The sequence below is a fragment of the Halichoerus grypus genome, chromosome 6 (genome assembly GCF_964656455.1).
Source record: "Halichoerus grypus chromosome 6, mHalGry1.hap1.1, whole genome shotgun sequence".
Lineage (NCBI taxonomy): Eukaryota > Metazoa > Chordata > Mammalia > Carnivora > Phocidae > Halichoerus > Halichoerus grypus.
Window position 1 is genome coordinate 6340179 of NC_135717.1, and position 128821 is coordinate 6468999.

At 43.7% G+C, this 128821-nt stretch overlaps 6 protein-coding genes and 1 non-coding gene across 27 annotated transcripts; 5 read left to right on the plus strand and 2 right to left on the minus strand.

The window, feature by feature from the left end:
• Nucleotides 1–4059: 4059 nt before the first annotated feature.
• Nucleotides 4060–25431, plus strand: ZKSCAN5 (zinc finger with KRAB and SCAN domains 5). Of its 6 annotated transcripts, none has more exons than XM_078074363.1 (7): nt 4060–4115; nt 5339–5856; nt 9682–9820; nt 14224–14306; nt 14586–14721; nt 20300–20908; nt 23116–25431. In XM_078074363.1, exons 2-7 carry the CDS (start codon nt 5443–5445, stop codon nt 24240–24242), a joined length of 2508 nt encoding a protein of 835 aa, XP_077930489.1. In that variant the 5' UTR covers nt 4060–4115; nt 5339–5442; the 3' UTR covers nt 24243–25431. The 6 variants fall into 6 exon arrangements, with proteins under 6 accessions (XP_077930489.1, XP_035920680.1, XP_035920683.1 ...); XM_036064787.2 differs by lacking the exon at nt 4060–4115 and adding an exon at nt 4591–5079; XM_036064790.2 differs by lacking the exon at nt 4060–4115 and adding an exon at nt 4591–5079 and having other exon boundaries at nt 14589–14721.
• A 4170-nt stretch (nt 25432–29601) lies between these two features.
• Nucleotides 29602–38504, minus strand: FAM200A (family with sequence similarity 200 member A). 2 transcript variants are annotated; one of them, XM_036064810.2, is made up of 2 exons: nt 38308–38504; nt 29602–31634 (listed from the first exon to the last, which is right to left on the minus strand). In XM_036064810.2, exon 2 carries the CDS (start codon nt 31482–31484, stop codon nt 29814–29816), a length of 1671 nt encoding a protein of 556 aa, XP_035920703.2. In that variant the 5' UTR covers nt 31485–31634; nt 38308–38504; the 3' UTR covers nt 29602–29813. The 2 variants fall into 2 exon arrangements, with proteins under 2 accessions (XP_035920703.2, XP_035920701.2); XM_036064808.2 differs by lacking the exon at nt 38308–38504 and adding an exon at nt 34319–34447.
• Nucleotides 38505–38552: 48 nt separating this feature from the next.
• Nucleotides 38553–53560, plus strand: ZNF655 (zinc finger protein 655). 7 transcript variants are annotated; one of them, XM_036064803.2, is made up of 5 exons: nt 38573–38710; nt 39920–40082; nt 41277–41362; nt 41768–41894; nt 42887–43713. In XM_036064803.2, the coding sequence occupies exons 2-5, from the start codon at nt 39947–39949 to the stop codon at nt 43081–43083; spliced, it is 546 nt and encodes a 181-aa protein (XP_035920696.1). In that variant the 5' UTR covers nt 38573–38710; nt 39920–39946; the 3' UTR covers nt 43084–43713. The 7 variants fall into 7 exon arrangements, with proteins under 7 accessions (XP_035920691.1, XP_035920690.1, XP_035920694.1 ...); XM_078074374.1 differs by lacking the exons at nt 38573–38710; nt 41277–41362; nt 41768–41894; nt 42887–43713 and adding exons at nt 48740–48831; nt 48943–48984; nt 49256–49360; nt 49874–53560 and having other exon boundaries at nt 39944–40082; XM_036064798.2 differs by lacking the exons at nt 41277–41362; nt 41768–41894; nt 42887–43713 and adding exons at nt 49256–49360; nt 49874–53560 and having other exon boundaries at nt 38553–38710; nt 39940–40082.
• Nucleotides 53561–56926: 3366 nt separating this feature from the next.
• On the plus strand, nt 56927–68137 carry LOC118518210 (uncharacterized). Of its 8 annotated transcripts, XM_078074385.1 has the most exons (6): nt 56927–57067; nt 57212–57504; nt 60958–61114; nt 64752–64936; nt 65049–65123; nt 66540–68137. In XM_078074385.1, the coding sequence occupies exons 5-6, from the start codon at nt 65096–65098 to the stop codon at nt 67520–67522; spliced, it is 1011 nt and encodes a 336-aa protein (XP_077930511.1). In that variant the 5' UTR covers nt 56927–57067; nt 57212–57504; nt 60958–61114; nt 64752–64936; nt 65049–65095; the 3' UTR covers nt 67523–68137. The 8 variants fall into 8 exon arrangements, with proteins under 8 accessions (XP_077930511.1, XP_077930506.1, XP_077930512.1 ...); XM_078074380.1 differs by having other exon boundaries at nt 57212–57577; nt 64752–65123; XM_078074386.1 differs by lacking the exon at nt 65049–65123.
• On the plus strand, nt 56929–86962 carry TMEM225B (transmembrane protein 225B). The gene is made up of 7 exons (XM_036064823.2): nt 56929–57067; nt 74213–74345; nt 76025–76103; nt 77660–77870; nt 79365–79511; nt 80331–80468; nt 86613–86962. The coding sequence occupies exons 3-7, from the start codon at nt 76092–76094 to the stop codon at nt 86783–86785; spliced, it is 681 nt and encodes a 226-aa protein (XP_035920716.1). The 5' UTR covers nt 56929–57067; nt 74213–74345; nt 76025–76091; the 3' UTR covers nt 86786–86962.
• Nucleotides 86963–91264: 4302 nt separating this feature from the next.
• Nucleotides 91265–103462, plus strand: ZSCAN25 (zinc finger and SCAN domain containing 25). Of its 2 annotated transcripts, none has more exons than XM_036064811.2 (7): nt 91265–91320; nt 92621–92734; nt 93827–94242; nt 95406–95607; nt 96207–96298; nt 97765–97891; nt 101728–103462. In XM_036064811.2, the coding sequence occupies exons 3-7, from the start codon at nt 93856–93858 to the stop codon at nt 102558–102560; spliced, it is 1641 nt and encodes a 546-aa protein (XP_035920704.1). In that variant the 5' UTR covers nt 91265–91320; nt 92621–92734; nt 93827–93855; the 3' UTR covers nt 102561–103462. The 2 variants fall into 2 exon arrangements, with proteins under 2 accessions (XP_035920704.1, XP_077930499.1); XM_078074373.1 differs by having other exon boundaries at nt 101170–101870.
• Nucleotides 103463–113452: 9990 nt separating this feature from the next.
• LOC118518231 (U6 spliceosomal RNA) lies at nt 113453–113556 on the minus strand. Its single transcript, XR_004908531.1, has one exon. It is a non-coding gene; the product is annotated as a U6 spliceosomal RNA (small nuclear RNA).
• Between the last annotated feature and the right edge of the window lie 15265 nt (nt 113557–128821).

Consider the following 128821-nt stretch of genomic DNA (forward strand, 5'->3'; position numbering starts at 1 on the left):
CACCCAGGCACCTCAGAATCTGTATTTTAAAAATATCCCCAGGTGATTTGTATACACATGAATTGAGAAGCAGTGATCAGATGAACCTTTCTGACCAGTACAAAATTTAAATATTGTGTGTAAATAGATTACCTTTGTCCTTATCGGGACACATAAATATTTTGTGTGACAATGTGAAGCAGAGTTGTATTTCAGGAGAAACTGTGGAAGGAATGGAGCTCCACCACAGGTATCTTGCCTCCAAGCATTTGAAACTAAACTTTAATTCAGTTTGCAACAGGAATTTTGGTCATTTTTAAACTTCATTTAAAAATATTTTATGATGATATGATTTTGACCCCAGGACTCTATTATGTGACTGCAGCTTATTATAGTGTGTTTGAAAATATAAATACCAAAGACTTATTTAAGTATCGTGGAAATAGCTTAACCTTTGGATCCCATGTAGTCAGAAGAGTCAGAAGCAGAAAACAATCTAGCTATTTATTTATTTATTTTTAAAGATTTTATTTGTTTGACAGAGAGAGAGACAGCAAGAGAGGGAACACAAGCAGGGGGAGCGGGAGAGGGAGAAGCAGGCTTCCCACCGAGCAGGGAGCCCAATGCGGGGCTCGATTCCAGGATCCTGGGATCATGACCCGCACCAAAGGCAGACGCTTAACGACTGAGCCACCCAGGCGCCCCACGATCTAGCTATTTAATAGAGAAAGATTTTTCTAGTAGTTTTTTTTCTTGCTTCAAGAAACAATATATAATAAAAATACAATAGTCATGTTTTACATGTTTCATATCCATTTATACTTTAACAATGTTCAGAAAAGAAATCATGCAATTGAAATGAAAAATACTGTGCATTGGTTTAACATTTACATTAAATCATCTGCATTATTTATTTAACAAGTGAAGAATTATCCAAATTATATGTTGTAGGTAAATTCATTTTAAAAATTTATCTATTTAAATGAGTACAATTAATATCCTGATTTATGAATGCAAAGTCCCAAGCAAGGTCAGAATTCCATAAGACATCTCTATGGACTAAAGTTTAAATTACAAGCTAATGATTTATCCAAAAGTTGTGCAAAAGCACAGGGAGTCAACCCCTACTTTATGCTTTAGCAGGTAAGTGGCTGTACTAGTCTGTTTGGGATCTGTTTTGGTTAGACATTAACAGGGCATGAAAGAGGCGAAGGCAGATTTTTCAGGATTTATCTTTATGACAAATCCACTTCTAGAGAAACAACTTCATTATTCTCAAGGCTCAGGTTTGTCATTCTAGAAATTTGGAGCAATATATAATAATTTAATGACATAGCTGGTCCCACATTTATATCTGATCTCTCCAAATGGTCTGAAAGTCCCTGGAAGGCAGAAACTTTGTATAAGTCTACTTATTCATCTCTGTGGGAATGTTATCACAATCTGGCAGGAAGTCAAAAGTTCTTTTCCCAGTATTGCGGGACAAGGCTTCCAGTAGGGCCACGTGGCCAAGGATGGGCAAAGGAATTAAGGACAGAATGCAAATTCCTAAGTATAGGCAAACCTAGCTTCAGAAAATATCCATTTATATAACTAATTATGGAATCTGGAAGTGAATAGCAAGTACTGTGAGGGCAATACAAGCATTTTTCATCCCCTCCCATCAAGGTGGTCTGCTCACCAGCTGATTACCAGTCAGGTTCTACCAGCTCCTGCCTCTGGGTTGTGTGACTATGGGCTCTAATCATGACATACTGTCTCACCTTTAAAAAAATAATTGGGAAAATAATTTTAAAATAGGGCAAGGATAAATGGGGCCAGGGATAAAATGAGATTACAAGTTGCCTACTGTAAACTCCTATGTACTGGCAAAAGATAGCTCACAATTTGGCTCCTTTGCAAGAGGAAAACAAGATCAGTTACATGATATGCAGCATGCCTTGGGTAAAAGCAAACTATTAATAGTAGCTTAGGAGAAATCCAGCTATTCTTGATACCAAGTGGGAAGAGAAATTTCCCATGACTGCCCAGGAAAAGGACACTGTGTGACATAGTGGACAGTATCTTAAGATCTCTGTAATAAATAAAATTAATGGATTTTAATGCCCTTTCAATGTTAGCTGGCGGCAAGTACTAAAGCACAATTCAAAAGAGCTAATTCTGTGAAGGAAATAAAAGAGTGTCATTTAAGATTCAGCTCTCTGAAGGTCTGGTTTAATATAAAGACAAAATTCAAAGTGCAGTTCTTTCCAGACCTTTTACCCTGCCATACAGGCTGAGGTTATGTGAAAAGTCCATTTCCAGTACTAACTGGATCATCACCCTTTTCTCTCCTCTTGATAGTATCTTATTGTGGTATATTGCAAAAATGGCCAAAAAAGTAAAACAAAAAGTATAGAAATACACTTTGCAGTTCCTCTCTGAGGAACTGGAGTCTATTTCTGTTGAATAGAAGTGGAGTGTATTTCCCCACGCTTTGAATTTGGGCTGGTCTTGTGGCTTGATCTGACCAACAGAATGTGGCAGAAGTGACACTGTCTGAGTTTCAAGCCTCAGGATCAAGAACCTTTGCAACTTCTGGTCTCTTGCTTTTGTAACCTGCCACCACCAAGTGAACAAGTCTGAGCTAGGCTGCCAGGTAATGGAAAATGTGTGGCCCACATGCCTCCTAGCACTCCAACTGACAATCAGCCAATCCCCAGAAGGAGAAGTGCTTATCTCACCCACAGCTGACCACAGACAAAAGGAGCCCAGCAGAGAAGTCATCCAGCTAAGCGTACCAAATCACCAGCCCACAGAGTCATAAGTAAAATAAGTGGTTGCTTTTTTAGGTCACTAAGTTTGGTGTGGTTTATTATGCAACAAAAACTAACAGACATACTTTTAAAAACCAGAGTAACTCAATTCACAATTTTAACAAAAAAGATAAAATACTTAGGAATGAACGTAACAAGCTATGTGCAAAATACATGAAGAAAACTAAAACACTCCTGAAGGATCCAAAATTAGGCTTTCTTCCCCCACAAATGGAAAAACATACCATGTTCTTGGATAGGAAAATCACCTTTATAAGAATGTCAATTCTCCCTAAGTGAATATAAATTAAAAATGATCCCAATAGAGACTTCTCTCTGGAACTAGAAAAACTGAATCTAAAGTTAAATTTGGAAAAGAACTAAAGAAGCAAAAATACCTTGAAGAAGAAACAGAACTGGGGACATCTGCCCTAAGAGATATTAAAACCAAGGGCGCCTGGGTGGCTGAATCGGTTAAGCATCTGCCTTGGCTCAGGTCATGATCCCAGGGTCCTGGGATCTAGCCCCGCATCTGCTCCTTGCTCAGTGGGGAGCCTGCTTCTCCCTCTCCCCCTGCCGGCCGCTCCCCCTAATTGTGCTCTCTCTCTGTGTCAAATAAATAAAATCTTAAAAAGAGAGAGAGATTAAAACCAATGACTGATCCTCAATAAATGAAAACATCATATTATCACAGGGATAGAACATCGCACCAGAATAGAAAATGTAGAAATAGACCACAAAACACGAGGATTTAGTGTATGAAAAAGGCAGCATCACAAATCAATGGGAGGTAAAGACACTTTGTCATAAATGATGAGACAACTGGGTAGCGATTTGGAAAAAGACAGAGTTAGAGCTATACTTCACACCATACACCAAGATAATTTTGAATGGACCAAAGGCTCAGTGTTTAAAAGTGAGCATACGCAAAGTAAATGTAAAAAGTGAAACCACAGCAGACATACCGCAGTGTCAATTTAGGCGTTTGTAAACACATACACAAACGAGAGGTTATTAAGAAGGGCATTCCTTTGGCTAGAGAAGCCCTGCATAGACGAGTCCTCTACTTCGCAGGAATGCATTGCTCCCAACTCCACTCTCCCCAGCCTGGAGAGCAACCCACTCCGCCACTATCTGCCTTGCCCGCGGAGGCGCTCGAGGAAACGCCTCCTTGCCTTCCCGCATTCTGATAGGCTCTCGAGACCGAGGCTGCAAAGAGACCCACGGCCCTATTGGCTAGTGGGCGTGGCCTGCGCGGGGCTTCATGGGAGTTGTAGGCTCCTGCGACTCGGCGTCTGACGTCGGTGATTTCGGCCCCGGGAGCACTGCGGTGGTGAAGAGGTGGGTGTGTCTGGAGACGGGGTGCGGGGAGGGGCGAGGATGCAGGTGAAAAAAACGAAGGATTTAAAATTAAAAAGAAATTAGGGTTGCGGGCCCTCAGGAAGGGGCGAACCTACTTGGAAGTGGGGCACAGAGCGTTGGGGTGGGGGAGCGCAAGTTCTACGGCCAATCAGACATTAGCAATTCTTGCCTTAGCAACCACTCCGGACAGCTAAGGCCCGGTCCCTTACCCCGACTCCAAGGAAAGGGGAGGAGCCCGGGCTGTTTAAATGGCTTTGGGCTCGAGTGGAGAGAAGCCGGTGCCGTTTCCTTCCCCGCTCTGGTGGCTGGGAACCTGCGGCTCGGTGGGCGGGGAACAGCCGCGTCCCGGAGGCACGCCAACTCCCCGCCGATTGGCCCACAATTCCTCGGGGGCGGGGTCTGGGGCGGGCAGGTTCCCGCCCGCTGCGAGGCGAGGACCTCCGGGATTCCTAGAGAGGACTCGGAAGTGCTCTTGGCGGTGGGATTGATGGCTCGACCCCGTTGGACAGGGAAAGCTCGGACTTGCTTACTTCCGGCGAGGAAGTGTTGCGAAGTGTTGGCTTCGGTTTTCTCTCCGTTTGTGGGAAGAAACCTGTCTTCCCAAGCGTGGCTGCGAGAGCTTGGTCTCCAGGAGAGCTCCCCGGGACTGGTGCCTGGAGGAAAGGGGATGGGCTTTGTGTCCAGACGGGGTTCCTCTGTCTAACCTTGACCGGCCCGGTTTCCGTGACTATGGGGTCAGGGGCGCTTCTGAAGAATCCGGGTCCAAATCTGTACTTATAACTGTGCTTCTCTTCGGGACCAATGAAGTCTCTTCTTGGTCTGTCATGCTCTTGTGGCATGAAGGACAGGACCCGTTTTGGCTATTGTAATGTTTTTAACCCGTGTTTTGACTTTAAGTTTGGCTTGTGGTAGAGAAAAGCAGAGACTGCGTCTGGACTAGTTAGTAAGTCTTGTCCTATTACTTATATGAAATGTAATGTTCTTCACCATTAAAACTGTATTCGGTTAGGCCTGATGTCAGATTTTTATTGCTCTTCTTTACATTTTTTAAATGTTGGAAATGTTCTCTATTAGTAATTTTATGGGTGGAGTGACGGCTGTCTTGTAGTCTATATTTTAAAGTAAGTTGCACTGTTGAGTGGTCTTTAGTACCGATGACCTCTTTGTCATCTCTTTGCTAATAATGATTTCCAATATATCAGTAGGTTGCACACTAATGGAAGTGCCCTTCGGAAGATCTTAAAGAGCAGAAAACAGATTTGATCTGTGTGACAGCTAACCTGGAGAGACATCCCTCTGAGTTGGAATGATAATGACAGAGTCTGGGGAAGTTATAGACTTAGACCCTCCAGCTGAGACTTCGCAGGAGCAAGAAGACCTTCTAATAGTGAAGGTGGAAGAAGAAGACTGCACGTGGATGCAGGAGTACAATCCTCCAGTGTTTGAGACTTTTTACCAGCGCTTCAGGCACTTCCAGTACCATGAGGCCTCAGGCCCCCGGGAGGCCCTGAGCCAGCTCCGGGTGCTCTGCTGTGAGTGGCTGAGGCCTGAGCTGCACACCAAGGAGCAGATCCTGGAGCTGCTGGTGCTGGAGCAGTTCCTGACCATCCTCCCTGAAGAGTTCCAGACCTGGGTGAGAGAACATCACCCGGAAAGTGGAGAAGAGGCTGTGGCTGTGGTAGAAAATATACAGAGAGAACTAGAGGAACGCAGACAACAGGTGAGCGAAAGGGGACACACTGGAGCAATGAGGAAGGAGAGGAAGAGAGTTAGGTGCTGCTGAGCAGGGGTGAGATCCTTTGAGCTCTGGTGCTTCATCCATATTCTTTTGTTCTCCTGGGATTAGGTACACTGTGGAGATTTCCTGCCACTCCAGCAAAGAGAAGCAGTATCCAGTGTGTTAATCTGGAGAAGACAGTCAGCGATTTTATTTATTTTTAAAATTACTGTTTCTATTTTTTGAATGACATGATACAAAATTCAAAAGGTGCATAAGGTTGTTATGAAAAGTAAGTTTCCTCCCGCCCCTAATTCCCCGGCTGCCTAGTTCTCTTCAGACGCAGCCCCTGTCACCTGATGCCTGTATATCCTTACAGAGATAGACTTTCTTCTCTCTATATAAGCGTACGTGTAGATGACATGCTTTAAGAAAACACAAATGTTTTTAAATCACTGTGCGCTTCTGCCTCTTGCTTTTTTCTTATATCTTGGTTTGTTCCATGTCCGTGCAAACAACGCTGCCTCCCTCTCTGAAACTGTGTTATATTCCATTGTGTGGATGGATATACCATAATTTAACTCCCATTGAAAGCCATTTAAGTGATTCCTTTAGGATGTTTCTGAACTTTTACTATAACAAGCTGCAATGATTGTCTTTTACATATGTTATTAATTATAGAATAAGTGCTTAGAAGAAGTCAGATTGTTGGCTCAGGGGCCGTATGCATTTGTAATTTTGACAGCTGTTGACAGATTGCCCTCGGTAGAGCTTATACCGGTTTTTACTCCCTACTGCAGGGTATGAGAGAAATTTTTTGCTCACAGCCTGATAATGTGATGTTATCCAACTTTTTGTTAGTGCTAATTTGAAAGATGCAATATTCCATTTCTGTGCAATTTTAGTATGCATTTCTCATATTATGAGTGAGTTTGACCTCAGTATGTATTTTAAAGGTCTATGTGTGTACCCTTTGTTGTTGTTGTTTTTTTTTTTTAAAGTAAGCTCCACACCCAGTGTGGGGCTTGAACTCACAACCCTGAGATCAAGAGTCACATGCTCCACTGAGTGAGCCAGCCAGGCGCCCTATGTGTCTACCTTTTTTTGTGAATTATCTTTTTACAGTATTTACCTATTTGAAAAAAATAAGCAGTGTGTCTGTCATCTGAGTTGCAAGTTTATTTTTCCACTTTGTTGTTCGTCTTTGCTTATGCAGATTTTTGTTTTGCAGGGTTTTTAATTTTTATGTAGTCCATTTATTTTTTAATATATGGTTTCTGGGTTTTGTGCCATACTTAGAAAGGCCTTCTCCACTACAATATTATAAGAAAATTTTCTAATAGTCTCTTCTTAGTTTTTTATTTTTATTTATTTTTTGGTGCACGGTGTGTGATATGGTTATAACTTTCTTTCCCCAGATGTCTATCCAGTTGCCCCAGCAACTTATAGTAGTCCCTTTTTTTCCTCTCTGATTAAAATGCCATCTTTATTACATACCAAATTTCTGCATGTATTTGGGTCTATTTATGGCCTTTTTATTCTGTTTTATTGATCTTATTACCTGTTAATGTATCAGTATCTGAATTACTTGAGCTCTGTAAAGGGTTTTGGTATTGATAGGGCTACCCCTCCCTCTTCCAAATTTTTTTTCAATATTTTCTTTTTTCCTTATGAACTTTAGAATTGCTTACTTAAAGTTTTCACCACTCCAAAAATCCTGTTAGTTTTTTTTTTGTGGGGGGGGGGGATCCAGTAAATCATGTATTAATTTAGAGAGGATCGATATCTTTATGTTGTTATATCTTCTTGTCTTGTCTTCTCATTTATAACCTGACCCTCTACCTTCTTGTTGCTGGGGTCACACTCTCTTAACCCTTTTTTTTTTTTTTTGAGCAAAGAAACAAAAATCATGAGACCTTAGGTCACAAGAGTTTGAAGCTAGTTGGAGAATTTCCCTCATTCTTTTTTTTTTTTTTAAGATTCTATTTATTTGAGAGAGAGAGCGTGAGCTGGGGGAAGAGGAGGGACAAGCCGACTCCCCGCTGAGCGGGGAACCTGACATGGGGCTCGATCCCAGGACCCTGGGATCATGACCTGAGCCAAAGTCAGACGCTTAACCGACTGAGCCACCCAGGTGCCCTTCCCTCATTCTTGAGAGCCATTGCACTTCATTGTAAGGTCGCAGTCTCATTATTCTTCATCTCTGGGTAAGGGGTACTTCAGCCTTCCAGAACATCCTCAGGCTCTTCAGCTGGTTTAGTTCACTCCATGAGGCAAGGGGGCGGCAGAGGGAATTGCTGCTGACCCTCAGCCAGACCTTGGCTATACCGGATGGTTGTCCTCCAGATGGGAATGTCTGAACCTTTCTATTGCCTCCATCAGGACAGAAAGTAAAAGTTCATGGTGACATCTTATTATTCCTTTTTTAAGCCTAATTTGGGACATTAACAAACAAACTTGTCCCTACTTTTTTTATAGTAATAAATATTCAAAAGTACAGTTAAAAACAGACAGGATTTTTGAAACAGAGGATTTACAGCCGCTATGTACATTTACCTCTCTCATTGTGATATGCAGCCTGTCTTTGGAAGGGACACAGAAAAAAATAATTTCTTAGTGGTAGTCAGGGATTTGAGGCCCATAGAGGGCATTTTCTTAAGGGCCTCCACAGCTCACTTTGTTTGCCTTTCTCTCTGCCTGTCGTCTATATCCCCAACATTGTTCCTCAGCTTTATCTCCAGGCGGTTTTTGTCTCTGGCAGGCCTTTTCCCAGGCTTTGTCCTTTACCCCTCCTCCTTGGTTTCTCTGTCCTGGTGTCAGGGGACCTCAAGGGCTGCTTTGCTTTTCGGTGCCGATGTGCCCTTTGACATACTGGGCATCATCTTAACTCTTATCCTGAGTGGGTCCACAAGGACACACAAATTTCCATGCAGAAGGATCTTTGCCGCAACTGTTTTGTAGCCACCTGTTGATGTAACTCCTGTGCCACATTCTGCCAGTGCTAAGAGGGTTAAAATTTAAAGTGCTTTGAAACATAAGGGAGGGGAAGAGGGGGATGGCAATTCTCTCTCAGTGCAGGATCTTAGTATCTGCTAGGATGTTGCTGAGCTAGTACCTTCCAGAAAAGACAGATTGTGGAGACCGGTTGTGGCAGAGTAACTGTGTGTCCCCTAGGGTTGACCGAGAGCCCAGAACGGAAAGATGGAGTACTTAGCAGGTCAGACAGGAACTAGCTCTGGTCTTGGTGTTGGTCTGTCCTACTTGAACGGGGTCCACTAAGGAACTGAGTATGGCTTCCTGTGTCCTATATTGACCTTTGCAACCTCCCTTCTCACTTCTCTCCCCCTTCACTAAACTTGGCCTACCCTGGCTTTCTTATGGTTTCTCGACAGTACCAGATACCTGTTTCTGCCTGAGAGTCTTTGCTTATGTCGTTCTCTCTGCCCTGGACACTTCTGACTTTTTTCCTGGCGGGCTTCTTTTGCCCTTTAGGTGTTTACTTAAAGCGACACTTCCTCAGAAAAGCCTGCCTTGGCCACCCTCTCTCAAGTAGTTTCATCTGTTCTGTCTTAAGGCACTGCTTTCTTCTTCTTTCTAGGGTATAACAGCTTGTAATTATGTACTTGTGCGTGGATATGTTTAATGGGAGTCATCTTCACCTAGAAAGAAACTGTGTTTATTAAGCCACTGTGTAGTCAGTTTGCTTGGCTCATTGTAGATGCACATTAAATATTTGGCAAAAGAGTGAATGGAAAAAGAATGGAAATTTACTGGATTCTTCCATAGCCCTCCCTGCAACATGCTGATCGGTGTGGTTGTGCTTGTTAGATCGTGGTGTGTCCTGAAGTGCTTCCTCAGAAGATGGTGCCACCTGGAGTTGTGCAGGAGTCCCTCAGCCACCAGCTCCCGTCCGTGGACCCCCAGTCTGAACAGGAGCCACAGAAGCCTCATCGCCTGGAGGAAAATGGTGAGGACGTGTGATTCGGTGGAACAGATGTGGCTAGAAGTGGGCGCCCTGGCCATGTGGGTAAGCGGTATCTGTGTGAGAGAGACTTCGGGCTGGGCAGCCACTCTGCAGTCAGCAGGATCGGGAGCTTGGGAAGGGCTGGGGACCTGGCATCCAGTCCCTGGCATTCAGAGAGAGGGCAGCTTGTAGGATGGCTAGGCTGTGCACCGTAGTTCCATGGGACAGCTGTCGTGACGACGACAGCTCTCAGCGCAGGGACTGTCAGAAGATCTACAGGAGTCCTTTACGAAAGTGTTGTACTTGTTTTACGACAGCTTTCCGGCTCCACCTCGTCGATTTTGTTGTCTTACCGCTTGTGCAAGAACAGCTCTCCAGTTCCCGATTGCACTCGTTTCTGGCTGCCAGTCGTTCACCTTGAAATCTTATTTCAAGCAGTGCCTCACAGTGACCTTTCGAGCGACTGTTCTCTCTCTCTCTCCTCCCCTACCCCCCTCTCAACCTTATTAACGTGTATTAGACACATGAAGGGTGAAAGTGAGCTGCTGCGTATCTTACTTATGATGCACATGTCCACAGGTCTTTAACCCTAATCAGAAACTCTCGCTATCAGATATATCTTAGGATTCAGAAATTTTCAGATTTATTAAGGGAATATGATTTATATACCGTATAGTACAGTGCCAGCAGGATTTGAGGTGGGACTCCACAGTGACACACATTAGTGAAATGTATGCAGCTTTACGGTGAGTGGATTAAATAAAAACTTTAAAGAGCTTCCCATCAGTTCTGGTCAGGTTTTGCTGTCAAATTAGTTCAGTGTGTAACTTAATGAGAGGAAGGCCTTTGGTATTGAGAGCTTGGGGATTTCAGAATGTGGAGAACCTGTGTTCCAGGTTCGGCCCCAGGCTTGCTTCTGTTCTCCCCTTAGGGGTCAGGCCTTCCATTTCATATGCCCCACGGCTCTGACCTTCTCCAGCTTTCCTTTCACTGTGGTAATAATAACAGAAGTGTTACTTATGTAGAGTTTACTGGGTGTCGGCAAGTGTCCCAAGTGCTTTACTTGTAGGAATTCATTAAGCCCTCAGTGTACCAGAAAAAATAGTCTTTGCTGTTTACCACCAGGGGCCAAGGGATCCTTTATTTTATATATATATATTTACTATTTTATTTAATTTATTATTATTTATTATTTTACTTTATATATATTATCATGTATATGTTATTTATGAATAATTTACAGAAGAATCAAAGGATAATAAAAAATAATTCTCAAGGAAATTTTAATAAGAACTTCTTTATATCAAGTACATTTTGATAATAGAAACATTGTAAAAAAATGAAAGAGTACCGTTACACAGTACTGTCTCTGTTCCCTTTAGAAAAATGAATACTGTCCTTTTCACAAAATGGGATGGTCCAGAATCTTGTTGCAAAATCTTGCCTCATGAAGTCCTTCCTGTTGAATAATTCAGTGGATGAGAATGTCATATTTCCTTTTTGAAATTAGAAATAGAGTGTTTATCGTTGATTCTTATGTTTGAGAAAATTTACCTCTGATATTGTTTGTAGACTCCTTCAAAGATTTGCCCTTCGGCTTCAGTTTCATTATTATCGTGTAGAATACACTGCTCTGTCTCTTCATGTCATCTTCTTACTCGTCTAGTAATAGTGAAGTGTCTTTTGTTGCAAATTTTTTTCTCTTTGCTGATAGGGGTGGAAAATGAAAAATTCTGAATTCACAACTATGCTCAATGAAAGCTAAAAGCAGGTGTCAATAGTCTTATACCTTCTTGAAGATGATGCAGAACTCTGGGCAATAAATTTAATACTTGGAGACTAGTGAAGAATGATGATTTATTTCACTTTTACATCATCATCCTAAGTATTTCCTTTATTCTCCTGTTTTCTTACTATTTTAGTTTTTTCTGCTATCATTGGGAATAATTAATGAGTAATGATTGGTAAATATGTGGTAATTCCTAGGATGATGAATTAGGAAAATGTTTTATGATACAGGAAAAATAAGATCACTCAGATCTCAAAATGTACCCTACATGTGTAGAAGAGGCCAGTGGATCCATATAGAAATTACAAGACAGAATGAGTCATATTCTATTTTTTAATAATACTAAAATAAGTTTTCTTCTTCAGAAGACCTCTAAAGGGATAAAAGTCATGTAATTCCAGCCTTTAAAAATAGTTAACACTAAAAAAAAATTAGCTAACACTGTTTATTTATTTTTTGTTTTTAAAATTTTATTTATTTACTTGGCAGAGAGAGACACAGTGAGAGAGGGAACACAAGCAGGGGGAGTGGGAGAGGGAGAAGGAGGCTTCCCGTGGAGCAGGGAGCCCGACGCGGGGCTCGATCCCAGGACCCCGGGATCACGACCCAAGCCAAAGGCAGACACTTAACAACTCGGGGCCAGGTGCCCCAAGTTAACACTGTTTAAAAAAGAAACGCCAAGAAACGCCAAACCCCAAATTGCGTCTAATACACTTAGTTGGCATAACAAGGGTTAATGTCCACACTGACCCAATAGAATAGGTACTACTGTTATCCTCATGTTAGAAATTAAGAAGCTGAGGCCTAGTCAGGTTAGGTAATTCATTCAAGGTCACGGAGCTGTCAGTGACTGAGCTGAGATTCTAACCCCAGCAATCCAGCTCTGCATTCATCCTTTTACCCCAGTCCGAGCTGTGCTGCTTTTGCCTTTCCTGCAGGCCCCCCCAAGTGCAGACTCCTGTCCTCTTCCCTCCACTGCCAGAGTCTCATCATGTCAGGCTGCTCTTCCTTCTGTCCCTAGGTGCTGCTTCTCTTCTCTGCCCTGTTAGCTAGACCCAGCCAGTTTCTTTCTTCCAACAAAATTACGAGGTTTGTTTTGTGTTTGTTTCAGTTTTTGATTTCTGTGCACTGGGGAAGGCTGCATTCCTCCTGCCTTTGATAGCACCGAAGGCTGGTTTTCTGTCTCTGGGACTAATTCCAGCGTGAGAAGGGTGAAGTCATTTGCTGAAAAGCTAAAGAAACAAAAGGTTTTACAGGAATGTCATAAAATAAGTGGTATTGTTTGGAGTGTAATTATTATAATTATTCCAGTTGTAATTGGAATGTAGTCTATACTCAAAATCAAAATCACTGTTTAAGTACAGACTACATTCGTCCCTTTCTTTGAGTCCTTTTTTGACTCTGTAGCCACACTCCTGGTTTCAGCTGCCATCTCTGTTTCTGGCTTTCGTCTCTAACCATGATCTCTTTCTTTTTGTGTCATTGCTGATTACATCCTAGTCCTTGGACAGAAGCTAGCTGCATAACAACATACATCCTTAGGACCAGGGAAACCATAGCAACATCCTAAACTGTCAGGTTAAAGATTAATACCAGGTGGATCTGTCCAGATCAGGGCATATATAGACAATGAGATCGTATGCACCACCAGTCTCGCACAAAGAACAAGCAGAGGTGACACAGCAGGGGTCAGAAGGTCACCAACATCTAGAGATCAGACCCTGCAGGCATTGCACATGCAATTCACTCTGCCCAGAGAGCACCCTCATCCCCCCAACCCACCCCAACCCTACTGACCAGAGTCACTTCCTGTGGAAGGGCTTTCCTGATGCTCCCACCTTCCCCCTCTCTGCCCTGGAGGTTCCCCTGTTTCCATGCTCTTGTGGGAACTTGGGTGAATTTCAAGTATATTACCCTTACCCTGTGCTGGAAGTAAGTGAGGTTCACATGTCTGCTCTCCCCACTAGACAGTGAAGTTTTTGGAAGGCAAGAATTGCTTTATCTGCCTGTTCTTATAACACACAATGTAGACTTAGTGCATTACTAATTGCCTGACTCTCCATCAACCATAGTAGCTTCTGGAAGGAAGAGAATGTGGACTAAGACCTTGCTAGTCAAAGGGTGGCTCAAGGAGCAGCACCAGAATCACCTGGCTTTGTTAGAGGTGCAGAATATGGGGGCCACCACAGACCTGCTGAGCCATATCTGCCCTGTACCAAGCCCTCCACGTGATCTGTGTGCGCATTAAAGTTTGAGAAGCCCTGGGCTCTTGGTAGCGCTTCAGCTTCGTGGAAGCTACGGGACTGGTTAATCTTTGAGATGACTGGATTTGATCCTGGCGGAGCAGGTTGCATCCTTTACAGGGGACTGGCACAGTCTTGAGGTCACTGGCAGGGATTAGCCTGACCAAAGCAGGGAGTCTAGTTTTTCGGGGGGAAGAGTGAGTGTAGTTAGGTGGGGGAGGAGTCACAACGTGGAGGGCCTTGAGAGCCGAGCAGAAAAATTTGGCCTTGCCGCAGCAAGGCGCCATCGTGGATTCCTGAGCGAAAGTAGAACATGATGGCAATCGGACTGGGCAAAGATATTCTCACTGACACCTCTTTTTCTCCCCCCTCAGCCCTACCTGCTCTCCAAGTTCCTTCCCTTCCCCTGAAGGACAGCCAGGAGCTGACAGCCTCACTTCTCTCGGCTGGGTCCCAGGTGAGCCAGCGTCCCATGCCCGCAGTGAGGACCCACGTCTGTTCTTGGACAAGTAGCTGCCCTAATCCTGAATCTCCATTAGGAGTTCTGTCTCTCACTGCAGACCGGGCCCTTCTGGGGTTCCTACTTGAATGTCACTTTCCCTTCTACCCAGTGCTCCCCTCTCTTCTTTGAAGCACAGACCCTCCCTCTGTTTTTTCCCTTCATGCTCCCAATTCTTGCCCTCACTCCAAATTTGGATCTAGGGAATGGAAATTTAGTGGCGATCTCGTGTTTCAGAAGTTGGTGAAAATTGAAGATGTGGCTGATGTGGCTGTATCCTTCATCCTGGAGGAATGGGGACATTTGGACCAGTCCCAGAAGTCCCTCTATAGGGATGACAGGAAGGAGAATTATGGGAGTATTACTTCCATGGGTAAGAATGATTTCATCTGTGCTTGGATTAGGACATCTTAATTTTGTTATAAAAAGTATTTCTGGGACATCGGATAAAAGCATGTATGTGACTTAATTACTGTGACTGCTTATTTTTTTTTCTGTGAAAGAGTAAATTGACATTCCTTTTTTTTTTTTTTTTAAAGATTTTATTTATTCATTTGACAGAGAGAGAGGGAACACAAGCGGGGAAGCGGGAGAGGGAGAAGCAGGCTTCCCACAGAGCAGGGAGCCCGATGCGGGGCTCGATCCCAGGACCCTGGGATCATGACCTGAGCCGAAGGCAGACGCTTAACCGACTGAGCCACTCAGGCGCCCCCCTTTTTTTTTTTTCTTATTCAGCTTATTCTGATCATTTCTGTCATCATCAGTGTATGATTGACGTCTTGATAATACTTGGGGGATAGTATTTGCAATCCAGCAAATGCTCTCGTTTTAGTGCTTTAAGATAAAAGAGCTCAGAACTAAAAGGCTTGGGTTTTAACAGATTCATAGTAGTTATTGGATTCTGTTCCTTGACAAGTTGAATATTTTTTTTTAAAGATTTTATTTATGTATTTGACAGATAGAGACATAGCGAGAGAGGGAACACAAGCAGGGGGAGTAGGAGAGGGAGAAGCAGGCTTCCCGCGGAGCAGGGAGCCCGATGTGGGGCTCAATCCCAGGACCCTGGGATCATGACCTGGACCAAAGGCAGACGCTTACCAACTGAGCCACCCAGGCGCCCTGACAAATTGAATAATTCTTAATTGAATAATTCTCACTTGTGAAAGCATCTCAGATCTCACTGAATAACTGTTTGTTAGAGTATATTTGACCCTTGAACAACACGGGGCCAGAGGTGCCAACCCCCCCACGCAGTCGAAAGTCTGTGTATAACTTTTGACTCCCCCAAAACTTAACTACTCATAGCCTACTGTTGACCTGAAGCCTTCCAGTAACATAAAGCCAAAAAACAATTTTTTTTTAATTAAAAAAAAAAAATAATAATAATAAATTAAAAAATTTAGAAAAACCATAAAGCCGATTAACACATAGATTGTATATGTGTCCTATACTGTGTTCCTACATGAGAGTAAGCTAGAGAAAAGGAAGTGCTATTAAAATAGTAAGGAAGAAGAACTGCATTTACAGGGCTGTATGTATCGAAAGAAATCGGTGTGTCAGTGGACCTGCGCAGTTCAAACTCATGTTATTCAAGGGGCAACTGTGTTATCAGAGGATCTCCCTTTTCCCCAGTGCATGGGTGGCTGGTTGTTCACTCCATCTCCATTCTCAGATCATGGGTGCTTATTTCATGACGTTCGCCTTGCTATCTCCATTTTACATGTCCTCATCCCTTCTTGAATTTTGTGCCCCAAATGAGATTTTGAACCTGTTTCTAAATTATCCTGGAAACTCATACTCGATTATGTGCCTAGAGCAAATTATAAAAATCTCAGCACCGTAGCAAACATTTTGGAGCTTATGGCTTTTAGCTTCTTTTGAATGAATTTTCTTAAAAGAACCACCACATACCAAGCACTCTGGTAGACTTTAGATGAAATACATATATAATGCCAAATCTCTGTCTTTTTTTTTTTAAGTTTATTTATTTAATTAATCTCTACACCCAGCATGGGGCTCAAACCCACCACCCCGAGATTAAGAGTCACATTCTCCTCTGAGCCAGCCAACCCCATATAATGCCAAATTTCTTTTAAGCATTACAGCAGTTTACATTGTTCTAAGAGTTTTAGTTCACTTGCAGGCTTTTATTTAAAAAATAAAATGGACTCCTACTCTCTGAAATTTTCCATTTCTTTTAATACTAGTGATACATATTTGTATTTCCTTTTATTCAATTTACTTGTACGTGTTCTCTGCGGCTTTATCTGTGGGGATCTTAGTGGTGGTGTTTCATCTCAAGGGGTTACTTATGTAGCACAAATGTTATATGCAATGAAGATATTTTTTCATTCTTTTTTTAAATGAATTTCAAATACCTCACTTGTCTAATTTGAGCCTGGTAGTATTTTCTTTTTTTCAATTACTTTGCAGGCATTTAATGGGTTTCAGGCTTTCAGAACTTGGCACAGTTCTTTTTTATACTGTTTTCCAAGCAGTTTTAAATTTGTCCTTTCCGATTTTGTAAAAAATCCATCTGTTCATTACAATCTCTTTACAACTCTAGTGTACTCCTACATTAAGAACACATTTGATGATTTCTGCCCCTTAACTTCTCTGGAAAGGCCACATTAGATATTTTCATGCCTATGTGTTCCTAATAGCATTGAGTAGGTCAGGATTTGGGGCATCTGGGTGGCTCAGTTGGTTAAATGTCTGCCTTTGTTCCTGCCTTTGGGACATGATCCCGGGGTCCTGGGATTGAGCCCTTTGTCAGGTTCCCTGCTCAGTGGGGCTTCTCCCTCTCCCTCTCCCTATCCCTCTGCCCCTCCCCCTGCTCATGCTCTCTCTCTTAAATAAATAAAATCATTTAAAAAAAGAGAGAGAGAAGGTCAGAATTTTAAAAATATCCATCAGATTCAGAAATGAGATTTTAAAAAAACAGATGTATCCTGGAGACAGCCATTTCAGTGGAGTGTCCGGGACGTTGGGGAACAAGAGACAGTTTCTTTGAAGATTGCAAAGGAGAGGAATTTGAGAAAGCTGTCACAGATACACTTTCAAGAACATTGTGAAAGAAATGAGAAAGGGGGCTTATCACTATAAGGGTACAAAGCTTAGATGGATAGATTGGTTTTGTATGTTCTCTTTTTCTTTCTTTTCTTTTTTATTGGGGGGGGCAAAGGGAGAGGGAGAGAGAGAATCTCCAGCTGACTTCCCGCTGAGCATGGCGTCCGACATGGGGCTTGATCTCACAACCCTGAGATCATGACCTGAGCCAAAATTAAGAGTCGGATGCTTAACCGACTGAGCCACCCAGGCACCTCTGTATGTTCTCTTTTTCAGTGGGAGAGTTTTAAGCATACTTAAATGCTACTGGAAAAGAACTAGTAAAGAGTGAGTTTGAAATGTTGGGGCAAGGAAGAGGAGATCATTGATGAGGGTGATCCCTCAAAAACAGGATGGCATGGGGAGGTCGGGGGTCCGGGAGGGAGGCTTGGCCTTGGTCAGAGAGACAGCTCTTCCACCATGAGGCGAGGGGAGGATGACAGAGGAAGGCTGCCAGCAAGTTTTTGGTTGGTCTGTAGGATGTTCAAGGAGCTTTGCCTTTCTTTCAAATAGGAGACAGTCACCTGTTGAGAATGAGCAGGTGATGAAGTAGGTGGCAGAGAAGAGGTTCGAATACATTGGAGAACCTTGTACATGCACATAGTGAAACATATTCAAATAGTATAAAGGGGTATAAAGTGAAAACTGAGTCACTTACCCTGCTTCTCAATCTTTTGTTTACTATTACCAGTTTCTGGATTGTATCTCTAGGCATATTCTGTATACACACGTTTTTGCAAAACATGATAACGTGATAACATGCCATACACTAGTGGAATTTTAAAATAACAGTGATATATCTTGGAAGCCATAGTGGAGATATTTTGACATAGCTGATGAGAAAAATGAGTGGGGAAAGGAGCCAGCTCTAGGAACATAGAATGCCAGCAGGGCAGCAGTGAGGTTGAAGAGCCTGAATCTTTAAAGCACCAAATCTGCCTGATTTGTTTTTGTCTCCCCTGCCCCCCACCATTGTATTACTAACCAGCTGGGCAGAGCATTGAGCAAGAAGCATGGTCTTCTGTCAGCTACACAAATAAACCAAGAGAATCAACAGAAAGCTTGTCATGTACATGGGAAAGAGGTGGGGAAAGAGGGAAAAAGCAAATCTGTAAACCCATTGGTGTGACAACCTATATAATCGCCATATCAGGAAAAGGGCAATTGTTAATAGAACCAAAGAGGTGCATTGGGCTAATCTTATTTATTTATTTATTTTTTTCAAATTCACCCCTGGAGAAAGAAAACCATGTGCTTTTTTGACTTGTTGGTTGGGAGAGAATTCTAGTAAGAATAAAATGTGTGGGCATAAGCAGATGTGAGTAAAAGAGAAAAAGAAATCCTGTGATGACAGAGATTACCTGCCTACTTAAATGGGGGAGGAAAAAACGATTCTTTTTTATTATATGTTTGTTTCTACTATTAAGATGTCTTTTTAGGAAGAGAATTAAGGTAAAAGAGTTTTAAGAAATTAAAATTTGGGGCGCCTGGGTGGCTCAGTTGGTTGAGCGACTGCCTTCGGCTTAGGTCATGATCCTAGGGTCCTGGGATCGAGCCCCGCATCGGGCTCCCTGCTCGGCGGGAAGCCTGCTTCTCCCTCTCCCACTCCCCCTGCTTGTGTTCCCTCTCTCGCTGTCTCTCTCTCTGTCAATTAAATAAATAAAATCTTTAAAAAAATTGTAAAAAAAATAAATTAAAATTCAAGTTTTCTTGATGGAATAAGAATTATAACTTCTCACTCTGTAAAAAAAAAAAAAAGGTTAGTACTAGTATCTACCTCAAAAGGTCATTGTTAGGATTATATGCCATAAAATCGTAAAACCCTTATAGTCCTGGTCCATTGTAGCACTCAGCACTCAGCTTTCATTACCATTATTCTGTAATATTTGAATACAACCTTGCTGTTTACAAAAAAAAAAAAATTTTTTTTTTTAAAGATTTTATTTATTTGACAGAGAGAGACAAAGCAAGAGAAGGAACACAAGCAGGGGTGTGGGAGAGGGAGAAGCAGGCTTCCCGCTGAGTAGGGAGCCCGATGCGGGGTTCGATCCCAGGACCCTGGGATCATGACCTGAGCCGAAGGCAGACGCTTAACGACTGAGCCACCCAGGTGCCCCCCCAAAAAAATCTTATTAGAAAGTTCTCAATAGACCCTGGTGTCTCTCTCTCTAGCATATAAAAAATAATATTCCCTGTTTTTTAATTACTGAAGATTTGTCTCTGCAAAGCATATTGAACGTCCATGCTTCAAGTGAAATGTAGGTTGTTGATCCAGTTACATAGGGAGATGATTGCAGTTTGTCCGGCCTCTGTATTCATCAGTGACTCTTGGGTGTTAAGCTAGCTCTTGTCAGTACTAGATTCTTCTCTGGATATAGAAAGAATACTTTTTTTCCTTTAGACTTATTCATACCAAACTGAGATTCTTGGGGGATTAAAAAAGTTGGAAAGATCATCTTTCTTCTCCAGGGTATGAATGAACAGGAAGAAGAAGGTGAAAACTGGGTTAGCTGCACAACCCAATATCACATTTTGTGAAGAATTTGATATTGCACAGGTGTGCACAAACAGGTACTGTTAAGTACCCCACCAAGAGGACATCACCTTCACTAAATAGAAGGACTGCTCTCCCAGTTTCATCCGTTTGACACGTTCTTGCCAGCTCTTCTGTCCCCGACCTGTTTCTGCTGGAGGATTCTTTGTCCCCTCCCAGTAGCATAAAGCCGCCTTTGCCAAGTCCTGCGGTGCTAGCACATGTCGGCTTCATAATTACCCACGTCCTCAGTCATTTTGTTTCCTCCAGCATGGGGAATAGCTAATCCGTTTTCCTTCTCTTATTTCAGATTACGAATCTGGGCATGACAATGTGGAACTCGCCGTAAAGCAGATTTCCAATGACGCTGAACCCCACTGGATGACTTCAGGAAGCCCTGAAAGAAATGTTCCCCAGAGTCAAGGGTTTGGAGAAGTTAGTGACCTTCATGGCATGGTAGAGAGGTGGCAGGTAAACCCCGCAGTGGGGAAATCAAGGCAGAACCCTTCCCAGAAAAAAGATCTTGGTACCATCGCGGATGTTAACCGTAAGCACAACACAAGTGGCGAGAGAGGTCACAAATGTAACGATTGTGGTAAATTTTTCCTTCAAGCCTCAAACTTCATTCAACATCGGCGAATCCACACTGGAGAGAAACCGTTTAAGTGTGGTGAATGTGGGAAAAGCTACAATCAGCGGGTGCATCTGACTCAGCACCAGCGAGTTCACACTGGTGAGAAACCCTACAAGTGTCAGGTGTGCGGAAAAACCTTCCGCGTGAGCTCACACCTCGTCCAGCATCACAGCGTGCACAGCGGAGAGAGGCCGTACGGGTGTACCGAGTGCGGGAAAAACTTCGGTCGGCACTCCCATCTGATCGAGCACCTGAAACGCCACTTCAGAGAGAAATCCCAAAGATGTAGGTATTGGGAGTTTGTGTTCAGAGAATAGATGGAGGCGAAAATGGTTTTATGAGCTTAGAGCAGTAGGACAGATGGGTTGTGCTGACTGGGAGCAGTAGCTAAGGGGCAGAAATCACAGTCCATTTTGTTGTTTTATACTTTAATTGGTCCAGTGAGTAGGCAAACCTATGCCCTCTCCACCCTCCCCACAGCTTCCCTCTTGGCAGAAGCACCTGCTTTCAGCTCTCTTACATGTTTCTTCTGATAAATCCCCCCCCCTTTTTTTTTTTTAAAGATTTTGTTTATTTGAGAGAGAGAGCACGGGCAAGGGGTGGGGAGAGGGAGAAGCAGGTTCCCCGCTGAGCAGGGAGCCCGATGTGGGACTTGATCCCAGGACCCTGGACCCCAGGACCGACTGCCTTCGGCTCAGGTCATGATCCTGGAGTCCCTGGATCGAGTCCCGCATCGGGCTCCCTGCTCGGCAGGGAGCCTGCTTCTCCCTCTGACCCTCCCCCCTCTCGTGTGCTCTCTCTCTCTCTCTCATTCTGTCTCAACTAAATAAATAAAATCTTTAAAAAAAAAAAAAAAAAAAGCAGGAGGAAAAAAAATGACCCACAATCCCACCATCCTAATAGAACTGTTATTATTTAGCGTATTCCTTCTATCTTTTTTTTTATAAGCTTATTTTTATGTAGGTGTATTCAGAGGGTACAGTTAAATATTAGACACACTTTGTCCGGTGTGGCTTGGCTCTCCTGTTTGTTATTTCTGACAACCTGCCGTTGTGTGGAGACATCAACACTTAATTGTTCCTCAGTTGAACTTCTAATTTTTTCTCTTTTGTTCTGATAACTGTGCCTTAAAAAAAAAAACAACTATGCCTTAAAAAAAATAGGATTATTTCCTTATAATAGATGCCCAGAAGTGGGATTAGTGGATGAAAGGCCAAAAACATTTTTATGGGTCTTGATACATACTGCCAAATTGCTTTTCCAGTCACCACATATTAGTTTTACTATATTTCTCGCAGGGTGATCAGACTTTTTTTTTTTTTTAAGATTTTATTTATTTATTTGATAGAGAGAGACACAGCGAGAGGGAACACAAGCAGGGGGAGTGGGAGAGGGAGGAGCAGGCTTCCCGCAGAGCAGGGAGCCCAATGCAGGGCTGGATCCCAGGACCCTGGGATTGTGACATGAGCCGAAGGCAGACGCTTAACGACTGAGCCACCCAGGCGCCCCAGACATTTTTTTTTCCACAAATGGGGTAAGCAGAAGAGACGTCTTTTCTGTATTCATTTTCATTATTTTGGTTATCAGTAAGGTTGAACAATTTTCCTTGTTCGTTTACTTATTTTTTCTTAGCTGTTCAAGTGACATTAAATTTATATATGGAAGAGATCACAGTCAATCATGCTGTGGGGCGCCTGGGTGGCTCAGTCGGGTGGTGAGCATTAAGGGTGGTGAGCATTCACAGGTTCGATGCCCTGGTGGGGAAACAAGCTCAGGTGACGGCTAAGAGTGAAGAGAGCAGAGATTCACCTATCACCCACCCTCTTGACGATAGTTTTTATTGGCTCATTTCTCTTTTGTCCTGGATCCTAATCAGGTATTCTTCCAACTCTGTCCCCCTCATAGTCCTTTGCTTCCCATTCTTCAGTTCTTATCTGCTCTCTCCATCCAGCTGTGTTTTTGTTCTGACTCAGTCTGTCTGCCTCAGTCCTGTTTGCATTTCAGAATCCTCTCTCTCCTTCCTGGATGTTAGAAGTGTGGTGCTCCTCCCTAGCAATTGCCTCGCCTCAGTCACTCTCACCATCCTGCTTAGCGAGCCTCTTCATCTCATTCTTTTCATGAGACAAATTCTTTTGACTCCCACTGGCGTCAGGCACATCCAGGCATCCTCCCCCCCCGCCTTTGTTACTGCCTTCACATCGTCGTTTCACCTGATTATCCTCTTTCTCCTGACAGTTCATATTTCTACTGTAAAAGAACTGGTGACAGGGGCACCTGGGTGGCTCATTGGTTTAGCGTCTGCCTTCGGCTTAGGTCATGATCCCAGGGTCCTGGGATCGAGCCCTGTGTCAGGTTCCCTGCTCGGTGGGGAGCCTGCTTCTCCCTCTGCCTGACCCTCCCCCTGCTTGCTCGTGCTCTCTCTCAAATAAATAAAATCTTAAAAAAAAAACACACAAAAAACTGGTGACATTTGCATTTCCTCTTTATTTCAGGCAGTGACAAAAGAAGTAAGAATACAAAATTGAATGTTAAGAAGAAAATTTCAGAATTTTCAGAAGCCGATGTGGAACTCTCAGGAAGAATCCAAAGAAATGTTTCTCAAGGTCAAGATTTTGGAGAAGGCCATGAGCACCCAGGCAAGTTGGATAGAAAGCAGGGAGTTCCCATGAAAGAGATACTAGGACAGCCCTCTTCAAAGAGGATAAATTTTAACGAAGTCACGTATGTGCACAAAAAATCAGCCACAGGAGAGAGACCACATAAATGTAATGAATGTGGAAAAAGCTTTATTCAGAGCGCACATCTGATTCAACATCAGCGAATCCACACAGGGGAGAAGCCCTTTCGGTGTGACGAATGTGGGAAAAGCTACAATCAGCGGGTGCATCTGACTCAGCACCAGCGAGTCCACACTGGTGAGAAACCCTATACCTGTCACTTGTGTGGGAAAGCATTTAGAGTGCGGTCCCATCTTGTTCAGCATCAGAGTGTGCACAGTGGGGAGAGACCCTTTAAGTGTAATGAGTGCGGGAAAGGCTTTGGGAGGCGGTCCCACCTTGCGGGGCATCTGAGACTCCACTCTAGAGAGAAATCCCATCAGTGTCATGAGTGTGGAGAGATCTTTTTTCAGTACGTTAGCCTCATTGAACATCAGGTGCTCCATATGGGTCAGAGAAATGAAAAAAATGGCATTTGCGAGGAAGCTTACAGTTGGAACCTGACCGTGATTGAAGATAAGAAGATGGAGTTACAAGAGCAGCCTTATAAGTGCGATATCTGTGGCAGAGCCTTTAGGTATAGTTCAGACCTTATTCAGCATTACAGAACTCACACTGCAGAGAAAACCAATAAATGTGATATATGTAGAGAAAGTGTTGGCCAGTGTTCCCACGTAAAACAACACCAAAAAACCTACTCCAACATGAAGTCCCATCAATGTAATGAGTGTGGCAGAGGCTTCACTCTGAAGTCACATCTTAATCAGCATCAGCGAATCCATACTGGTGAGAAACCCTTTCAATGTAAAGAATGTGGAATGAGTTTCAGTTGGAGTTGTAGCCTCTTCAAACATCTGAGAAGTCACGAGAGGACAGAGCCCATAAATACCTTAAGTGTATAGATGTTTCTGTTGTAGAACAGCTCTTACTCAATTTTAGAGAAGCCTTCCTAAGAGAAACCCTTCTCCTGTAATGAATGTAATAACAACTTTCAGCATTCTCTCCAACGTAACCATCAAACCTACAGATATGTTGAAATCCTTCAGTTAGAACTTAGGAACACTGGAGAATCCACAGTGAATAGATATCTGTTTGCTTTCCCCATCGAGAAGTGCTTTTGTTAGCATCTTCATGCTTAAGAATCTAGACAAGAGAGCACCTGTGGATATGGTGGATGAAGGAGAGCCTTCAGGTGGCACTCATTCTTTGGTTAAATTTCAGAACGTTGACACTGAGAAAAGCCTCACTAATGCAGTAGAAATAAGCTTTATTTGTAGTTTCTGCCTTGTTTGACAGCTTATTCAGGGAAGAGCACAGTGAAAGGAAGAGAGAACTCTTCAGCATGATATCTGTTTTGGTACCTCAGCAGCGAACCTTTTCTAGAAGCGTTGATCCCAGCCACTAGAATGCTCCAGCTATTGTTCCCATCTTGAGTATTAAAGCCTTTGAAAAGAAATCGACTTAAGGTATTTATATCCTGGCAAAATTGGGGTTCAGAGACTGGATGGTATGTGTTCCCGTTGCATTATACGGTCTCTAATTTCTCCATGAAGCATTCTCTACCTTGTTTTTGTTTTGATTCTATTAGCATCAAAGTTGGCTAGTACCAAGAGGAGTTAAGTGTGTAAATCCAGGAGAGAAACTGTTGGTCAGTCACATCTTAAGGAGAAGAGAGAGGGACCTTGGGAATAGTGAAGAGAAAATAGGCCAAACTGTGGGCTGGTTTTCAGTCCGTCACCCACAAGAATGAGGGCAGCTGTGTTCGTGGAAGGACTTAGACCAAGTTGAATTAAGAATCTTGGTCCAAGGAGAATGTGTAGCAATTCCCAGTGGCCCTGGAGATAGACCTCCTCCATAGGATAATGGTGTATAGAATAAGTGTCAGTTTGGATTGCAGTTGGATTTGAAAGTAAACTGTAACCAGGAGCAGAAAGGTTCGTGTTCTGGTTAGCGCTGTCTTGTGGGAAGGTCGGGGGGAAAGATGACATGGATAAGAGGGTTAATTTGAGCCTCTTTTCTAGAGACGGGGAAAGAGTGCTTCTGGGAACTACTTCTACTGATTGCTGGGCTTACAATAAACAATAAATACTTGTTGACTGTATGTGTTGTACATTGGTGCCCTGCCCAGATCCCCTTTATCAAGCTGGCATGCCCATCCCCCAGCTACTCTGAGTTTTGGCTGTTGAGTGCTCATAACTCTCCCCACTCTCCAGAGACTCTGGAAAGTTGTCCTCAGATGGTGGGAGCTGCCTCACAGCAGGGGTGGGAGCTGTCCTCCACACCCCGCAGCCAGTGGCTGGTTGAAATGGGGGGTACAAAAGGCTGATTCACTAGGTCTGTCTCAGTGGGGGATGGGGGAACTGTGGTGCATTTACTTTCCCTGCAGAAGGAACTTGTGACCTGCACCTTTCCCCATAGTTCCCTTATTTCTTTCTCACTGGGGAGGAAATGCTTCTAACTTGGTCTTTCTCCCAGAGCCACCGAGACGGCGAAACCTCCCGGATTCCTGGAGAACACCAATGAGGTGGAGTGGGGGGGCGGGGGCGGGATTTGAGGCACTTCCGGTGGGCTTTCTGGGGCTTGTGTTTGTCCTGAAGGTCTGGTGTTCTGCTCGTCTTCCCTCTTCCGGGTCGACCCCGCGGCTGAGTTCCGGTGTGCGGGTGGCGGGGGGGTCACGAGATGCGTCGTCAGCTCCGCGGCGTCTGGCCCCAGCCGGAAGTGGAGGGAAGCGCCCCGCTCCCGGTGCCCTCGGCCCCTGTCCAGCCCAGCTTTGTGCTTTGACTTAAACCTAATGACGGGACCCATTAGGAAAGGCATGGGGGGCAAAACGTACGACAGTAGCGTTTTTCTGCCCTTGTACAGAATCGTAGAATGACTTCACCAGTAAGGGCAGTTCTGGTGGCTCGGACCTAAGGAGAAAGGACATAACCCAGAGAAGGTCCAAAAAAGGAGATTACACAAATCAGAGCGACCACAGATCTGAACCTGTCAGATCACGTGTAGTAGAACCAAGAGACACTATTTGAAATCAGAATGACACAGGGAGAAAAAGTAAGGGTAGGAAAGTAAGGAAGTACCTACGGAGATAGAGAAAATGCAGCAGATAAAAAAATTAGGGATATTCAAGGATGAAGACCAAAATGGAGAAACTAGTGTGTTTTGGACTTGATGTCAGGGACAGTTTTACCTCTTTACATCTGTCTCTTGGTACCTCTGGGCATAATAAATCATGAGTTTGGTGCAGTATAGCAACTGGTTTGTTTTATCCTTGGCCAGAAATACTACAAGTACAGTATATATCACTGGTTGTGAGTGCGACCGGGAGAAAATAGGACTGTGTTAGCACAAAGCCATCAGTCAGTCTAGATAAGCAACCTTAAACCTTTGGGGTTATAATCTTGTTTCTAAGAGAAAAGAAGAGTTACATTTGTTGTGCATTTGATGATGTGTTTATTTCTGTGTTGAGTACTTTACCTGGTTTATCAACGTGCTCCTAATGCTGTAACAAAATGCTGCAGACGGGGTGGCTTAAGCAACAGAAGTTTATTTTCTTGCAGTTCTGGAGGCTGGAAATCAGAGATCCAGATGACAGCAGAGTTGGTTTCTACTGAGCCCTCTCCTTGGCTTGCTGACAGCTGCCTTGCTGTGCCCTCATATGGCCTTTCCTCTGTGTGTGTGCACTCCTGGTAGCTCTTCCTCCTCTTACAAGGACATCAGTCCTATAGATGAGGCCAACCCTATGACCTCATTTAACTTTACCCCCTTGTCTCCAAATGCAGTCACATTGGGGGTTAGGGCTTCAATATATGAATTTTGGGAGACACAATTCAGTCCTACTTAGGAGTGTACTTACAACGCACTGGCTTCCAGTGTATTTCCAATACATGTAGATTTACAATACAATATATTTATAATAACTACTTAGTAGTGTGTCCCAATTTTATTTTTTTAAAAGATTTTATTTATTTATTTATTGGACAGAGAGAGACAGCTGGAGAGGGAGAGAGAAGCAGGCTCCCCACTGAACAGGGAGCCCGACGTGGGACTCGACCCCAGGACCCTGGGATCATGACCTGAGCTGAAGCCAGAGGCTCAACGACTGAGCCACCCAGGCATCCCATGTGTGTCCCAATTTTAGAGTTGGGCAATCTGAGCTTCAGAAAATTAATAAATTTTCCATGGTCAGATAGGTAGTAAGGATCGGAGACAGAATTCGTCTGTCCAGTTCTGAAGCCTGAATTCTTTCTCAGCAGCATGTGGCATATCTTTTTTCTTATGTATTTGTATTTTTTTTTTTTTTAAAGATTTTATTTATTTGCCAGAGAGAGACACAGCGAGAGAGGGAACACAAGCTGGGGGAGTGGGAGAGGGAGAAGCAGGCTTCCCTCTGAGCAGGGAACCTGATGCGGGGCTCGATCCCAGGACCCTGGGATCATGACCTGAGCCGAAAGCAGACGCTTAATGGCTGAGCCACCCAGGCACCCCTCTGTGAGTATTTACACCCTGTTTATATGGTGCTTTAAATTCTATAATATTTAATATGGTCTTCAAAAGCTCTGCAGGGAAAGCAAGCAGTTCAGTCCTCATTTTACAGATGAAGAGATGGAGGCACAGGGATAGGACTTGACCATAACTTATCTCTGAAATGGAGCCTGGAGCCTCAGGTCTCCTCAGTCCTAACCTAGACAGTGCTCCACACTACAGTGAGAGAAAAGGCCTGTATCTGATGTCCTCACAGCTTTCTAATTCTTTCTGGCAGCAAATTGTGTGAGCTTCACTCCTCATTCCAGTGTCTTCCCAGATAAAGATTGGTGACTGGGATGTGCATATGTGTTCTCCCAAAGGGGTCAATGCAATTCCAAATTGTCCCTGGATGAATGGTGCTGGTGAGTTATGTGTACTAGTTATGTCATCATGAGAAAACACAAAAGAAGCAGGTATTTGATCCAGAAGGGGCAGGATTTTAGTAGAAAAGACCCATCGTGAACTGCCACAGCCCATGAGGATGGTGCTCGGGCAAACCTGTATCTTGGAATTTGGCCAAAGGTCAACTGTCACTAATCAGGAGACAAAAAGATCTTGATTGTAGGCAGAGGAAACCAAACAAAGCAATCAATCCTCAAGGACACAGAGATAAGACTTGGTCTCTCCTGTCCCTGTCTTAGCCAATTTGGATTCTTTTTTTTTAAAGATTTTATTTATTTGACAGAGAGAGACCCACAGCGAGAGAGGGAACACAACCGGAGGAGTGGGAGAGGGAGAAGCAGGCTTCCCGCGGAGCAGGGAGCCCGATGCGGGGCTCGATCCCAGGACCCTGGGATCATGACATGAGCCGAAGGCAGACGCTTAACGACTGAGCCACCCAGGCGCCCAGTCAATTTGGATTCTATTTCACAGGGTCTATCCTGCTCCCAGAGTTTATCACCAATCCCTAAAACTCACCCTCTACTGAAGTGGGCAAGCTGTTCCTGGTTTAAACTGCTGGTCTCAATATAGCTCACTGAAATTTTGCATGAGTACCTTTTGATTATTTTGCAGCTTTCAAATCTATCAGATGCTTGTTTCTTCTGCTTCCTTTTACACAATGGCTTGAGACCATGTTAGTTTTTAACTGTTGGTAGTACCTGATTTTGCTGTAGATGATATCCGTGAGTTTCCGTTTGGCTATCCTGGTTGCTCTGTTTTTAAGGAGGGACTTGGGGAGATTCAAAAACTATGCCCCTATCACTGCATTCTCTCGTGTCCCTTTGAGAGCAAGGGACCCCTTCACAAAAATATCCTGACAGTGTCCTACATATGCATCTCATTAGCAAGAATTATAACACGTGCCCATGCTTAAATAAACCCAGTGTGAGGATGGTGTTAAACCAGGATTAGCATCAAGATTCACTTCCTGGAATGAGAAGAGAAAAGGAAGAACACATAAGTACATAGATGGTGAGAAATCGAACCTGAATGGGGCTCTGCCTGAAAGGGAGAAGCAAGGCAGCAGCGGTGAAGATGGGGACAGATCTGAGTATAAGACTACGTATTAAGAGTACTATTTTTCTGGGGTGCCTGTGTGGCTCAGTTGTTAAGCGTCTGCCTTCGGCTCAGGTCATGGTCCCAGGGTCCTGGGATCAAGCCCTGCATTGGGCTTCCTGCTCCGAGGGAAGCCTGCTTCTCCCTCTCCCACTCCCCCTGCTTGTGTTCCCTCTCTCGCTGTGTCTCTGTCAAATAAATAAAATCTTAAAAAAAAAAAAAAGTACTATTTTTCAAAACTGACAGTAATATGCAGAAATATATTTTCACATCATTATTCTGGATACACATACATCCAATTCGTGTAAGTGGAACAAGTTTCCTGAAATGATACTACATAGGAAAATGAAACACAGTAAATTCCAAATATAATTTTATTAATATTTAAATACAATCTACTAAAAAAAAAAGCCCTTAAAAAGTACAAAACCAAAATTTCATGGAGATTGGATTTAATGTGAGGGGTGTGCTTGCCTGTTCATAAGTTCATTCCAGTCAGGAACACAGGAGGATAAGGCTACACGCATGTCAGGTGCACTGTTGAGCCTATTTCTTTTCTTTGTTTTTAATCTTGTCAAGATTGAAAATCCTAGTTCACACAAATAGGTAGTTGTGAATGGTAGTAACAACAATATACTCTTTCTACTTAGCAATGGAAATTCATCTTTAATCTTAATCCAAAATGCTGATAAACTTAACGTCTTGTAATAATTCTTTAGTGTGAATGATGAACTGAGCTGCAATAATTCATTCTCTTCTTCAGGCTCCAAGTTTAACTCAATGATTGATTCTGGGGTTTGAAAAACAAATGGATCTTTTATCCAAATATTTTCCTTTAATGATTCAAATTTCTCTTCTGGAAAGTAATGATGAAAGGTTTGAGACAAAGAAGTGAGATGCATCAGTATCTCTAATTTTATTTCTTTTAAGCAGTCTTCATTTATAATGTTCTCTTCAATGTGTTGCAACAAAGTTGGGAACATATAGTAGCTAGGGCGATTACTTTTAAGTCTTGCTTGCCACAACAATAATGTCCTTTGGAATCCTAGAATATGTTCAAGATACTGAAATACATCGTTTTTCCCCTGTACTTTCAAATTTAACTCATTAAGAATGCCAAAAACATCACTTAAATATGCCAGTTTTGTTACCCAAATGTCATCTTCAAAAACATTTGCCAAATGAGATTGCTTTTCAGTGAGAAAAATGTAAATCTCATTCCTGAGTTCATATAGTCTGTTCAGTACTTTTCCTTGAGACAACCAACGAACTTCTGTATGAAACAGTAAGTGGGTATGGTTAACTCCAATCTCTGAACAAAATATTTCAAGAAGTCGACTGTTCAGTGAGCTTCCTTTAATAAAATTAACAATTTTCACTGCATTTTTCAATACATCCATTAGACTTGGTGGAATTTCCTTGGACACCAAAGCTTCTCGATGAATAAAACAGTGATTCCAAAGAGCCCTATTACATGTTACTTCTAACAGTTTTTCAATAACCCTGCTATGTTTTCCAGTCATATTTGCTGCTCCATCACTTGAAATTCCTTTACAATTTTTCCAGTTTAATTTATATTGACCAACAATGCACTTTTCTAATTCAGTAAATAAAGCTAATCCAGTTATGTGTGAATTTAAACTTAAACAACACAACAGATCCTCTATAAAATCATCTTGCCACACATACCTGATGTAAACCAGGAGAGTTGGACAACTTGCAATATCGGTGCTCTCGTCAAGTTGGATTGCAAAATCTATCCCAGACTGTAGCCGCGCAATAAGCATCGCCTCTAAATGTTTTGCGATCGTACAGATTCGACGAGATATCGTATTGTCACTAAGGGGTATGGTTTTTAATTTATCAGCTGATTTATCATCAAAAACTGTCCGTACCATATCCATACATGCTGGAAGAATAATTTTTTCAGCAGCTGTGTGAGCCATTTTTTCTTTTGCTACTCGATACGCAACCAAGTATGATGATAACAAGGCCCTCTCATTCATGGTTGTAGACCGACTAAGAAATGGTGGGGATGATTCTATGCTGTTTCTTTCCCTTTGGAAATGGTCTTCCTCATCTTCATCTTCCTCCTCCACTTTCACGATCACTACGCCTTCCATCTCCTGGGTGGCCTGGGGAGACCAATCTGCGGTATGCCTTGACTCAGCAGTGTTCAGATTCAAAGAACTGGCTCACTTGATCCAAACAGGATCTGTCTGCAGGACTGTCCTTTTTGTCCTAGATGTTTTAGGAGACCAGTTTTTGCTATCCTGCAGAGTAGAAAAATTTAATAGCAGTATGAAAAAGTAACATTGTAGTGCAGTGCTAACACCTCATGTGAGTAGTCATGAAGACAATTCACTAAATCCAATGTCTTGGTATCTATGTGCAGACAGATTCAGTTCATTACATTATGTTTTTGTATATAGTTCATTTAATACCCACGGAAACCTTATGCAGTACATGATTACTCCGATTTTAAAAAGCTCAGAGAGGCACCTGGGTGGCTCAGACGGTTAAGCATCTGCCTTCGGCTCAGGTCATGATCCCGGGGTCCTGGGATCGAGCCCCTCATCGGGCTCCCTGCTCAGCCGGGAGCCTGCTTCTCCCCCCCCTCTGCTGCTCCCCCTGCTCATGCTCTCTCTCTCTGTATCTGTGTGTCTCGAATGAATAAAAAAATCTTTAAAAAAATAAAAATAAAAAGCTCAGAAAGATTAAATAATGTGTCTAACACCACAGTGTAGTAGATCCACTACTCAAACCCAAGTCTTAAGCCCAAGGTCCTAGCTGTGCTGCCACACTGTGAATCTAGTCACTATAAAAGAGTGATCTAGTCATTCTTAAAATGACCATCTGAGTAGGGTGTACAGGATGACCCACTGGGGCACAGGGAAAAAAAATAAAACCTGTATTTGTATTTAAAAAATACTGAAACCCACTTAACCTTTCCTGATAGCCCCCCCGCTTCGGTGCCCATCTCACAGCACTTATATTCTGTCACCATTTGTGTTGCTGAATTTCACCTTACAACTATTACATTTTCTTTGCTCATTTCTCTCCATGTTTAGTGATAGATCTTCTGAAAATCCCATCTGTCTGTGGTCTTTTAAGAGGAAGGAAAAGGCATCTCAGTCTTTGACATCTGGGTCAAAGTTTTAAAGGTGGGGAAGGGGGAATCGATCACATGTTCCTAGATGTGTTCCCTCATAGTGGGAGTATGAATCAAAATGAAGGGACACGGAGGAAGTGAAACTCAAAAGATACAGGGCCGAGGTCAGGGGCACAGTCACTCCTCCCTGACCTGTAGGCCTGCAAGGAGTGGTGGTGCTAATATTCTGGGCAAGGGCAGCTGAAAGACAGGGTTTTACTTTACATTACTTGAATGATCCCAGAACCCAGTCCTCTTTCAACTTTAGACTCACTGTTTCCATTCCTAGTTTGGTATATGTAATATTTTTATGGCTTTTACCCTGAAATTTCATTTGTAATGGTTTCATGCCTTATCTCAACTAGACTGTTCCTTTGTGCTTTTGCTCTTATCGTTGCCTGTAAGTCATTCTATGTAGTTCCTTGCAACTCATAGACATTTAAAAAACACTGGTTTGAATACAAGGTCAGTATTTGCTGCCCATTTTTAGAAAGATCAACAAATTTGTTATAAGTCTGGTATTTCAACATTTGGAAGGGCATGCCATTTATAAATTAAACTATAAAGTTATTTGTAAAACATCTGAGTAAGAACGGGAGGAATATTATAATAGCACAGATTTAAAGTACAGAAATAAATTATGTGTCCATGGTAAGTTATTTATCTCCCATTGCACTGTGTAACCAACCTACTTCTCCAGCAAATAGGTTTCATTGGTATGCTTTCAATGAATTCTCTGCAACTGATTAATTGCATACAGTCTTTTCAGCACTGATCTGTGTTGTGTTTTCGTGTTTGGTCCTTTGCCACTTTCTCTCAATAACAGAAGTATCTTTCTGGTGGCACTGCAGGAAACGGAGATGGGACATTAGGTTTGGCCCAGGTGGATTTTTCAGTTAAATTCACTTATCAATGAATTTCCAAGTTGGAAGGACCCTTTGAGATAATCTAATTTTACTTAGGACAAAATTGAGACCTGGTGATGTTCCGTCCAAGATCATCCTGCTAATCAGTGGCAGAGAGCGCACTGGAAATGGTCTCCTATTAGCCCAACACACTTTCCATTGCATCCTCACAAATCCCCTTCACCACTCACCGCTTGAGGTCAAGCACAATTACCTTGCACAACTGAAAAATCCACCTGATGTCTGAAATCAGACATTTAAAAATCAGAAAGTTCAGAAACTGCAAGGAAAAGAGTGAAGTGTATGTAATCTTTTCCTACTGCGTCCAAAATCACTTTATTCCCTAGTTTTCGAACACTAATCACCACCATTATTGGTGATGGGCTTGGGGGGTTGAGCACATGATCTGCAAACATTCATGAGGCTTAGCAAACTTGTCCCCTTAAAAAAAAAAGAAAAAGCCCGTGGAGCTTGGTGGGTCTTCCTCATTTTACATTTTTGGGTCCCTAAGAACTCAGGAAAAAAAGCCCTCACCAGAAGGAAAGCAAATGCGGACAACTGGGGAACACAGACATTAGCCCAGGGTCCTTTTGTCCGCTACCCCCGGAGTGAAAACCGAGGACAAGAGAGCCTAGGCGGGGCACGCAGTGGACTGCCTCTTCCCGGTCCCAGAGGCACCTCATCCTAGCCGGAAAACAAAACGCCGTTCCCTTTCCGCTTGGATCCGGGGCTGTTCTCTGCCGGGAGACTGCGCGTCCTCCGGCCGAGGCTGGGATGCAGGACGGGAACGTGGACCCTCCTCCTCCCGTCGGGGGCTGTCGTGGCGAGGGAAGTCGCGGAACTCGGCTCTACACATCCACCTCTTTCCCGCCCATCCTCCCTAGTCGGACCCACGTCTCACCGTGAACCCCGGAGAAGTCTGGGGGTGCTGGGACAGAAAAGGGAGGTGACTGGGATGGTCGAAAAGCAGCACGGAACCCTCCGCTCGCCACAACCCTCAGTGCGCGCGCACGTCTGTCTGGCTCGCAGAAGCCGGAAGTGCGACAACACCAGCCTTTCGGGGCCGCGCTGCCCTTCGAGGTTCTCTCTAGGAACGCGGGAGGACTGCAGCCTTGTTCTTCAATCGCCAGTCTGGCTTTGGGGATCTCTCACCTCAGCTCAGCTTTTCCCGCCTCGGAAAAGGAGGCTTAAGTTTCCTTTGATACCACCCCGCTCAAATACTTACACGTTTATTCATGGCAGTAATCATAAGAATTCTAGTTCTTATCAAACAATACTAGTGATGGTGTGTCTAAGAGGAACCGTAACAAAAATGCAGACTGAGGAATATCAAAGGCAAGAATGAATGGTTTCACAAAACCAAAGTGGCGGCTTCTCTGGGGACCCTGATTATGTACTGCCATTTGAATGGGCAGTATTTTCAAAAATTTCTTCTATGGGCAATAAACTTCTTTAGTACTAGATAGTGGTGAGATTCTGAGCTTGGCGAAAGTTACCAGGGAGTTTTCGGCCTCATAATAATGTAATTACTAGAGTAAGTTCAATTTTGCTGTCAAAATGTTAGCACAGTAGTTACGGCTTTTACCATTACTTGAGAAGATCAAGAAACCTCACCTTTTATAAAACCATAACCAAGACCTTGAAAGACTGACACACACACACTCGAAATTCCAAGACAAGTCTGAGCACAATGGAAAGCCCACCAGAGTTAGAGCCACATGCTACAGAGGCAACCAATGACCAGGTGATAGTCTGAGTAACCTTCCAAGCCCTAAATAATGTCCCATCCCCTATGAGGTTTGACCTTGGTGTGGTTGTCGCTGTTTTCTTTCTACTTCCCCATTGACTCTTCAATAAACCACTTGAGTAGATCTTTTCCTTCTTAATCACTGGCTGGCTCACTAAACTATGGTCCTCCTTGAAGACCTTGTAGTCCCAGAACTTCTTCCTCTACATACTTCCTCAAATTTCCTTCCAGTGTTCCAAGTCATCTCCAAGAGCCATTACATTGTTATGCGTTGTTTTTCTTGTCTAAACCCTGCCCTCGCCCTTTCATCCCTACCACCCGCCCCCCTTCATTCCTACATTAAAGTGCCTAAAAGGTTCAGGAAGGTAGGTTATTGAATGCAGATGGCCGGTATGTTTTTGTATTTATGTAGCGTGTGTGGCAGAGACTGTGGGGGGCCTTTATAATAACTCCATTCTTTGCCTGTTGATCTACTGGCACAAGGAACCTGAAGTGGCCTGGTGATATTCTCACTTTCCAGTTCACTGGAACACTTAATGTAGCTCCTAGAAGAAATGTTCTTCCTGCAAATCAGAACCACAACCCAGAAGACTCTGGGTTTGGAGATAAGAAGCACAAATTCCACAAGTGAGTTACTGCGTATGATAGTAATAGGGGCTGCTCCTGTTTCAACCCCTTGGTTCCTGTACCCACTTAGTCTTTCTATTGGAGACAAAATATCATATATATGTTATCGGTTCAATGAGTATCAGTGCAAATACTGTATACTAGAGGACAGCTCCCCAACTTTGCAGGTTGTAATTGAGCTGAGTCTTCAATATGCCATTCCACAGTTGTTGTTGTTGTTTTTTTAAGATTTTATTTATTTATTTGACAGAGAGAGAGCAGGAGAGCACAAGCAGGGGGACCTGCAGAGGGAGAGAGAGAAGCAAGCTCCCCACTGAGCAGGGAGCCCGACACGGGGCTCGATCCCAGAACCCTGGGATCATGACATGAGCCAAAGGTAGACCTAACCAATTAAGCCACCCAGGTGCCCCTGCCATTCCACAGTTCTATCGGATAGCTGCTTCTGGGTGATGAGTAAGCACCATGAATTCTGCGGTTACAAGCTCATTGTCAGACCTCCTTGACCATAAAGTGGGTTCCTTGATTTAAGGTGTGTCTAATGGATAAGGCATCCTATAAACCCTCAGATGATGGTGCCAGTGGAGATAAAGCAGTCAGGGAAAACAAACCCTTGTTTAGAGCCTGTGTCAATTCTGGTGTAATATTTTCTTTCTTTTGTAACTATCCATGCCTAGTGCAATGGTGGGCATATGGGAAAGATGAAGGAAGTGCTCAATCCCTTGGGAATAGTTGTTCATATAGTTTTTTCTTTGAAGCAATAGAGTATAAGATAAAAATGACAAACTTTATGAGTTGGCTAACTGTTGCCACCTATGTCATCTGAAGAACTGTTGAAAATTTTGCTCAAAAGCAAAATTAGTTTCTAACTACTTTTTGTTAGGGATGGATGCCTACTGAAGAGAAGTGGTTTTTTTTTTTTTTTTTTAAGATTTTATTTATTTAAAGACAGAGAAGAGAGAGAGCACGGAGGGAGGAGCAGAGGGAGAGGGACAAGCAGACTCTTCAACGTGCAGAGTCGGAGCCCACAACCCCAAGATCATGACCAGAGCTGAAACCAAGAGTCGGATGCTCAACTGACTGAGCCACATAGGCGCCCCGAGAAGTGGACTCTTAAATGAGTGCTCCTAAGGTACTCTCACTGGAGCAAACTGCCTGAGTCAGCTAAAACTTAAAACACAAATGCACCACTGGCACAGTTTGCTCACCTCTGCTGCGGAAATGCAGCAGTCTAATTGGTACGACTTGTGGGGAAATGGCAACTCAGGAAAAAACCCCAAACTCAGAGCGATCCTAGAATATCAGAAGAGCTATTAATGAAGAGGAGGAAGTAATGTGCCATCTACTGTCCCAGGGATCTCAACAGGAACAACAAACATCACCAGGGGGTATATTTTTGTTCAACACAAGAATAAGGTTCTAACTGGAGCGGTACAGCAAGCAGCTGACTAAGCAGTGCATCTTCTGTGATGCTGACTCCATTGTGCCGATACTGTAGACTAGAGATTGTGTCATAGTAGGAAGTTGCATTAGATCAATGACACTCAAGAAGGAAAGAAAGGGAAGGCATTTTAGAATCTCTGAGAGGCTGATGGAATTTGAAAAAGCATGTAGAATACTACACTTCTGATTTTTCTTATATTTAATTTGAAATGTCAAATGTCATTAAAGGATCATACTTGATTTGTAAACTTAAAGGACTAATATCTAAAGCCCCTTGCAAATCCAGTTTCACCACTAGACACCCATTCTGGAAGGATCTGGGAGGTCACAATGCCCTCAGGGCTTCTGTTCTAGCGCCTGTCCTCATGCTCCCTGCTTTACCTATCCGTTTCTGTAGGGTCCAGTCTTTCCACCAGGAACGCAGCTGTCTTCCACGATCAATTTCTCTGACCAACCCCAACTTCCTCAATGCCCTGTCCCTTCCTCCAAAACATTAATAGTTTCTGATCCCACGATTTTCTGTGGTCCTCCTACCACCCTCGCTTTAATCAGTGTGTTTTGGGGGTGCCTGGGGTGGCACAGTTAAGGGAGGGACTCTTGGTTTCAACTCAGGTCTGATGTCAGGGTCATGGGATCGAGCCCCACAGCAGGAGAGTCTGCTCAGTGCAGAGCCTGCTTGAGATTCTCTCTCTCTCCCTCTGCCCCTACCCCCATCTCTCTCTCTCAAATAAATCTTTTTTTATTTTTTATTTAAAAAAAAATTTTTTTTTTTTTTAGATTTTATTTGAGAGAGAGAGAGACAGAGACAGTGAGAGAGAGCACAAATGGGGAGGAGAGGGAGAAGCAGGCTCCCCACAGAGCAGGGAGCCCGATGCGGGACTCGATCCCAGGACGCTGGGATCATGACCTGAGCCGAAGGCAGATGCCCAACCGACCGAGCCACCCATGCGCCCTAAAATAAATAAATCTTAAAAAAACAATCAGTGTACTTTGCACCCCTGTGCTGTTTCCCCACCCGCTGACTTAAGGAAGTGGGACCAGGAGGTCCGCCACGCCTCCTCACCCCCGACACGCACCACGTGGGCTGGCCACCACCCAGCGGGGGCTCGAGGGTTGGCTGGAACCACGGAAGAGCCAGCGGGGCCGCTTTCCCAAATCCGGGGCTGTCGCGGTCATTACTGGTATACTGGCTACAGAGGCTGCCAGAGGGGTCAGCACCGAGGGAGGTCAGACCCAGAGAAGTACACGGAAAAAAAAAAAGAAAAAAAAAAGCACGAGACCCTCGCGGTACGGGACCCTCATCCGGGGCCCTCATCCGGGGCCTGCCTTTTGCCCACAGCCGTCGGACTCCGCCTCCGGAAGTGCCACTGAGAAGCGCCGGCCTCCGAGCGGGCTAGAGCGACCCCGGAAACGCTGGGGCTGCTCCTAGAGCGAGGGTGTCCGCGACGGGACGGCCGCTTGGCCTGCCCCTCCGCTCGGGTGAGTGCCTGGCAGCCGTTCTGGGGTCGCGGTGGGCGTCGCCGTTAGTTTAGGCTCCCGGGAAGGAGGGGGAGGCGCCCGGTTCCGGCCGACGGCGGTTTCGTCCCCAGGAGCGCTCAGGGGCTGGGGTGCGAGGGCCTGTTTCTTCTCAGTCAGGGTTCACCCTGACGCCCGGCGGACTGAGGGCCTCGCCGCCGGGGCCCGGTGACCCTGCCCTGGTGCGAGCTGGGTCTCTGTGGCCCGCCTTGCTCTTCGGGGAGCGCGTGTTCACCTAACAGGGAAGTGGGAGGAGGGCAGCGCCGGGCGAGGCCTTCCGAGGGCAGGGCGCCAGGGCCGTTTCTGGGGTTGTGGAAGCGGGACGGAGCCCTGTGGCGTCCTTGGGTTTGAAGGACACGAGCCAAACCTGTTTGAGTCTCAGCTCTTCCCTGGCTCACTGTCAGGGCCGTGGGAAGCGGCCTGCCCGCCTCGTCTGCGTTGGTGAAGGGTCTGACCCCCACCCCCTCCCCCCACCAGGTGGGAATTTTGTCATTAGGCAAGCCTATTTAGGAATTCAAAGTGGGCAGAGTGTTTGCCAAGTAATTCCGCGGGGGCCTGCCTTAAAAAAAAAAAAAAAAAAGGTAATCAGAACTAGCATGTTTCTCTGGGTACAAACTTGACCCTTGAAAGAAGTCTGTACATATCAAATATTTTTTTTTTTTAAGATTTTATTTTTTTATTTATATGACAGAGAGAGACACAGCGAGAGCAGGAACACAAGCAGGGGGAGTGGGAGAGGGAGAAGCAGGCTCCCCGCCGAGCAGGGAGCCCGATGCGGGGCTCGATCCCAGGATCCTGGGACCATGACCTGAGCCTAAGGCAGACGCATAACGACTGAGCCCCCCAGGCGCCCCTATACATTTCAAATATTTTAAACTCTTCTCAGAAATCTTTAAGTTGTGCTTTCTTGATTTTTGTTTTTCTTGAAATACCACAAATTCTGAATTAGTGGAGTTTAAAGCTGCACACTTGGACCATATGATTTGGTTCTTAAATATTTGAAACTGAATAATTTCCATTTTTCCTTCTGTTGTTTTATTAAGGTGGTTGGTTATTATTAACTGTTTTTATCGAGTACCTGCAGTGTGTAAGATACTTTGCTAAGTCCTGAGGATGTAAAATAATGGGCTGGCTTAACTTAGTGCAATAAATTCTCGCAATCTCACCCGGCAGTGATGGTCCTTGTCCTCCAGAACAGGGATGGAGGAGCTATCCGCCCAGGAAGCAGCAGGATCGCCAGCTGTCCAGTTTCAGTCTTTGGAGAGCCTGTCTGAGGGTCTGTCCCCAGAGCCTCCGTTCGTGCAGGACACCGACATGGAACAGGAGCTCAATGGGGGTAAGGCCGAGAGAGCACTTAAATCCAAGAGAACGGGGGTGCAGTGGGGCTCCTGGGCCTGGTATGAGAGAGGCCGGGAACTTCAATAAGAAGATGGCCCCTAGGGGAGGTCTGGAAGGGAGGGTCAGATGGGACTCAGTTCAGTCCTGGTCTTGGGCTCTTCTGTTAAGGACAGCCCATCTTTCTTTAATAGGCAGAGTGGTGGTCATTCACTCTGCTTTGGCTTTTTTTCATTCATACAACCTCCACTTTATCCTGGTTTCACATCCAGAACAATTTCTAAGATACGCTGCTTTTGCTGCATCTCACAATCCTTGCCTCGCTTTTACTTCCTCTTAGATTTAGGGCCCTTCTCTCCCCCTGTTCCCTTCACTTAGTTTCTTCCCTCCTTGATGACTTTGCGAGCTCTGCCACCTGCCGTTCTGTTGCAGCTGCAGTGTTTGTGACTAATCTAATTTTGGCCAAAAAAGCAACCATTTAATTCCTTGGTCGAGCACAACGCCTGTACGAGTGTATACATATCACATATTGACTCAGCAGTAACATCTTTATGTATCGTATAGATAGGTTGACATGTCTTGTACTTTTTTTGTTTTGTAAGAACCTTGTTTTAAATTGCTGTGGCCAACTGCAGTGCCTGAAATAACTTATGTGTCAGCAACACCAATTGAGTGCCATGGTGTGTAGAGTGCTGTGGGGTGTTGCGGGAGTGTGGAAAAGGTTGTGAGGAAACAGATGACCATTCCTTATTCTTGGGAGCCTTACACAATGGTTGCAGAGACAGTGCCCTTTCACATGAAGGCTTACTGAAATTTACAGAACAGTGTCTGGGAAAGCATCAGAAGTCAGCTAAATAGTCATTGCCCTGGACAGGTCACTGCAAGTCTTTATGCTTTGCTTTGCCCATCTGCAAAACAGGTGTAGTGCTTACCCTCCTGTTAGAGGAATGTCCTGTCATGAGAATAAAGTGAAATATGAGATTTTATAAGAAAATCCTGAATCACGGGTCTAAACATGGGTAAAGAGGGCATGCTGATGCTGAGAAGGAGCAGAGTAGATGCACTCAGTACCTGATAAACGTTCATTGGTTTTACTAGAATGTTGATGTGAAGAAGGGTCCCACTGACTCCCTCTTCTGTCAGGGAGCCCTGGGGAAGGGTTGCTCTCACTCTTGGCTCCTCTCTCCTCCCTCAGCTCCACCTGTTCCCCAGGTGCCTGCTCTTCCCCATGAGGGAAGCCCAGGAGACCAGGCAGCTACGCTCCTGACAGCCAGGTACCAGGTGAGCTGAGGAACCCTCTGTTTTTCCTCAGGGACTGTTGCTACTGATCGAGTGTGGCCCTTCCCTCATCCCATCCGTAAACCCTGCCGCGAATTTTTTTCAATAGCAGACCCCAGTTTGGGAATTGATCCTCTTCAGAGACCTGGACTTCACAGAAACCACCTTCCCATTTCCCCACCTCCACCAGTAAACACTGTTCCTTCTCTATCCCTGGTGCTGTGATGGGCGTTTATTAGATGTTAAAGGTTATGGAACTTATTCCCTAGTTTCTAGTCTGTTTTCCCTCCTCCCCAGCTTTGCTACACACTGGACACCCTCGACGCCCTCTCTGTGTCATCTCCTTTTTTCTGGCCACGATGCTATAGTGGCCTCATTCCCCAGAGCAGCCAGGCTGTGTTATTTCAGGAGTTTGTGACATTCGAGGATGTGGCTGTGCACCTTACTCGAGAGGAATGGGGATGCCTGGACCCTGTTCAGAGGGATCTCTACAGAGAAGTGATGTTAGAGAATTATGGGAACGTGGTCTCACTGGGTAAGGACTTTCTTATTATTCAGTTTACCTATTAGGATTTCTTTACTTCCTTGTTTCTGAGGAGGTGCGAGGTCTCTGAGAAAGTAGAGATTGGTTCAGATTCCAGGTCTTAGAACCTCTGAATCCTCCATCTTCAAGGTCATTTCCTCTGGGAGTGGGTTTTCTTGCGGGGGGGTGAGTTCAAGAGGAGACATTTTACTCCTTATCTTTAATTAACGATTCCTGCTTTCGTGGGGCATCTGTTTCCTGTTAGAAAAGGGAAACTTGCTTGTGCTTTGCCTAAGTTCTCACCTTCTCTATCTTTTCCTTTTTTATGAGAGGGACTTTAGAGCCTCCCAATCCACAACCAGACAGTTCCTTCCTGGTAATTCAGTGCCCCTGTATCTGAAAGTTTCGCATTTTCCTTGGAAGAAGAAATTCTTTTTTTAAAGATAGGCTAAAATCCTTGTTGAATGATCCCTCACCTCTTAACATTCCTAAATTCATCTCCAAGAGGCAGAGTTCGAGAGACTTCATTTAAAGACATGACTCACTGCAAGTCTATTTCAGTGAGTCATCCAGATGGTAGTCCTAAGTAACCTCACCCGGAGCAGCAGAAGTTTCAGCTTTAAACCGAGTCTCTCCTTTGTTGTTTGGGTGGTACAGCGGGCTGCCGGGATTAGGCACCCGGTAGTGCTCTAGAGCAGCATCAACGGGGCTGTTGGCAGCCCCCTTGATGTGAGCATTGCTCCTTTTCCTCTTTTTTTTGCCAGTCTCTGCTTCTGCTTTTTTTTGTTTTTAATCTTTTGTATGTATATATTTAATCACACTTTTTCTTTTCTCTCTCTCTTTTTTTTTTTTTGGCTTTGCCTATGCTGGTGGCATCCAGGGTGTTCCTTTGTCTCCTTGATTATGCTCAGGATTAAAGAAGGCTTTTTACCTGTGGGGAGGCAGCCTGCCCACTGGGAAGGTTTTTAGTGTGTTTCCCATTCCTGGCTCTTTGATCTTTGTAGGCATACTTCTCCGCCTTCCTACCACCCGGATTCATAGTGTGAATTCCTGCCCGGCCCTGAGTCATACCCAGGCAAGTGCTTTCTCTGGAGAAACACTTGCAGTTCTTTCAGCAGGAATCTCCAAGAGATGGCCCAAGTATCGGCTTCCCATCGATATTGCTCGTCCCCGCTCGGAAACTCCTTTTCCACGATTGTAAGATATTACACTTGATTGATGCTCTCAGGATGCCACCACTGTGTAAAATTGCAGCTCCTCAGATGACCTTTGTTAAATTTCGGAAGGGCCAAGGAGGTCCTCCATTGCAGCCAGATGAATTTTGAACCTGAGTTCTGAGTTCATTCATAAGCCACGATTGGTGGTCATCTACTTGTGTTCTGAGAAACCACAAAGTTCAACTCCAGCTCCTCAGTTATGATCTTTTCATGTTATTTTAGAATGTGGAACATATGCTGTGCACCTCTCTTTTCTGTAGTGAATATGACCAGCCCCTTCTGTTGTCTGACTTTTCTGTGACCCCTGGGCTTTCCTCATGTTTAACACTCTAGTCTTCTCCTTTAAGTCCCCATGGCCCCCTCCAAGGCCCTGACTTTGTCCCCTTTATTCTTTGTGGTGCTATACAGATTGATGCATTTAAATGACTTTTCCTGATCAAGTGTTCCTTAGCTCTGTCCTTGATGGATGGGAAATGGGAGGGCAAAAGAGTTTAATTTCTTTATTTCAGGGTATCAAATTGAATGTATATTTAACAACTTTGTAAACTGTAAAGTGATGTAATTGTAAACTGCTGTTAATTTTATCTAATAATTACATAATTTCCAACAGTTAACCTGTCTACTTTTTGGAGTAAACAAACTTCTTAGCACTTGAGTCAGCCTAGTAGCACAGCGTGCTATTAGACTGAATTTTATCCCATTTCCTGTGTCATCTCTGCACAAGTACAGGACACTCATGCACACGCACACATACTGGCTACAAATGCATACAACAGACCCTCCTGTTCACCTTGCTTTTGTGACCACGTCAGCAGCATCTTTTTAGTTAATTATTTTTTAGTTCTCAGGAAATCATTCTCATATTTGTGGGCTCAGCAGACTCCACCTGAAATGTAAGTTTATACACTTAATTAGCTTAATGTTTGGTATTGTAAAATATGGACTTAGCAGCCCCACTGTCAAGTTCACATCTTTTCCCCATGGCAGTAGCTCAGTTGTCACAGACATCAAAACTTTGTTCCTTTGGGTAAGTGCTTTTACTATATAGTAGTAAACATACAGAGTATGAACAGCTGAATAAACGAATAAAAAAGTAAGTGAAAAGTCATATTTTTCATTAACAAATCTAAAAAGCATGTTCTGTTGACAGCAAGTGAATTATTGGCTTGAGGGTCATACCCAAAGGGAAGTTATCTGTGACTTAGTGCCGGAGATTAAGACCAGGAAAGTGGTCTGGATTGCATTTCATACAGGGTCAGTGTGGCAGGTGCCTTATTGCTCTCAGGATGCCACCACCATTGACATCATTAGAAACATGCCTATCAGAATTCTGGTTGTTAAGTAAGTTGATAAATCAGGAAATGTTTGGCACATACCCTTTGCTTTTTGAAATTGATGTCATGAGGACAAAAATGATTTTGTATAGAATGTCTTTTACTACCATGGCTATTTACTATTTATTGAGGAGCCAATGTGTTACGAGGTACTATACATATCTCATTTAGTACTTGCCATAACCCTGTGAGCAAATGTTATTCTATTTTATACCTGAGGAAACAGGCTCAAAAGTTAAGTGATCCCCTCAGGGTCAGAACTAGGCATAAGACTCAGATCTGAATCTGAAGCTCATGTTCTTTTTCATTGTTTTGCCCCTTAGGACAAGTAGTCCAACCACATATGGTGTTTTGAGCTTTTGTTTTTGTTTTTTAAAGATTTATACATCTAATTCTTTAGAGAGAGAGAGTGGTGGGGAGGAGCAGAGGGAGAGAAGGTCCCAAGTCGCCTCCGTGCTGAGTGCAGAGCCCGACATGGGGCTTGATCTCACGACCCTAAGGTCACCACCCTGAGATCACAATCTGAGACAAAACTGAGTCAGATGCTCAACCAACTGTGCCACCCAGGGACCTCACATGTGGTTTTTTTATATTCTTACGGCTTTATACTCTGATGACAATCAGAAAAAGCCATGAAAAATTGGACAGATGGGCATTAGGTTGTACAGTTTGGGAGCAGAAAGAACATGCATTCAAGAAGAAATAAAATTGTGTAGGAATACAGTCCATTAAAATAGGTATCTAGGGGCGCATGGGTGGCTCAGTCGGTTAAACAGCTGTTTTTGGCTCAGGTCATGATCCCAGGGTCATAGGATCGAGCCCTGTGTCATGCTCCCTGCTCAGTAGGAAGCCTGCTTCTCTCTCTGCCCCTCCCTCCTGCTCTGCTCTCTCTCACTATCTCTCTCAAATAAATAAATAAAATAAAATAAATAGGTATCTACATAAGAACAATATTACTAAGGAGAGATTTCTTTTGTCTCTTAAGGACCAAGAAGAAGGGCATGAAGCTTCCAGGTGGCTAAAATCTTAGCATAACTGGTATAAGCAAAAAAACAAATAATGAGGTGAATTTTAAATGTTATTTTTAAAGACCAGGTTAAGTTAAAAATAAAGCTAATTGGAGAACTGTCAAGGTTTAAATTAAAAAAATTAAAAGGTTTTGGGGTGCCTGGGTGGCTCAGTTGTTAAGCATCTGCCTTCGGCTCAGGTCATGATCCCAGGGTCCTGGGATCAAGCCCTGCGTTGGGCTCCCTGCTCAGCAGGAAGCCTGCTTCTCCCTCTTTCATTCCCCCTGCTTGTGTTCCTGCTCTTGTTATCTCTCTCTGTCAAATAAATAAAATCTTAAAAAAAATAATAAAATTAAAAATTAAAAGGTTTTAATAAAAGATTAAATAATTTTAGATAGGAAAAATTAATTGCAAATGCATATTTTGAAAGCATAGAGTTCTGACTTTAAAATTTAGGAAAAAGGCATTCAGGCCAATGGCAAGAAAACCTGCCTTAATGCTTCCTGTGACCCTTAGAATGTTAGACTAGAAAGAATATAAACTGTGGAATCAGACTTGGGTTCATCTTACCAACTGTCTACATTGAGCAGATTATTTAAACTGATACTTATTTTCTTCAACTATAAAACATGAAAAATAATGTATGCCTTTCTGGGTTTATGCCAAGGATTAAATTAGATTAAATTATGTTGTAAGTGTAAGTACCTGGCTCATGGTAGTTACTTAAATGCTTTTTTGGAAAGGACTGCAGGTGATCAGATTTAAAAAAAATTTTTTTTTAAAAATTTTTTAAGTAGGCTCCACGCTCAGCATGGAGCCCAACACAGGGCTTGAACTCACAACCTGAGGTCAAGACCTGAGCTGAGATCAAGAGTCGGATGCTAAACCAACTGAGCCACCCAGGTGCCCCAGACCAGATTTTTTAATATAAACAAATTTCAGGAGTATGTTTAAATTATTTCTTTATAATGGAATTTCCTCCGATTGAATATTGCTCATACTTTTGTGAAAGAGTTTGGATTTTTATTTTAAAGAGACTTTCATTTCTTTGACACTTAAGTGATCTTTTAGTTTGCTTTTAACTAGAACATCCATGACTCCAAATATGTTGGATCCTGGCTATCCATGTATTACTCTATAATCACTATTTCTCTGTTCTTTTTTTTTTTTTTTTTTTTGAGAGAGAACACGAGCGGAGTTGGTGGGGGGGAACAGAGGGAGAAGCAGACTCCCCACTGAGCAGGGAATCCGAGGTGGGGCTCAATCTCAGGACTCCAGGATCATGACCTGAACCGAAGGCAGACGCTTAACCAACTGAGCCACCCAGGCGCCCCTCTCTGTTCTTTTTTATTTATTTTCACTTTTTACTCCATTGTCGGTATGTTGATCTCCTGTTGTCTTTCTGTACATATGTTGGAGGAAGGGACAGATTTCAACACAATCATTATTTTTTACTAGCAGATTATGTGAAAGCCAGGTTCTGAAAGACTGGGTTTGAGCCCTAGCTTTGCTAGTTATTGTGACCTTGGGCAAGTTATTTAAACTGTCAGTCTTAGTTTTCTTATTTGTAAAATGGGTACAGCAGTAGTTTCTACTTCATAAAGTTATGATGAGTATTAAATTAGTGAAAATTTGTAAAGTTCTTGGTGTGGTACTTTGCACCTACCAAATGTGCAGTAAACCTTAGCTTAATATTTTAATGATACTGATGATATAGATGACTTTTTTTTTTTTTAAGATTTTATTTATTTATTTGACAGAGAGAGACACAGCAAGAGAGGGAACACAAGCAGGGTGAGTGGGAGAGGGAGAAGCAGGCCTCCCGCGGAGCAGGGAGCCCGATGTGGGGCTCGATCCCAGGACCCTGGGATCATGACCTGAGCCGAAGGCAGACGCTTAACGACTGAGCCACCCAGGTGCCCCGATATAGATGACTTTTAAGTCTATATTTTGAACCCTGTTCTCTCATCAAAACTAGTCTTTCTTTTTTTTTTTTTAAGATTTATTTATTTGTCAAAGAGAGAGAGCACAAGCAGGGGGAATGGTGGGCAGAGGGAGAAGCAGGCTCCCCGCTGAGCAAGGAGTCTGATGTAGGACTCGATCCCAGGACCCCGGGATCATGACCTCAGACAAAGGCAGACGCTTAACCGATTGAGCCACCCAGGTGCCCCCAGAACTGTAGTATTTTATCTCTAACTGCCTACTAGACATTTTCTCTTATTCCTGACTGCATTAACTTAAACACAATCTAAAATCAAACCCTTCTTTCCTCATGGAGACAGTTTTTTTTGTTGTGTATAGGTGATGTGGGTATAGATATAGAATAAATAAGCAACATTTGCTTCAGTTATCAAATACTTAGAAACACTTTGATATCTGAGCTAAAAGTTACAAATTCTGTTATCAGAATTCTGAGCAGAATATTTGCTGCTTCATGCCATGCTTTTTTTTTTAAACTTGAAAACTATTTCATTTGACATGGAGGACCTCAACTAAATAAGCGTCCAAAGGAGGGGAATAGACTGTTAATCCCCAGCAGGAATTCGGGAACACAGTAAATGCCTTTCTTTTATCTGTTCTGTATCTTCCTGTTCATAGGTTCTCACATGGAATCCCAAGAGGACAGCTGTTGGTTTGTCATATTTTACAGGCCTAGTGCCCTTTAATAAACTGGTTATCTGTTATATGTTGACGCTAGGACACAAAATTGGCACTCATTAAGTAGCTCTTAAGTAAATAAATCAAAAGAAGTACAAGATATAAGATACATGGTCCCTGCTAGTAAGAGTTTATAAATGAAGTAGGGATGATAATTCCTGAAGCCAGTTAAATAAAAATCTATAAACTCCATTATATAGTGACATGTCAGGATAAGAGGAACAAATAATAAATTGTGTAGACATTCAGTAAGTGGAGGAAAAGGCTTTTGGAGTTGACGGGCTTGAGCTAGCCCTTGTATGTGTGCTACTAGAAGATTTCTAGTCTGAAGACGTATAAAAACTTCCCCTTTGATACTATAATAGTTCTGCCCCCCTCAGGATCAGACTGCTTCTTGCTTTTGCTTTAAAAGAGATTAGATCCTAGCAGTCCATTATGTAAGCCAAGAAAGACCATTTTTATGTGAAGGTGCACTTTCATTGCACTTGCCTCTCTCTATCATATTATAGTTAGTTGTTTATATCTGTCTCTACATAGTTTCCATATGGGAGGCACCCCGTAGATGTTTGTTGAATAAACAAGAGTGTAAGCTCCTAATGGGTAAGAATGTGTTATTTTTTGTTTCCTCATGTTCACTGAAGCGAATTGAGATTGGTGAAGTTTCTTGAGATTGGTTCTTGGAATATCAGTCCTCACTGATTCTGTTGCTGCAGTTGAGCTCACCACACAACAGGTGCTTGAGTATTCACCTTCCTCCAGTCCAGCGAAGTTATATTTTGATGACTTCCCTTTTGACCTGGTCTAATACTTGTAGACCAGGTCTAATACAAAGATTGATCTATAGGCAACAGCTGAAGAGTGAAAATGATCACTTCTGTGAAGACAGGTACACACTCATGCACCAATTCCCTTGTCTGAGTAATGTTTAAATGAATACTTCTCCCAAAGTCATCAACTTGCCCCGTAACACACCTCTTCCTGGAGCACAAGTAGGAGCTCCCTGTAGAAGATCTTTGCCCTTCTTACTCTCCAGGCCTTCCCTAATGTCTTCTAAGAATTTACTTTCTCTCTCCATTAACTGTTAGTTAAGAGAAAAAGTGTCTTTGTGTAGTGTCTGGGGATAAATCGCCACATCCCATTTCCTTCTCTGTGAGCAGGATTTCCAATTTCCAAGCCTGATGGGATCTCCCAGCGGGAACAAGATCTACAGGTCTTTGATCTGGAAACTAAGAATAGAGAAGTCTTAAGAGATGACTGCTCAGGTGAGTAAGGTAGAATCGATCAGATGGAATTAGTAGGGAAGTAAGAGTCAAATTGTTGAGCCAAATTGTAGCTGCTTTGGCAGTCAGAATGAAGAGCTCGGTCTATATACTAGATGGCGAGCTCCTTCCTCTTCCCTTCAGTTTTGATGAATTCTTTGCATTTACTTTATCCCTTATCCACAAGTTGTACTGGGTCCCTGTTCAAGTTGCTTATCTATAATTCTTTTGAACTACTTCCCTATTACCTGCTTTGAAACACCTTAATTGGTTATCTTCTTTGCCAAAAACGTCCTCTGTTTCTACCACACCCTGAACCATTTGTATATTACCTCACTGCTCCTATTCATGCCCTTGCATCTGCTGTTGAGATTTTGTGCCTGTGCTTCAGAGTAAATAAACTCTCATTTTAGTAGATTCTAGATTATTTAGTTTTCTCCTCTCTGAGGTTTTTTTTTTCCCCCTAAGCACAGGGTACAGATTACATTTGCATTTTCTATTTATATATTGAATCAGATGGAGAGACAAGAGAAGAGAACAAGCTGTTGATTCCTAAGCAGGAAATTTTGGAAGAAGTACATTCATACAAAGTGAGAGTAGGAAGACTCAAAAAGGATATTGCCCAAGTTCCTGGGACTAGAGAAGTGTCTAAACCTGAGGACAGATTAGAAAGGCTTCAGGAAATCCTAAGGAAATTTCTCTTCCTGGAGAGAGAGTTTAGGCAGATAACAATCAGCAAGAAAGCCTTCACCAGTGACAGTGAATGTAATGAACCTGAAAAAAGCTTCAGTCTGGACTCTACCCTTGATACAGATCAGAGAGTTCTTAGAATACAGAATATTGATGATACTGATAAGTATGACATGGGTGTGAACCAGAATTCAGCTGCTGGTAAACAAGAACAAATAAATCTCATACAGGATGTTCAGAGTAGTGAATATAAGGAAAGCTTAATGGATCTCTCCCATCTTAGTAAATGTGACAGCATTCCTGCCACAGAGAAATCCTATAAATGTGATGCATGTGAGAAAGTCTTCCATCAGAGCTCTGCCCTTTCTAGACATCAGAGAATTCATACTAGAGAGAAACCCTACAAATGTAAAGAATGTGAAAAATCTTTCAGTCAGAGTTCAAGTCTTAGTCGACATAAAAGAATACACACTAGAGAAAAACCCTATAAATGTGAAGCATCTGATAAATCCTGTGAAGCATCTGATAAATCCTGTAGTCAGAGCTCAGACATAACTCCACATAAGAGGATTCACACTAGAGCAAAGTCTTATAAATGTAGTAATTGTGAAAGGGTTTTCAGTCGCAGTGTACATCTTACTCAACATCAGAAGATTCACAGAGAGATGCCCTGTAAGTGTACTGTATGTGGCAGTGACTTCCATCATACCTCACACCTTGCTGAACATCAGAAAGTCCACTGTGAAGAGAAAGCCTATGAATACAATGATTGTGGGTTGACCTTTATGAAACATCAAGGAATTCATCTCAGAGAAAAGCCCTATACGTGTAATGAATGTGGAAAGGACTTCAGATTGAATTCCCATCTTATTCAGCATCAAAGAATTCACACAGGAGAGAAACCACATGAATGTAATGAGTGTGGAAAAGCTTTTGGTCAAACTTCATGCCTTATTCAGCATCACAAAATTCATGGGAAAGAGAAGTCCTATGAGTGTAATGATTATGAGGAAAGTTTCAATCATAGCTCAGATCTTGTTCTTCAGCAAGAAGTCCTCACCAGAGAAAAAGCCTTTGATTGTGATGCATGGGAAAAGAACCTCAGTCAGACAGCACACCTTGGTCAACATCAAAGAATTCATACCAAAGAGAAACCTTATGAATGTGACGAACGTGGGGAGACGTTTAGTCAAATTCAGGCCTCATTCAACATCTGAGAGTTCACACCAGGGAGAAATTATATATGTACTGAAGGTGGTGAAGCCTTCAGTCATAGCTCAACCTTATTCAGCATCAGAGAATCCACACCAGAGAGAAACTCTCTGAATGTGATGAATGTAGGAAAACTATTTGTCAGTGTTAAAACTTCATCGACATCTGCGAACCCATACCAATGAGAAAATCCATGAATACATTGAATGTGGTAAATGCTTCATGCTATTTTCATACCTTAGTCACCATTGGAGAATTCTTACTGGAATAAAATTCCATCACTGTAATAAATGTGAAATAGCCTTCAGTCAAAGAAACTACCTTGTTCAGCATCAAATTCATTCCATGCAGAAAGCCTATGAATGTAATAAGCATGTATGCGCATGGGAGGATTCAGTCATATTCCACCCCTTATTCAACGTCAAAGAATCCGTGCCCAGGAGAAGCCATTCAAGTGTAGCAAAGGTGACAAATCTTTCAGTGGGAGTTCAAGTCTTTTTCGTCATTAGAATCTCCACACCAGACCAGAATCTGATACAATGCAAATGGAAAAAATGTACCTCTACATTTCAGGCTTTACTCAACATCAAAATACTGGAGAGAAATTTTTATATAAAATTGTTAGCCCTGATTTTTTCATTGCAGAAGAAGATAGTCTGAGGAGTGACTTGGTGAATGCAATGCTGTTTCCTCATGGTATTCTTTTATTTAATAGGTGGTGTAGGTAGGTATATAAACTTTATTTATGGAGCTCATTTAAACTATTTTTTAAAATATGGCCTATGAACATTTTTATTTTTCCTGAAATTTGGTTCCTGTTACAGCTTCTCTAAGATATTGTTAATACACCCATGTAAAAACATAATTAACTTCTGGAAAGTAGCTCATTTAGATTTTTCTGCTGTTCTCAGCCCAAGTTCTCTCCAAAACAGACTCTTAGGTCTGCTGTTTTCTGAGCATCCTACTTTCCTGTTGCTTTCCAGCCACAACACTTGGATTCCTGTTAATTTCTCCATTTTCTTAGTACCTTCAAATGATGGTTTTCTAGTTTTAAGCTTCTCACCAGCAGGTTTGCCATCCCTACTTGATGTTCGTGTTCTGGTGTCTTCTTTCCTAAAGTGAAGCATCTACCTTTAAAAAGAATTGGATTTCCACATCCTGTCCATCCATGAGTTTGAAGGATTCCATCTCTACTGCGTTTGCGGCAGGCAGCTAAACATTTTCAAATGACACCCCACCCAATAGCTGTCTTGTCTGCATCCCACAGCCCTCTAAAAGAGCTAAGGACATCAGGGAGCCAACAAGACTCCTGATGGTCTAGCTACATTCATTCAGCGCCTGTTCTGCATGTCAAAGTTTAGAATTATTTTATATACTTCCTGTTGAAGGACAGCAAAATGCTCAGGTCTGCTTTTGATAGGGCAAAATATAAAGAACATATACAGAAAAGTCAGAGAACTTCATAAGGGAATGCAGCTTTTCAAAAAAGATACTGCTGTTCTTCTGTAATCTCTCTGGAGAGAGTATTTCAAGAGAGTGGCAGGTCTTCCTGGTAAAATTTTAACTACTACGATTGCTTCTTTATCTGTTTGGATTTTTGCCCCCCCTCTCCCATCAATCCAGGACAGTATTTGAAGTGTGGGGGCTTTGTGTATAATTGTTTATTCGTCATCGCATTTTCTGTATTTTACAAGAGTCTACAGGCCATATAAAAGAACTTGGTTTTTTGATTGATAAAAGTGATCACAGATGTCAGGATGTCCAGAGTTCAGGGTCACTGTCAACACCTAGCCAAGAATTCATGATTCTTTAGATGTTGTCAAAGCATTTTATTATATTTTTCCATCTTAAGTTTCTTAAGACAGGTGTTACTTAAAATTCTTACTGTCATTCCAGCAAGTGAGGCCTTCATAGTTCAGATGTTATAATATTCACTAGGGATTCTCAACAAATATATAACAATTTACTGCTTATTCTGTAATCCTCTTATGGCTAAGCTCTAAGATAGTTCTACCACCGTATTTTGCCTCTTAGCCATCAGCAAGCATAGGATCTTATCAGGGCAAAGTAGAGATCTAAATGAATTGATTTAAATGTAAAAGCAAATGAAAAATGCATGTTTTTTTTCCATTGTTTATGAATGTGTATGCCCTTATGTACAGAGACCAATGGTCACTTCTGGTGATTATGAAACAGATTAATCCCTAAATAGCAGAATATGTAAAAATCACATGTATGCATTTGGTTTAGGAATGTGCTTTTGTACTTCCACTTGAATAAAGGTGTGTTTGATACTCAGAATCTGTTTCAAAAAATATCTAAAGGCCTCAGCCAGAAGCATTTGGAAATCTTGGAATCACCTTCCTGGCTGCGACTCAGTTCCTTCCAGAAACCTGCTTCACAACAGGAGTGGATCAGTCTCCTTCACACTGATAGAAAGCTTGCTCTTCCACAGACTTGGGGAACAAAGTCTGAATGTTTAGGGTTTTAAGGATTATTCACTTGGGATGTTGTTGGCACATAAATAGTTTGAGGTTTCAGTAGGACTAGGCAGAATGTGTGTGTTTTTTTTTTAAATAAGTAAAACACATTTTAAAAAATGAGAAACCAAAATAATCCTGGAGGACAATTGTCTCTTTAAACTTGGAATATTTAATCAGTCCAATATAATGTGAGTTTGTGTTTTTAGTGTTTTAATCTTGAAGATTAAAGGAGAGGGAAGAGAAGAAATCTAATAGTTGAGGTACACCAAATATCCACCTACCTACATGCATATGTATGTTCATATTCAAACTTAATCCTCACACCTCTGCAAGGGAACTAGCTCCATTTTACAGAGGAACTGAGGTGTAGAGAGGTTGAAGAATCTGTTAGCGTCACTCAGCAAGTTAATGGCTCAAGTCCGGCCTGACTCCCAGGCTTTCCATCATCATGATGTTGATATTAGACACATCCCAGAACCCAGAGAAGTTTTCTTTGATAGCTCTTCATTCCCTGTTATATCCTCAGTGGTTGACTTACCAGTTTGCAATTAATCTGAATGCTCCCAGAGCTGTCTGGGATACTAGGAGAAAATATCCCAGTATCTTTTGGGAGCTAGTCAGAGATCCTGCTCCCTGAAACAGGCTTAGATGATTTTGACAATGACATGCCACAGGTCAGAGCTCCCAAATTCTTAGCTCTTGTCAAGCTATCCCAGCTCCCATTACTAGATTTACATTTCCATTTCTCAATGCCCAGAATGTGCTCTTTTTCCCTGCTAACTGGAACTTGCTGATTGATGGACATGTATTAGATTTCCTGTCACTTCTGACTAAATTACAGCATTGGAACAAGGTGGGTAATGGGAAAATCAAGTTTGATTCCTAGGTTTTTGACGAGCAAAAGCGTGGATAGACGTAGACTGGAGAGATGGGGACCACTGGAAGAGGAGCAGGGAGAGTATTTCAGGCAAAAGAGCATATCAGAAGGCCTTCAGATGAAAGAGTTTGGCATCTTCAAGGTAAGAAGCTCTCTGGAGGAATGCATTACCCTAGGAAGTAGTATGTGGGCAACTAAGGAAGTTTAAGAATGAAGTTGAAAGGAGGCCCCTTGGGTGTCATAACGGCAAAGCACAATGGAATTCCCACCTCTGAAAATGTGACCTCATCCATTCATTCATTCAGTAGTACAGTTGCCAGATGTGATGATGTTCAGTGCCAGCCCGTGGGCACAGTAACATAAATCAAACCATCAATATTAAGTGATGAAGACTAAAACAGAGTAGTTGTCACAGCAATGACGAATTGGACATACCTATGTTTGAGCTTTGCTATTTACTAGCTGTGTGACTTTAGGCATGTTAGCCTCTGTAGTTTCCTTGTCTATACGATGGTTAATAATAGCATGAAAATTAAATGAGGTAATGTAAAAGGTACTGGTTATATCTTAAGTGCCAAAAAGTTACGAACATAAACACCAATATAAAAACCAGTGAGAATGTAAGTGTTTAGCATAAAATCTAAAAAAGAGGGAATTAAGGAGCAAGCATTTAGCAGTGCAGGACTAGCATTGTCCAGGGAGGGATATTCTGGTTTTGGAGAACTTAAATATGAATTGAGAGGTCATCAGGAATCCTAGACTGTGGTAGGAACTGCCTCCCCATAGGCACTCCTTACTGGAGTCAGCAAGCCTTGACATCTGTCTTTTCTTGCTAACATTTGTATCCTATGGCATCACATCTGACACTCCCTTCAAAATACGGGCACATGAATGAATCTGTTTAATCTGAGACTGGAAGGATAATTTCAAACAGCGTACTGTACAAGTCAATGAGAAGATAAATACTGGAATTTTTCATTTTGCTGATGCATCCCATTCACACCCTTCACTTTTAGAAAATAGTTAACCTCATATTTGTATCCCATTCATGTTTATAGATTTACAACTTGGGCATAATGACAGTATCTGTCTTTTTCTTTCCCACACTTGATCCTATTACAAATCTCCACCTGGTCTAACCTTTGTTCTCCCCCCTGGTGCAGTTTGACTCCAGGCTCTGGTTTGAACTGGCCAGGGTTCTAAAGGCTGCCTTTACTTGCTTACTGAGTCTGCAGTTTTTGGCACCTAAAATTTTGAAAAAGTATGAACTTAATGGGATTGTTGTGAAAATTAATGAGATAATGCCAGTTTACTCCAAAACTGGTAACTGTTTCTGAGTTTAGCAGGAAACCCCCCCATCATGAACAATTCATTTCCCTAACATTTTTCCTGCTTCAACATATCAAAGCTATCTCTGGCAAACTCGTCCAGGCACAGTAGAGTGTTTGAAATCTTGACCCTATTTCTAAGGCTTTTCTTCCTCTTTTAGCCCATTGGTACCAATGTTAGTCCTGCTTACTTACATACTCAGGCACAGTTGGGAGGCAATGGAGTAATGGAGCGGAAACACCAGTCGGGTTGAAGCAACCTAGGGAGAGGACAGGCTGGACTGTAGGCATAGATAAGGGATTCGGGTCCAGCAGAGTCATCCCCGCTTTGTGGTTTGCAAGGAGGGAGGTGGGGATGGGTGGTAAAACGGCAGGGGTCAAGGGAGGCGGCAAATGAGGTGCATAGGGGACAGTGGGGGTGAGAAAGAAGGGAACAACCAGTTTAGATCCTAGGTCCACGTGGGCGATGAAGGGCAAATAGAGAAATCTAGCCCCATCCTCCCTCAATGCCTCCTTGGGTAAGGACAAACGCCAAAGGAGGCGCCATCCCAACGCGGTTCTGGGCCCAGCTCCCCAGCCGCCCCTGCAGGACCCGCGATCGAGAGGAGACCTCCGAGCTGCCTAGACGGGACCCGGAAGTGCGCGCCGGGGAGCCCGAGTTTCCAGTCGTGCCCGGGGACCGAGGGCGCCGCCGCTGCGGAGCGGCTGCGCGAGTGAGTATCAGGGCCCCGGACTGGGGGCTGCGGGTCCGCCCTGCCGCGGGGGACAGAAGCGCGGGCTGAGGCGGGGGGTGGGGGGGGCTCGGGCCCCGGTGGCGTGGGGTTGGGGCCGCAGGCCTGACCGCGCCCCCGCGCCGGGGCCCACCCAGCCCGGGGACAGTGAAGTGGGAGCCTCTCCTGGAAAAGCTTCACCTGCCGTTTCCCCTACATCTGCCGTCTTCTCCCTCCCTTTCCCGCAGTGACTGCCCGTCCGTTGTGCCGCGCTCTGAAGAAATTTTAGAGGAGGTCTTGTCTTTGGAGCAGCACTGGGGATTGGATCCAGCCCATGGAGGAGCTGCCTGAGCAGATAACCCCGGAGGCCCTGTCCCCATCCTCCAAGCAGGAGCCCCGAAAGAGCAAGGGTGAGGAGCTGACCTAGCTGGCTTTCTTTGTCTAAACTTTGTCCTTCCAGCCGCGGCCTCGGATCAGATGGACACGATTAACTTTACACTTAGAATTGTCCTGGTGAAAAACTACTTTTCTTTTTTCTTTTTTTTTTTTTTTAGCCCCAAGGCTCTATTACATGTAAATAAAGCCTGTAACGAACGTTTCCTCTCGACTGTGTGGAGCAGACCCGCAGCACAGTAGTACCCTAGCACTGAGTCTGGGAGGATCTGTCATTCCAGCACCTGCCAACTGGCTTGGCCTTTGGAGAAGCTCAGTAAATGTGTGAATAAATAAATGAATGAACTCAGCCAAGACTGCCCCATACCTCAAGTACCAGGAAAAGAGCGGGCTCCTCCACTCATCCTACCCAGGCTCTCCTTCATCCTTAGGGAAGATACATTTACCACCCCAGGTATAAACTCCAAGCTGGTGCCTTGCCTGTGAAGTACAGTAGATAAGCCAGCCACCTGCTGATGGAAAATGAGGTTAAACTATTAGTATCAACGTTTTTTCCTTAAGTATCAACATTTTTGTTTCAGTCTGCCATCCCACCATTATGTATGTCTGGCCCCTAAAAAAATGGACTTGGATTATTTAATTGGGTGACAAAGGCTTAGATAATCCACATCATGGACTCTGAGATGGCTTATATTTGGGGAGATTTTCTTTTACACATTTGTGTGTAAAAACTATGTTTTCAGACTAATTTTTAAGTTGACAGGTATTTATTGAGCTGTTAGTATGAGGTGTTGAGACTAAGTTGAAAGAAAACCTAACCCCTACTCACCCACAAACTTAAGAGTTGAGTTGGAATAGTTACCTGTGAGAGGCTCTGGACAGTAAAGTATGTAGAAGTTTATAAGAGGAGATCCCTGTGAACTGGGTTTTGGCCCAGGAAGTCTTAGAAAGTCACAAGTTTGGCCTTGAAAGAACTTAGAGTAAGAAAGGAATCAAGTTGGCCTTTCTTTCTTTCAACAATACTATTGTTATATTTATTTAGAGAGAGCGAGTGAGCCAGTGGAGGGGCAGAGGGAGAGGGAGAGAATCCTAAGCAGGCTCCCTGCCCAGCGAGGAACCCGGCATGGGGCTCGATCTCATGACCCTGAGATCATGACCTGAGCTGAAATCAAGAGTCGGACGCTTATCTGACCAAGCCACCCAGGTGCCCCACAAAGGAGTCAAGTTTTAAATGAGAGGGGATAGATGCTTACCATAGGCTCCCAGTTGCTAGTCTTTCTAAAAGGCCAAGTGCCTGTACTCACCTTCCTAAAACACTCACTTACTCATGTTGGTTCACAGTGCCCACTGCATTCAGCCCATACTCCATAACCTGGCATCCAGGGTCCTCGGCAGTGTGGCCTCAACCCACCTTGAAAGTCTTTCCTTAGTGTGCCCCAAAACAAACCAGCAAGACTGGTGTGTCTGCACAAAGTAATGCCAAAGACCCTGCACTCTCCACCGTTGTGTCTTTGTGTCCTTTTTCTCATACATTACTGTCCCCTATATTCTCTGCCTATCCAAACACTACACATCCCAACATCCTGCACAGGGCAGCCTCCTAGGTGAAATTTCTGAAACAGACTTGGACTGTGAGGAAGGAAACAAACAGATGCAAGAGACATTTACACGAAAACCCGAGGACTTGGTGGTTGATTGAGCATTAGGGGGAAATTGGGTACAATCGCCCTTGTTCCCTTCACTGTCCTACCTCTTAAAAAAAAATCACTAGTTGCTATTGCTTTTGTAACGCAGGGCACTGCTTCTGCTCCATCAGAACTGATGATATCCAAGTTGCCAATGGCTTAGCTAATGAAGCCACTGGACACATTTTTTTCAGCTTTAATTTTTTGACCCCTTCCTATTTTTTGTTGATGTGATCACTCTTCCTCGTACCTCTTGTTCTTTGGTTTTGGAAGCATCGTTTTCTTCTGGTCTTCATCTTGCCTTCTCCGGGCCTTCCCCACTCCTGTTTCTCCATCTGTTTTTAAACATTAATTTTTCCCCAAGACCATTCTTAACCCTCTTTTTTTCACTCCTGTGGGTGATCCTATCCCGTTCCAGGACTTCTCTTAACCGCTATCTGCTGCTCTTGCCGCCATCTGGGTCCTGAAAACTAGATGTTCATGGGTGTACTTCGGAGCTCCTTATTTTCTGTCAGGCCCACACCTCCCTACCTTCCAGTGACTGCCTTGGTTAATTTTATTTTTTTTATTTTTATTTTTTTAAAAGATTTTATTTATTTATTTGACAGAGAGAGACACAGCGAGAGAGGAAACACAAGCAGGGGGAGTAGGAGTGGGAGAAGCAGGCTTCCCCGCAGAGCAGGGAGCCCGATGCGGGGCTCGATCCCAGGACTCTGGGATCATGACCTGAGCCGAAGGCAGACACTTAACGACTGAGCCACCCAGGCGCCCCTGCCTTGGTTAATTTTAGTAACTGATTTTCCCAAGCTAGAAAACTTGGATTTGTACTCTACTATTCTCCTTCCCTCCGTATTCAGTCAGCCACCAAATCTGTCAGTTTCTCTTCAGAGAGGCCTTATTCTGTTGCCTATGATTGCCATTTCCTCATTTTAGACCCATTCTAGTTATCTTGGATTGTTGACACATCCCTATGCTATTGGTCATGTACCCTACTCTAGGCTATCCTCCATTCTGCTGCCAGAATGAATTTCCCTAGGAACAAATTTGATCATGTCAGTCTCTGTCCAAAGCCCTGGGTGTGGTATATATGCCTCTTCATATCTGGCTCTGCTCTATTTTTCTTTTTCTTTTTTTTTTTTTGAGAGAACTAGAAAGTGCGAGCAGAGGCAGGGGCAGAGGGAGAGAATCCCAAGCAGACTCCATGCTCAGCGAAGAGCCCGATGTGGGGCTCAATCTCAGGACCCCAAGATCATGACCTGAGCCGAAATCGAGAGTCGGACACTCGATTGATTTAGCCACCCAGGTGCCCCGTCTGGCTGTACTCTATTTTTCTGCTATATCTCCTGCTTCCTGCCCACATGGGGCATACATTTCACTCACATGGAGTTTTTGTTTTTGTGTTTGTTTGTTTGTTTGTTTGTTTCCTATTCCTTGAACTTAGTGTTCCCTTCTATGTTGCTGAGCCTTAGCAGATGTGATTACTTTTGTCTGGAATACTCTTCACCTTGTTGATCCTGATCATAGTTCAAGATCCAGCTCAACGTCATTTTTTTTTTTTTTTAATGTATTATTTTTTTTAAAGATTTTATTTATTTGAGAGAGAGAATGAGAGAGAGAGAGAGAGAGAGCACATGAGAGGGGGGAGGGTCAGAGGGAGAAGCAGACTCCCCGCTGAGCAGGGAGCCCGATGCGGGACTTGATCCCGGGACTCCAGGATCATGACCTGAGCCGAAGGCAGTCGCTCAACCAACTGAGCCACCCAGGCGCCCTCAACGTCATTCTTTGAGGCTACCATCTCCAGGTCACCTAGGTAGGGGTTGTCCTTCCTAATTGCGCTTCGAAGCACCATTATAATCCCTCTACCGGTATCTGGCGCGTAGTAGATGGTATGTACGTTTCCTGATTGGTTAAATCAGTTTGTTTGTTAAATCAATGTATTTGTTTCCTAGGGCTTCTGTAACGAATTACCACAACTTCATAGCTTAATACAGCGGAACTGTATTCTCTCAGTTTTGGAAGCTAGAGTCCACGAGGGCTGTGCTACCTCTGAAACCTCTAGGGAAGAATCCCTCCTTGGCTGTTCCCAGCTTCTGGTGGTCCCCAGCAATCCTTGGTGCTCCTTGGCTTAAGGCTGCCTCACTTAGTCGGTGTCTCCATTGTCACATGGCCTTCTTTCCTGTGTGTTTCCATGTCTGAATCTTCCTCTCCTTTCTCTTATATAGATGGCAGTCATTGGATTTAGGACCCACCCTAATCCATTATGACCTCATCTTAACTCTGCAAAGACTCTGCTTCCAAACAAGGTCATATTCTGAGGTTCCAGGTGGACATGAATTAGTGGGGGTGGGGCAGGGAAACGACACCGTTGGACCCAGTACAGTAAGTATTGCTCATTTCTTCTGCTGTTAGAAGTAAATATACTTGGGATCCCACGGCTTTGTAGTTAAACAAACTTGAAGAACTGCATAGATTTTTACCCCTTCCCTTTAAATTAGAAGCAGATCAGCGAAGAAACTTTTTTTTAAAACCTTTGTCCACAGGGACACATTTGATTTGCTTATTTCAGGGGGCAACTGCTCTCTTCTAGGGCTTCTCGAGCTCTGTCTCAGAGCAGCCACTGTCTGCTGAGGCATTCCAGAGGGTCCTGCTCTCTACCAGAGTTTGAATCCACGTTTTTGATATTTTTTCTGTAAGTGGCTCTGACCCATGAGGAGATATACCTCTCTGAATTCTATTTGAGCCTCAGTCCTGAAGACTTTTTATAAATGGTCTATTTGGGACCCTCAGTGACTTACAGATTCTTCTCTTGATAGCTGGAAAATGATCAGGAGCATTTTGAAGCACCAAATGTGCGCAGGGTTCTTTACATAGCACTGGGCTTGGAGACAAAGAAATGGAAGACATCTTTTAAAATAGAGATGCTTTCAGCATAAATTGAAGGGAACACACACACAACTAAAAATACTTCTGAGGAGAGGCCCAAAGACAATGTGGTTAAATGCCATGAAGGAGACAGGAAGCGAATGCTTTAGAGATTTAAAGGAGAGCTCAGTTCCAGCTGGGATTAGAGTGGGGTTAGGTTTCAGGAAGGAGGCTGCCTTGAGCTGGGTCTGGAAGGTTGAATAGGATTTTGATAGGTGGAAGAGAAGTACATGTGTGGGGATATACATGTTCAGGAAACTGTTCACATTGACTGGAGTATAGAGAAGATGTGATAGAAGATGAGTCTGTGAGGCAGAGTGGAGTAAGACTGTGCGAAAGGAATGCCAGGCAAAGAGCTTAGCTTTTGTTTGGCAGATATTGAAGTATGTTACGTTAGCTTTTCTTAATAGGTGGCTAGCCGGTGAGCGTTGTATATCAAGGGAGAGAATCTGATTTGTTGAGTGTGGTATTGGAGGTGAGGTGATTAGGATCTGACTTTAGGACGTTCCTAGTGATAATAGGAAGGTAGGGACAAAAACCAAGAAGTGTGTTGTAGGTAGAAGCAATAGTACTTGTTTACTGAGTGGATGTGGGGGCAGAGAAAGGAGTCACTGCTCGTTGTCACCCCTTCCCTTTTTATTTTGAAAAATGCTAAAGCTACCGGAGAGTTGCAAGAACAGTATAACAAATACTCATATGCCAGAAGGAGGAGCACGTTTGAGACATACTGATCTCAAGAGACTGGTATGAGAGCCACGTAGAAATGTCTTTTTAGATTACTGAAGATGCTGTAGCCTGTTATAAATATCGCCCATTTCAGGAGATGGGGACACAATCCCTCCAGCTACTCAACCCAGAGAGAAAACTTTATTCTCTCATATTCATACCCATCAATCAGTAATCTTGTCCACACGACCATCAACATTTTTTTCCAGAATCCCAGTACTTCTTACCACCTCTGCCACCATCTTGGTCCAGGGTGCTATCATCCCTCACCTGGATTATTGCAGTAGCCTCCTGGCTGGTTGTCCTGCCTCTGCCATTGCCTCCCTATTGTCTCTTCCCAACATAGCCGGCAGCGTGATCCTGTTAAAATGTCAGGTTTTGGGCGCCTGGGTGGCTCAGTTGGTTAAGCGACTGCCTTCGGCTCAGGTCATGATCCTGGAGTCCCGGGATCGAGTCCCACATCGGGCTCCCTGCTCGGCGGGGAGTCTGCTTCTCCCTCTGCTCTCTTCCCTCTCGTGCTCTCTGTCTCTCATTCTCTCTCTCAAATAAATAAATAAAATCTTTAAAAAAAAAAAATAATAGGGGCGCCTGGGTGGCTCAGTCGTTAAGCGTCTGCCTTCAGCTCAGGTCATGGTCCCAGGGTCCTGGGATCGAGCCCCACATCAGGCTCCCTGCTCAGCTCAGAGAAGCCTGCTTCTTCCTCTAGCTCTGCCCCTGCTTGTGTTCCCTCTCTCACATTCTCTCTCTGTGTCAAATAAATAAAATAAAATCTTTAAAAAAAAAAAATAATAATAATAATAAAAATAAAATGTCAGGTTTTGTCTTCCTCTGGTCATAAGCCTCCCATAGCTTCCTATCTCACTCAGTAAAACCATACCTCTTACAGTAGCCTATCGGGTCCTATGTTCTCTGATTACCTTTTTACGTCTCTGAACTCATTTCTTATTATTCTTCCCCTTGCTCATTGCGTTCCAGTCATACTTGCCTCTTTGAACACCCAGGGCCTTTGCAGTTGCTAATTCTTCTGTGTGTAATGCTCTTTCCCAGAAACCTTATCTCCTTCAAGTCTTTGCTTCAGTGTCATTTTCTTAGTCCTTCTTTGACCATGGGGTGTAAAATCGCAACCCTTCTGCCCACCCCCTCCCTCTGACACTCTACGCCTTCTTCCTTGCCTTTGTCTCTGTACCACTGTGTCAGCTAGTAGAATGTAATTTACGAGGTTTCTTGTCCAGCTCCCTTACTATAATGGAAGATCTTAGAGGGTGGAGTTTTTGCCTGTTTACCCCCTGATGTATCTCAGCACTTGGAACTGTACCTCACATGTTGTTGGTGCTCAGTAAGATAAATGTGAATGAGTCAAGTGTCACAGGACTGGTAAAGAGAAGGATCCAAGAGTTACAGGAGAAGGATCACCTTCAGCTTAATGGAGAAAGTGATACTGAGCAGGGCCTGAGAGCTGTAGGATTTACATTCTAAGATGTCGGGCAGGCTGTCAGTTCTCTGTCAGTGGGCCATATAAAAGGCTCGTCCTCTAGAACACTTAAGCCTTCAGAAGTTGGGAGAGAACAAATAGCGTGGTCCAACAGAAAGGAGAAGAGGCTTCGTGTAAGGGAGGAGATGGGAATGAGGCTGGAAAGACAGGGGCCAGGTCAGAAAAATGTAGAAGAAACCTTCATTTTAATATTTGCCCAAGCCAACCACAGAAGGCACGTCTCTTGCTTCATAAAGTATTCCAAATCCAAGTCCAAATGGAGGCATTCCCAGGCTATGGATCTTTCAATTTTTTTTTAAAGATTTTATTTATTTTAGAGAGAGAGAGCAGGGGGAGGGGCAGAGGGAGAGAGAGAATACCAGACTCCAAGCTGAGTGTAGAACCCGACGGAGGGCTCAATCTCACGACCCCGAGATCATGACCTGAGCCGAAACCAAGAGTTGGAAGCTTACCTGACTGTGCCACCCAGGTGCCCCTGATCTTTTACTTTCTGAAGGGCTTCTAAGTTTAGGTGCCCCCAGGCTTGGGGGACAGATGTGGCAGATTTAGGAAGCTCTTGAGTTGTGCTGTCCAGTAGGGTAGCACCAGCCACATGTATTAATTAAATTGAAATTAATTAAAATTAAATACAATTAAAAGTTCAGCTGCTCAGTTGCACTGGCCACATTTCCAGTGCTCAGTAGCCACATGTGGTCATTAGCTACTGTATTGGACACTGCAGACGTGGACCAGCTGTATAACCACAGAAAGGACTGTCGGACTGTGCATAGTGAGTGACTCGAATTTATAGTACCAGTTCATTGTATCTTGCTAAAAAGAATTGGCTGCATAGCTAATATTTAGACTTGATTGATGCCTTTATCACTTTTTTTTTAGGTACCTAACTTTTTAGACCTAGTTGGTGTTCTCCAACTGTTTGCAATTTGTGTGACATATAAGAGAAACAGTTAAACACATGTACAAGCGGATGTAAAACACTAAGCCAGTAATCACTCACACCTGATAGAATGGTTGTCGCCTAAAAGACAAGAAGTAACACGTGTTGGCGAAAATGTAAACTGGTGAGCTACCAATAGAACTACGTAAGATCTGTCAATTCCACTTCTGAGTATTTATCTGAAGGAAATGAAAGCACTGTCTCAAAAGATATCTGCACCCCTATGTTCATTGCAGCATTATGTACTGTAGCCAAGACATGGAAACAGCCTAAGTGTCCATCGATGGATGAGTGGATAAAGCAGATGTGGTGTACGTACAAATATACGTGAATATACACAGTGGAATGTTGTACAGCTGTAAAAAGAGGGAAATCCTGCCATTTTCGACAACACGGATGGACCTTGAGGGCATTACACTAAGTGAAATAAATCAGACAAAGACAAATACTGTGTGATCTCACTTATATGTGGAATCAAAAAAAAAAAAAGCAACTCAGGCACAGAAAACAGACTGGTGGTTGCCAGACATGGGGGGGTGGGAGTAGGGGAATTGGATGAAGGGGGTCAAAATGTAGAAACTTCCAGTTATAAGATAAATAATGTACAACCTGGCAATTATAGCTGATAATGCCGTATTGTGTGTTTCAAAGTTACTAAGAGAGAAAATCTTAAAAATTCTTATCACAAGGAAAAAATTGTTAAAAACGCAATATCTAAACTGAACATACAGAGGATGAGGACATATTTAGAGGTGGTGAACAGGTGTAAATATGGTTCTGTGATAAGATATCACAGACAATTATTAAATTCCTTAAAGAAAATGACCATTGACAAATAAAATCAAGGCTGTTTATTGTGTTAGGCTTTCACTGCTGCTGGAAATGCTGCATTGGCTATTTCTCAGCAGCCCCTCCTTTCATAAAGATCCGTCTTAGCAGAGGGCCTACTTTCTCTAATAATATCATTGCAAAACAACCTCTCTAGCGTTAGTAAGCCGTATTTCAGTTAAGAGGAGAAATATATTAAACAGGAGATGTTTTTCTATCCTGTCTCCCTTGAATGCAGGGTACAGGATTTGTTTTTGTATATTCTCTTAGAGTCGAAATTGACTTGGGAATATTTCTCTGTACCCTGTGCTTCATATTGTAAATAACTTTTCCTCCTCCCCCTCTTCCTTTATCAAATCTTCCCCACTTGCAGTATTTCTAAAAGATGCGTATGAGGTCTGAGTGTGTCTGTGTTCACGAGTGAGCATGTGAACATCTGAGTGTAGAGAGAGATACTCTGGTGAGGAAGGTGTTGGTCTCTGATTACATGAAGGGAGTCTTCTCTGTTACCTCAGGGATGTTCATGTGGCCAGGGTGCTATGTGGGCAGAACCTCTGGGGGGAGGTTCTCCTCTTTATTCAGTCCCTGCCCCTCCCCACACATAGCTCCCAGCATCTCCCTTCTAAAGTTCTGAGATGACTCCACTTCCCTCAAACTCTGCTTCCCTTTTCTGCTAATCCCAGTATGTCTGTCTGGTTAGCTACTTCATATATAAACCTGAATTTTAGTTTCCCCACCACTTTCTCCAAATCTGTTCAACTTGTATCCATCTTTTCCCTATATTGCAAGGCCATTTTTCATACTTTTTTGAACCAAATACTTCTGGGATACTCTGATCATCCTGTTCCCCACCAGGAGTTTTTCTTGTTACATTTTACCTTTTTTATATTTTCTGTCAGATGGTGAGACCTGGACTGAGGATCAATTAATTATAAAGCAGAAAACTCTTGAAGTAGGGCTGCAACTACACGAAGGAGATGAATGTGAACAAAACAAAAGGGGCTCTGTGAATATGGACAAAGCTTTTGTAACAGCACAAACTCTATCCAACAGCCACAAATTCTTAATTGAAGAGAAATTCCAAATGTGTAATATTTGTGGAAAATTACTCAGATGGAATGCATACCTTATTCAGCATGAAAGGATCCATACACAAGAGAAACCTTATGAGTGTCATGAATGTGGAAAAGCTTTTGGCCATAGTTCGAACCTTATTCAGCATCAAAGAATACATACTGAAGAGAAACGCTATGAATGTAGTCACTGTGGGAAAACCTTCCAGCACAGCTCACGTCTTATCCAGCATCAGATAATTCATACAGGAGAGCTGCCTTATATGTGTAATGAATGTGGGAAAGCTTTTGGTCGGAGCTCAAGTCTTGTTCGACACCAGAGAATCCACATGAGGGAGAAACTCTATGCGTGTAGTGAGTGTGGGAAGGCCTTCAGCCAGAGCTCAAATCTAATAGAACACCAGCGAGTTCACACCAAAGAGAGACCATATGAGGGCAATGACTGTGGGGAAACTTACAGTCGTAACTCGCACCTCATTGAACACCAGAGAGTCCACACAGGGGAGACTCCTTATGATTGCAGCAAGTGTGGGAAATCTTTTAGTAGGAGTTCACTTCTTATTAAACACCACAGGATTCACACTGGAGAGAGACCCTATGAATGTTGTGAATGTGGGAAGGCCTTCAGTCGGAACTCTCACCTTATTCAGCACCAGAAAACTCACACTGGAGTAAAGGCTTCTGAATACAAAGAATGTGGGAAAACCTTCAAGTACAGTTCATACCTTTCCAATCATCTGGGAATCCACACAAGAGAGAAACTGAATGAAATGAAGGTGGTAGAGCCTTTGGTCAGAGTTCAGCTCTGATTGAATGTCAGAGAGCTTGCAATTGGGGAGAAACCCTTTGGGTTTTGTGAGGGTGGACGGCCTTCAGTGCTGGTTCAACTCTTATTAAAACCTGAAAATCCAGATAGTAGACAAAACTCATTGGTGTGTTCAATACACAAAAACCTTTAGATGGAGTTTAAGCATCAGCAGATTCACTTTGGAGGAGAGTGTGTCAGAGAGGGGCGTGAAAGGGACATAATGCAGCATGACCAAGGTGATGGCTAAGCGGAAACTTCAGTTAGCACTATTGCTTATTTGATGTTGAAGATCTGCATCAGAGGGAGATTCTGTGGTTTGCTTTCCAAATCTTCATAGTTGTCCTCTGAAAATGGAATGAGTTAAGTCCATCCCAGGGAAGAAAGAATCAGGGAATTCTGGATTCAGACTTGTAGGTCAAGAAAGCAGCAGGGTGACCTTTGAACCCAGTAACTCTCCTTCTATCTCATCTATTCCATTTGTTGTAACTATTAATGGAAGTGGCTCTTTGGTCTTAGACCAGCATTTCGCCCCTCAGTGTTCTGCAGACTATTGAATCTCTTTTTGTTTTATATGACATAAATGAACTTAATAAACGGGCAGATTTTCTAGACCAAACAGTCTCTCAGTATGACATGTTACGGGCTTTGTTATGTGTCAACTAGGCTGAACTGCATTTGCCATAATTCCCTTTCCTGTATTTTTTGGTTCTTGTGGCCTAGAGGGAGATTCTTAGGAGACCAGGAAGGCGGAAGAAAAGCAGCAGTTACTATATTTTGTGGCTCATTCATGTTGTTGCTAATCTGCTGACTCTGCTCACTAGGGAGACACAGCAGCTGGGCCTGCAACTGGTCTACCTTCCCCTGGATCCTCCTCTGCCTTTGCTGGGCTGTGTGTGTGTGTGTGTGTGTCCTCGTAGTTTTATTTCTCTGATTGAATCCTAGTCAAACGCATGCTTACTGTTCTTGTAACAAGTACACAGTTATTTTAAGTTTAGATAGAGAGAAATGGTTAATTTCTGGTTGTTTTTGGAAAAAAAAAAAAAACCTCAATAATTTTTAAGATTTCCTTTGAGAAAAAGCTACGGTTCAAACTCCTTTATAAGAAAAATTACATCATCACCCGAGGCAGAGCTTCATTACTGTGTAATTGTTGAGGAAAACGTTGAATAGCAAAGCAGTTGAATAGTGTGCTACATGATGGATAAAACTTTTTAAAACATTTTTTATTTTTAAGAAATCTCTACACCCAGTGTGGGGTTCAAACTCACGACTCCAAGATCAAGAGTCACACGCTCCACCAGCTAGCTGAGCCAGATAGGCACCCCCATAAAATTAAAAAAAAGAAAAACACCAAACTTTTGAGCACCCATTTACTATGAATATTTTAATCATTAAAAGACATTCCGAAAGTACCTCTACTGGGTAGTATATTGTTAGGTATCTGAGAGAAATTCCTACTTTGTTGTAAATGCACTTTTTTTGCCTTTTTTTTTTTTTTTTTTAAACGCAGGGGTCAAACTCATGACCCTGAGATCAAGACCTGAGCTGAGATCAAGAGTCGGATGCTTAACTGACTGAGCTACCCAGGCTCCCCAAGTAAAGGGTTATTTTTGGTTACAAAAAAATCAGATTATTTTTCCTCCAGTTAGTTTGGGTTAATGATTATGTAAAATATCAGTGAAAATTATACTTACAATGTGGACTCTTAAAGTTGAAAATTGCCTGTCCCGTAGCCCCCAAGCCTGGTCTGGTGCTGTGCACACAGTAGGTATTGAGTGGATGGCTCTGGAATGAATCTGTTTACTAGACACGAAAATCTTCTTGTCTCAGATCTCCTGTCTGCAGTCCTCTACTTTTCTCCCTCTGTAATCGATAAGTGATTATCAGCACTCACTGAGGGTCACCTTGCTCTAAGGACCGCCTTGCCATCTGGACGTCCCGAGTATGGACTCGCAGTCTGTGAGGTCAGGTCTGAGCTCTGAGCCAGTGTGCCTGCTTACTGCACTCGACACACAACCCTCCTTGAGTCCCTCTCCACTCCCTTCACCACAGAAAGGGCCCTTTCCTTCTGTGGGGTCTTGAGAGGCTTCAGGGATGAGGCAGGCTTGACGAGTTGGGGTTGAAGGCTAGGCGGGATTCTGATTGGCAGAGAATAGCAGGGAGGGGCCTGCGGACAAGGCAAGTGTGTGGGGTCACATGCCAGGCTCCAAGGGCAGAGGTGTCTGTGGAGACCAGGAAAGGGGAGAAAAGAGTTTGTCTAGCAGCATCAAAGGCACCGAAGTTGGTGTGTGTTGGAGTGGGGGAGAAGCCTGGCTGGCTCAGTCAGTAGACTCTTGATCTCGGGGTTGTAAGTTCGAGCCCCGTGTTGGGTATAGAGATTAAGTAAAGAAATAAAATGTTTAAAAATAAAACAACCCACTGAAGTGGGGCTCTGGTTCTTTGGGCACAAGTATTACTAGTGGCCAGACAATTGACCAAGCTCTTAGATCTCAGGTAAACACAAGGGCAACCACTCAGCCCAGCTGTTGGCCAGGCCTTTCTCAGTCTTAGTACTGAAAGTCCCACGTCAGGAAATACTCAGTCCTGTGCAAACCAGGATGGCTGGTCACCTGACCCCATAGTAACCCCACCTCCCTGCCCCCTCATGGCTCCTAGCTGCAACAGGACCCAGTAGTGCAGGAATTCCTAACTTAGGTTGCATACTGGAATCACCTGGGGAGCTTTCAAGGTACTGATGCCTCAGTCCCAATCTCAGAGATTTTATGGTGTGGAGTCTGGCCTGGATATTGGGATTTTGCAAGTTCCCAGGTAATTCTAATGTGCACCCAAGGTTGAGAACCTATACAATATACAGGTGCTGAGAGAAAGACACAAAAAGACCGCATAGGATCTGTGGCATAGTCACTAAGGGCTAGCAAGAGGAAGGCGCTGGGAGTGGGGATTGCATCAGGGGCCCTATGTGAAAGTGGAGAGAGGGTGTCCCAGGTGGAAGGAGTTGTGGGAGGGGGCCAGCTATTGGATTCCCTGCGGGCAGTAAGCTCGGTCTGGGGGTGGGTGGGGAGCAGGCACCTGCTCACTTCCCAGTTCTGTTACCTGGTAAAACTACAGTTTGGGTGACTTGGATTTTCCCTTTGGAGCTCTGGCCCAAGGAAGCACAGAGCCTAGGGGAAGTCAGAGCCCCAGCTCATGGGGACTCCACCCCGTTTTCCAGCAGGCAGTTACTCTTCCCTTGCCTGGCCTCTACCCTGGACCTGGGAAAATATGAAAATGCTTCCAGAGGAGGCTATAACCTAAACCTGTTAAAATTTGCAGTCCTAGTCGGGGCTGGCCTGGTAGTCCCTAGCCACGCTGTGTACACAGCCTTGGGACCCCTGAGTGAGAGGCATTTCCTGTGCTCTGCTTAAAGAGGTAGGAGTCTTTGCGCAAAGGGAAGATAGGAGGAGGAAGAGGAATTTGGGCATTGGCACCCAAACGTGACTGCTTTAATCTCACCTCTCATAGGATAAAATTCTACAAGACCCTTCACGTCCCAGCTCTGCCCATTGATTTCTTCAGTCCTCTTGGGGCTACTCCTTCCAGTCATTTTAAAATTCATTGTGTCCTTGAACAAAGTATTTTTCAAATGTAGGTCAAAACAACTAGTGGGTCATGAGATTAATTTATCATAGGGGCGCCTGGGTGGCTCAGTCCTTAAGCGTCTGCCTTCAGCTCAGGTCATGATCCCAGGGTCCTGGGATCGAGCCCCGCATCGGGCTCCCTGCTCAGTGGGGGGCCTGCTACTCCCTCTCCCACTCCCCCTGCTTGTGTTCCCTCTCTCGCTGTGTCTCTCTCTGTCAAATAAATAAATAAAATCTTTAAAAAAAAAAAAAGATTAATTTATCATAGTGAGTTGCAACCAGCACTGAGGGTAAAAGAAAAAAATAGGCAGGACCAGAGTGGGATAGGCATTATTTATGTGCATTGCACATAGCAAAGGTAAGTGAGACTTTTCCATGTGCATGTGCACACGTGTGTGTCATGTATAGTAGTTCCTGCTGTAGAGCGAGTAAAAACTTTTGCACAATGCAGTCCCCCTTTTGGGGATAAGATTCCATCTAAATCCTGCCTCCTTGCAGGTCTTCCTTTGAACTGAATCGTACTCTGCAATCCTTGTAGCATGATATGCTTCTTTTGTGCACTGATCACATTAAAAAAAAAAAGATTTATTCAGTTACCTGTCTCTGTGCTAGATTGCAAGCTCCATGAGGGCAAGGACTGTATGCAGCAAACACCGTATCTGACATTCGAAAAAGCACTCAGATACTGTGTAGCTGAATGTACACCTGAGTTTAGGGTCCAGCTGTATGTGTGTGTGTGTATATATATATATATATATATTTTTTTTAAAGTTTACTTATTTATTTGAGGAGAGAGTGAAAGTGAGAGAACAGGAGTGGGGAGAGAGAAGCAGACTCCCGGCTGAGCAAGGAGGCGACATGGGGCTTGATCCCAGGACCCTGAGATCATGACCTGAGCCAAAGGCAGATGCTTAACTGTCTGAGCCACCCAGGTGCCCCTATATGTTCTTAAACAATAATTTTATCTGAGAGATTTCAATATACCAAAAAGTTGAAAAATAGTATAAATGAACACCCTATATATCCCCTACTCAGATCAATAATTATTATTGTTTTCCCATATCTGCGTTCTATCCATATACTTTTTTTCTGAATTATTTGAAAGTGAGCTTCTCTAAGAGTAAGGTTGTTTTCCTACATAATTGCAACACTATTAACATACCTAAGAAAAAGAATTTAATTCCCTAATACCGTCTAAAATGCAGTCCATATTCAGACTTTTATAGCTATTTTATTTTGAATCGGGGGGAAATAATCAAGGGTCACATTACATTTGGCTTTATGTCCCTTTAGTTTCTTTCTTTCTTTCTTTTTTTTTTTTTTGGTCCCTTTGGTTTCTTTTAATCTAGAGTAGTTCCTCTACTTTTTTTTTTTTTTTAATGACCTTGACTTTTGGAGGAGTCAAGAACAGTTATCCTTTAGTATTTTCCACAAAACTGATTTGTCTGTTTTCCTGTGGTGGTATTTAACTTCCTTCCCAACCCCTGCATTTCCTCTAAACTGGAACAAGGTTTAGTGGCTTAATTAAGCATTTTTAGCAAGAATACCTCACATGTCATGTCTCCATACTGTATCATCTCAGTAGGCAACTGACGTCAAATTATTCTACCCTAAGCAGTGCTGTTTGTTCACCTGTTAAAGGTAGCGACTGCCAGATCTCTCCTATATAAAGGTGTTTTCCCTTTGCAATTAGTGAATTAGTGAGTAATTCTTAGGGATGATAAACTCTAGCACCATGCAAATAATCTTTTCCTCTACAGGCTAATGTTTTTAGCAACCATCCATGATCTTTTGGGCAAGTTCTTAACCTGACACTCAGTTTCTTCATCTGCAATATGAGGATGATAATGCCTGTCATTTGGATTTACTGTGTAATGATATCTAAAGTATTATATAACAGTGCATATGAAAATGCTGTCAGGGTCGGCTGTAATTTTCCCTTCTTCTGAGAACACCATCCCTTTTCCTTTAAGAAAGTTCTTATGTTGCTCCAGATAGGTGATCCAAATTGCTAGCTTCTCAATGACCTAATCCTAACCCCCTAAACCTAACCCTAAACCCTAACCCAACAGCTGACTTAACCTTTTCTGACCAGAGTGGAATGAGCATGTGACCCGAGCTGAGCTTATTAGAATGCTTCCCTGGGAAATCATGGACCAAGTAGGAGTGAGAATAGGGTGAGGAAAACATTCTTTTTCTCCAAGGCGGCTAAATATAGGGATGTGAGTCTGGAAGCGGACTGTTTCCCCCATCACCTGGACAACGAAAGCCAACTGGGTGGAGGAGATTAAAGTCATCTGCCCCAGATCAAGGCAGAAAGTGTTCCAGGGGCGTCTTCCTGGCCTAGCTCTGGTCCTACCGGCTCAGCCAGTAGAGGCCCTCCCTGGTGAGCTTCTACAAATTGGGTCCTGAGCCCGATGACAGATAGAATCTCGGACAGTACAGGGGCCTGTCACATGCCTCTCCCAGGTGATTGGGTAAATCAGTGGTCCCTCCCACCTCATCCCTTCCTGTTGTTTTTGACTATGTCCAGGGCTAGTGGAAAGGTGGGAGGAAGTGCCAGAGGTGGTACTGGCTTTTTAAAATCTTGGGAGTTACAAATGCATTTCCTTGGTGAGGGCAGACTCAAAGCCGGGTGGGGTGTGTGCGTGGGGTTAGGGTTAGGTGGGGACTGGTGGCTTATCCAGCTCCAAGTATGGCCACTCCGGCCCCTACCAGTCTCCCTAAGCTGGAGACCAGTCCTACCTCCACCCAGTGCCCTCTCTTTGAAGATTCTTCCCGCAGTTTAAAACCAGCCCGCGTGGTCAGAGGTGCCGCCAGCAGTCTTAGGGAAGCGCAGAGAAGGGGAGAGGGACGGAGGATGAGGGAGGCCTGAGGGTGATCGGGCCATGCGCAGGACAGGAGCTCCGGAGGCCGCAGGAGTGGGGCCGGGGGGGGGGGGGGGTGAGGGTCTTGGAGAAGGGGAGTGACCTGGCAGCCTCCTGAGAAGTCAGGGGGCTTCTTCCAGGCGCTTATCATTAGACCCTTTCAGCCATCCAACCGGAGGAGTTACTATTATTATTCCCGTTTCACAGATGAGAAAACTGACATCCAGGAAGGACAAGTAACTTACCCAAGGTCACCCTGCTGGTAATGGCAGAGCTGGAATTCGAATTCAGTTCCGCCCGGCTCCCGATCGCTCCCACCCCCACCCCCTTCAGTGCACAGGTGAGCAAGGCCCGCCCCGCGAACAGCCCCGGAGGCCAGGTGCCCCTGGGCCAAGGGCCAGGTGAGCGGAGGGCGTGGCCACAGGGCGGGTGAGTCCCTGCCGGCCTCCGCAGGGCCCCGCGGGCTCCGTGGGCAGACGGCGCATCTTCTCGCTGCGGGCCTGGCCAACGGAAGCTCAGGGCCGTGGGTCCAAGGGGCGGGTGAGGGGCTGCCCCGCCGCATGGGGGCCCTCCTGAAGGGAAGTCCTGCCCAGGAGACCCCAACGGTGCCCAAGGAGGGAGGGGAGGCCACCGGGGAGGGAGGGGTGGGGTGGCTACACGGAGAGGGGGGCGTGGAGAGGGCCCCCAACCCCCCACCTCCAGGCCACACAGAACCCTACGGGCTGTTGGGACTCACTGCGGGGTGGGGGCGGATCGTCAGATCTGGGTCCATTTTGGGGTCTGGAAAATGTCCCCGTGGTTTTGGGGCCAGAGAAGGGCCGAGGAGGCTTGTCAGCAGGAAGGATCCTCTGACCAAACCGGGGTCAGTTTGCTGCCCAAGTTGCCCCGAATCACTGGTGGGAAAGGGAATGAGGCTCCCCGCGGCCCTGACAGGTACCCCCACCATTCCAACCCAGAAGTACTTTCTGTCGCCCACCTCTTTCAACCCCCAGTACAGTTCCCTGCTGAGCCGGGGGCTGCGCGGGGCCTTGGGAGGGGACAGGGCTGCATCCAGGCTGCTGCAGGGTGGCTCAGGGACTCTTCCAGAGGGAACCCGGACTGAGGAAGCTCCCCCAGGCCCGTGGTGGCTCCCCGCGGTCCAGGCTCCACGAGCGAGCGAGCAACTCTTTTACTTTCCTGGGTCTTTTTAAATAATAATTAAGACAGTGTGATAGTTGCTGACAGTTGTTTTTGTTTTGTTTTGAATGCTTTTTTTTTTTTTTTTAAGATTTTATTTATTTGTCAGAGAGAGAACGAGCGAGCACAAGCAGGGGGAGAAGCAGGCTGAGGGAGAAGCAGACTCCCTGCTAAGCAGGGAGCCCCATGCACGACTCTATCCCAGGACCCCGGGATCAGAGGATTAACTGACTGAGCACCCAGGCGTCCCTGTTTTGAATGCTTTTGGCAAAATAAAAAGTTTTGTCAATTCTACCCCTCCCCCCCATTCACTCTCCCTTTCTCACACATGCAAATGAGCATACCTAGTAGGAAGAATTCACAGATTCCACTAAATTCCTGACTTGAGAGTCACCAAACTGAATTCCTGGCCTGAGGCCTGAAGTGAGAGGGAAGGTAACCATGTGGGATTCTGGTCCTTGCCCCAGCGCTGACCGACTATGGGATCCTGGACCAGTGGTGGGTCTTTTGTCTCCTGTTCTCCATTTCAACAGTACAAAGGGATCTGCAGATTCCCTATTGTATTAACATGGCTAGGGTCCTTTGAGTCTGGCCTAGATCAGTGCATCCCCCAAGTTGTATATCCATGGGGCACAGTCATCCAATCCCCGTGCTAAGGGCTGTTCCAAAAGGCTGGCAAGGTCCTCTTCGATGGAGAGCTGCGGGGTGGGGAGGGGCAGAGGAGGGGGATAACGACAGACAGGAGGTGGTGCGCTGGGGTGCACCTGGCCCTGAAGTCACCCAGGCAGGGGGGAGGAAAGCATTGTACCCAGTGACCTGTTTATATGTCTTTCTCCCCCATAGTTACCAAGAGCCTGCGAGTTCCTGTCTTTTTTCATCCCTGAATCGCTGCTGCTGTCCTGAGCTGGGCATGGGGCGTCCAGTAAGTGTGGAGGGAATGACGGACAGTGGCTGGTGGCTGGGAGGGCTGCATGTGGTTTACGGGGCCAAGCTGAGCTTTACAGGGAAGGCAGGGCACCCCCAGGGAAGGAAGGCCTGCGTGGAGGCCGGAGGTGCTTGGAAAGGAGACCTGTGGGCATCAGGCAGGAAGGGTGGGGGCTTGGGGACTTCCCGGGAGGAAGGCCAATGAGATGGAGGCGTGGTGAGAGACAGAGAGAGGCCAGTGCAAGCTCCAGGCCAGTATATGGTGACGGATCATGGCCAAAATGGGGGAAAACACGAAAGCCAGTTTTAGACAAGTTGAGGTTGTGGGAGGACAAACAGGGGCGCAGACCAGCCGCTCGCTGACAGTGTCTAGCGAACTCCGTCCCATCCGGAGCATGGGGGTCAGGATGGAGCCATGACTCCTACCAGAGAGTTTTAGAGCCAGGACTGCTCTTGGGGCCGACCGACTCCATCATTTTATTTTATTTTATTTATTTTATTTTATTTTATTTTATTTTTAAAGATTTTATTTATTTATTTGAGAGAGAGAGAATGAGAGAGAGCACATGAGAAGGGGGAGGGTCAGACGGAGAAGCAGACTCCCTACCAAGCAGGGAGCCCGATGCGGGACTTGATCCAGGGACTCCAGGATCATGACCTGAGCCGAAGGCAGTCGCTTAACCAACTGAGCCACCCAGGCGCCCCTCCATCATTTTAGGGCAAAGGAAACTGAGGCCTGGCAGTTGAGGTGACTTATCAGTGTGGCCTGGAGGGTGGAGGGAAGATCTAAGGGGAGCCTTAGACAGAGGGAAGGATTATTCAGGTGGGAAGAAGGGAAGCTAGTGACAGGAAGGAGGTGAAAGCCCATGAGGATGTTTGCAAACCAGTCTGACAGCACTCAGAGATGAATAGCTGTTAATGTGTTTATAAACAGTGGATCTGGGAGGGGGGTTGCAAGAGTGCACCCACACTCTGCCCTCTGCGGGTCCCACAACCTCAGAGGCACTCCCTGCCCCAGCTGCAGTGAGGGGGTCTGCCTCGGGACCGAGAGAGGCCACAATGCCTGGGCATGAGCACAGATGTTTGCACAGGGTGTGGACCAGAGAGAGCAGCCCACTCCCTCTGAGGGCCTCGTCTTCTACACTTCAGACCCCGGCCTAATTACCACCGCCGGGGTCATCCTGAAATCCCCAGGGCTATTGGCCGTTAGCTGCCGGTGGAGCACAGTGCCGAGGGTCTTTGTAGGTGGGGTGATTGTTAACAGAATCCAGCGGTGAGAACTTTAGGGTTGGCGGAGGTTTGGGGATGGCCTAGTCCAACCTAAACCTCATTTTATTGAGGCTGAAATCGGGGCTCAGAGAAGGGACCCTACTTGCCCAAGATACCCCGGTGACTTAGCAGCAGAAAATGTCATGCATTTTTTAGGTCTGCTGAAGAGGTCTGTAAGGTTGTAAAGTTTATCCACGCAGAGAAATCAACATTTCCCGAGGCTCACGTATGGGCTAACATTTCTGCGGGCGTCATCTCCTTGCCCCTCCCTTTTCCCTTGAACAGGTGATGCTGACTTTAGAGGACAAGGACGTGAAGGGATTCACATGGGCCGTAGCCCCTGCCTTGACCTCCTTGGGCTACCTGCTCATACTGCTGGTCTCCATCTTTCCCTTCTGGGTACGGCTTGTAAACGAGGAGTCCCATGAGGTGTTTTTCAGTGGCCTGTTTGAGAACTGCTTCCATATCAAATGCTGGAAGCCTCGACCCTTATCAGGTAAGGAGGGATGGAGGCAGGGACAGGACAGGGGTAGATGGGGCCAGCGTAGGGGCTTGGGTGACAGAGGACTGGATGGAGTCAGAGAGGACAGAATTTAATAAGCCCATAAGGGCATTTTCTGAGTCTCTGCTCTGAGGTTAGCTGAATGTATGTGGCTAGCAAAAGGTTAATAGTATCACGTTGACCACCAGGGTCAGCAGCAAATGTGTCAGCAACAAAGTTTCTTTCTGGGGTAGGAGTGGCTCCACCTAGGATGGAGGGGTGGGGGTCTTGCCCTACTGTGTGAGGGCCTGCCACCTCTCAGGGCTGCTGTTAGCTCCCCAACATGGGACCTTTTTGTGTGGGCACAGCTCCCAGCTGGGGAACAGCCTTGTTAGTAGAGTGCAGGCTGGATTTCAGCCCCCGCTTGTCCCCTCTGCCAAACACCTGTCCAACTCTGGGTGGCAGCTCTGCAGATAAGGTACTTAGGCCCGAGTACCGCGTTTTCAAGGGAATGCACACGAATATGAGCTCAATGGACTGTGGACACACCTGAGGCCGTGTTTTACAAGGGACTTGGGAAGGTCAGGAGGATGTCTGTCTTGGAAAAGAGGTGAGCCTCTTTGGGGAAGAGCCCTTAGGGGCTCTCTCCTGGTAATAGAAGAGGAGAAACCTCTTTGGGGAAGATGGGCCACACTGTGTGCGCTCTTTGATCTGGAGTTCCTCAGCCTTGGCGCTGCTGACACTTTGGCTGGATAATCTTTGTTGTGCGGGTTTTCCTGTTTCTTGCAGGACAGTTAACAGCACCCTTACCCTCTATTACCCGATTGATGCCCTCAGTTTCGACAACCAAAATTACCTCTTAGCACTGCCAAATATCCCTGGTGGGGGTGTAAAACTGCCCCCAATTGAGAACCATTGGTTTAACCCAAGAGTAGAATCTAAAACATTTAGGTCTTTAGCAACACCCTTGTGTTTCTGTCCCACCACCAGCTGTCCATCTCCAAATGCTTAGGAGGGTATACAAACTTGTTTTAACATGGGTCTGAGTCACGCCAGTAGGGGATCATCAAGACCCTGGCTCTGCTATTTTGGGTCTGTTTCATTACTTCTGTTAACCAGGATAATTAAATAAGCATTTCCCCCAGAGTTCAGAACATCTTAACCTCACAAGTTCTGATTTTCCACCGGCGGCTTATTTCAGTGTGAACCAGTACTGATGCAATTCTTCACGTTTTCACATGCAAATTTTATAATTTTTATTGTTTATTAAAATGACCGTTTGCCCATCTAATTTTTTTTCCCCATACACTTCCATGTCACAGGGAACAAAATGTTGGGACCAGAGCACTCTTGGAGGCAAAGTGGTGGGGTTGGAGCCGTGGTCCCTGGCCACACTGTGGGACTGAGGGTGGCGAGTTCCGGGGGCCTTCTCTGCGCAGGCTCTGCGGGGCTCTGTCCCCTGTCACGGGTCAGGGTGCCCAGCTGCAGCCCAGCCTCCCTCCTCTGCAGTGCACATCATTCTTGGCCGCGTTTTCCTGCTGTCTGCAGTCATCCTGTCTTTCCTCACCACCTTCATCCTGGTGTCCTTTGCATCTCAGCTGTTTCCGAGGACCCGGAAGCACAATTTGGTGTCAGCCTTCATCAGCTTCCTCACAGGTGTGGAACAGGCAGGCAAGCCTTGTCCTCAGGCAAGCCTCAGCTTTGGGGAGGGTTTGAGGGGGGCACCCAAAGGCAGGGAGATGGTTGGTTTCTGTGATGTCAGGAGAGAGGGAATTTTTAGGGCCCCTCTCTCCTGCTGCCTTCTCTGAGGCAGCCTGCCCCCCAGGATGACAGTCGCTCTTCCCGGGGGTCGCTGGGCACCCTGCACTTCCAAGTAGCACAGCACTCACTGCATTGGCTTGGGGCCATTTGTCTGGGGCTCTTTTTACCATAACCTCTATCCCAGCAACTGTCATAGAATCTGGCACAGAATGATAATATGGAAGTGAAATATATAATATAAGTGAAATATAAGTGTTCTTGGACGAATGGATGGAAGACACCATCTCTGCCCTTTGGAACCTTTTGACTTTAAAAGGCTGGCCATGGCCCTACCCTGGGAGGCTCCCATCACATGAAGGAGGTGGAACGCTCACAGTGGGAAGATCAGGTTGAGTTGTACCCAAAGCATCACACCCAGGGGGCCCCATCTGGAGTCAGCCGATGGCACGGGCACAGAGGGGACCCGGGAAAGGGGTTTCTGGTTATGGGGCCCCTGGGAGGTGAGGCACATGGGCTTTGAAATGAGCTGGGATGGAGGGAAAGACAGGCATGTGGGGTAGAGGTTACGGGCTCTGAGAGGGCACAGGTGTGGGCTGGGGAAAAGGGCCTCCACACAGGAGCCGCACCGGTTGTGGGCCACGAGACTCTGTCTGATTAAGAGCAAAGGTGGGAACCACGGGAGGAGAGCAAGAGGGCCTCCCTGTGACCCTGCAGGGGTCTGTGCCTTCCTGGCCTTGTTGCTGCATGCCCTGGAGATCCAGAATCTGAGGATGAAGCCCATCCCCCCCCAGATCTCCGTGCAGTGGCCTTACTACGTCCTTGGCTTTGCCATCGTTCTGTTCATAGTGGCTGGTGAGTGTCCTGGGGCTGGTGCCCTTCTCCCTGTCCTCTGTCTGGATTCAAGAGCCATGGACGCTCTAGAGTGGTGCTGTCCAAAGCTGTAGTCACTAGCTACTTGTGGCTATTTAATTAACTAAAGTGAAGTAAATAGAAATTCAGTTCTTCAGTCATTGCTAGCCACATTTCAGGTGTTTGGTAACATTATGATGTATCTAGTAGCTGCCATATTTAGTGGTGCAGATGTAGAAATTTCCATCATTGCAGAAAGCTCTACTGAACAGCACTGCTCTGGAGCTCAGCCCTATCTCTCATCCTTGTCCTCCTTGACTTTAGAACCAACCTCCAGATTTCATATTCTGTCTTATTCTGTCCTGACTCCTACACGTTTCTATGCCTGTCTCTATCTATTCACCTCACCTTCACCTTACTGTCTTATCTTTGTATACCATCCCATCTAAGCCCTCAATACTATCTAATTTTGTCCTTTTTCCTAATCTTCCTGCTATATTAACCTGACCCATAATATAATCTATTTTAACTTGATTTTATTATACATTGAATATATAAAAATATTTATAATATGTGAGCTAGGTAATTAAAAATAAACTGTATGCCCATTTCCACCATTTAGTTTAAGAACTAGCCATATTTTCATGGAATCCACTGTTTGTAAGTTACATTCTTATTTATGTATCACCGAGAAAGAAAAAAGGATGCCAAGAATAATTAATTATAAGGTGTTGTAGCTTGTAAGGCACATCCTCATTTCAGAAATGTGAAAAAAATGGGCTTGTCAACATTGATGAAATATGGTAGAATATTAAGTATCTTTGAAGTCTTCCCCCGCTCAACCATGTGGCTCTTCCTGATCTCGTCCTCTTGTCTCCCCTCAGGAACCGATTATTCTGAAGTTTGTGATCATCATCTTTACTACATGTGTATTTATCCTTAAACACTTTATTACTTTGTTTTACTTGTTTTAAAACCTTGTATAATCATACTGTGTTTGTACAACAGTATAACCTCCATGTTAATACAAGGAACTCTAAGGTTCATTCATTTTTACCATCTTAAGTATTTAATTGTACAACTAAGCTTGTTTGTAGAAGGAGCATGGTATTTCTCTGTGGGAGAATTTTAAGCTCACGATTCAGTTTCTTTTAATGACTATAGGACTATTGAGGTATTTGCTTTCTCCTTGAGTTAGTTTTGGTAATTTATATATATTTCTGTAAGTTTATATATTTTGTCTAAAATTTGAAATTTATTGACATAAAGTTACTCGAAATGTATTCTTTTTTAACTTTATTTTGTGATGCATCTGTAGTTACGTGCTTCATTTTTCATACTTAATTTTCTCTTTTTTCATTGCCAGGTTTGTCAGAGGTTTACCACATTTTTAGTCTTTCCAAAGAACCAGCGTTTAGCTTTCTTGAACCTTCATATTTTATGTTTGTTTTCTATTTAATTAATTTTTGCTTCTTATTTTGAACCTCCGTCACTACTACTTTTTTGCATTTATTCTGCTATTCCTTTTCCAGCTTCTTAAGTCGGGATCTAAACTCATTGCTTACTTCTTTTCTTTTCCTTTTTTTTTTTTAAAGATTTTATTTATTTATTTGAGAGAGAGAGAGAATGAGAGAGAGAGCATGAGAAGGGTGAGGGGCAGAGGGAGAAGTAGACTCCCCGCTGAGCAGGGAGCCCAATGCAGGGCTCTATTCTGGGACTCCAGGATCATGACCTGAGCTGAAGGCAGACGCTTAACCGACTGAGCCACCCAGGCGCCCCTACTTCTTCTTTTCTAAGTAGGCAATTAAAGCTTCAATTTCCCTCTAGGAATTGCTTCATTTGCAGCTCCCATTTTCATATGCAGTATTTTATGTTACTGTTCTATTTCAAATATTTTCTAGTTCCCCTTATGATTTTTTTGATCCATGAATTATTTTAAACTATACTTTTACATTTCCAAGCATATAATTTTTTATTGTATCTTTGTGTTAAATGATTTTGACTTAATTTCAATGTGATGAGAGATCATGGTCTATATAATCCTAATGTGTTCAGATTTATTGAGACTTGTTTTATAGCCTAGTTTGAGGTCCATTTTCATGTTTTATGTTGAGTGCAACTTTTATAAACATTAGATCAAGCTTATTTATTATATTGTTCTAATCTTGATTTAGAATTGTCCTATTTTAAGCTAGTCACAGAAGGACAAATACCGCATGATTGCACAATATGAGATGACCAAAATAGTCAAAGTTGTAGAAGCAGAGTAGAATGGTAGTTGCCAGGGCCTAGGACGGTGAAATGAAATGTTGTTTGATGGATATAATGTCTTAGTTATTCAAGATAAGTAAGTTCTAAAGATGTGCTGCACAGCGTAATGCCTATAGTTAACAATACTGTACTGTACACTTACAAATTTGTTACGTAGGTAGATCTCATGTTAAGTATTCTTACCACAATAAAAAAATTAAAACAATAGCTGAAAATAATGAATTTGTTTTTCAAAAATATGCTTTTCTCTTGTTTTTTGCCTGCAAAACTCCTCTAAACTGTCCTCATAAGCAGCTTAATGACAGCCTAACAATTGACCTTGCTCTACCACAGAATGCACAGATATGGTTGGCATCACTCAGGCCAAGAAACAGAGTTGAAGCAACGTGGAAAGATCCACAAAATCACAGTCTCCTATAAAAGCATACCTGTCCAGAAATTCAGTTATTAACAAAGTTAACTCACGTTTTAATTGCATCATACTTGCTTCAAGGATAAAGCAAGAAAACACATGTGTTCAACTTTACCAGTAAAAGAGACAAATCTATGTATAATGAAATTGTATTCACAATTTTTTATAAGCCGACTCGTGCTCACAGCGAAGTAGAAAACCACATCAAAGGAGTGGCAGCCGCAGAGAAATTCACAGGTTGACAGATTTCAGTTCAACTATAGAACAAGCCTTTCAAAACCCAACGAAATGGAAATACTAGCACAAGTATGGGAAAATACAAGAATGTTCTCAGCAGCATTATCTAAGGAAGGGAAATATATAAAATTATGTTACATTCATGTAATGAAGTACTATGTAGCTGTTAAAAAGTATAATAAGTCTTTATGTATTGATGTGGAGAGCCATTCATGCTCTATTAACTTGGGGGGGGAACAAGTTGGGAAAATTGTGTATAAAATGATTTTAAAGGCAAAAAAAAAAAAAAGAATTGTTCTGTTTTACTGGTGAATTGAACTTTTAATCATTATGCATGCTGTGATCCTTCTTATTTCTAGTAATCCCTTTTGCTAAAGTCTGTTTTATCTGATATTACTCTAGCTACTTCTACATTCTTTAGGTTAGTATTTGCCTGTTATATATCTTTCTAATCTTTTACTTATATGTAATCATATAGCTGATGATTGTATTTTTTTCATCTAGTTTTATAATCATTGTCTTTTAACTGGAGCATTTATTATTGATTTACATTTATTGTGACTACTGATATGGTTCTATTTTTTCCTACCACCTTACTTATTGTTTTCAGTTTTTTCTGCTCCCCACCCCCCAACCTCTCTTGCCTTGCTTTGAATTGATTGACTTTTATCGATAAAGTTCTCATTATATTTTCCCCCTCTTTAGTTTGGAAGTTATGTAGTCTATTTGTATTTTTGTAGTAGCTACTCTTGACATTTTAACATGCTTACTAAACAAAGGTGAAAGTTCATCAACATATTTATTTTCTTTATAAATAATACAAGGTAATGCCTTTCCAATTTATATGCTATTTCGCACATTTTAGTTTCTTCTGTTTTCTTTTTAATTCTATATATTTGATTGTACTGTTATTTTATGCATTCGATATTTGTTGGTTTAAATTTACCCACATATTTGCCAATTTAGTTGCTTATCAAACCTTCTCAGACCTTCTGTCCTTCTGCCTGAAATACATCCTTTATAATGGGTTTTATTAGGGTCAGTTAGAGATACACTCTCTCATATTTTGTTTGTATGAAATTATCTCCCTTTCATTTTTTTTTTTTTTTTTTTAAGATTTTATTTATTTGACAGAGAGAGACACAGTGAGAGAGGAACACAAGCAGGGGGAGTGGGAGAGGGAGAAGCAGGCTTCCCGCGGAGCAGGGAGCCCGATGCGGGGCTCGATCCCAGGACCCTGGGATCATGACCTGAGCCGAAGGCAGACGCCTAACGACTGAGCCACCCAGGCGCCCCTCCCTTTCATTTTTGTTTATGAAAATTAGTTTTGCTGAACTTACATTTTTAAGTTGACAGTATCCCCAAGCATTCAAGATATTATTCTATTATTATTATTATTATTTTACCACTTCCATTGTTGTTGACTCTAAAAATATCATTCTTTTTGAAGCAATCTTTGTTTTTTCTCAGACTTTCTTTGCTACTTTACAGGGTGTGGATATTTGTATCATGACTTGTGGTATGAACTGTCTGAGGAATGATGTCTTTCAAAATTTCTCTATCATTTTAATCTCTTTTTTATCTCTATGTTCTTTCCTTCTCTTTTCTTTTCTTTGTGGAACTCCAGGAAGACATCTGTTAGACTTTGTCACTCTATCATATGTCTCTCTCTCTCTTTTCATGCTTTCCATCTCTTTGTCTTTCTGGGCTGCATTCTGAATAACTCATATAGATGTATCTTCAGTTTCATCCATTCACTTCTCAGCTGAGTCTGGTTGGCTGCTTCACCTATTAAATTTTTATTTCAGTCAATCTGTTTTTATAACTGGAAATTATATTTTCCCTTAATTCGTGTTATTTTTATACTCTTTTTCCTCACATATATAGTTTTTAAAGATTTTATTCATTTATTTGACAGAGAGAGACACAGCGAGAGAGGGAACACAAGCAAGGGGAGTGGGAGAGGGAGAAGCAGACTCCCCTGCTGAACAAGGAGCCCGATGCGGGGCCCCATCCCAGGACCCTGGAATCATGACCTGAGCCGAGGGCAGACGCTTAACGACTGAGCCACCCAGGCGCCCCCTCACTTACATTTTTAATCTGTTCTCTAAACATATTTTTATTATACATGTTAAGCATACTTTGCATTCTGTGTCCTATAAGTTTAACAACTGAATGATATGATATGCTGGTCTGAGTCCGTCGGCTGCTGTTTTGCAGGCTCTTGCTTATGGTGTCTTGTTTCTTGGTATGTTTGGAATTCATTTTCCTTGGAATTTTTTTTTTTTTTTCGGGTAGAAATTCTTTGAGGCCTGTATTTAAAGCGTTTTTTCAGAAAGGGATTTGCATTTGCTTCTGCTTGATGCTTGGGTGCACAGCTAGCCAAGGATCACAACAGGTATTGTGAATTTTAGTTGCAGACCCACAGAACAGCTAGCCTCTGTTTATGAATTCTCAGTCAATACAGGTAACTTGGAAGTTCTAGCTTCATATGGCAGACTCTTCTTAGATTGCTCATCTTGAGCAGGCCCTGAGCTTTTCCTCTCATTTTGTGTCCCAAATGGCCAACAGAACGAAAACTCAGGGTTACCTGGGTTGAGTGTATGTCTCCAACGTGAAGGCTAATTGTGTGCTTGCTTAAACTCTCTAGGTTTCTGTTTTCACTAGGGTTTTGTTCCTAAGAATGCCTTACCCTGATGCCAGTTTGATGATACATTTACAAATAGGTGTTTGAAGAAATATCTTCTATAGAATTTTTGTTGTTTTTATTGGGAGAGTATGTAGTCTGCTATCATGCTGAACATAGAAGTTGTTCTTTCTCTTAGCCTTAACCTTAATACAACATTTATTATTCACTCAAGATGTCTCCATTTGTTTTATGACAACAATTCTCTTTTTCCTTTCTTTTACTTTACTGGGGGTCTTGAGTTGGGCATTAAGAGGCCTGGGTTTTGTGTTTGACCTTCCTCTTAAACCTTGTTTTCTTACCTATTAATAGTTAGCCGGTTGCTAAGATGCCTTCCAGTACTGGCTATGGTTTTGTGAGTTTTATCCATCTTTTTGTATGCCTTGTCTTGTGATGCATTCTATTTTCTGTCTGTCTCTGTAATACTCTATATTGGAGGGGAGAACTAGGAAGGGTGGGTGCAGACCAGAGGGGGTCACCTTCGAGGAGGGAGTTCCTGACCTCACTCTCCAGCCTGACCCAAACTTTCGCTGTTACCCAGGTGCCATCTGCCTCTTTCAAGAAACAGCCTGCCTTAGCCGCCATCGGTTGCCCAACTCCCGGAGTATCGAGGAAACCCAAGGGGTCCCCCACCTGGAGAATCTGGAGAGTTTGGGAGGAAACCTGAGCTCAATACAAAAGGAGACACTGCTGAAGGAAGAAACGATGATCTAGTCCGGGAGAATGTCCTCCACCCGTCAGCTGTGTGAGTGCCTGCATGGGGGCCTAAGGGGCAGCCAGTCTCTGCAGCTTCTGATGAGCTTCCCGAGTCAGATCAGTGCTCCCCTTCCCCGTACTCACAGTGATTCTGTCTTGCTTGTCTTTGCAATTTATTAAAAGTTTTTTGAATTATTCTGTTTCCTGAGTGGGGTGTGTGTGTGTGTGTGTGTGTGTGTGTTTTGTTTTGTTTTGCAGGTGTTTTCAATAAAATGACTACTGAATGTTAATCCAAACCTCAAGAAAACCAGCCTGGAGGACAGGAGGGGAGGAAGGAATATGACAAAATGATCAAGTGAAACAAAAACCGAACAGAATATAACCACAACAGAGAGTGTTTGAGTTAGTGACATTAAAAAGAAAAAGTGATGGGGGTGCCTGCGTGGCTCAGTTGGTTGAGCGTCTGCCTTCGGCTCAGGTCATGATCCCAGGGTCCTGGGATCGAGCCCCACATCGGGCTCCCTGCTCCGTGGGAAGTCTGCTTCTCCCTCTCCCACTCCCCTTGCTTGTGTTCCCCCTCTCACTGTGTCTCTCTCTCTCTCTCAAATAAATAAGATCTTAAAAAAAAAAGAAAAACTGATGTCCCCAGACAAAGGTGTGACTCAGTACAGTAAACTTAAGTATGTGTTGGAGGGAAGGGTTGGGAGTGGTTAAAGGTCAATGCTTCTCAGGATTAAGCCCCCAGATCTGGAAGTCTGAGCCTAATGGGTCTGTAACCCCCCGGGGGCAAGCAGAGGCAAGTTAGCCAACTAACATATGGGTGTCCATCCTCTCACTAAAGCCAGGGGCATCTCTAACGTGTCCTGACGGTGCTTACAGACTGGGGAGCTCTCAGCCCCCCAGCTAGGATGGGTATGGCTGGGAAGTAGGAATGCTTGTGGGGCGGGGGGGCGGGGAGGTGGCTAGAACAGTGATCCAAGCCCTCTGCAGACTTCATATCCACCCTTCATCTGAACAATACCCACCAGCAATGCTTCCCCACTTTGCTCTGCAAGGAACACATGGAGGGGGGGAAGCTCTTATAACTTAAGCAGTGCAACTTCAGAAACAGGTATGGGGAGCCCGATCTCAGGTCCTGAGCTGAAATCAAGAGTCAGTCGCTCAACTGACTGAGTGACTAGGTGTCCCCTATAACCTTCATTTCTACGGTTAATGCTAAAGCAACTCTTACATCTGCTATTTACTTTGTCCTGCTAAAGATAGGCCAGGTATAATTCTACCCATTTTTCTTTAAAGAACCAGAGAGGTGATGTCTTCTATCAGATAATTTTCTTCCTCTTTCCATCTGCCCTTCTGTCTCTTTCCCTCTTTCCTTCCTCCCTTTTCCCCTTCTTTTCTCTCAGGACCTCACAATGCTCTCGACTCATTCAGTACCATGTTCCTTGCTAGGAAAAAGTGCCTTCATTTGCTCAGCATCCCTGAAAATCTGTCTTCTTTTTGACATTGCCATTTCCCTAGCAATCCTTTGGTTATATTCTGATCTCTCAGGGCCAGGAGCATGAGGTTGGAATTTGTCTGGTTTCCTTTGCAGTTTTTAGACTATTGTTGTTAATTTTTCTTCAAAAATCTTCTCTTTATATCATGGGAAAGAAGGGCCAGTGATGTAGAAAAGCTCTTGCAAATATAAAAGATAAGTATAAAACTGCGGTTATTAAACAATTTGGCAGGTCCTGACATAGGATCCCGGTAGATTACAGAATAGGAATCCAAATACAGAGGCAACTTTATACAAGGAAAAATAGAGCCTTCAACAAATGGTGTTGAGGAAAACTTGTTAGCCATTGGGAATATGGAAGGCACAGATATTTTTTTTATAAAGATTTTATTTATTTGAGAGAGAGAGAGAGCATGAGCAGGGGGAGGAGCAGAGGGAGAGGGAGAAACAGGTTCCCCACTGAGCAGGGAGCCTGATGCGGGGCTCGATCCCAGGACCCTGAGATCATAACCTGAACCGAAGGCAGACTCTTAACGGACTGAGCCACTCAGGAGCCCCTGGAAGGCACAGAGATTTTTAAAAAAGAATGAATGAAGGGTGCCTGGGTGGCTCAGTTGCTTAAGCATCTGCCTTCCGCTCAGGTCATGATCTCAGGGTCCTGGGATTGAGCCCCGCATTGAGCTCCCTGCTCAGCGGGGAGTCTGCTTCTCCCTCTCCCTCTGCCCCTTCCTCCCCAACCCCCCTGCTCTGGGCTTGTGTGTATGTGTGTGCGCACGCTCTCTCTCTCAAATAAATAAATAAAATCTTAAAAAAAAAAAAAAAGGATGATTGAATTTGAATACATAAAACATACAATCTTTTGCCGTGCATGAAGTTCCTTAAGAAAGACAAATAGGGGGGCGCCTGGGTGGCACAGTTGGTTAAGCGTCTGGCTCTTGGTTTCAGCTCAGGTCATGATCTCAGGGTCCTGGGATTGAGTCTCGAGTTGGGTTCTGTGTTCAGTGGGAGTCTCTCCCACTCCCCCTGCTTGTGTTCCCTCTTTCGCTGTCTCTCGCTCTGTCAAATAAATAAAATCTTTAAAAAAAAAAGTAAAAAATTTTATTTATTTGAGAGAGAGGGAGAGAGAGAGCACGAGTGTGTGTGGGGGGAAGGCAGAGGGAGAGGGACAAGCAGGCTCCCCACTGAGCAGGGAACGCAACTTGGGGCTTGATCCCAAGACCCTGAGATCATGACCTGAGTGGAAGGCAGATGCTTAACCAACTGAGCCACCCAGGTGCCCATATAATTTTTTCTTACATCATTCCTCACAATAGATATTTCAGTTTTTACTCCATTATTTAAGCCTATCACTGTCCCATGCATTCTCAGCAGGTAATATCACTGGGGCAGGAGGCCAAGAAAGAAAGAACTCCTCAAACGCCTCCATAGTATGATTTTAAAACCATCTACTTCAGAGGTCAGCCAACTACAGCCCTTGTGTCAAATCTAGTGCTGGCTGTGAGCTAAACATGGCTTTGACATTTTTACAGGATTGCAAAAATGAGTATGTGAAAATGTGTCCAGCAAAACCTAGGATAGTTACTTTCTGGCCTTTCATAGAAAAAGTTTGCTGAGCCCCAACCTAGACCATCACTCATCTTTGACTCTTTTCTTCCCAATTCAGAGGAGTCCCCTTTCCTCTCCAAAGCTGCCCTGGAAACCTGTGATCTGATCCAATCTCCTCCTGCCTTTGCCAGAATGCTCTCTTCCCTGTGTCTTCTCCATGATAAGCTGAAGGAGGGTTTTTGATATCACTAGGAATGGTTCAGTTTTCCCAGACAGATTGAGCCAATTGGGCTGTTTCATTTGGCCCCGGATGACAAGGTTGTCTCATACCTCTCAGATGTGAGTGCATGTTAGTGGATGGAGGCTATCCGACACTATTCCCAAGGTGGATTGATCATGTAATTTGTAATATAAAAGAATCTGAGATCCCATGAGCCCAGCTGGACTTGGTCCTGGATGCGGTATAAGGTATGGACCCAACATTATCTCTTTCCAGATGACCAACCAGTTGTCTGCTTTTTAAATGTTCATTCTTATCGATAAATGTGGCCTTGGTCATTTACTAAATTATTCCACCCTCTCTCTAGTCCTCCAGACCCAATCAATCCTCAAACCTTGGCAATTTTACTTCCTCAGTAAGTTTCCTATTGAATCACTCCTTGCAATCTCTGTTCTCACCGAATGCCCCAGGTCTGTCTCACCCTCTCTCTCCTGGACTGCCTTTTTAAGCCTCTTTTTATGCGACAGTCAGCCATCTCATTTCTCCACCTCCCTCCCTTCTTGCTCAGTCTTTCTCGACGGGTTCTCAGCAACATCTTTCCAAAATGTGTCCCTTCCCGCCTTTAAACCTTTCCATGGCTTCCCATTGCCTTTAGCTTATCAACCGACATACTTAGTTTAACCGTCTGCTCAAGTGGCCTGCGTGGTGTGGGAATGAGGTCAATCCCTCCACACTCACTAGGGACACTCACCTCACTTTTTAAAAGGTCCACCCTTCAAATCTGAGCTGAGGTGCCGGCTCCTCCAGGAAGCCTTCCCTGACTCCCTCCTCCCAACTACTCGGGTGGAGGCCCCTCTTATGCGAACCTATAGCATTCGGTGCTTCCCTCTGTCACCCTCGGCCCCTGCGCCTTGCACAAAGTACAAAAAGCGCGGAATAAGCACGTGTTGACCGACTGGACTCTAAAGCCCATTGACACAGGCTTCGTGTCCAGGAGTATGTCTGGAGGGACCTTCTCACGGAGGGAAAGCAGATACAAAAACACAGAGGCGCCAAAGGGCCTCACGATCGCGAGGACCGCGAGCCTCTAGGGGACGAGTTCGCCTGGGAAGAGGCGCCCTGTCTCCCGGAACAGGCCCAGGGGACCAGCGACCATAGAGACACACCGACCTCCGGGACTCCTAGAGAAGAAGCGGAAGGGGCTCTTTCCTCACGCACCTGTCTGACAGCGTCCGCGGCCCACTTCCGGTCCGCTGAGGGCTCGGGCCAGGCCGGCGCTGCTGGGGACCGCGGGTGAGAGGCGGGTTGGGGTGGTTGGGTCGAGGCGGAGGCGGCGGCGGGCCGGGCTTCGGGGCCGCTGCGGGCCGCTGCGGTGGCGGTGGCGGTGGCGGCGGCGGGGCTGAGGTAGCGGGCGGCGCGTCTCCCCAGAGCTGCCTTCCGCGGCACGGAGGCCATGGCGGGGCGGGACGCGGGGGCTCAGGTGGGAGCGGGGTTGGGCCGGCCCGGCCAGGGTTGCCTCAGCCTCGGGGGCGTCCACGAACTCGAGACCTGGAACCAGCGCGGATCTCTCACAAAATTGAAAGTAGCCATTTTAGAGCAAGACGTGGGACCCTCACGTAAAGAATGGCTTCTCTTTAAGCCTTCTCTTCGTCAAGTGCCAGGGATGAAAGATGAGTGAGGACCTTTCGCGCCTTCAGGGAATCTGGTAGTCGGAGACACATTGGTAAACATCTGCGCTGTAGTGCCCTCAGTGCAACAGGGGAGTGAATAAATGCCGCAGCTGGGAAGTCACGGAAGAGAAATCTCAGTTGGTGCAGCGGAGAAAATGAATCGACTGAAAATGTAAAATAGGTTTAAGAAGGGTATATAAGTACACGAACACCCAATAGCATATTAAGTAGGAGCTTCGGAAGTACCTCCTGCCAGTTTATTCTCTGTGGCATTAAGATTGATCTTTCCCTCCTCTAAAAACTGAGCCCCTTCCCCACATTGGACTCCCAGGTCTGTCTCCCCAGCCTACCCTGCACCCCCAACCTGAATCCGGCATGAAATTAAATAGTACTCATCCTCCAGTCTAGTGTAAGCCCCTTCTTTATTCATGAGTACTTGAACGACATTCACCTTTCTCTCCTTTTGGCTCCCCCTGTGGCTTATCTGTGCCATATCCTTTGGGCTGCGGACCTTGGTCACTAATCTCTTCCATCTCCAGTTTCTTCGTTTTGAAAAGTGGGGGGGGGGGGGGGGGGTAATACTCCTTATACAGAATGGTTATTAAGTATTAAATGAGAGTGTATGTTCAAAGGCTTTCTAACTGGTAGAGCCTACACAAGTTAAAAATCTGTAAAAAAAATTTTTTTTTATTTGAGAGAAAGAGCAGGGGGCGGAGGGGCAGAGGGAGAAGGAGAGAATCCTGAAGCGGACTCCATATTGAGCGCGGAACACAAAGCAGGGCTGGATCCCAGGACCCTGAGATCGTGACCTGAGGGAAATCAAGAGTCTGCCCTTAACCGACTGAGCCATCCAGGCACCCCACAAGTTAAAAATCTTTTGATCAATTATGATGACATATGTGTCACTCTGTTGTTTTCTTTAGGCTGAGCACACGGTCACATCCAAGCCACTGGCAAGTCTATTGGTTTTACCTCCAAAATATGTCTTGACTCTGCCTGCTTTGCCACCATCCCGAGCCTCTCCTGCTTGGACCACTGTAAGTGCTGCTTCCCTTCTTATCCCCTCTAATCTATAGTCCGTTGACACAGCACAGGCAAAATGACCTTCGTAAAACAGGTGGCTTCCCGCCAAAGTAAGGTTAAGCCGTAATTTTTAGTGTGTCCCAGTTCCTGGATAATCTGGTTCTGCCTGCTTCTGCTACCTCTTCTCATGTAGCTCTGTCCCTCACTTAACTCTGCAGAAGCCATACTGCACTTTGGCTTGTTCTCAGATACACAGAGTAATTTCTGGCCTCAATCCTTGTGCCTGGAAAAATCTGAATGACTGGCTCATTCTCATTCTTTGGGTTTCAGCCTACATGTCATCTTTTCAGAAAATCGTTCTTCAAGTTGTTCATCCTCCATTAATAGAGCACCCTACCTGTTTGCTTTCTAGAGCTTATCTCCATTTATAATTTTATTTGCTTATATATTTTTTGTCTGCTGCACTAGTATATAAGTATCAAAGGGTAAGTGCCTTGTTTGTTTTGTTCTGTATTATATTTCCTTTTTTTTTTTTTTTTAAGGATTTTATTTCTTTGTTTGAGAGAGAGCAAGAGAGAGAGAGAGAGAGCACAGAGGGAGAGGGAGAAGCAGACTCCCCGCTGAGCAGAGAGCCAGATGTGGGGCTTGATCCCAGGGCCCCAAGATCATGACCCAAGCCAAAAGCAGATGCTCAACCAACTGAGCCACCCAGGCACCCAATCTGTGTTATATTTCTAGTTTCTGCAGGTCTGGCATATGTATTTATTGAAGGTGTATTATACCTTTGGAAGAGTAGGCCCGTGTGACTGATCTAATTATAACCTATTTTATATTCTCTGATTTTAGTGTTATCTCCCTAATGAGATCCTGCAGTGTTTGTGGGTATAAAGTAAACCCCATACATTTTTTTTGCACATACTAGCTAGTTAACATATATTTACTGAATTGAATTGACGTGATTTTCAGGGTATATGTTCAGTCTTTTGAAAGTAATTGTCATGTTCTCTAGCAGAATATCCATTGATGTAGACACAGAACTGGGATGGACTGACTTTTCCTTTGTCTCATTTTTGCTGCCATTTTTGTTTGTCTGGTCTTCCCAACAGACCTTCAGTCTTCTGGGAGGGGTGTGAAGATGCTTAAGGAGCGTCCAAGGATGGCAGAAGACCCTCAGCAGCAGATGGGTGTTCCTGTGGTAAAGCTAGAGAAAGAGTTGCCATGGGGCAGGGGAAGGGAGGACCCTAGTCCGGAGACTTTTCGTCTGAGGTTTCGGCAGTTCCGCTACCAGGAGGCAGCTGGTCCTCAGGAAGCCCTCAGGGAACTCCAGGAACTCTGTCGCCAGTGGCTGAGGCCTGAGCTGCACACCAAGGAGCAGATCATGGAGTTGCTGGTGCTGGAGCAGTTCCTGACCATCCTGCCACGGGAGTTCTATGCCTGGATTCGGGAGCATGGCCTGGAGAGTGGCAAGGCTCTTGTGGCCATGGTGGAGGACTTCACAGAGAGAACATTGGAGGCCAAGGCGGTGGGTGAGAAGGGGGTATCTGGGTCTTGTTTCATTGGTGTGGGAAGGGGAGATTTAAAGAATTGAAAAGTTTGAGGAAGCAGTGGGAGTAGATGAGGTATACAGTCTCCTTCATCTGCTCCCAGACTCCCTGAGGTACTGTTTGGAGGGCAGTGGAGTTTTCAGGAAGAAAAGTCATTCTCAGGGAAGCTGCAGGGCCTGTAGAAGGGCTGTTAGCTTCCCTTTTGGTCATCAGGACAGAGGCCTGGCCATATTTCCCTTGTGAGCCTCAGGCCTAAAGAAGGCAGTTGTGACCAGTTTTAAGGTCCCTCATAGACTCATTCCTCTTTGGGCAGAGATGCATGTGGGAATACAGAGAATTCCACTTGGGTGAATATTCTTACTAAGAAGCATGGTCTGCACAGTGCTCAAGTGGCTCACATTAGCGATTCTGTGGTGGTGTTCTGGTGATACCAGGCAGTTGCATCTCAGATGCTTCCTTGGGACTTTGGCAACGTGTCTGTGACTCTTTGGTACAGTCACCTGATTGTTGGCTGGGAAAGAAGAGAGCAGGACTTAACATAACTGTTTTGCTTGCAAGTAACCATCTTTCTTCACTTCATTCTTCCTTTTCCTACTGTAGTTACCCCTGACTTCCTCCATAATCCTAAGAATTGTTTTATTTACTCCCAACCCAGGAGCTTTAAAGTAGACCAAAAAGGGCCTGTTTTTGTGACTGTGTCTCAATGTGAGTTGTCCTGATTTTTCTTGCTATTTTTAGAGCAAGTTTTTCTCACTAGCTAATTCACTACGGAATCAAGGTTTGTATTTTTTACTTTTAGCATTTATAATTGGGGGATTTTTTTCCTAGTAGGGAGTGTTTTGGGCTAAAGTTCTCAACCAAACAATATTTAGCCTCTCTGTGATATTATTCATGGTGGAATTCGGTCAGGCCAAAGGGACCCTTACAAAATGGCATGGACACATAACAGTTGCATAGAGCCTGATAAAGAGAGGTTAGCCTCTTTTTCACCTTCCCACTGACATCCTGGGGAAGAACCTAGCCAGCTTTTTCTTCCCCTCCTTTGCAGCTGGAATAGTTGTTTTCTTGGTTCTCTTTTTAGGTTTTAATTCAAATCCCTCACCCAGGCCTCATTCTAATAGGTGTTGGGGACTGTCCTTAGGTTCCATGCCACGTGCAGGGAGAACAACAGGAGACAGCACTTGGCAGAGGCCCTTGGGAACCAGGTGTCCACCTGGGGCCAGTGGAGATCAAGCCCGAGTGGGGGATGCCCCATGGAGAAGGAGTTCAAGGCCTAGACCAAGGCACTGAGGAGCAACTCAGTCAGGATCCTGGAGCTGGGACCCAAGCCTTTCAGGAGCAGGGTAAGATGCAAACAGTAAAGAAGTAAGGACACAGAAAACTCTGCTTTGTGACTCTGTCCTTTACAAGCCCAGCAATTGATAAATTAAGTGACCTGTGGGCTGTAATTACGAGTTTTCCTGGTTACTTCCTTGACTTCAGTAGGAAACAGATGAAGTGAAATTGTTTTCTATATCTTGACTCTCTGATTTCTGTAGGGGATACCTGGGATTATGCTCTCTTACCATTTCTTTTCTTCTCTTTTCCCTCACATCCCTTTCTAGAAACCTCCTGGAATATGCAGGTGACATGTAGAGATATTTTTTAAGTGGGCAGACAAACCATATCCCTAAAAGTAATATGTGACTTCATTGTGTTACTGAATCTCAAAGGGGGTTATTTCCAGAGTGTGACCAGGGAGCATGGCTGGTCTTCAAGGGGCAGGGCATATTGGGTTGGGATTGTCTTCTTGGTTGAGAACAGGGTAGGCTGTACCCAAACCCCATCTGTATGGAGTCTCCTTAAGGTTCTTAGGGTTCTATTTGTCAGGCAGTGGACACCTTTGAACAAGCTAACTGCAAGACCGTGCTAATCTTTCTCATGCTTTTTTCCCTTTGCTTAGCTCTGCCAGTTCTTCAGGCTGGTCCTGGCCTCCCTCCAGTGAACACCAGGGACCAAGAGATGGCAGCTGGGTTCCTTACAGCTGGATCCCAGGTGAGCTGTACCTCTGCCCTTCTGGGGACCATGACATTGTTTTGAATGAGTTCACTTTCCCTAAGGTTTCTCTGCACAACTAAGTACCTTTCTTGTTCTGATGGATATGACAGTTTTGTTTTCTCCACTTTATCATCCTCAGTTAACTTGAGTTGAGCCTTATGCCTGGACCCTTAGGGTCAATAAGGCTCAGTACACTCATTTTTATTGCTCTGTGACTTTTTTTTTTTTTTTTTTTTTGCTTGACTCAGGATTACTCTTTTAATTGTGAGGAAGAAGACGACCTTATTGATAGAAACCCCCTAGGCTTGATCTAGGCTGTGGCAGTTGGTCAGTAACCCTTTGCAGATAGCCTTTATGGATACTTCTGCTGCTACTCTTCCTCTGAACCCTCCTTCTCCCACATCAGCAAGAAGGTAGCTGACTCAGGGTTCGGGACTCCCTGGAGCACTGAGCAGAGTGGTCCCACTGGCCCCTATCCTGGCTACACCAGGAGTTTTGGCTTTGTTTGCACTTCTTTGCCTGCCACAGATGGGGGAAAAGAGCACAGATGGGGCACTCTTGCCATGTCCACTGGGTGCTGTTACCAGGGAGGTGGGGGATTTCCAGCATGGCACCTTTCTGAAGGGGACAGTGGTTTTAAAGTGAAGAGTTCTTGTAGAAGGAAAGCTGTCATTTGGCAGGAAAAAAAAATGAATCAAGGCTGGTCTAACTAAAACTTTGGGCAAGGTTTATGCCTGTGTCATTTCCTATTCCTGTTTTCCCAGGATGGAGATAAAGGATGACAACATGTTTTAATTTTGCCAGACCCTCCCCTTCTCCTGTAATAGTTCTTCATGGTGTTGAATGATACTGAATTTATTTTAACACAACATTGTTCTTAAGACAAGGCCTGCCCGGGGGCGCCTGGGTGGCTCAGTTGTTAAGTGTCTGCCTTCGGCTCAGGTCATGATCCCAGGGTCCTGGGTTCAAGCCCCGCATCAGGCTCCCTGCTCGGTGGGAAGCCTGCTTCTTCCTCTCCCACTCCCCCTGCTTGTGTTCCCTCTCTCACTGTGTCTCTCTCTGTCAAATAAATAAAAAAATCTTAAAAAAAAAAAAAAAAGACAAGGCCTGCCCAAATATTTACTTACCTCTGAGGGAAAATCAGTTTTAGATGAGTGGATCTGCTCTGAGGCTTGAATGGAGGCACTTGAAAAATGGGAATTGGGTTTTGTGGTTGTGAGGGTATAAGCTCGGTGTCTGCAGCAAAGTCTCGGAAATACAGTGGCTCAGATGAATCCATTACTCCCCTGTCATTAACTGTCGAGAGGTAGGCCTTTCTGCCCCCCAGACCACTAACGACTTCAGTTCCTTCGGTTTTCTTGCTCCATTCTTCCCTAGAGTGTTGTCCCCTGTTGTCTTCTGCTTTTAGACTCTTCCTACCTTAGGATTATTTTTCTATCTATAGCAATTTCCTATTGTTTCAGGGGTTGGGGCCATTTAAAGATATGGCCCTGGCCTTCCCCGAGGAGGAGTGGAGGCATGTGACTCCAGCCCAGATAGACTGCTTTGGGGAATACGTGGAACCCCGGGACTGTGGGGTCTCAGCTTCAGGTAAGACTGTTTCCATCCCAAAGGTAAGAAACTGAGGAATTTTGAAATTTTGGAATTTTGAAAACAGGAATAGGAAATGACATAGGCATAAACCTTGCCCAAAGTTTTAGCTAGACCAGGTCAGGGTTCTTGCCCTTGCCCCAGATTTCAGAACCTGGTACTACTGACAAAAGAAAATGAGTAAATGGGTCCAAGGAAAGAGCGTGGATCCAGGTTTAAGGAGCTGGCCATGTGCTTTCCTTTCAGGAGAGGAGTGGACAAGGGGGCAAGAAAACACCAGGCTGTGATGAGACAGGTCGGTCATTAGGATTCCTGGAGCACCTACTCTGTCTGTGACCGAAGAGTACCCAGGCTCGAGAGCAAAAGAGCGGCAAAAAATGATCCTCTGATCTTGTTCATTCAGTAGGGATTTATTGAGTGCCCTCTGGGTGCTGGCCCCACCTTAGCAGTTTTGTGTTGGGGCAGGACTAATGGCAGGGAAGCCTTCGGAGCACGAGGTGTGTGTACAGAGGATGGCAGGAGGATGGACAGAAAGATGTTAGAAACCGGAGAGGTCCATGTGCTCCCATGTCACAGAGCGAGCAGAGCCTGGGCTGGGCCTGTCTCAGGTGGTGGCCAGGTTTTACCTGGGGTTGGAGCTGGAAGGGCGAGACCACGATGCAAATGAAAAGCCCACAGGAGGAGGAGCAGCAAGAGAGGAGGGAAGAGCGAGCCCAGGGAAGTACAAGGAGAGGCCCTGGTGGGAAAGCCCGGGAGGAGGGGGCTAGGGACTGCCAGAGTGGAGAGGAATATCTGCGGGTTGGAGGGAGGGAGGAAAAGAAACGTGGTTGGGAATGGCCCTCTCCTTTGTTCCCTCTGCTTCTTTTCCTTTCATAACTTTCTAAGTTATGTACTGACTGCTCATCTACTGACCCCACCCCATCTGGCCGATTTTCATCTTGAAACATGTTGAGGGATGAGTGAGAGTATCACTATACTGCCTTTAGCACATGAGAATCCATCCTGGCTCCATCACTTACTGATTGTGACCTTGGACACCACAGGTGACCTTTTTAGGACTCTGGTTTCTCAGTTGCAAAATGGGAAATCTCATGGCATTGTGAGGATTAATGTTTGGCGAATATAGTAGTGTTAGATATTTTTATTAGCTCTACAAATATTATTTCTTTATGAGTCAGTCAACATTCATTTATTTATCACCCCAAAATATTTATTTGGCACTTGCTATGTGACCAACATTCTGGTGACTATGAAGTCTTAAAGGTCCTTGCCTCTACAATCTTAGCAGCTCGGATGAAGAGCCCAAGTGTATGTAATAATGGTCGTTATGGAGTAGTGTAAGGGACACTAGAGGAGGGACTTAGGAGAACTGGGTCCAGGTAGGGTTGTCATGCCATGGCAGTGATGTGAGTGGTCAAAGGCTGCCAACATACGTTATAAAAGATGTAAGACTTCTGTAATGGCAGAGGACGTGGAAACCCTCGGACATAACTGTGCAGCGCAGGAGCTCCTGCAGTGTGCCCCAGATGGTGGTATTAGCATTCCAGCACCTTGGTTCCCCTCAGGGACAAAATTCTGCCACCAACGCTGCTGTGTGCTGGAAGATTCTGCGCTCCTATTGCTAGAGGGTTTTTACATGCCCTTGGCCATTCTGACTCTGCTAGAGAGTCTGGCTGTATGTTTGTCCTCTTCCCATTGTTTCAAAAAACCTAAGCACTTCCCTAAGTGTTTATGCTGTCTTGGTGGGCTGAGGTCCGTTTCCCACGCATACTGTGTAATGGCTGTCTCAACCTTCAGATCATCCTGGGATTTAGTCCCATGAATGTGTGGCTCCTGCATTGACAGCTGTGTAGGATTGGGCCTGAGACACCAGAATTCCATGATATGTAATACCTAGCACATACTCATATCTCCTCAGAGTCTAGGTAAGGCTTGTGCTTTACATTTAGTTTCAGTTTTACTATTCATAACACCTCAAAACTGGAAACTAATACCATACACTAACAAAAAAGAACATAGTGTAATTATAGCTATGTTCCACAATGTGGGTGAATCTTAAAAGCATAATAATGAGCAGAAGCAGCCATAAACAATGTGTGAATCCAATGCATAAAGTTCAAGACCAGGCAAAAGCACTTTATGGTGATAAAAGTCTGGATAGCATGTTTGCCAAGGGGGGCAGGATATAGTCACTGGAGGGCATGGGAGAGGGCTTTCTGGATGCTGGTAATGTTTCTTGAGCTGGATGCTGTTTACATGGTTGTGTTCATTATGAAAATTCTTTGAACTCTATAGTTAATGTTTTGTGCAGTTTTACTTTCCTGGGAAATTTACAAAAGAATCCGTCAGAGGTGAGAGTCCTTCATCTTTGTTTAGGTCAGGAGGCATGTGATGTTTTTCTTTTTGCATTTTAACAGCGTCACCTGAAAGGACCCTTTCCATCCTTAAGTGCTGCTTGTTGTCTCTCTCTCTTTCTTTTTTTAAAAATTTTATTTTTAAGTAATCTATATACCCAATCTGGGGCGCGAATTTACAATCTGAGATTAAGAGTTGCATGCTTCATGGACTGAGCCAGCAAGGTGCCCCTTGTTTCTCTTTTTTTCTGTCTTGGCTATTTTGCTCCCTAGAGCCTTCCCTTTTTTTCGCCTTCCTCCTGTTCTTCTGTAAATAATTGTGTTAATTTAGAGAGAATGAAAGAGGGATCAGAGGAAGGACATCTAGACAGCTTGAGGCATTTCAGTAGCATTCACGGGCATTTCAGTCTGGTAGAAGTCAGTGACAGAGTGGGTTTGTTCATTCATCCAGCAGCCAGTAAGCCTATGCCAGGCTCCCAGGAGACCCAGATTGATAAAACCTGGTTAGGCGGAGGGAGCAGCGTGAGCAGGGACCACTTGCTGAGCAAGTGTAGGGAGGATATGGAGAACTCCAAGTAGTTCACCATCCCTGGAATAGGTTGGTAATCTCTAGGGAAGGCAGAACACCTTGATGAATGTAAAATAGCATTTTCAACAAGATTGTGTGTAAATAAGTACAGGATAAGCAAAGTGCTAATTCAGTATATATTCGCTGAAGAGAGCAAGCAGGGTTGCTTTCTTCAAGGAAATCATTGAGTTAGATTTAGAAGTAAATGAAAGTCCGAGTTAGTAGAACGTTAAGTGAGTGGTTGTTAAAACTTGGCAGACTATTCTGTAAAAAGGTACAGAGATTGTCTTAGCTCGGGTTGCTATAATAGAATATTATAGACTGTGTGGATTAAACAACAGACATTTATTTCTCAGAGTTCTGGAAGTTCAAGATGAAGGTTCCTGTAGATTCAGTGTCTGGAGAACACCCTCTTCCTCGCTTGCACCTGGCTGCCACCTCACTGTGTCTTCACATGGCAGACAATGGAGGGATCCATCTTGTGTCTCTGCCTCTTCACAAGGGCAGTAATCCTATCATGAGGAATCATGCTCACATGACCTGTGTGTGCAAAGCGCTCTGGTTTCTCTTCCTTTTCTTATAAGGACACTAATCCCATTTGGGGGGCTCCACCCTTATGACTGTACCTTATTACTTCTCAAACACCCCATCTCCTGATAGCATCACATTAGGGCATAGGGCTTCAACCTATGAATTTGGGGGGTTGGGGACACAAACATTCAGTCAATAACAGAGATGGAGAGAAGTAGAGCAAAGTTTGGTTTTAGAGTCAGTGAAAGGAAACTGTATTGAGGTTGTCAGTCAAAGGGAAAAAGAAGGAATTGTTAGGGGGATACCTTAGGAGCCAGATTCTAACGTATAAATTTACTTTCATCATTGCTGTAGAATCAGCCTGTATCTCCTTTGTCCTGTAGGCATTGGGAGCAAGGAAAAGGAGTCTAAAACCCAGCAGGCAGACCTCAAGGGGGCGCTTGCTCGGGTGACGTCAGAGAGGTTTGGGGAAGCCACGCTTCAGAGCCCTGAGCTTGGAAGAAGCTGTGAGCAGGAGCCCAGTAGTTCTGTGGGAAACATGCCAGGGCCGTCGCCTCCTCAGCATGGCGTCATACCCCTGCCGGATGACCTCAAGACCCACAGCTCCTTCTGGAAGCCCTTTCAGTGCCCCGAGTGTGGAAAAGGCTTCAGTCGGAGCTCAAATCTTGTCAGACACCAGAGAACTCATGAAGAAGAGAAATCCTATGGGTGCGTCGAGTGTGGGAAGGGGTTCACCTTGAGAGAGTACCTCATGAAGCACCAGAGAACACACCTGGGAAAGAGACCCTATGTGTGCAGTGAGTGCTGGAAAACCTTCAGCCAGAGGCACCACCTTGAGGTCCACCAGAGGAGTCACACGGGGGAGAAGCCCTACAAGTGTGGTGACTGCTGGAAAAGCTTCAGCCGGAGGCAGCATCTGCAGGTGCATCGGAGAACTCACACGGGGGAAAAGCCCTACACCTGTGAGTGCGGCAAGAGCTTCAGCAGGAACGCAAACCTGGCTGTGCACCGGCGAGCCCACACAGGCGAGAAGCCGTATGGGTGCCAGGTGTGTGGGAAGCGGTTCAGTAAAGGGGAGCGGCTGGTCAGACACCAGAGGATCCATACTGGGGAAAAGCCCTACCACTGTCCTGCCTGCGGGAGGAGCTTCAACCAGAGGTCCATCCTCAATCGGCACCAGAAAACTCAGCATCGCCAGGAGACCCTGGTGCAGTAAGGGTGCCATGCTGAAATGCACCTTTTTTGTAAATGGAACGTCCTGGAAGGTGCAGGACCTTTCAGGACCACAAATGGAGGGAGACCTCATTGGAGGATGCATTCGTCTTTACTCACTGAAGGGCTTTGAAGTGGGGGCTGAAGAGTGATGGGGTGCGGAAAGGCACTTTGACCCATTTTCCTTCTATTTGTTGAAAACAGAACCAGGGAAAGGCCTGATTTATTTTGAGTTTCCAGAGAGCACAGCTCCTCATGTCTTTTATCCAAGTGATGTGAACAGTTTCTCACCGTCTTTTGGGGAAAGGATATCCTGAATTTCAGAGCCTCCTTTGGTGGAATGTTCATATCCGCCTCTTGAGCAAGTCTGGTAGTTAAAGCAAAATTTTCTCCCATGTTGGAAGCTTAAACCTCATTTTTATGAGGGCTGTATCTACCTGCAAGATCCTTAGTTCAGACTTTGCCTTCCTTCTTTTCCATTTAACAAATATTTATTGAACAGCTACTCTGTGCCTGGTGCTGGGAACACAGTGGTGAACAAGACACATGAGATCTGAGCCTCCCGGAGCTTGTGATTTAGCAATGGAAACACACAGAACCATTAATAACTCCAGGCGTTCTAAGTTATGTTTGTGCTAAGTGCTGTGTGAGAGGATAGTCTTCTGGTGCTCACTCGTTCTGCCCTGCTGCTCAGGTGCCTGGATCTTTCCCTCCCCAGTTGGGATCTCTCAGGCAGCTTTGTTGATTTTACTTTATTTGTAACCCCCTTTGTCTCTGTACCATTGTACCCTCATCTGTAAAGTTTCCCCATTATTCCTTGTACTGTAACAACTGTTCACCTATCCATTAGGAAATTAATATTTTGTTATTGATCACTGAATAAACATGAAAGTATTTTAAAAAACATTCAGTTCTATATAAAGATCTGATTAAATGAATCCAAAAGATGAACTGGTATTAATACCTTATATTTGATGGCATTTTACAGTATATAAGATGCCTTTTTTTCTATTCGTTATGCATTCCACACATATTTGTTGAGGCCCAACAGGAACTCAGCTAGGTGTTCGCCATACATCAGTGAATGAAATAGGGGGAAAAGATCCTTGACCTTGTAGAGCTTACATTTTAGTGAATATATTTGATCTTCAGAACCACCTAAGGTGGAACCCGTGGATACTCCCATAAACACTGGATCTGGGATCTGCGCCTTTGTTCTTGGTCCTGTCAGTGTCTTGCCTTGAAATGCATTCGCCACCTACCCCTTGTTACTAAATAGTCTCTGTTGGTACATCTAGAGCCTTGTCATCTGAGAGGATCTTGGTCGCCAACTATGGATGATGAGGTGGTAGTGATCTGTTTTGCATGAGTGCCAATTCAGGAAAAATAAAGATGTTTGTAGGCATTTAAAAATACATAATAATGAGAAGGTATAGTATTTGTAACTGTTCATGCTTTCTTATTTTGCCATCACTAAAGAGTTTCCTTTCTGCTTAAAATTCTGTGTAATGAATGTGGACCACACAGCAGTATTGTTGTAGTGCTGTGCCTTCGAATGCTGGCTGCTGAGTGAGAGAGTCTGAGTACTATAATTACAAGATGTGATTTGTCTTGTGGTGCCTTTTGTTTTTATTTTTATTGATTTATTTTTTAAAAAGTTTATTTGAGAGAGTGCGCACGCATGGGAGCACGAGCAAGGGGGAAGGTCAGAGGGAGAGGGAGAAGCAGAAACAGACTTCCTACTGAGCAGGGGGAGCCCGATGGTGGCTGATCCCAGAATCCCGGGATCATGACCTGAGCCGAAGGTAGATGCCTGACTGAGCCATCCAGGTGTCCTTTATGGTGCCTTTTAATATTAGATTCTTTTCCTGAGTATTTTTCTCCCCATTTTTTCATTGTAAATAAGATAAATGATGACTTCAACACAAAGAGTTTCATTACTCAGTCTACTTTGAAACACATTATTTTATCACATGTTTCTTAGATAGCCATGGTAGATAGCCATGATGTTTCATTTTAATTTAGCAGATGACTTCCTGGCCTCTCAGCTGTCCCTATGAGCCTGCAGTAGCCAGGGCATAAGTGTATCTGAGATGTCATGCACTGTCTGAGACACTAGGTTGCTGCTACTTAGCAATGTTGAGGTCCAGATGTAAAATCAGCTCTTTTTTCCCACTTCCCAGACAAGCTTGGCTAAGCTTACAGCCACCTTGCAGCCAAACCCAGGGGAAGGCTTTCCCTAAGTCTCTGGCTTGTGGTCTGTAGGACCTGGGGCTGATGTGGCCTGAGTTTGGCCTTCTCTAGGAGGTCCATATTCCAAAACTAGTCAAGGAGTCTGGGGCTGCTACAGGCTGGGAGTAGCTCATCAATGGTCTTTCTGTTTACCTGAATTAAATTTAGAGATTCTCTTTGATCATATCCTTAGCCAAATAGGACTTCGGGTTTTCAGCCAGTTGGAATCTCTTCAGAGAAGCTTTGGTAGGAGCTAGGCCTTGCTGGCTTTTTCTTTTAGGTTCCCCTATCTGCTTTGAGACCAAAATTTATGGATGATGCCTCGAAAAAGCCTCAAAAGAAAAAATATTTCCATGGAGTTTTAGTAATATTTTTGTTACTTATTCAAATGTTAAGTATTTTGTTTTCTCTGTTTTTCTATTTAGAAATTTTTTTTAATAGAAAATTTCAAACATATATAATGAATCCCCATGTGTTATTTGGCTTTACCCATCATAAAGTCATAGCCAATCTTGTTTTTTTTCTACCCCCTCTTCCCTGTCTTCCATCCCTACTGAAGTATTTTGAAACGACTCCCAAATGTTGTCTATAAATATTTAAGTGTGTACCTCTGAAAGGTAAGAACTCTTCGAAAAAGAAAACCCACAATACTATTATCATACCAATAAAAGTGAATAATTCCTTAATTTGTAATTAATGTTTTCTTAAAAACCACGTACTTTTAATTTTATTTATTTATTTATTTAAAGATTTTATTTATTTGACACAGAGAGACACAGCGAGAGGGAACACAAGCAGGGCGAGTGGAGAGGGAGAAGCAGGCTTCCTGCTGAGCAGAGAGCCTTATGCGGGGCTCGATCCCAGGACCCTGGGATCATGACCTGAGCCGAAGGCAGACGCTTAACAACTGAGCCACCCAGGTGCCCCAACCACGTACTTTTTTAAAAGCTTATTTGAGTTATGGTCCAAATAAGATCCATAAGTTGCAATTCGTTGCTTTGTCTTCTAAGTCTTATAATTTATAGTTCCTATTTTTTCTCTTGAAATTCATTCATTGAAACAACTGCATTATTTATCCTGTAGAATTTCTTGTCTTTGAATTTTGCTGTTTGCATACCTATGATATTATTTAATATAGTTCTCTGCCCTCTGTATTAACTAAAAACTTACAAGTCTAGAGGTGTAACAAGATTCACTTCTCATATTTTGGCAAGAACACATTAGAGATGGTGGCATGTCTGGTTGTTTATATATGATGTTAGGAGCCTAGATCTATTTATTTCATTAATTCTATAAATGATTCTTCGTTTATTAACTGGGATTCTTGTATCAGAAATTTCCCCTCATTAACTAATAGATTACTTTTAGTTACAGTTCATACAGAAAAGAAAATGCTTGGTTCTTCCTTTTGCCTGTTTTCACAATAATGATCTGGTTGTTTTGCTTCCTGTAACTGATCAATTATTTTTTCAAAGTGCATTCATGGATTTAAACCAGTCTGCTGCAGTTCTTCTTATTGATGCTCAGATCATTTCACCTTTGGTCAGTACCTTTTCAGCTTGGCTCCTGATTCCTTTTGACATAACCCTAAATCATCTTTGGTAGCTTCTTTGCTTTCTGGTATGACAAGATGTTGCAAGCTCATCTCATACATTTCCTGCTCCTTTGACAGTGAAGGGAAGTGCTATTAATTATGCCAGGATAGTATTGTAAAGTGGGACTCCAGGACAAACGGGGATATTTGGTCACTTTGTTTATAGCCTTCATCATGTGTGATTTGGTGTCTGCAGTTTCTTCACCCAACTATAATGTGCACTTTCAGGGCTGGCTGCATGTGATAATGAAGAGTGCCAAGGGGGTATGACCTTTGTAAGAGAAACCCCTCCTTATCCTTTGGGTGGCGATAAAACCAGATAACTTTCGGCCCAAGGTCTGTCCTGGGGAGTTATTACTTTAACATTTGCTTTTCAAAAGGTATGGCATGAATCTTACCTGCAGCCTGATTAACTGTACTTCAATACTCACGAGGTTTTTCCAGCCTTTATTTCGAAGGGTTCCTGCTGCCGGACTGAGGCACTGATGGAAGGAATGGGAAATAAGTGTTGGGGAAAAACCCCAGCAGGTAAAACAGTGTGGGACTTGTGCATGAATAGACCAATGGGATAACAGAAAACGTTGAGAATAGCCCCGGCTCTGTACAGAAATCTAGTGTGTATTAAAGATGGAATCTCAAATCTCTGGGCAGAGATTTATTTATTTATTATTTACTTATTTTATTTTTTAAAAAGATTATTTATTTATTTATTTATTTATTTATGTTCGTCACCGTACAGTACATCATTAGTTTTTGATGTGTTCCATGATTCATTGTGTATAACACCCAGTGCTCCATGCAATATGTGCCCTCCTTAATACCCATCGCTGGGCTCACCCATCCCCCCACACCCTTCCCCTCAGTTTGTTTCCCGGAGTCCATAGTCTCTCATGGTTCATCTCTCCCTCTGATTTCTCCCCCTTCATTTTCCCCTTCTTCTCCTAATGTCCTCCATGCTATTCCTTAGGTTCCACAAATAAGTGAAACCATATGATAAGTGACTTTCTTTCTCTTGACCTATTTCACTTAGCATAATCTCCTCCAGTCCCATCCATGTTGATGTAAAAGTTGGGTATTCATCCTTTCTGATGGCTGAGTAATATTCCATTGTATATATGGACCACATCTTTATCCATTCGTCTGTTGAAGGGCATCTTGGCTCTTTCCACAGTTTGGCTATCGTGGACATTGCTGCTATGAACATTGGGGTGCATGTGGCCCTTCTTTTCACTACATCTGTATCTTTGGGGTAAATACCCAATAGTGCAATTGTTGGGTCATAGGGTAGCTCTATTTTTAACTTTTTGAGGAACCTCCACACTGTTTTCCGAAGTGTCTCTACCAACTTGCGTTCCCACCAACAGTGTAAGAGGGTTCCCCTTTCTCCACAACCTCTCCAACAATTGTTGTTTCTTGCCTTGTCAATTTTTGCTGTTCTAACTGGTGTAAGGTGATATCTCAGTGTGGTTTTGATTTGAATTTCCCTGATGGCTAATGATTTTATTTATTTGAGAGAGAGAGAAGGAGCAGGGGGAGGGGCAGAGGGAGAGGGAGAAGTCTCCCTGCTGAGCAGGGAGCCCCAAAGCTGGTGCTCCATCCCAGGACCCCGAGATTATGACCCAAGCTGATGACAGATGCTGAATGGACTGAGCCTCCCTTTTTTAAGAAGTCTCATTGGGATAATTGGACAGTGATTTGGAGAAAGATAAAAATGACCTATTTCTCACATCACATTCAAGAATAAACTCCAAATGAATCAGGAATCCAAATGTGAAAAATGAAAGAATCCAAGTACCAGAAAACACCGTGGATGTGAATTCCTCTAAAACGCGGGTTCAGGGAAAGATTTTAAGTCTAGGACTGAGGATCCAGAGGCATAAAAAAAAGATTGATGCATTCCTACATAAAAATTTTAAGAACTTCTGAATGGCAAAAACAATAAACAAAGACAAATGACAGGTTGGGAGAAAGAAATTGCAACATAACACAAAATTCTAATATTTCTAATACGTGGAGAACTTTTTAAAAAAAAAAAAAAACCGAATGAAACAATCCCATTGAAAAACTGACAAACTTGACTTCATAAAAAAGATATGAAAATGGCTAGTAAGCATATTCAAAGATGTTGACCTTCACTTAAATTCCAATAAAACTATACTGAGAGATTTTTTTCCCATCCGATTGGCCAAAATTCCAAAGCTTGACAGTATGTGCTGTCAATGAGTTTGTGGGGAAACTGGAATTCCTATGTGTTGCTGATGGCATGCAAAACAGTGCAACCTCATGCGGAGGAGAATTTAGCAGTATCTTACAAAATTATGGGTGGGTTTAAAGAGGCATCTCTAATAATATGAAAATACATATGCAGAACATTATTCATTACAGCCTTCTTACTAACCGCAAAAATGTTGGAAGCTGCATAAATATCCAGAATAGGCGATTGAAAAAACTATGCCACGTCCACACAATGTAGTGTTGTGCAGCTTTAAAAAACATTATTGGTTCAGTTTTCACAATTGGAATATGGATCTAGATTAGATAAAATTATTGTATTGATGTTAAAAGTACTAGCATTGAGGGCGCCTGGGTGGCTCAGTTGGTTAAGCGACTGCCTTCGGCTCAGGTCATGATCCTGGAGTCCCTGGATCGAGTCCCGCATCGGGCTTCCTGCTCGGCAGAGAGCCTGCTTCTCCCTCTGACCCTCCCCCCTCTCATGTGCTCTCTCTCTCTCTCTCATTCTCTCGGTCTCAAATAAATAAATAAAATCTTAAAAAAAAAAAAAAGTACTAGCATTGATAACTATGTTGCGATGCAAGAGAATATCTCTGTTCTTAGGAAATACACACGAGTATTTAAGGATAAAGGACTGTCATGTGTGTACATACACAAATATATACATACACACATATATATATACACAGAGGGGAGGTGGAAGCAGGGCAGAGGAGGAGGGAAGAAAAGAAGGTAAAAATGTTAATGATAAATGAACCTGGGTAAAGGATATATGGGTATTTTGCACTATTGTTTTTGCAACTTTTCCTGTAAGCTTTAAATTATTTTATTATAAGAATTTAAAATTAAAAAAAAAAACCCGACGGGATTTACTAGTTATGAAGGTGGGAAGAAAAGGGTAGCAAGTCCTTGTCCAGTGATAATGGCCCTGAGGTGGGAGCAGGAGGGTGACACAGCGTATAGCTAATGAGATGCGCTGAATTGATCATACCTCATCTTGCACAAGAGCTGCAGATTCATTCCCATGCTTTTTCCACTATGCGTGTGGTTGACCAAGGCTCCTTCCTGCAGTGACTGAAGGAAGACCTTTCGTGTGGCAGCTTCCTTTATGGAAAGTCCTGTTTTCAGTGTCTTCATCCCTGGGCTTGGTTTTGTGTAGGCGTATACCTTCTGCTCCAAATGAGGGATCATTTTCCCCAAATCTGCTGGTTTTAGCCCATTGCTTCAGGGAGCATCTTTGGTAATTAATGCATGTTCTGGTTAATACAAATGTACAGGTATCCCGGTGGCATTTAGTCTCACAGTGTTTTGGAATTATTTCACAATTTGTATCTTACTTGGTGCCTATGAACAGACCTCTATAGCAGGGCAAAATTGATGGTCAAATAAATGAAATCTGGAGGGTTAACTGGGTTAACTGGTTTGAGCAGCAATGAATTAAAAGGGAAAAATGAGTCTAATTTTAGAATTGTTGAATATGAAATAACAGAAGGGCTGTTAGATGTTGGGGACTGGTCTTCAGAAAGCCTAGTTTTTTTGTGTTTTTTTGTTTTGTTTTTTAGATTTAGCTGATATGCTGGGAATTAGGTACCCAAAAGGCATTCGCTTGACACGTCTAGTGTGTGATAGAGTTTATGTACCACCCAGTGACTATAGGTATACATCTGAAAACTCCCCTAACCCCAGGCCCTAGCAAACCTCAGAGGACCTCAGCTCCAGCCCACATCCAGTGTCTTCATGCACTATTAAATCAGCAGGAGCTGCTACCCCTAGAGACCCACAACATTCCAGTGTCCTTACTGTTCCCTAGCTTCTCTGCCCTCCCTGACTCCAAAAATGACCCAAATGCCTCTCTGGTAAATCCCACCTGGCGCTTATCATACCTCTACACTGAAGTACTTTATACTTCAGGAGGCTCAGGGGAGCAGTAGGAGAGGTAACTAGATCGTGTGGGGTTGGACTCTAGAAGATCATTTACTCATGGAATAATGGCATCTGACTCAAAAGATCCAATGTATCAGATTTAGAAGCGAGCGATCCAGCTCCACTGTCTTATTGAAGGAGGGAATTTCCCTTGCTTTCCGTGATCCTGCAGAGAAAATTGCTGCCTCTGGGTGGTAGTCAACACTCAGTAAAACAAGTTCTGTCAGCTTGCTGAGCCATGAGCCGTATTCACACCTTTGCTGGTAGTGGAGTTGGCAAGTCCCTGACATACTTAATACTTAAGGTGAAAACTATCCTTAGGATATTCCAGATTGAGATTTTGTCCTTCATGCTATTAAATTACTTAAACAAGAAGGCCATTAAACAGGTAGTACTAATGCCTTGGCAGCCTACATAAACAACCCCAAACCTAAGTCGGTCAATGCCTCAAAGTTAAGGAATTGAAACATAAGGGCAAACAACCACAAATATCCATAGGCTTTCCCCTATAAGGCAACTTTAAGCTATAGCCAATGAAATAGTTTCTTTGCTTTGCTTCCTATGTTTATAAGTGTCTGGCCGCTACCTCCCGTGGGTGGAGGGCTGCTAGCCACTTCTGGTTTGGTACTGTCTGATGGGAATTGATTTTTGCTCAAACTCTTAACATTTTTAATATGCCTCAATTTGTCTTTTAATAATGCTTTTCAACAGAGATTCTCACAGTATTACTTAACACAGTATCACTTAACATCAAAATCACCTGGGGAACTTGTTTAAAATGTATTTGTGGATGTCCACAGGGAATCTTCATTTTACGCAGCCCCTCAGGTGATAATCACATAAATCTCAGGAATGATAGCTCCATTGTGGGAAACATGCGGCTTCACCAGAACACCCATTCAAACACTGGAACAGATCCTGAAGTTTACCCCCACCAGCCCAAAGCAGATACGGCCCTAAGAAGGAACAGCAAGGCATGACTTTCCACAGCAAAGTGTTATTTTACTCCTTTCAGGTTGTAGCCATAACATGTGAATCTCTTCAACAATACAGGATACTTACATCCTGATCTCTCCCAAGAAAAATACTTTGATTTTGATTTTTTTTTTATTTGTCAGAAGTCCATTCACTCTGTCTCAGGGCTCACTGTAATGCCCAGCTTAATAAATGTGCTTAAGAAAGATTTCTTGGGGCGCCTGGGTGGCTCAGTCGTTAAGCGTCTGCCTTCGGCTCAGGTCATGATCCCAGGGTCCTGGGATCGAGCCCCGCATCGGGCTCCCTGCTCCGCGGGAAGCCTGCTTCTCCCTCTCCCACTCCCCCTGCTTGTGTTCCCTCTCTCGCTGTGTCTCTCTCTGTCAAATAAATAAATAAAATCTTTAAAAAAAAAAAAAAAAAAGAAAAAAAAGAAAGATTTCTTCAGTGAATCCGTGGTGGCCGTCCCTCCCCAATTTTCTTGGTTGCCATTGCTTTACTCCACTTTTATGTCCCCATAATGGGTGAGGAGGCTGAAGCACTTTCTTTTGGGTGTCCCAAGGGTGCAGCTCAATGGAAAAATGCTTGAATTCTGATGTAGATGAGGTTGTGCTTATCCCTGACTAGGTGCTGGGCTGGATGTGGACAGCACAGCAAAGTAGGTGTGACGTAGCTGGGAGAGTCTGAGTGTCACAGAGGGTTTGTTAGGAACTCTTCAATGGAACCATATCTGTAAGTTCTGAGATCTGTATCTGTGAAAGATCTTTAACAGTATCCTTTTATGTAAACTGGTAGATCTTTGTTCTACATAACTATAGAAGAGGACTTGGAGGGTATCAAGGGCATTGATGGGGAGACCACTGAAATGATATAGGAGAGTTTGGGAAAGAGCACAGCTTTTGCAACTGGGAATCAGTCCCAGTCCAGAAGTCGAGTTCAACAGTAGACTGGATTCTAGATAGTTCAGATGTCTATTCAAGAAAAAACCCCTTTCCTTTTGCCTTCTTTTGAATGAGGTGTTATTTCCTCTTATTTTACCTTGGATTCTTAGTAAAATATCTTAAGATGTCATTCTTTTGTGCCTGACTAAAGTAAAGGGATGTCTTGATTTGTTGAAGGAAAAAGAAGGTAAGGGGGAGGAAGATAAGGGAGGGGAAGAGTGAGTGCAAGGCCATTTGTAGATTTGGCTATCACTTTGTTGGGAGAAGCCATCACAAAGGGCATGTATGCTTTATTATGCCAGAGTCCAGCTCCAGCTGGGGTGGGTCTCTCATAGGAAAGGACGGCGTCGACCAATGAGGAGACACAGACATAGGATCAGGTTGCAAGCATCTCCTCCTGACAGCCTCGGAGGAACTTTATATATATGTTAGGATATTTTTGTTTTTCCAAATCTTAGATCATTTTCTGGATTACAGCCATAGCCTTCTTTCATTTTTCCTTTGTAATGATTAACATGACCTTTATTGATTTCTGCTTATTGGCTTTCGCTAAAACTAAAAAACAGTACGCAAAGAGAAAGGTGCTAGACAGAGCGTGACCGTCTTGTTATTTTGTTCTATAGAAACTAATTCTTCCTGGAATTAGTTTCATTATGATTGCTTAGATAGGTGTAACTAAGATGAGTAGTCACTTTATCATGAAACCCCGGAAATATTCCCACAATTATAAAGATTGCCGTAAACGAAATGAAAGAGAATAGCAGGAGCCAGCTGTGGAGTCTCCTGTTTTCAGGATCGTCCCCCATACTTGGACCTTGTCAAACAGCATGAGTAGCTTGGCTCACGCCATTATTATGCAAAGATAGCAAAAATAATAATTCTTATCCTTCTCACCCCACTGGATCTTTTCTCAGTATTTAATTTAATTTTAATTCCAGTGAGTTAGCATACAGTGTTATATTAGTTTCAGTTGTATAATCTAGTGATTCAGTGATTCCATACAAAAATATAGAATGCTTCACGAATGTGCATGTCATCCTTGCACAGGGGCCATGCTAATCTCTGTATCGCTCCAGTTTTAGTATAAGTGTGGTCAAAGTGAGCACTCTTCTCAGTTTTAGTATCTATTTCCTTTCCACACTTTTATCCAAACTGTTCCATTGTCCCACCCAACTTAATGTTTATATGGAGTTGACTCTAAGTGCCAACTAAGGGGAGATCCATTCCTAGACCACCACTTGTATAGATCATATCATTGTCAGAATAACTCCGTTCATACAGAACATACTGACACCTTATCTCAACATTGGATCTTTACTCAATATGTATTATGTTCTTGCGTTTCATTTTCCTTTCCTAATTTACTAAGTGTAGCAGCAAAAAAGAAAAAAAGAATTAGTTTAACCCCAACTAGAGATAGATAGCAAAGACATGCAACTTTTCACTGAAGATATTTAACAGAGATTTCAATTTTTTTTTTAAAGATTTTATTTATTTATTTGACAGAGAGCCAGAGCCAGAGAGCACAAGTGGAGGGAATGGCAGAGGAGAGGGAGAAGCAGGCTCTGCACTGAGCAATGAGCCCGACGTGGGGCTTGATCCCAGATCCCTGGGATCATGACCTAAGCCGAAGGCAGATGCTGAACCATCTGAGCCACCCAGGCGCCCCTCAATTTTTTTTTATCTCTTAGTTTGGATGTGGAGAAATTGGAAAACTTGTATACTTTTGGTGGGAATGTAAAATGCAAAAAGTAAAAAAAAAAAAAAAGCAAAAAGTGCTTTGCAAGACAGTTTGGTGGCTCTTCAAAAAATGAGAACTAGAGTTACCATTATGACACAGCAATTCCACTTCTGGGTATAGACCCTAAAGAATTGAAAGCAGGGACTCAGAGATATTTGTACACCCATGTTCATAGCAGTGTTATTCACAATAGTCAAAAGGTGGAGGCAACCCAGGTGTCCATCAATGGATGAGTTGATAAAATGTGGTTTATCCATACAATGGGTTATTCAGCCTTCAAAAGGGAGGGAATTCTGACATGCTACAGCACAGATGAAACCTGAAGACATTGTGCTAAGTGAAATAAAAGGACAAGTGCTATATGATTCCACTCACATGAGGTACCTAGAGTAGTCAGATTCATAGAGACAGAAAGTAGAAGGGTGGTTGCCAAGTGCCGGGAGCAGAAGGAATGGGGAGTTAGTGTTAGATGGGGGCAAAGTTTCAGTTTTGGAAAAGGAAGAGTTCTGTGGATGGATGGTGGTGTGGCTGCACAACAGTGTGAATGTGTTTAATGCTACTGGCCTTATCAAGTTAGAGAATCATTGGTGATATTGGTGAGATCTGTTTCAGTGGCATAGCCGGGGGGTGGGCGGGGTGGGGAGGGGAAAGCCAGATCCCAGGGGGCTTTGAATTCCACTGTGAGTTCTCACAGATACAGCTACCCACTTGAAGATCAAATAAGCATCTCAAACTCTTTGTTTTCTCTCCACCATCCAAACCTCTTTTTTTTTTTTCTCATCTTAGTGGATAGATCTTACATTCCCTCAGTTGCTCAGGCCAAAAAGCCTAGAGCCCGCTCTCTCATACCCCGAATCCAAACCATCAGTAAATTCTGTCGGTTCTATTTCAAACCACACACAGTCTAGCAGCTTCTTACTACCTCCAGCACTTTCAGGTCTGAGCCACCATCTTCTCTCTTGGACGACTTTAGCAGGGAGCCGCTTCTTTTCTTTCCATTCTATAGTCTCTTCATCATAAAAGAACTTTAGAAAATATAAATAAGATTATTTCACTTCTCTGTTCAGAACTTTCCAAAGGCTTCTCTTCTCGGAGTAAAAGTCAAAGACCTTACTTAGCTAACAGTTCTTTCTGGAGTGTTTTGGCCAACATGCCAAGAATGCTCCCTAATCTTAGGGGCTGTGCTCTTGTTCCCTGTGCCTGGAACCCATTTCCTCAAGACCTTTTACGACTTTATCTCTCTCTTCACGTGAGTTTCTGTCTTGAGAGATCTTCCCTAAGTACTTGTGATATTTTTAAAACATGTCTGCGAATTCTTTGACATTCTTCCCATCAAGAGTTACGGTCTAATTCCTTTCCCCTTGAATATTGTCTGGCCATAGTGACTCACTTTTAACAAATAAAATATGAAGGCAGTGATGCTGTTACTCCTCAGGCTGCGTCATGAAAAACAGTGCTTGGGATGCTTGCCCTTGGGACCGAGCCATCATGCTGTGAGGAAGCCCGTGTCACAGACAGGCCACACATAGATACTCCAGCAACAATAGCCCTAACTATGGTCCTCGCTGACAGCCAACATCAACCCTTAGATACGTGAGTGGGGAATCCTTCAGGATAACTCCAGCCCAAGCCTGTTTGTCTGCAACCACATGACAGACCCCGAAGGAGCGTTGCCTAGCTCAACACAGCCACTCCCAGAAAGATGAGAGATAAAATAAATGATTGCTGTTATTTTTTTAAATTCCTTTAAGTAATATTTTATTGAGTGTTTACTATTTATTACAGGTATTTTATATACAAGAATTTGCCTGAACTCTATAACAGTCCTGGTTAAGTAGGCATTATTTATTTTTTATTGTTTTATTATTACTTTTATTTTCAGCAGACTCCTCGCCCAACATGGGGCTTGACCTCATGACCCTTAGATTAAGAGTCACGTGCTCCATTGACTAAGTCAGCCAGATGCTTCAATGATTGCTGTTATTTTAAGCCACTAAGTTTGGGTGGTTTGTTTCTCTGCAACGGACACTTGAAGTACAACCCTGCCACAATTACTCTCCTTATCAATTGCTAGTCCCCGACCTGGATATGTTTTTCTTTATGGCACTTAGAGCTTTCTGACATATTTTATGTATACTTGTTCTCTCTCTCTCTCTCTTTTTTTTTTTTTTTTTCTGTTCTCCTCCCATTGCCCTGGAACACCAGCTGCATGAAAGTAGAACCTTTGTTTTGTTTGCTGATATATCCCCAGTGCCTAGAATGTAGTACCTGGTACAGAATTGTCACTCGAGCTCAAATTGTATGTGTTAAGTGGATGTAGCTGTGGCCCTTTGGTGTGGAAAAGGCATACAGTGTGAATGAGAAGGTGTTGGCGTGAAAAGATTTTATGTGACTTGGAAAATGCCATATAGGTGATATTTATTATTCTCATTATTCTTTTTTTTTTTTTTTAAAGATTTTATTTATTTATTTGAGAGAGAGAGAGAGAAACAGCATGAGAGGGGAGAGGATCAGAGGGAAAAGCAGGCTCCCCACTGAGCCGGGAGCCCAGTGTGGGACTCGATCCCAGGATTCTGGGATCATGACCTGAGCGGAAGGCAGTCGCTTAACCATCTGAGCCACCCAGGCACCCTATTCTCATTATTCTTGAAGATACTTCCACTTTATTACTAGTGGTACTTAATAATGCTATTTTAAAAATGTAGATAATGGAACTATTTTTCTTCCTTTCTTCTTGAATATTTTTTAAAATTAAAATTAATGTTCTGGTATGTTCATGGGATTGGGTTTATGCTGCCAAGTCTGTGAGGGTGGTTGACGTCAACATTTCTTCACATCATTTTTACAGGTTTGAGGTGAGATTTTGTTGGTATTGTTGTGGTTTTATGGTCAGAGTCCCAGGAAAGCCTATCCTGCCCTGCCAATCATCCCAGCTCCTGAGGGCTCCTAAGGAAACAATATGCTCAAAGAACAATAGCAAACTTTGAGCCAGAGTGCCACTTTGTTAGTATCTGAGTTACACCCAGTAACCTCCATCGTGGACTCACTGGTCAAAGGTTAGCTGGAAAATGGTCTAGGCCTACCCCCTCCCACTCTTAGTCCCAAATCTGAATCGAGGATCTGCGTGCTTAGCCATGGTGTATATATAGAAAGAGGGGTGACTCGGCCCAAAATGGGGACTCCAAGGAGACCACGAATAGAAGAGGAATAACCAGGGGCAGGCTGGAAGGAAGGGGGCTTCATCCCTGGATGCTAACCCTTTAGGGCACGCTGCCCTTCATAAAATATGCACCAGTGAACTCTTTAGGTTCTGACCAGTTGGATTGGTAGCTCTTTTTTCTTGGAGGGGGAGGGGGGGATAGAAAAAGTATTGGTTAAGACTAAATTATGGGGAGAGAGGACATAAGTGTTCTTTTTGCAGTATGTGCTGCCATTGTCATGGTCGTCATCGACATCTATTACCAGCGTACTTTTATTGAGTCATTATTTTAAACCCAGCACTATGATAGAGTCTTCTGAGGATGTTTCTTAAGATGAATAGGACCTTTTATAAAATTTAAAAAGGACCCAGCCATCCTGTTTGGAGTGGAGTTATGGTGAACATGAATCATGCAAAGCCAGGTATGAAAAGGATTGACAGAATTAGAATTATATGGCGTTCCAGGGGAGAGAAAATACTGTCTCTTGGTCGGGGAGATGTGAGGTGGCTTCATGAAGAGCATGGTATTTTATCTGAGCTTGAAGGACACCTGGAGTTTTGATAGAAATGGGCAAGTTGGGCCTGCTGGAACCACAGAGTAGAGACTAAAAAAGCACAGTGTGTTTGGTAGAATGGTGAATTTCAAATGGACTGGAGTCAAATGGCCAGTAACTGTGGGGCCAGGACTAGCGGCCCCAGTGGGTTGGACTTTCTGTGTAATGTTCTTTCAAGCTCTACCATACCCCTTGCCACCTGCTTAGGTGTTCAGCTGAGATATTGCTGCAGGCATTCCTGATGCAGGTACCTAGAGTATGGAACCCCACCCAGCAGCATCCAAGGCCACGAGTGGGATGGCTTTGAGGACAATCAAGTCTGTCCCCAGAGCTAGATTCAACCCAGAATGTGGGGATGGTGGTTGAGGAAGTGGGGATGTAGCAGAGGAGTTTAGAAATTGCGATGCATGAGGGTTAAGGATTTTGAGGACCTGGGGGTGTCTGGGGCTCTCAGAGGGCATTCCTTTGGCATAGGCTATCAGCACAGGCCATAGATTCCTATGAGTTCACCTTTTTCACGTGAACCCTCTCCAGAAGGTCTGTAGATAAAGCTAATTTGCATTTGTTTATGTGGTTCTGTGTTTATGTCTGCTGAGTTTATGTCCCTCAGCAGTCTGTGCAGGGGGCCAAGAAGGGACTTGCAAATTACTTATGGAGTAATGAGAGGACTCCCTGGCCATGGTGACCCAAGACAATGAGGTCTGTGTTTTTCCAGCCTTCTATATGTGGAGCCTGTCCCTGGTTCATCCCATTCCCAGCACAAAGGCCCTGAGAGGGGCTGTCATCGCCCACAGGATAAAGGGTTATGGCCCACCAGGAACTGGGCAGGGAGTGACAAGGGGAAAACCGTCTTGGGAGGTTGCCTTTGTCCACCCCACCATTTTGCTGAGGTGGAGCCTGCTTGGAGCAAAGAAACTTAACCAGTGCAGGTGGGGAGGGTAAAGGAGGGATGGAGATTTTGGCTATGCTGCAGATCCCAGTTGAGTTCTCGGCCTGTTCCTTAGTGTGGAAGATAAACGTGCTCCTTCAATTTCACTGCTTTGATTTTTTCCAAAAGACCAAAAAAGTGCTACCAGGTGCACTTAGCCTTGGGGCTTCTGTGTAAATGGGTCAGGGCTTCCTGGAGTGGCCAGCGCTGAGGCAGGAGAAGGGGCATGTGGAGCAGGTGGGATGGGGCAGGGACGTGGGGGGAGAGGATCGCCTGTACTGGGAGAGATACATTTTGAGACCGGGAGCTGCGGCGTGTGTAGTGGCAAAAGCTCTGTCCCTTCCTTGACTAGTACTCCTTTCCAACCAGGGTGACACCATCCTCTTTTCCTTCCAATCCTCCACTTCCCCAGAGATGTGGGAGAAGAAAAATTTCTTGTTACTACTTCCCACTCGTTAGGAAAGTACTCTTCCCAAGTACTGCCTATTTGAGGAAAACCCAAGCTAAGAGAGTCTAACTTGAGACAAAAAGGATTTTTCTCCTGGCTTCTGGATCATTCCTGTCAACATCCAGACATCACCCAGTTTTGAAAATCCACCCTTGGCCCACATTCCCCTCTGGCTGTCAGCTCACTTCTCTACTCCCCCTTTCCAGAAAAGTCCTCAAACTATGTCCAGTATGCAAACCGCAGTTCCCTTCTTCCTGTTTGCTCATGAAGCCCCCTTCTGAGGCTTCCCCACAATCCATGAAACTTCCCTGGTCAAAGCCACCATTGCCACATCTGCGGTTGGTCCTCAGGCTCCATCTTACTAAAACCAACAAGCCGCAGTTGGCAGGGTCAGTCACATCTACCTTCTGGAACCACATTCCCCACTGGGTTCAGAGCGCAGTTTTGTTGTGGCACCTCTCCTGCCTCACTGGTTTCTTGCCCTCAGTCCTCCTCATTTTCTGACCAATCATATCATAAGCTCATGAGGGCAGGAACTTTATTTTTATGTATTGCTATATCCCCAGTTTCTAGAACCATGCCTGGACTAAAGGAGACACTCAATGATTTTATGCTGTTGTTGAATGAAGGGATAACTGTTCTTAATGTTCCCTTTCGTGACCATACATCTTTGAGATTGGGTGAGACCTTAAATATAGTCCTCCTTCACCTGATATCAACTTTGTGTCTCCCAAATGTCACTCACATTTACTTATCACCTGTATTATTGTTTCGTTAATACTCTTATTTAACTCACTGATTTTGTTAATTGAAATTCATTTATTAAAATGAAAATTTGTGCTCCATGATACATAAGAAAACAGTATCACTTACTGAATTTTAGCTAGACACCATTACCTGCAGAGAGTTCTCAGTCTGAAACCTACTTTTGCTTGGTTAAAAAAGGAGAATGTAAAGTCCCAGGGAGGAGCTGGGAAATAGCACCCGAGGATTTCTCTGAGAGGGAGTCAGAAGGGTTGAGGGAGAACTCAAAAAGGAATCACTTTCTCACCAAGTGATTTGATGCTACTTGTCTCCACCTTTGTAAACCACCTAATGCCCCTCCTCAGCCCCCATAGGTACAGGCCCTACACTGCACTAACCCATACGTACCTGGACTCAGACACCTGTTTGTTGAGATCTGATCCTTAGCCAGCCAGCGCACAGACTGGCCTTGTGTTCTGCTTCAGCAGCAGTCCTGCATCTCTCTCTCCGGTGACCACCACAACTCTGGGGTTTGTGTTGGCTTGAATACAGGACCTGTTCTGTGAGAGCCCAAGGGGTGGAGAAAATGCTTGTCTTTGACTTTGGAGTCCTCATGTTTAATTTTATCCAGTGATTGAGCCATAATTAGCTCTGCTTAAATAATTTAGAAGGGGAAACAAGTTAAAATGTAGATAATAAAACTAAAATCAAATGACCCAGAAAAAGAAAAGTTATTTAAGCAGAAATCTGATAATTGATTCTTTGAAAAAGAGTTAATGAGCAATATCAGTTTTGATAAACAAATGAGAATGAAAATGAGAATGAGGTCAGGATTTGGAAAATTGAATAGCTAGTACAAAAGATTTATATTTAAGTTGACTATTATTTTCAATTAGAGGCTAATACATCTTTTTTTTTTTAATTCTTTTTTCTTTTTAGATTTTATTTACTTATTTGAGAGAGAGAGACAGAGATAATGAGAGAGAGCACAAGTGGGGAGGAGAGGGAGAAGCAGGCTCCCCACAGAGCAAGGAGCCTGACGCGGGGCTCGATCCCAGGACCCCCGGGATCATGACCTGAGCTGAAGGCAGATGCTTAACCAACTGAGCCACCCAGGCACCCTAGAGGCTAACACATCTTATCAAATAAAATAGATGACTACTCACAAATATGCTCAATAGCCCCCAAAATGCAAAAAGAATTAGCATGAATATAACAGTAATGGAGAAAGAAATACAAACTTATTAAACAGTCTGACTCCAATGAAGAAAATATTCCAACCCTCTAAGGACCAATTAGTTCAATAATAAAAGTATAAAAACAAAATTATGACATAGTAATAATCTGTAAAATGGATTAATAATATCTGCACACAGGGGTTGTTCTGAATATTAAATGAGGAAATACCCATAATGTGCACAGAACAGCAGTGTTGCACATGGTTGGCGCCCACTTAGCTTGGCTATTGTTATTTTGTTATTATTCTTCAATTCATTTTTAGAGGCAAATATGATTTTAAACTTGAACTAAACAAGATAATGAAAGGAATATTTTAGACCAATTTTGTTTACAGACACAGATGCAAATGCCCCAAGTAAAAAAATGTGCAAGCCGAGAAAACAATGCATTAAAGGAATTATCCATCAGATTCAAGGAAATCCATTACCTAGTTTAACACAAACAAAATACCAACTACTGTAATGAGATCCAGATAAATTTGTCAAAACCTTATAGATTAGAACTCTGAAAACAGTAGTAATGCTTTTTTTCTTAATATGATAAGCAGTGTATTTAAAAACAAAGGTCAACATCATGTTTTTTGAAGACTTATACTTTTTCCCTAAAAAGAAGAACAAAATATGGGTATTCTCTGTTTTCATTCCTTATTTAATATCTTGCTAGAAATGCTGGCGATGGCTATCTGAAAAGAAAAAAGAAATAAAAACATAACTTTTTGCAAAATATCTATCTTATAGCTAAGCTATTAAAAGAAACGAAGTCACTGCTAAAAATAAAGTTAGCTGAGCAGAGTTGTAGAGTGTAATGTTACACAAAAATTAGTAAATTCCTTACTAATAGATCAACAGTAAACCAACTGAGCCACCCAGGCGCCCTAAACATTAGTTTTTAAATTCTACCCCGGAGTCTATATCTTTGCAACTATGATGTAGAATGCAATGGAATATTATACAGATATTAAAAATGAAAAAAATGTGTTGATTTCTGGATATTTGTCTATGACATAGACTTTAAAAGCTGAACATAAAGTAGCAGGTACATACAGATGACATCTATGTACATCTGACAACAAAAATATGTTAATTTGGGGGCGCCTGGGTGGCTCAGTCATTAAGTGGCTGCTTTCGGCTCAGGTCATGATCACAGGGTCCTGGGATCGAGCCCCACATCGGGGTCCCTGCTCGGCGGAGAGCCTGCTTCTCCCTCTCCCACTCCCCCTGCTTGTGTTCTCTCTCTCACTGTGTCTCTCTGTCAAATAAGTAAAATCTTTAAAAAAAAATGTTAATTTGGAGGGTAATGGGAACACTTTGAGGTTTAATTTCTGCTAGTGTTTTCCTTGCTAAGTTGCTTCCATTAAACAAGCTATAGGAATTAGGCCATTGTAGGCAGTCACCTCCTCTGCTTCTGAGCGTGCCTGAGCGCCAGCAAATATTTTCAGATGTCTCTGCCAAGGATAAGCATTAGAAGGTGTTGGAATTACTGGATAGGCCCTCATAGTCGGGAGTGAGGGCAGGGCTGAGAGAGGTTGTCCCGAAATCTAATCCTACATGAGTTTAGGAAGTTTGTAAAGTGATGGGGTTGGATCCCTGCCTGGTTTCCAAGGTCCCCTACAGGTCTCTGATTCTGCTTGTCTTTGAGAAGTGGAGGATGTCTTAGGCTTACACATTTTGGGGCATTGAGAGAAGAGTGTCTTCTTCTGCCCTCACATTATCACTGACGTGTTCAGTGGGTTTGATTTCTGCCAAGCCCACCCAAGGAAGCTGCCTCCTCCTGAGTTGCTCCTCCTCGCTAAGGAGAGGCAGATGGCTCATAAGCTTCCTAGAGCCAGAGACTCAAGCCTGGGCCCCACTGGAAGCAAGATGCAGAGCAAGTGTGTGGGTGGAAGGCAGGGTGAGCAAGGAGGCTGAGAGAGCAGGGCTCATTCCCTGATTCTTGGGCCAAGGAGAGATGCGTGGGGCTCACACTTGAATTATTTGCAGGGTTGCCCTTGGCCTCTAGGGAACAATACTCCGTGGGCATTGTTAAAAATAAATGTGCAGTAATTGCCTTGGGTCTGGCTGGGCCCAATTCTCCTGGACTCCAGACACATCATCTCCTTAGGGTTTCTCTACTGGAAAGTTACTACTTCCAGGGGTTTAATTTGTTACTTTTGTCTACAGGGAAAGCCTTAACATTTTCTTACTTTTTATTTTCCGTGCAGGGAATTCATGTTGTTTATTCAATCAGATTAGAACTCAGTGTTTATGTTGATGGTCATTTAAAAAAATTGTGATGAAATGCATATAATATCAAGTTTACCTTCTTAACCATTGTTTAGTGTACATTTCAGTAGTGTTAAGAATATTCATATGGTGTGTAACTCATCTCCAGAATTCTTTTCATCTTCCCAAACTGAAACCCTGTACCCATGAAACAACCTCCCATTCCTCCCTCCCCCCAGCTCCCTGGCTACCACCACTGTCCTTTCTGTCTCTATGAGTTTGCCTACTCTAGATACCTCATATAAGCAGAATCATATAGTATGTGTCCTTTTGTGACTGGCCTATTTTACTTAGCATAATCTCCTCAAGGTTCATCAGTGTTGCAGCTGTCAGGACTTCCTTCCTTTTTAAGGCTGAATAATATTCCACCATATAGATATAGCCCATTTTCTTTTATCTGTTGATGAGACACTTGGGTTGCTTCTACCTTTTGGTTATTGTGAATAATACTGCTATGAACATGGGTGTACAAATATCTCCTTGAGATTCTGTTTTCAGTTCTTTTGGGTAGATTCCCAGAAATGGAATTTCTGGATCATGTGGTAGTTCAATTCTTAATTTTTTTTTAGGAATCTCCAATACTGTTCTCCACAGTGGATGCACCATTTCACATTCCCAACAGTGCACAAAGGTTCCACTTTCTTCACATCCTCATCAACACTTATTTTCTGTTTTTACTTACTAAAGTTTATTAGGAACAAAGAAGAATCTATAGAGGGAACATCAATAAATATAAAATACGTGTGAAACATTTAGGGAATCACACACAATGGTGTCAGCAAGTATATGCAAGCATGGGAGGGCACTGTGACTTGGACACTTCTACATATGAATTTATGGTCAAGGGGCTAAAACTTCGTCTTGTCAGAGGGAACTCAAGCACCAGCACAAGGTGGAATTGCTTTTGTCTTCTAAGGGCCTTCTTAACAATGATAATTGAAACTTTTGTAATTATTTTGTACAAGTGGGAGGAAGGTAGAGTGGATACTGTTTTATATATATACACACACACATATATACACATGTATATGTACATATATATTTTACGTATGTATGTATATATATGTGTGTCTGTATATATAATAGTAGACATTCTAATGGATATGAGGTTTTGGTTTGCATTTCCTGAATGATTAGTGCTTTGAACATATTTACATGTGATTGTTGGTCATTTGTATATCTATGGGGAAATGTATATTCACATCCTTTGCCAATTTTTTTTATTATGTTCAGTTAGCCAGCATGTAGTACATCGTTAGTTTTTGATGTCGTGTTCAACGATTCATTGTTTGTGTATAACACCCAGTGCTCATCACCACACGTGCCCTCCTTAATACCCATCACCCGGTTACCCCAACCCGCCCCCCCCTTCTGTAACCCTCAGTTTGTTTCCCGGAGTCCAGAGTCTCTCATGGTTTGTCTTCCTCTCTGACTTCTTCCCATTCAGTTTTCCCTCCCTTCCCCTGTGATCCTCCGTGCTATTGCTTACGTTCCACTTTGAGTGAAACCATATGATAATTGTCTTTCTCTGCTTGACTTATTTCACTTCGCATAATACCCTCCAGTTCCATCCATATCGATGCAAATGGTGGGTATTCATCCTTTCTGATGGCTGAGTAATATTCCATTGTATATATGGACCACATCTTCTTTTCTTTTTTCTTTTTACTTTTTTTTTTTAATTTTATGTATTTGACACAGAAAGAGACAGCTAGAGAGGGAACACAAGCAGGGGGAGAGGGAACACAAGCAGGGGGAGTGGGAGAGAGAGAAGAAGGCTCCTGGCTGAGCAGGGAGCCCGATGCGGGGCTCGATCCCAGGACCCTGGGATCATGACCTGAGCCGAAGGCAGACGCTTAACGACTGAGCCACCCAGGCGCCCCTGGACCACATCTTCTTTATCCATTCGTCTGTTAAAGGGTATCTCGGTTCTTTCCACAGTTTGGCTATTGCGGACATTGCTGCTATGAACACTGGGGTGTGTGTGGTCCTTCTTTTCACTACATCTGTATCTTTGGGATAAATACCTAGTAGTGCAATTGCTGGGTTGTAGGGTAGTTCTATTTTTAACGTCTTGAGGAACCTCCATACTGTTTTCCAGAGTTCCTTTGCCAATTTTTTTTTTTAAAGATTTTATTTATTTATTTGACACAGAGAGACACAGCGAGAAAGGAAACACAAGCAGGGGGAGTGGGAGAAGGAGAAGGCTTCCCGCCAAGCAGGGAGCCCGATGTGGGGCTCGATCCCAGGACCCTGGGACCATGACCTGAGCCGAAGCAGATGCCCAACGACTGAGCCACCCAAGCGCCCATCCTTTGCCAATTTTTTGATGAGATTTTTTTTAATTATTAAGTTATAGGAGTTCTTTATATATTCTGGATATTAAGCCCTTATCAGTTATATGATATATAAATATTTTGTCCCATTCCATAAATTGCTTTTCACTCTGTTCATTGTGTCATTTGATATAGAAAAGTTTTAAATTTTGGTATTCATGTTATCTATTTTTTCCTTTGTTTCATTTGCTCTTGGTGTCATATGTAAGAAATCACTGCCAAATCCAATAGTGTGAAGGTTTTACCCTATGTTTTCTTCTAAGAGTTTTATTTTTTAATTATTTAAAAAATTTATTTATTTTAGAGTGGGGGGAGAGGTAAAGGGGGAAGGAGAGGGACAAGCAGATTCTGCCCTGAGTACAGAGCCCAGCACAGCTTGATCCCACAACCCTGAGATCATGACCTGAGCTGAAATCAAGAGCTGGCCGCCCAACCAACTGAGCCACCCAGGTGCCCCTTCTTCTAAGAGTTTTATAGCTTTAGCTCTTACATTTAGGTCTTTGATCCATTTTCAGTGAATTTTTATATGTGGTAAAGTGAGGATCCAACTTTATTCTTTTGCATGTGGATATTGCATTTTCCCAGCACCATTTGTTGAAAGGACTGTTATTTCCCCATTGAATGGTTTTGGACCATTGTCAAAAATCATTTGACCATACATATGAGGGTTTATTTCAGGGCTTTTTATTCTGTTCCATTGGTCTATATGTCTGTCTTTATACCAGTACCACACTATTTTGATTATCGTAGCTTCATACTAAGTTTTGAAATAAAAAAGTCTGAGACCTTAACTTTGTTCTTTTTCAAGATTGTTTTGGCTATTCAAGGCCTCTTGAGATTCCATACAAGTTTTAGGATAGATTTTTCTATTTCTGAAAATAAAAGCCATTTGAAATTTGATAGAAATTACATTAAATCTATAGATTGCTTTGGATAGTATTGACATCTTAACAAGTTTTCTAATCCATGAATATGGGGTATCTTTCTATTTATTGATGTCTTTAATTTCTTTTAGCAACTTTTTGTGGTTTTCAGTGTATAAATTTTTTGCCTACTTAGTTGGTTCTATTCCTAGTATTTTATTCTTTTTTTTTTAAGATTTTATTTATTTATTTGACAGAGAGAGACAGCGAGGGAGGGAACACAAGCAGGGGGAGTGGGAGAGGGAGAAGCAGGCTTCCTGCTGAGCAGGGAGCCCGATGCGGGGCTCGATCCCAGAACCCTGGGATCATGACCTGAGCCGAAGGCAGACGCTTAACCAACTGAGCCACCCAGGCGCACCTATTCTTTTGTTTTTAAGGATTTATTTATCTATCTTGGGGGGGAGGGGCAGAGGGGGAGAAGAAAGAGAGAATCTCAAGCAGACTCCCCACTGAGTGTGGAGCCTGACTCGGGGCTATCTTATGACCCTGAAATCACGACCTGAGCAGAAATCAAGAGTCAGATGCTTAACCAACTGAGCCACCCAGGCAGCCCTATTTTATTCTTTTTGATGCTATTATAAATGAAATTGTTTTCTTAATTCTTAATTTCGTTTTTGGGCTATTCTTTGTTAATGAGCACAAACACAGATGATTTTTGTATGTTGATTTTTATATCTTTCAATTTTGCTGAATTTATTAGTTCTTATATTTTGTGTGTGTTATCTTTAGGGTTTGCAACATATAAGATCCTTTTGTCTGTGAAGAAAGATAGTTTTATTTCTTTCTTTCCTGTTTGGATGCCTTTTATTTTTCTTGCCTAATTGCTCTGGCTAGGACTTCCACTATGTTTTTTAAAATTTTTTTATTGTTATGTTAATCACCATACATTACATCATTAGTTTTTGATGTAGTGTTCCATGATTCATTGTTTGTGCACAACACCCGGTGCTCCATGCAGAATGTGCCCTCTTTAATACCCATCACCAGGCTAACCCATCCTCCCACCCCCCTCCCCTCTAGAACCCTCAGTTTGTTTTTCAGAGTCCATCGTCTCTCATGGTTCGTCTTCCCCTCCGATTTCCCCCCCTTCATTCTTCCCCTCCTGCTATCTTCTTCTTCCTTTTTTTTTCTTAACATATATTGCATTATTTGTTTCAGAGGTACAGATCTGTGATTCAACAGTCTTGCACAATTCACAGCGCTCACTGTAGCACATATCCTCCCCAGTGTCTATCACCCAGCCACCCCATCCCTCCCACCCCTCCCCACACTCCAGCAACCCTCAGTTTGTTTCCTGAGATTAAGAATTCCTCATATCAGTGAGGTCATATGATACATGTCTTTCTCTGATTGACTTATTTCGCTCAGCATAACACCCTCCAGTTCCATCCATGTCGTTGCAAATGGCAAGATCTCATTCCTTTTGATGGCTGCATAATATTCCATTGTATATATATATACCACATCTTCTTTATCCATTCATCTGTTGATGGACAGCTTGGCTCTTTCCATAGTTTGGCTATTGTGGACATTGCTGCTATAAACATCGGGGTGCACGTACCCTTTGGATCCCTACATTTGTATCTTTGGGGTAAATACCCAGTAGTGCAATTGCTGGGTCATATGGTAGCTCTATTTTCAACTTTTTGAGGAACCTCCATACTGTTTTCCACAGTGGCTACACCAGCTTGCATTCCCACCAACAATGTAGGAGGGTTCCCCTTTCTCCACATCCTCACCAACATCTGTTGTTTCCTGACTCGTTAATTTTAGCCATTCTGACTGGTGTGAGGTGGTATCTCATTGAGGTTTTGATTTGGATTTCCCTGATGCCGAGCGACGTTGAGCACTTTTTCATGTGTCTGTTGGCCATTTGGATGTCTTCTTTGGAAAAATGTAGGACTTCCACTATTAAGTTGAATAAAAGTTGTGAAAGTGGACATCCTTGCCTTGTTCCAAATCTTAGAGGAAAAGCTTTTAGCTTTTCACTGTTAAGTA

Excerpts from the sequence above, each read along its gene's own strand:
- ZNF655 (XM_036064798.2), top strand. The coding sequence starts at position 39,947 with ATGGAGGAGCTATCCGCCCAGGAAGCAGCAGGATCGCCAGCTGTCCAG. Across the intron at positions 40,083-49,255 it reads GGAACAGGAGCTCAATGGGG|GATTTCCAATTTCCAAGCCT; the intron begins GTAAGGCCGAGA and ends CTCTGTGAGCAG. Across the intron at positions 49,361-49,873 it reads CTTAAGAGATGACTGCTCAG|ATGGAGAGACAAGAGAAGAG; the intron begins GTGAGTAAGGTA and ends ATATTGAATCAG.
- LOC118518210 (XM_078074380.1), top strand. The coding sequence starts at position 65,036 with ATGTTCATTGCAGCATTATGTACTGTAGCCAAGACATGGAAACAGCCT. Across the intron at positions 65,124-66,539 it reads GTGGATAAAGCAGATGTGGT|ATGGTGAGACCTGGACTGAG; the intron begins GTACGTACAAAT and ends ATTTTCTGTCAG.
- ZKSCAN5 (XM_078074363.1), top strand. The coding sequence starts at position 5,443 with ATGATAATGACAGAGTCTGGGGAAGTTATAGACTTAGACCCTCCAGCT. Across the intron at positions 14,307-14,585 it reads TTCTCTCGGCTGGGTCCCAG|AAGTTGGTGAAAATTGAAGA; the intron begins GTGAGCCAGCGT and ends CTCGTGTTTCAG. Across the intron at positions 20,909-23,115 it reads CAGAGAGAAATCCCAAAGAT|GCAGTGACAAAAGAAGTAAG; the intron begins GTAGGTATTGGG and ends TCTTTATTTCAG.
- TMEM225B (XM_036064823.2), top strand. Across the intron at positions 79,512-80,330 it reads CTTCATCAGCTTCCTCACAG|GGGTCTGTGCCTTCCTGGCC; the intron begins GTGTGGAACAGG and ends GTGACCCTGCAG. Across the intron at positions 80,469-86,612 it reads CGTTCTGTTCATAGTGGCTG|GTGCCATCTGCCTCTTTCAA; the intron begins GTGAGTGTCCTG and ends GCTGTTACCCAG.
- FAM200A (XM_036064810.2), bottom strand. The coding sequence starts at position 31,484 with ATGGAAGGCGTAGTGATCGTGAAAGTGGAGGAGGAAGATGAAGATGAG.
- ZSCAN25 (XM_036064811.2), top strand. The coding sequence starts at position 93,856 with ATGCTTAAGGAGCGTCCAAGGATGGCAGAAGACCCTCAGCAGCAGATG. Across the intron at positions 95,608-96,206 it reads CCAAGCCTTTCAGGAGCAGG|CTCTGCCAGTTCTTCAGGCT; the intron begins GTAAGATGCAAA and ends CCCTTTGCTTAG. Across the intron at positions 97,892-101,727 it reads CTGTGGGGTCTCAGCTTCAG|GCATTGGGAGCAAGGAAAAG; the intron begins GTAAGACTGTTT and ends TTTGTCCTGTAG.